Here is a 144,179-nt window from a genome sequence, read left to right as displayed (position 1 = left end):
GCACTCAAATCACCTTTCTTCCCCATACTGATGCTCAGTTTGAACTGCAGGAGATTGTCTTGACCATGTCTACATGCCTAAATGCACTGAGTTGCCGCCATGTGATTGGCTGATTAGAAATTAAGTGTTAACAAGAAGTTGGACAGGTGTACCTAATAAAGTGGCCGGTGAGTGTATATATAAACACACATACATGCCAGATGGATAAAATTCTACATTCATCATATACAAATTAGGCAAAATAATTGCCATAGGTGAAGATACATTGTATGTGTAATATTCAGCTAAGGGATAGCCAATAGACGAGATTCAGAACTGCAGCAAAGATGGTCCAATGAGGAGTCCAAAAGGGGCCAGGGGACATCAAATGCACATTATACGGACTAGAAAAAAAGAAAGAAAAATAATAAGTAAAACCACAATAAAAATGGACAACCATCCCACCAGGGGACAAGCTTGGATGGGGGGCAGGGAAATATACAGGTGCATGGTTCACATGGTGATATAATCAATTCAATTGAAAAAATAAAAAGAATGAGGAGCAGGGGTTAAAAATGATATGAGTCTTAAAGATAACAAATGGACGCGGGATGGGATAGTCGGCTGTTTATCCAAAAAACGAGGAAAAGCTCAGTGATTCATTGAGTCCACTCGGGGTCAGAGTGTTGAGGCGCACAATCCAAGCAGCCTCTCGCTGTGCCAATACCTTTTTATAATTACCACCTCTGGCCCCGAGATGGACGCAATCGATGCCCCTGACCTGAAGAGTCCCTGCGTCACAATTGTGATATTTTTTAAAATGACGAGGGAGTGTCTTCAGGTCAGATTCATCAATAACTGTACGTGCGGCATTACTATCTCTGACGTGTTCCCGGACACGTATCCGGAGCTCTCTGGACGTAAGTCCTATGTAAATCAGAGAGCATCCGCACGTGGCATAATATACGACATTAGACGTACCACATGAAATGTGTTGTCTAATGTCATATATCTTGGAGCCGTCAGAGGATTCAAACGTCGAAATCCGTAGCATGTTGACACAGGCTACACAATGGCCACACTTAAATGAGCCTAATCTGGGGCCCCTGGAGCCAAAGGGATTAGCCATAGGGGGGACATAATGACTCCTCACCAATAGGTTACCCAAATTAGGGGATCTCCTGGCGGTCATTGATGGGAAATTGCCCAGAACTGAGGTGAATGCTGGTTCTGTTAGTAGGACCGGCCAATGCTTTTGTAATATCTTCCGCATATGTAACCACTCGTGGTTGTATGTGGTTATAAACCGGACCTTATCACCATCTGTCTGCATTTTTTGTTTCTTCATCTTTGGATACAATAATTCCCTCCGTGGTGTTCTCCTCGCCCTTTCAAACCCCTGCCTAATGGTCCTATGGCTATATCCACGGGACTCGAATCGTCCCCTAAGATCCTCTGCCTGTTCCAGGAATTTACTGTCAGTAGAACAGATCCGCCTCATCCTCAGGAACTGTCCGACCGGGACGGCCCTAATGGTGCTGTAATTATGAGACGAGCCAGCATGTAACAAAGCATTAACAGATGTCGACTTCCTGTAGATGTCCGTCTGAATCCGACGTGCATTGTCAACTTCAAAGGTGACGTCCAGGAAGTCGATACGCTGATGATGGAAATGGTATGTAAGCTTTATGTTAAACTCGTTGTCATTTAGCTGGCCCATAAATTCCCCCAGCTGCTGCGCCATCCCCCCCCACAAAAAGAGAACGTCGTCAATATAGCGCATCCAGCACAGAACATGGTCCACGGACCGCGCGCCCCCGTCACCAAAAATCAATCTCTCCCATGACCCTAGGAAGAGATTGGCATACGAGGGCGCGCAGGCCGCGCCCATGGCTGTGCCGCGCTTCTGTAGATAGTAATTGTCTTTGAAGACGAAAAAGTTGTGGGTGAGGGCGAAGCGCAGCAGTCTGAGGATCAAGTTGCACATAGGGCCGCCCAGGTCGGAGGCTCCGAGGAAGTGGCGGACCGCCGACAAGCCATGCTCATGGTCAATGCATGTATAAAGTGTTTGGACGTCGGCGGTCACCAAAAGGACACCGGGATCAACAAGGACCCCGTCAACCCGTGATAGGACGTCCGTTGTGTCTCTGATATACGACGGCAGGACCTCCACTTAAAAAATATCACAATTGTGACGCAGGGACTCTTCAGGTCAGGGGCATCGATTGCGTCCATCTCGGGGCCAGAGGTGGTAATTATAAAAAGGTATTGGCACAGCGAGAGGCTGCTTGGATTGTGCGCCTCAACACTCTGACCCCGAGTGGACTCAATGAATCACTGAGCTTTTCCTCGTTTTTTGGATAAACAGCCGACTATCCCATCCCGCGTCCATTTGTTATCTTTAAGACTCATATCATTTTTAACCCCTGCTCCTCATTCTTTTTATTTTTTCAATTGAATTGATTATATCACCATGTGAACCATGCACCTGTATATTTCCCTGCCCCCCATCCGAGCTTGTCCCCTGGTGGGATGGTTGTCCATTTTTATTGTGGTTTTACTTATTATTTTTCTTTCTTTTTTTCTAGTCCGTATAATGTGCATTTGATGTCCCCTGGCCCCTTTTGGACTCCTCATTGGACCATCTTTGCTGCAGTTCTGAATCTCGTCTATTGGCTATCCCTTAGCTGAATATTACACATACAATGTATCTTCACCTATGGCAATTATTTTGCCTAATTTGTATATGATGAATGTAGAATTTTATCCATCTGGCATGTATGTGTGTTTATATATATATCCACTGTATGTAGGTTTTCAGATATATATTACATAGCGCAGTTTTCCCTGTACCTTTTCTTTTGTTGTTACCAGCATACCGCCTTTAACATTGTATTACCTTGTTTATGTGGATTATTTGTCTGCATTTGGCGTATTTTTTGCCTATTGGCATATACTTATACATATGCATATCTAACAAAAGGTTTTTTCTTTGATATGTTGAAATGCACACGGCGGTTTACAACCTGATACTTATCCTTGATTCATGTCCAGTATATCGGCCCGGGTGCGCATGCGCGGCCTTTGGTTGTCCTGGTTCCCGGTCCGTACGGCGTCATTTCGCCTCGCGCAGGCGCGGTGGGACTCTTTCCCACCGCGTCTGCGCGATGCTTGAGGCCGTTCCGGACCTGGGGCTGAGCGCCACGACCGCGCATGCGCCGCAACTACGGCCATGACTGGCTGAATCCTCACACGTGATTCATCACGTGGTACTGACCCGGAAGTATTTGAGGGGTCTCACAGGGGCCTGGGGCATTCCCCTTGAAAAAGCTGAAGCACCCGCGCTAGCGAAACGCGCGTCGGGGGTCCTGTTTGGACTGAATCCCACCCGGTATACGCCACCATCGTATCTTGTCGGTAAGCACCTGTTTGGTTGCCAATAATTGTTGTGTGGGGGATGAATCTACGTCTCCCAGGGCTAACCTTATGCATATGGGCAGCTGCCTTCTTACTAAATAGTAAATTAATTACACATTTTTTAGGTGGTGGACTTTACTGGCGGGGACTCACCCTATTCCTACCATCCATATTTATTGCTGTTATACTCGCATGTATTAACTTTTGTATGATTAAATAAAATTATTTGTATTATTTGCTTTCTCCGTTTTACTCCTTTCTTTCTATCATTTATATGGAGTTTCTTTGTCCTTGGGACTTTGGGTTTCTCTGGCACGATTCAGTGTTTTAGATTGCCCATATAAATATGTTGCCTAGTTCTGTTTTAATTTATGTCACAGGATGGGTAGTCATCCCTGGAACCTCTGAAGTCACAGCTATTCTTGTATCCAGGTGAGTCAGTGGAAGGGTGAAACTCTGTAATTTGCACCATCTTGGTATTTTGCTGGGACTGTTATATATGTTACCTGCCTGTTTTGTGGTTCATTAAAGCATTGCCACACTGTTTTACCCTCACCTTGTGTTGTCTGAGTAGTGTTACACCCACGGTGAAAGGAGAGCGGGCGTGCAGTGAGTTGATCCCTAGTCCATGCAGTTTCAGCTAGCGGACCAGGGAGCCCACTATCCCCCCATTTCTCCACAATGTATTTCTCTTCTGCAGATGGGAGAACAAATTTAACGGGGTTCTCCTGGTCTAATTATTGATAGTTTATGTTCTTCAATGTGAGATGAGTGTGCGTCCGATACCAGTACACCGACCTATCAGCTCAAAACTTCTCTGACAATGGCCGGAACCAAGCGATGTATGGGCGCAACACAGCAGCCCTGTTCATTGCTTAATAGATGAGCACCAAGCTTTATCTCCGATTGAAGTAAATGTACTGCAGTGTTCAGGCAGGGACCTCTATGTAATGTATGGGGTTGCTGTATATAACCTGTATAGTACTTAGGCTATGTGCCCTGTCCATGCACCTAGGCTACAGTATAAGTTTCCAGACATATACTGACTAATCATTTACCAGATGCAGATTAAAAGTCTGTTCTTTTAACCTCCGTCTGGCTGGCATGCACTTATATAACTGTTCAAAAAAGTGCAGCAAATTGCACTTTCATCCATAGGGAGATACTGTAAAGAAATGTATACCATGCAGTATACGTCTATTTACAATGGGTCCATATGGTGGACAGATGCTTCGGGATCCATCCTAACAGTGCACACTGATAGACGCATGCCCAGTGTCTGCTGTTTTGGAAGCTTCGGGGCTCTGTAAATGGTGCACACAAACTACTCCAGGGAACTCTGCTCCCTAAAAGTCAAATGGCACTCTATGGCACTCAAATGGTCTTTTCTGAGTCCTGCAGTTTGTCCAAACAGAAATGTATAACTACATATAGGGTACTGCTGTACTTGGGAGAAATATTGTTATAATTTACGGGGTATGTTTTTTTTATAGCCATGGTAAAGATGAAACATTTTGATCTAAATCTACTTATGCAGCGCCCCAGAGTCCTGGTCGTTGCAGTACTGATGCTCCGCCGCTAAGGGGGGCTATGGTACGTCTGATGGCACTGAAGGGGTTCACCTGACCAGGTATCACAGACACCAATACACTTCACAGTCTGGCCTCCAGGGGGAGCTAAGGGTGCTATGTATTAGGCCACTCCTCACAATCTGGTAAAACTGGGGGTTAGGCAGGAAGTTAGAGAGAAGCTGACTGGGAATCGAACAGGCAACATCCTGTGGCAGAAGGTGTTGCGGGGAGAGACTCAGGGGGGTCCCTGTCAGGGGTGGGATCCTGACAGAGGCCTAGCGAACAGAAAGAATGTTACGGGACCGCGCCTGCACCTGATCGCGGCGGTACCCTAAGAAAGGATAAGAAGCGAGGTTTATTGTGCTGAGTGAGAAACGAGATCAACGCAAGAAGGAGAAACACCAGTAGGAGTCGTGCTGTAAGACGAGGCAACATCCTACTGAGGCGCGCAGCCGGTGGTCGGAACGCCGAGGAAGTATAGAGCTCCAGGCCTAACTTGAAACCTACGGCAGGGCAGTCAGCTATAGGCGGGCTGTCTCACACAAATCACCTATGAAGACACAGGGGGCAACAACAGGAGAAGGGCGACAATAGAGTCCAGGAAGATGTTATGATCCCTAGTGGCTGAGGATCACAAATAGACCAGCAAGTGATTAAACTAAGGACGAGCTCTAGGGAGATGGTAACTGGACTGATCGCAAATCTGAACCTATCCAACACAACTAGAGGTAGCCGGTGAACGTGCCTAAAAAATTCCTAGACGTCTCGAGCCAGCCTGAGGAACTAGCTACCCCTAAAGAGAAAGAAAGACCTCGCTTGCCTCCAGAGAAATAATCCCCAAAGATATAAAAGCCCCCAACAAATATTAACGGTGAAGCAAGAAGAAGGCACATACACAGGGATGAAATCAGATTCAGCAAAAGAGGCCCACTAGTACTAGAAAGCAGAAAATAGAGCAGGGGTATATGCGATCAATAAAAAACCCTTACAAAATATCCATCCTGAGATTTCAAGAACCCACACACCAACTAACGGTGTGTGGGGAGAAACTCAGCCCACTAGAGCAACCAGCAAGCGAGGGAATTACATTTTAGCAAGCTGGAACAGAAAACATGATAAACACTGCTGATCAAAAAATGAGCAAACAAAACTTAGCTTGTCCTGGATGGACTGGGAGCAAGGTAGTCAGAAGGAATCTGAGTAGCACTGATTACATCGACAGCCGGCAACAAGTGGAAGTAAAACAGAGCTATATAGGAACCTCCCAGAGGATAACGAACCAGCTGATAGCCAGAGACCAGCAGGATAACAGACAAAGCCACCAGGGGGAGCCCAAAGCAAAAGTCACACCATACCACCAGTGACCACAAGAGGGAGCCTGAACACAGAGTTCACAACAGTACCCCCCCTTGAGGAGGGGTCACCGAACCCCCAAGAAAACCACCAGGGCGATCAGGATGAGCCACATGGAAGGCACGAACCAAATCGGCTGCATGAACATCAGAGGCGACAACCCAAGAATTATCCTCCTGACCATAGCCCTTCCATTTAACCAAATACTGGAGCCTCCGTCTAGAAATACGAGAATCCAAGATCTTCTCCACCACGTATTCCAATTCTCCCTCAACCAGCACCGGGGCAGGAGGCTCAACCGGAGGAACCACAGGCACCACATACCTCCGCAACAACGAGCGATGGAACACATTATGAATAGCAAATGATGCTGGGAGGTCCAGACGAAATGACACAGGGCCAAGGACTTCCAGAATCTTATAAGGACCGATAAACCGAGGCTTGAACTTAGGAGAGGAGACCTTCATAGGAACGAAGCGAGAAGACAACCACACCAAGTCCCCAACGCGAAGTCGGGGACCCACACAGCGACGGCGGTTGGCAAAGAGCTGAGCCTTCTCTTGAGACAGCTTCAAATTGTCCACCACATGATTCCAAATCTGATACAACCTATCAACCACAACATCCACTCCAGGACAGTCAGAAGGCTCCACCTGACCCGAGGAAAAACGAGGATGAAACCCCGAATTACAAAAGAAAGGAGAAACCAAAGTAGCAGAACTAGCCTGATTGTTAAGGGCAAACTCGGCCAACGGCAAAAAAGTAACCCAGTCGTCCTGATCAGCAGAAACAAAACATCTTAAATAAGTCTCCAAGGTCTGATTAGTTCGCTCGGTTTGGCAATTCGTCTGAGGATGGAAGGCCGACGAAAAAGACAAATCAATGCCCAATTTAGCACAAAAGGTCCGCCAAAATCTAGACACAAACTGGGATCCTCTGTCAGAAACAATGTTCTCAGGAATCCCGTGCAAACGAACCACATTTTGAAAAAACAGTGGAACCAACTCAGAGGAGGAAGGCAACTTAGGCAAGGGCACCAAATGGACCATCTTAGAAAAATGATCACACACCACCCAGATGACAGACATTCTCTGAGAGACAGGGAGATCTGAAATAAAATCCATGGAAATGTGCGTCCAAGGCCTCTTCGGGACAGGCAAGGGTAACAGCAAACCACTGGCTCGAGAACAGCAAGGCTTAGCCCGAGCACAAATACCACAAGACTGCACAAAGGAACGCACATCCCGCGACAAGGAAGGCCACCAAAAAGACCTGGCCACCAAGTCTCTGGTACCAAATATTCCAGGATGGCCCGCCAACACCGAAGAATGAACCTCGGAGATGACTCTGTTGGTCCATCTATCCGGGACAAACAGTCTCTCCGGTGGACAGCGATCAGGTCTATCCGCCTGAAACTCTTGCAGCACACGTCGCAAATCTGGGGAGATGGCAGACAAAATCACCCCTTCTCTAAGAATACCAGCCGGCTCTGAATCTCCAGCAGAGTCAGGCACAAAACTCCTAGAAAGAGCATCAGCCTTCACATTCTTCGAACCAGGCAGGTACGAAACCACGAAATCAAAACGAGAGAAAAACAACGACCAATGAGCCTGTCTGGGATTCAGCCGCTTGGACGACTCGAGATAAATCAAATTCTTGTGATCAGTCAAGACCACCACACGATGCTTAGCTCCCTCGAGCCAATGTCGCCACTCCTCAAATGCCCACTTCATAGCCAACAACTCCTGATTACCGACATCATAATTCCGCTCGGCAGGCGAAAACTTTCTTGAAAAGAAAGCACATGGCTTCATCACAGAGTCATCGGAGCTTCTCTGCGACAAAACAGCCCCCGCTCCAATCTCGGAAGCATCAACCTCCACCTGGAAGGGAAGTGAGACATCTGGCTGACATAAGACCGGAGCCGAAGAAAACCGGCGCTTCAGCTCCCGAAAGGCCTCCACAGCCGCAGAGGACCAATTAGTCACATCAGAACCTTTCTTGGTCATATCCGTCAAAGGCTTAACAACACCAGAAAAATTAGCTATGAAGCGACGGTAAAAATTAGCAAAACCCAAGAACTTCTGAAGACTCTTAACAGATGTAGGCTGCGTCCAGTCATGAATAGCCTGAACCTTGACTGGGTCCATCTCAATAGTAGAAGGAGAAAAAATGAAACCCAAAAAAGAAATCTTCTGGACTCCAAAAAGACATTTTGAGCCCTTCACAAATAAAGCATTGTCACGCAGGACCTGAAAGACCATCCTGACCTGCCTAACATGAAACTCCCAATCATCCGAAAAAAACAGAATATCATCCAGATATACAATCATAAACTTATCCAGATATTCACGGAAGATGTCGTGCATAAAGGACTGAAAGACTGAAGGAGCATTAGAAAGTCCAAAAGGCATCACCAGGTACTCAAAATGGCCTTCAGGCGTATTAAATGCAGTTTTCCATTCATCACCCTGTTTTATACGCACAAGGTTATACGCACCACGAAGATCTATCTTGGTGAACCAACTAGACCCCCTAATGCGAGCAAACAAATCAGTTAACAATGGCAAAGGATACTGAAATTTGACCGTGATTTTATTCAAAAGGCGATAATCAATACAAGGTCTCAGGGAACCATCCTTCTTAGCCACAAAAAAGAATCCCGCACCAAGAGGGGAAGAGGACGGGCGAATATGTCCTTTCTGCAAAGACTCCTTTATATAACTCCGCATGGCAGCATGCTCCGGCACAGATAAATTGAAAAGTCGTCCCTTAGGAAACTTACTACCAGGAATCAAATTTATAGCACAATCACAGTCCCTATGAGGAGGTAGAGAATTGAGTTTGGGCTCCTCAAATACATCCTGGTAGTCTGACAAAAACGTAGGGACTTCAGAAGGAGTGGACGAAGCAATTGACACCACAGGAGCGTCACCATGAATTCCCTGACAACCCCATCTTGACACAGACATAGCTTTCCAATCCAGGACTGGATTATGAGTCTGCAACCATGGTAGACCCAACACGACAACATCATGCAAATTATGCAATACAAGAAAGCGAATCACCTCCTGATGAACAGGAGTCATGCACATGGTCACTTGTGTCCAGTACTGAGGTCTATTCGTAGCCAATGGCGTAGAGTCAATTCCCCTTAGTGGAATAGGGAATTTTAAAGGCTCCAAATCAAAACCACAGCGCCTGGCAAATGACCAATCCATCAGACTCAGGGCAGCACCTGAATCTACAAAGGCATTAACCAGGTAAGATGACAGGGAACAAATCAGGGTAACAGACAAAATGAACTTAGGCTGTAAAGTACCAATGGTGACAGATTTATCAACCTTTTTTTTGCGCTTAGAGCATGCTGAGATAACATGAGCTGAGTCACCACAGTAAAAGCACAACCTATTTTGCCGTCTATAATTTTGCCGTTCACTTCTGGTCAGAATTCTGTCACATTGCATAGATTCAGGTGTCTGTTCAGAAGACACCGCCAAATGGTGCACAGGTTTGCGCTCCCGCAACCGCCGATCAATCTGAATGGCCAGAGTCATTGACTCATTCAGACCTGCAGGCGTAGGGAACCCGACCATGACATTCTTAATGGCTTCAGAAAGACCTTCTCTGAAATTTGCAGCCAGGGCACACTCATTCCACTGAGTAAGCACCGACCATTTCCGAAATTTCTGGCAGTACACCTCTGCTTCATCTTGCCCCTGCGAGAGGGCCAATAACACTTTTTCAGCCTGGATCTCAAGATTAGGTTCCTCATAGAGCAATCCAAGGGCCAGAAAAAACGCATCCACACTGAGCAATGCAGGATCCCCTGGCGCCAATGCGAAGGCCCAATCTTGAGGGTCACCACGCAAAAAGGAAATGATAATCTTAACTTGCTGAACGGCATCACCAGAGGAACGAGGTTTCAAAGAAAGAAACAACTTACAATTGTTCTTAAAATTCAGGAACCTAGATCTATCTCCAGAAAACAACTCCGGAATAGGTATCCTAGGCTCAGACATAGGACTGTGAACAACAAAATCCTGAATACTTTGAACTCTAGCAGCAAGATGATCCAGACTGGAAGCCAAGCTCTGGACATCCATGTCAGCAGCTGAACTCAGACCCACACCAAGATTAAGAGGAGGAGAGAAGCTAGCACAGCAGCTAGACACACGGCAACAACAAGAAAAAAAAAAATAAAATTTCTCAAGGCTTCTTTTCTCCTGCTTCTGCCATGCAATTAACACTTTGTTGGCCGGCTGTACTGTTATGATCCCTAGTGGCTGAGGATCACAAATAGACCAGCAAGTGATTAAACTAAGGACGAGCTCTAGGGAGGTGGTAACTGGACTGATCACAAATCTGAACCTATCCAACACAACTAGAGGTAGCCGGTGAACGTGCCTAAAAAATTCCTAGACGTCTCGAGCCAGCCTGAGGAACTAGCTACCCCTAAAGAGAAAGAAAGACCTCGCTTGCCTCCAGAGAAATAATCCCCAAAGATATAGAAGCCCCCAACAAATATTAACGGTGAAGCAAGAAGAAGGCACATACACAGGGATGAAATCAGATTCAGCAAAAGAGGCCCACTAGTACTAGAAAGCAGAAAATAGAGCAGGGGTCTATGCGATCAATAAAAAACCCTTACAAAATATCCATCCTGAGATTTCAAGAACCCACACACCAACTAACGGTGTGTGGGGAGAAACTCAGCCCACTAGAGCAACCAGCAAGCGAGGGAATTACATTTTAGCAAGCTGGAACAGAAAACATGATAAACACTGCTGATCAAAAAATGAGCAAACAAAACTTAGCTTGTCCTGGATGGACTGGGAGCAAGGTAGTCAGAAGGAATCTGAGTAGCACTGATTACATCGACAGCCGGCAACAAGTGGAAGTAAAACAGAGCTATATAGGAACCTCCCAGAGGATAACGAACCAGCTGATAGCCAGAGACCAGCAGGATAACAGACAAAGCCACCAGGGGGAGCCCAAAGCAAAAGTCACACCATACCACCAGTGACCACAAGAGGGAGCCTGAACACAGAGTTCACAACAGTACCCCCCCTTGAGGAGGGGTCACCGAACCCCCAAGAAAACCACCAGGGCGATCAGGATGAGCCACATGGAAGGCACGAACCAAATCGGCTGCATGAACATCAGAGGCGACAACCCAAGAATTATCTTCCTGACCATAGCCCTTCCATTTAACCAAATACTGGAGCCTCCGTCTAGAAATACGAGAATCCAAGATCTTCTCCACCACGTATTCCAATTCTCCCTCAACCAGCACCGGGGCAGGAGGCTCAACCGGAGGAACCACAGGCACCACATACCTCCGCAACAACGAGCGATGGAACACATTATGAATAGCAAATGATGCTGGGAGGTCCAGACGAAATGACACAGGGCCAAGGACTTCCAGAATCTTATAAGGACCGATAAACCGAGGCTTGAACTTAGGAGAGGAGACCTTCATAGGAACGAAGCGAGAAGACAACCACACCAAGTCCCCAACGCGAAGTCGGGGACCCACACAGCGACGGCGGTTGGCAAAGAGCTGAGCCTTCTCTTGAGACAGCTTCAAATTGTCCACCACATGATTCCAAATCTGATACAACCTATCAACCACAACATCCACTCCAGGACAGTCAGAAGGCTCCACCTGACCCGAGGAAAAACGAGAATGAAACCCCGAATTACAAAAGAAAGGAGAAACCAAAGTAGCAGAACTAGCCTGATTGTTAAGGGCAAACTCGGCCAACGGCAAAAAAGTAACCCAGTCGTCCTGATCAGCAGAAACAAAACATCTTAAATAAGTCTCCAAGGTCTGATTAGTTCGCTCGGTTTGGCCATTCGTCTGAGGATGGAAGGCCGACGAAAAAGACAAATCAATGCCCAATTTAGCACAAAAGGTCTGCCAAAATCTAAACACAAACTGGGATCCTCTGTCAGAAACAATGTTCTCAGGAATCCCGTGCAAACGAACCACATTTTGAAAAAACAGTGGAACCAACTCGGAGGAGGAAGGCAACTTAGGCAAGGGCACCAAATGGACCATCTTAGAAAAATGATCACACACCACCCAGATGACAGACATTCTCTGAGAGACAGGGAGATCTGAAATAAAATCCATGGAAATGTGCGTCCAAGGCCTCTTCGGGACAGGCAAGGGTAACAGCAAACCACTGGCTCGAGAACAGCAAGGCTTAGCCCGAGCACAAATACCACAAGACTGCACAAAGGAACGCACATCCCGCGACAAGGAAGGCCACCAAAAAGACCTGGCCACCAAGTCTCTGGTACCAAATATTCCAGGATGGCCCGCCAACACCGAAGAATGAACCTCGGAGATGACTCTGTTGGTCCATCTATCCGGGACAAACAGTCTCTCCGGTGGACAGCGATCAGGTCTATCCGCCTGAAACTCTTGCAGCACACGTCGCAAATCTGGGGAGATGGCAGACAAAATCACCCCTTCTCTAAGAATACCAGCCGGCTCTGAATCTCCAGCAGAGTCAGGCACAAAACTCCTAGAAAGAGCATCAGCCTTCACATTCTTCGAACCAGGCAGGTACGAAACCACGAAATCAAAACGAGAGAAAAACAACGACCAATGAGCCTGTCTGGGATTCAGCCGCTTGGACGACTCGAGATAAATCAAATTCTTGTGATCAGTCAAGACCACCACACGATGCTTAGCTCCCTCGAGCCAATGTCGCCACTCCTCAAATGCCCACTTCATAGCCAACAACTCCCGATTACCGACATCATAATTCCGCTCGGCAGGCGAAAACTTTCTTGAAAAGAAAGCACATGGCTTCATCACAGAGTCATCGGAGCTTCTCTGCGACAAAACAGCCCCCGCTCCAATCTCGGAAGCATCAACCTCCACCTGGAAGGGAAGTGAGACATCTGGCTGACATAAGACCGGAGCCGAAGAAAACCGGCGCTTCAGCTCCCGAAAGGCCTCCACAGCCGCAGAGGACCAATTAGTCACATCAGAACCTTTCTTGGTCATATCCGTCAAAGGCTTAACAACACCAGAAAAATTAGCTATGAAGCGACGGTAAAAATTAGCAAAACCCAAGAACTTCTGAAGACTCTTAACAGATGTAGGCTGCGTCCAGTCATGAATAGCCTGAACCTTGACTGGGTCCATCTCAATAGTAGAAGGAGAAAAAATGAAACCCAAAAAAGAAATCTTCTGGACTCCAAAAAGACATTTTGAGCCCTTCACAAATAAAGCATTGTCACGCAGGACCTGAAAGACCATCCTGACCTGCCTAACATGAAACTCCCAATCATCCGAAAAAAACAGAATATCATCCAGATATACAATCATAAACTTATCCAGATATTCACGGAAGATGTCGTGCATAAAGGACTGAAAGACTGAAGGAGCATTAGAAAGTCCAAAAGGCATCACCAGGTACTCAAAATGGCCTTCAGGCGTATTAAATGCAGTTTTCCATTCATCACCCTGTTTTATACGCACAAGGTTATACGCACCACGAAGATCTATCTTGGTGAACCAACTAGACCCCCTAATGCGAGCAAACAAATCAGTTAACAATGGCAAAGGATACTGAAATTTGACCGTGATTTTATTCAAAAGGCGATAATCAATACAAGGTCTCAGGGAACCATCCTTCTTAGCCACAAAAAAGAATCCCGCACCAAGAGGGGAAGAGGACGGGCGAATATGTCCTTTCTCCAAAGACTCCTTTATATAACTCCGCATGGCAGCATGCTCCGGCACAGATAAATTGAAAAGTCGTCCCTTAGGAAACTTACTACCAGGAATCAAATTTATAGCACAATCACAGTCCCTATGAGGAGGTAGAGAATTGAGTTTGGGCTCCTCAAATACATCCTGGTAGTCTGACAAAAATGTAGGGACTTCAGAAGGAGTGGACGAAGCAATTGACACCACAGGAGCGTCACCATGAATTCCCTGACAACCCCATCTTGACACAGACATAGCTTTCCAATCCAGGACTGGATTATGAGTCTGCAACCATGGTAGACCCAACACGACAACATCATGCAAATTATGCAATACAAGAAAGCGAATCACCTCCTGATGAACAGGAGTCATGCACATGGTCACTTGTGTCCAGTACTGAGGTCTATTCGTAGCCAATGGCGTAGAGTCAATTCCCCTTAGTGGAATAGGGAATTTTAAAGGCTCCAAATCAAAACCACAGCGCCTGGCAAATGACCAATCCATCAGACTCAGGGCAGCACCTGAATCTACAAAGGCATTAACCAGGTAAGATGACAGGGAACAAATCAGGGTAACAGACAAAATGAACTTAGGCTGTAAAGTACCAATGGTGACAGATTTATCAACCTTTTTTTTGCGCTTAGAGCATGCTGAGATAACATGAGCTGAGTCACCACAGTAAAAGCACAACCTATTTTGCCGTCTATAATTTTGCCGTTCACTTCTGGTCAGAATTCTGTCACATTGCATAGATTCAGGTGTCTGTTCAGAAGACACCGCCAAATGGTGCACAGGTTTGCGCTCCCGCAACCGCCGATCAATCTGAATGGCCAGAGTCATTGACTCATTCAGACCTGCAGGCGTAGGGAACCCGACCATGACATTCTTAATGGCTTCAGAAAGACCTTCTCTGAAATTTGCAGCCAGGGCACACTCATTCCACTGAGTAAGCACCGACCATTTCCGAAATTTCTGGCAGTACACCTCTGCTTCATCTTGCCCCTGCGAGAGGGCCAATAACACTTTTTCAGCCTGGATCTCAAGATTAGGTTCCTCATAGAGCAATCCAAGGGCCAGAAAAAACGCATCCACACTGAGCAATGCAGGATCCCCTGGCGCCAATGCGAAGGCCCAATCTTGAGGGTCACCACGCAAAAAGGAAATGATAATCTTAACTTGCTGAACGGCATCACCAGAGGAACGAGGTTTCAAAGAAAGAAACAACTTACAATTGTTCTTAAAATTCAGGAACCTAGATCTATCTCCAGAAAACAACTCCGGAATAGGTATCCTAGGCTCAGACATAGGACTGTGAACAACAAAATCCTGAATACTTTGAACTCTAGCAGCAAGATGATCCAGACTGGAAGCCAAGCTCTGGACATCCATGTCAGCAGCTGAACTCAGACCCACACCAAGATTAAGAGGAGGAGAGAAGCTAGCACAGCAGCTAGACACACGGCAACAACAAGAAAAAAAAAAAAAAATTTCTCAAGGCTTCTTTTCTCCTGCTTCTGCCATGCAATTAACACTTTGTTGGCCGGCTGTACTGTTATGATCCCTAGTGGCTGAGGATCACAAATAGACCAGCAAGTGATTAAACTAAGGAGGAGCTCTAGGGAGATGGTAACTGGACTGATCGCAAATCTGAACCTATCCAACACAACTAGAGGTAGCCGGTGAACGTGCCTAAAAAATTCCTAAACGTCTCGAGCCAGCCTGAGGAACTAGCTACCCCTAAAGAGAAAGAAAGACCTCGCTTGCCTCCAGAGAAATAATCCCCAAAGATATAGAAGCCCCCAACAATTATTAACGGTGAAGCAAGAAGAAGGCACATACACAGGGATGAAATCAGATTCAGCAAAAGAGGCCCACTAGTACTAGAAAGCAGAAAATAGAGCAGGGGTCTATGCGATCAATAAAAAACCCTTACAAAATATCCATCCTGAGATTTCAAGAACCCACACACCAACTAACGGTGTGTGGGGAGAAACTCAGCCCACTAGAGCAACCAGCAAGCGAGGGAATTACATTTTAGCAAGCTGGAACAGAAAACATGATAAACACTGCTGATCAAAAAATGAGCAAACAAAACTTAGCTTGTCCTGGATGGACTGGGAGCAAGGTAGTCAGAAGGAATCTGAGTAGCACTGATTACATCGACAGCCGGCAACAAGTGGAAGTAAAACAGAGCTATATAGGAACCTCCCAGAGGATAACGAACCAGCTGATAGCCAGAGACCAGCAGGATAACAGACAAAGCCACCAGGGGGAGCCCAAAGCAAAAGTCACACCATACCACCAGTGACCACAAGAGGGAGCCTGAACACAGAGTTCACAACAGTACCCCCCCTTGAGGAGGGGTCACCGAACCCCCAAGAAAACCACCAGGGCGATCAGGATGAGCCACATGGAAGGCACGAACCAAATCGGCTGCATGAACATCAGAGGCGACAACCCAAGAATTATCCTCCTGACCATAGCCCTTCCATTTAACCAAATACTGGAGCCTCCGTCTAGAAATACGAGAATCCAAGATCTTCTCCACCACGTATTCCAATTCTCCCTCAACCAGCACCGGGGCAGGAGGCTCAACCGGAGGAACCACAGGCACCACATACCTCCGCAACAACGAGCGATGGAACACATTATGAATAGCAAATGATGCTGGGAGGTCCAGACGAAATGACACAGGGCCAAGGACTTCCAGAATCTTATAAGGACCGATAAACCGAGGCTTGAACTTAGGAGAGGAGACCTTCATAGGAACGAAGCGAGAAGACAACCACACCAAGTCCCCAACGCGAAGTCGGGGACCCACACAGCGACGGTGGTTGGCAAAGAGCTGAGCCTTCTCTTGAGACAGCTTCAAATTGTCCACCACATGATTCCAAATCTGATACAACCTATCAACCACAACATCCACTCCAGGACAGTCAGAAGGCTCCACCTGACCCGAGGAAAAACGAGGATGAAACCCCGAATTACAAAAGAAAGGAGAAACCAAAGTAGCAGAACTAGCCTGATTGTTAAGGGCAAACTCGGCCAACGGCAAAAAAGTAACCCAGTCGTCCTGATCAGCAGAAACAAAACATCTTAAATAAGTCTCCAAGGTCTGATTAGTTCGCTCGGTTTGGCCATTCGTCTGAGGATGGAAGGCCGACGAAAAAGACAAATCAATGCCCAATTTAGCACAAAAGGTCCGCCAAAATCTAGACACAAACTGGGATCCTCTGTCAGAAACAATGTTCTCAGGAATCCCGTGCAAACGAACCACATTTTGAAAAAACAGTGGAACCAACTCGGAGGAGGAAGGCAACTTAGGCAAGGGCACCAAATGGACCATCTTAGAAAAATGATCACACACCACCCAGATGACAGACATTCTCTGAGAGACAGGGAGATCTGAAATAAAATCCATGAAAATGTGCGTCCAAGGCCTTTTCGGGACAGGCAAGGGTAACAGCAAACCACTGGCTCGAGAACAGCAAGGCTTAGCCCGAGCACAAATACCACAAGACTGCACAAAGGAACGCACATCCCGCGACAAGGAAGGCCACCAAAAAGACCTGGCCACCAAGTCTCTGGTACCAAATATTCCAGGATGGCCCGCCAACACTGAAGAATGAACCTCGGAGATGACTCTGTTGGTCCATCTATCCGGGACAAACAGTCTCTCCGGTGGACAGCGATCAGGTCTATCCGCCTGAAACTCTTGCAGCACACGTCGCAAATCTGGGGAGATGGCAGACAAAATCACCCCTTCTCTAAGAATACCAGCCGGCTCTGAATCTCCAGCAGAGTCAGGCACAAAACTCCTAGAAAGAGCATCAGCCTTCACATTCTTCGAACCAGGCAGGTACGAAACCACGAAATCAAAACGAGAGAAAAACAACGACCAATGAGCCTGTCTGGGATTCAGCCGCTTGGCCGACTCGAGATAAATCAAATTCTTGTGATCAGTCAAGACCACCACACGATGCTTAGCTCCCTCAAGCCAATGTCGCCACTCCTCAAATGCCCACTTCATAGCCAACAACTCCCGATTACCGACATCATAATTCCGCTCGGCAGGCGAAAACTTTCTTGAAAAGAAAGCACATGGCTTCATCACAGAGTCATCGGAGCTTCTCTGCGACAAAACAGCCCCCGCTCCAATCTCGGAAGCATCAACCTCCACCTGGAAGGGAAGTGAGACATCTGGCTGACATAAGACCGGAGCCGAAGAAAACCGGCGCTTCAGCTCCCGAAAGGCCTCCACAGCCGCAGAGGACCAATTAGTCACATCAGAACCTTTCTTGGTCATATCCGTCAAAGGCTTAACAACACCAGAAAAATTAGCTATGAAGCGACGGTAAAAATTAGCAAAACCCAAGAACTTCTGAAGACTCTTAACAGATGTAGGCTGCGTCCAGTCATGAATAGCCTGAACCTTGACTGGGTCCATCTCAATAGTAGAAGGAGAAAAAATGAAACCCAAAAAAGAAATCTTCTGGACTCCAAAAAGACATTTTGAGCCCTTCACAAATAAAGCATTGTCACGCAGGACCTGAAAGACCATCCTGACCTGCCTAACATGAAACTCCCAATCATCCGAAAAAAACAGAATATCATCCAGATATACAATCATAAACTTATCCAGATATTCACGGAAGATGTCGTGCATAAAGGACTGAAAGACTGAAGGAGCATTAGAAAGTCCAAAAGGCATCACCAGGTACTCAAAATGGCCTTCAGGCGTATTAAATGCAGTTTTCCATTCATCACCCTGTTTTATACGCACAAGGTTATACGCACCATGAAGATCTATCTTGGTGAACCAACTAGACCCCCTAATGCGAGCAAACAAATCAGTTAACAATGGCAAAGGATACTGAAATTTGACCGTGATTTTATTCAAAAGGCGATAATCAATACAAGGTCTCAGGGAACCATCCTTCTTAGCCACAAAAAAGAATCCCGCACCAAGAGGGGAAGAGGACGGGCGAATATGTCCTTTCTGCAAAGACTCCTTTATATAACTCCGCATGGCAGCATGCTCCGGCACAGATAAATTGAAAAGTCGTCCCTTAGGAAACTTACTACCAGGAATCAAATTTATAGCACAATCACAGTCCCTATGAGGAGGTAGAGAATTGAGTTTGGGCTCCTCAAATACATCCTGGTAGTCTGACAAAAACGTAGGGACTTCAGAAGGAGTGGACGAAGCAATTGACACCACAGGAGCGTCACCATGAATTCCCTGACAACCCCATCTTGACACAGACATAGCTTTCCAATCCAGGACTGGATTATGAGTCTGCAACCATGGTAGACCCAACACGACAACATCATGCAAATTATGCAATACAAGAAAGCGAATCACCTCCTGATGAACAGGAGTCATGCACATGGTCACTTGTGTCCAGTACTGAGGTCTATTCGTAGCCAATGGCGTAGAGTCAATTCCCCTTAGTGGAATAGGGAATTTTAAAGGCTCCAAATCAAAACCACAGCGCCTGGCAAATGACCAATCCATCAGACTCAGGGCAGCACCTGAATCTACAAAGGCATTAACCAGGTAAGATGACAGGGAACAAATCAGGGTAACAGACAAAATGAACTTAGGCTGTAAAGTACCAATGGTGACAGATTTATCAACCTTTTTTTTGCGCTTAGAGCATGCTGAGATAACATGAGCTGAGTCACCACAGTAAAAGCACAACCTATTTTGCCGTCTATAATTTTGCCGTTCACTTCTGGTCAGAATTCTGTCACATTGCATAGATTCAGGTGTCTGTTCAGAAGACACCGCCAAATGGTGCACAGGTTTGCGCTCCCGCAACCGCCGATCAATCTGAATGGCCAGAGTCATTGACTCATTCAGACCTGCAGGCGTAGGGAACCCGACCATGACATTCTTAATGGCTTCAGAAAGACCTTCTCTGAAATTTGCAGCCAGGGCACACTCATTCCACTGAGTAAGCACCGACCATTTCCGAAATTTCTGGCAGTACACCTCTGCTTCATCTTGCCCCTGCGAGAGGGCCAATAACACTTTTTCAGCCTGGATCTCAAGATTAGGTTCCTCATAGAGCAATCCAAGGGCCAGAAAAAACGCATCCACACTGAGCAATGCAGGATCCCCTGGCGCCAATGCGAAGGCCCAATCTTGAGGGTCACCACGCAAAAAGGAAATGATAATCTTAACTTGCTGAACGGCATCACCAGAGGAACGAGGTTTCAAAGAAAGAAACAACTTACAATTGTTCTTAAAATTCAGGAACCTAGATCTATCTCCAGAAAACAACTCCGGAATAGGTATCCTAGGCTCAGACATAGGACTGTGAACAACAAAATCCTGAATACTTTGAACTCTAGCAGCAAGATGATCCAGACTGGAAGCCAAGCTCTGGACATCCATGTCAGCAGCTGAACTCAGACCCACACCAAGATTAAGAGGAGGAGAGAAGCTAGCACAGCAGCTAGACACACGGCAACAACAAGAAAAAAAAAAAAAAATTTCTCAAGGCTTCTTTTCTCCTGCTTCTGCCATGCAATTAACACTTTGTTGGCCGGCTGTACTGTTATGATCCCTAGTGGCTGAGGATCACAAATAGACCAGCAAGTGATTAAACTAAGGACGAGCTCTAGGGAGATGGTAACTGGACTGATCGCAAATCTGAACCTATCCAACACAACTAGAGGTAGCCGGTGAACGTGCCTAAAAAATTCCTATACGTCTCGAGCCAGCCTGAGGAACTAGCTACCCCTAAAGAGAAAGAAAGACCTCGCTTGCCTCCAGAGAAATAATCCCCAAAGATATAGAAGCCCCCAACAAATATTAACGGTGAAGCAAAAAGAAGGCACATACACAGGGATGAAATCAGATTCAGCAAAAGAGGCCCACTAGTACTAGAAAGCAGAAAATAGAGCAGGGGTCTATGCGATCAATAAAAAACCCTTACAAAATATCCATCCTGAGATTTCAAGAACCCACACACCAACTAACGGTGTGTGGGGAGAAACTCAGCCCACTAGAGCAACCAGCAAGCGAGGGAATTACATTTTAGCAAGCTGGAACAGAAAACATGATAAACACTGCTGATCAAAAAATGAGCAAACAAAACTTAGCTTGTCCTGGATGGACTGGGAGCAAGGTAGTCAGAAGGAATCTGAGTAGCACTGATTACATCGACAGCCGGCAACAAGTGGAAGTAAAACAGAGCTATATAGGAACCTCCCAGAGGATAACGAACCAGCTGATAGCCAGAGACCAGCAGGATAACAGACAAAGCCACCAGGGGGAGCCCAAAGCAAAAGTCACACCATACCACCAGTGACCACAAGAGGGAGCCTGAACACAGAGTTCACAACAGGAAGAACTCCGAGCCTACCCGTCATGCGGGTGCGTCCTAGCCATATCATCTGGGGGACGAAGCAGAACATCATAATCGAGTTGTGAGGGAACTTCAGAAACAGACACAACAGTTGTGGGGACTATCCCGTAAGCACAGCAGGGGAGGACCACAACACACAAGCGCTAGAAGGTAGGCACAGATTTCCACCTGCAAAGGGACCTCTGGAGGTGCCATCGGACCGGCCGGACTTGCGCAGCCTGGTTAACCGTATTCCGAACTGAGGATCCTGAAGCCTTCAGTAAAGAGGTAAAGAGACTGCAACCTGGTGTCCTCGTTATTTACTGCGACCTGCACTGCACCATAACATCATCCCCATATCTCCAGATTCATTGTACGCCCCTCAGCAGGGTCACGGACCGGGTCTAGCCACCGTGACAACCCCAGAACAGAGACTCAGAGGCCCGGTCCCATGTACCCCTCGGCCCTGCAGCAGTGGGGGCGCTACAACTTAGCGTCACGAACAGGATCTACTTAAGCCTGAAGAATCAGGTCATGTGTGCCTTGGAACTGTGATTTGTTGTGCTTGGACTGTGACTTATTGCAAGGACTGTGTATTGCCACTTGCCGCCAAAAACCATCGCCATTACAGCGCTGAGGAGAGCGCAGGAGAAGAAGAGGGGCGTGGAGTAGGCGTGGACCAGCTGAAGAGCGCGAAAGACAATGGCCGCCCAGTTTAAATATTTCTGCACCACGAGGACGTGTCCGTCAGCAGCCGAGATCCGCCTCCTGATTCTCAATGGTGGGCGGAGACAGAGAAAACGAAACCGCCCAGGAAGGAGAGAGCGGGAAAAAGACCAGGAAGCGACCCATGCGGAGGACGCCATGATGAGTCGCTCAGACCAGGAATGCGGGGTTGAAGCCAAAGACTCCCCCAGCCACCCGGATGAACCCAGCGGCCAGCTCTCCGCGGTTGGGGGCGGCCTCCTGCAAATGGAAATGGAGGGCCTGATCGAACAACTCCTCCAGCTGCGGACGGAGGCGCCAGCGGAGGACCTTCTAACGTTGGACCCTGCGTTGCTGCCGGAAGTCCAGCCGACGCTCCCATTGACCATACCGCCAGCGGAGCTGACCGAGGAGGAGGGGCACGCACCGACTGGTGAGTCCGCCGACCCTGTCCCGCTGGCTGAGGGTCTGTTGATAGGCCCCGTCGCGGCACCCCCTCTCCCTGGGACCCATAGACTCCAGCGCTTGTTACCGTGGGAGGAGACAACGGGTATGGAACACTTCTTGAAAGCCCCGATTCCACCGATTACCCCGCTGAGTGAGGTCCATGCGGAGCGTACAGTGTGCCGCTTGGTGAACCTAGGACCCAACCTCATGGGGTTCCCCGGGGAGAAGACACGGGAAGGGGAGATGGTGCAGGCCCTGAGCTGGGAGGAATACCAGGTCCAGCTGGAACAGCAGTGGGAGGAGAAGGAAAGGGTGTACCAGGCCGGGCTAGAGGCCTACCACCAAAAGGACTTGGCGGTCAAGGACCGGGCCCGCAAGGGCCCCATCGCTCACCAGGCCCCGCGCAGGCAGGGCACCGTTGTCGCCTTCAAGCTCCGCAGAGGCTGGGGCTTTATAAAGGAGCCGGGCCTGTACGCTGAAGTCTTTGTCAACCGACGGGATGTGGAGTCTCATCTCAGAGAGGGCCACCCAGACCGGGATCTCTACCCGGGGGACGAAGTCACTTATACCAGGCACTTTGGGGAAAAGGGGTGGTTCGCCCTGAATGTCCATAAGAAGCAAAACCTCGTGACACCCCCGACTAAGGTGCCAGTGAAGCTGACCCCCGTGGCAAAGGTGCCCCCTTGTGATCAGCCCATGATCATCACCAAAACCACCGAGGTCACTCCGACGTACACCATTATCAAAACCACGACCTGCAACATTGTCACCTCAACCACTGTTGTGGCCAAGGGGGCATCTTCTCAGGTGGTCAGTGCACCAGCTGCCCCAGAACGAAAGACGGTGGGCACGCAGACCCCCAGTTGGGACAGCGTTCCCCCTTACGCAGTACCAGGCGGCGTGCAATATCCAAAGGGGTTGCCTCCGCCGGTGCTGCCTCCTGAGTGGTTCAAGTAAATGTTCTAATCTTCCGAACATGTAAATAGTTAACTGTTTGTCCTCTTGCTGCTATGACCCGGTCAGGGTAACTCTTAAAGGGATCCCTTTGTTTACCCGGGATCCCTTCTTCTGCTTTTTGTTTTTGTTTTCTGTTTTATCATTGTTGAAAGAACTGCTGGATCATGAACACTGCATGATTACAAACTCCTTGTAAATTGTTCGCACCTTCTTAAAGGTGCCTTCTACTGGTTTTATAAAAGAAAGGACTCTTTGCGAAGAAACTGTTCCTGGAAACAGTACAGGAGTCCTTGCTGCACACGGACTTGCAGCTTGAGAAGTTGCACTACCTCATAGAGACTTGGTCCCTTCTTAAAGGGAATGTTCACCTATAGTACTTAAAGTATAATGATGCCTTAAAGAGAAGAAATAGTAATAATGCTTTCCCGGAAAAGTTATGAGTAGTTACTTGACTGATTGTAAGAAATGTTTGATAATGTGACGAGAGAATGAGGACAGGAAGTAAACCCGTACGGGGTTAGTCACTGAGTCCTCCTAGGAGCCATACAGAGATGGCTCCGCGGTCCTAAAATGAGAGATGGATGATAAGTTCTATACTGTGTATAGTAGTAGAAAGGCAGTAGGCCTGGGCAGAAAGGGGCGGTCCTGTAGTAGAACAAGAGGCGGTAGGCCTGGGCAAGTAGACAGGCGGTCCTGCAGATGTAAAGGTGGAAAATAAAGAAAAAGTTGATTAGCCTTATAATGTTTTATAAGAAGGGCTTTAGTGGATTCAGCGTGTACGTCCTTAAAGGCAATGTTAAATTATTGTTCAGAAATTTGCACTAAGTAGAATACCCGGTTGGGTAAGAAAAGTTATTTATAGTATGTTATTTAAAATATTTAACCATGTTTGTAACGTTCAAGTGTCCTCACCTCCCATAAAGGGAAGCTCTGTTCAAACTTACTTATTGTTCTTGCATTTCAAAATTGTATGTCTTTTTGCTGACATGTATTGTTGTTTTTTTCCCAGTACAGGAGTACTGGATTTAACCGGGGGGGAGTGCAGCGCCCCAGAGTCCTGGTCGTTGCAGTACTGATGCTCCGCCGCTAAGGGGGGCTATGGTACATCTGATGGCACTCAAGGGGTTCACCTGACCAGGTATCACAGACACCAATACACTTCACAGTCTGGCCTCCAGGGGGAGCTAAGGGTGCTATGTATTAGGCCACTCCTCACAATCTGGTAAAACTGGGGGTTAGGCAGGAAGTTAGAGAGAAGCTGACTGGGAATCGAACAGGCAATATCCTGTGGCAGAGGGTGTTGCGGGGAGAGACTCAGGGGGGTCCCTGTCAGGGGTGGGATCCTGACAGAGGCCTAGCGAACAGAAAGAACGTTACGGAACCGCGCTTGCACCTGATCGCGGCGGTACCCTAAGAAAGGATAAGAAGTGAGGTTTATTGTGCTGAGTAAGAAACGAGATCAACGCAACAAGGAGAAACACCAGTAGGAGTCGTGCTGTAAGACGAGGCAACATCCTACTGAGGCGCGCAGCCGGTGGCCGGAACGCCGAGGAAGTATAGAGCTCCAGGCCTAACTTCAAACCTACGGCAGGGCAGTCAGCTATAGGCGACAGGAGAAGGGCGACACTAGAGTCCAGGAAGAGCTCAGAGCCTACCCGTCATACGGGTGCTTCCTAGCCATATCATCTGGGGGACGAAGCAGAACATCATAATCGAGTTGTGAGGGAACTTCAGAAACAGACACAACAGTTGTGGGGACTATCCCGTAAGCACAGCAGGGGAGGACCACAACACACAAGCGCTAGAAGGTAGGCACAGATTTCCACCTGCAAAGGGAACTCTGGAGGTGCCATCGGACCGGCCGGACTTGCGCAGCCTGGTTAACCGTATTCAGGACTGAGGATCCTGAAGCCTTCAGTAAAGAGGTAAAGAGACTGCAACCTGGTGTCCTCATTATTTACTGCGACCTGCACTGCACCATAACATCATCCCCATATCTCCACATTCATTGTACGCCCCTCAGCAGGGTCACGGACCGGGTCTAGCCACCGTGACAACCCCAGAACAGAGACTCAGAGGCCCGGTACCGGGTACCCCTCGGCCCTGCGGCAGTGGGGGCGCTACACTTATAATTGTAACAAATATAATTTTTCATTTTCTCACATCCCAATGGTAAAGAAATTGGTAATACACTTATGGGATAAAAATATTTATTACACCGCCATATGAACTCTTTGAGGAGTGTAGTTTCCAACATGTGGTCAGTTGCAGGGAGTTTCTCTTGCTCTGGCAGATTAATGGATCTGTGAGTGTCGCTCACAATCACAAACTATTACAGTCAAATTTGTGCTCCAAAAGCCAATACTTTACTTTTGAGCCCTGCGGTGTGCACAGTTAGTAGTTTCTGACCATATATTGGGTATTGCTACATTTGGCAGAAATTTTTTATAAATATTGGGGGCAATATCTTCTTATAATCCTTGTGAAAATGAAAAATATAAGGCTAAAACAACATTTTATTGTAAAAAAAGTATTTTTTCATTTGCACACCTCAATGTAATAAAATTCTGTGAAGCACCTGTGAGTTTAACACACTCACCACTTCCCTAGATGATTTCCTTGAGGGGTATGGTTTTCAAATTGGGGTCATTTCTGGGGGGGATTACTGCTTTTTTGGCAGTACAAGGGATCTACTTTGGGCATTGGATAAATGAGCCCCACTTCCCTGATGAAACTTTATTGAGGAAACATGTTGGGAGAAAAGCATATCTGGAAGAGACCAGTGGTTTGGTATGTGACATCCCACGGATTTTGGACAGTTGGAAACTCAGCCTGGTACGAGCAAGCGGTGAGATTGTTCCTGTTTTCTTGCTGAGTATGACTAACTGATTGAAAGTTAAACCACTCTGGGATATGATTAATCAAATGCCTTATGCTATGTGCACACGTTGCGGATTTACCTGCGGATTTTTCTGCAATGAATCCGCATCTCTTGGCAGAAAACGCAGGTGTGGTTTTGTTGTGGTTTGACGCGTTTTTGATGTGTTTTTATGTGGTTTTTCCTGCAGAATTGTCTTCATTTTTTACACCAATAAAGCTATAAACTTGACAAACTTCACTAAGAAAAAAATAATAATAATTTTGATGTAATTTCCTTGTCCAACCCCTTATTCTTCCATTCTGCATTTTGGAAAAACACACCAACAATGAGTGGACGTTTGCTACAAGATGAGAGCGCTCAGCAGAGCGCAGAGCGGAGCCAAGATCAGAGCCCGCAGCTACAGCTCCGCAGGCCCTACAGGATTCAGATGCTGGGGTTGCTGCTGCAAAGCCTCAATCATCACAGAGAGCAGGTAAGCTAAAGTACATGTCAAAAAAATCTTTACATGTATTTTTTTCTTCACTGTGTTGTGTTCTAAACAATATTTTTTTTATTTTAGTCGCAGCAGCAGTGGAGAAGGTGAACGCGCAAAAGAATGTGGGTGCACCCTCTGGTAGCTGAGCGTACAGAGAAGGGGCACTTTTATGTGCTTTACAACGATTTGAGGAGTTAAATTGCAAAATATCTAAATACAATTTCCAAATTAAAATGTGTTTCCCAACATTTTATCACATGTTAACTAACCATTTTTTTTTCCTGTAAAATTTTCAGATTTCTGGACAAATTCGTTTCCTTCTGCTGTCTCACCATCCTGGCTTTTGACAGACTGCTTCACATTCTGGCACCCCATCTGACACTGAGTAATACGGTCATGAGGAAGGCCATCTCTGCTGAGGAAAGGCTTGCGGTAAGTAACACATTTTTTGTTTGTATGTCATTAGGCCTCTTTCACAGTGTGTCCGGTACGTGTGATGAAAGTTTTCACATGTACCCGGAGACACTGACAAACGTAGGGTCACTCAAATTAATGGGTCTATGCACGTCAGCGTGTTTTCGCAGGCCATGTGTCCGTAGCAAAACACGCTGACATGCCAGATTTTTACCATTTGCATGGTCCACAAAGTGTCCCACACACGGAAAACACACATTGATGTCCTCTGTGTGACACGCATTGGCACTGGTGAAGAAGCGCTACAGGAAGCGATGTTCCCTGGCGGCAGGTGATGAAGATGCTGTCATCATTATCCCTAGCTCTGCATGATTTCAGCGTCATCAGGGAAAAATGGGATTAGTCTTCAGCACCTGCCACAGCTAACTGCGCTTACTGTAGCGCTTTTTCCTTGCTAGCCATCCGTGTGGGAATGATGCAGCACATGGGCGGCACACGGTTGTCTCATGTTTGCCGCACACACACAGACACATGGATATGGATAGCTCTGGTACAGTGTTTTACGGTACCTGAAATATCATGTTTAAAACACACCAGGAACCTGTCGGCATTTTTGTCTGCTATAAGATGCGCCCACTGTCTTTCAGGGCTTATCTACAGCATTCTATAATGAAGCCCCTGGGTCAGAGGAGATAGATAAGAAAAATTAGACACAATTTGGATTATACCCATTGGTGGGTGCTATCGTGTGATCTTATCCACTAGCTGTGTCGCAGGTCCAGGTCCTGCACCTCCCTTCTTCTTGCGATACCACTCTCCTGCTTGCTTCATTGCTCTACTGCGCAGGCCTACTTTTGTGTCCTGATGAGGATAGAGCAAAGTCCGCAAATGTGTGTGTGCCTGGCCTCTCAGACCTTTCCTTGCGCTTGCTCACTGCAGGAATTGGTTATGCCCTCAACAGGCCAGAAAAGTACGGCTGAGCAGTAGAGTGTTGAAGCAAGCAGGAGTGCGGAGTTGCGAAAATATTGGAGTGGCCGGACACGGACCTGCAAGTCCCATGTGAGGTGACCGCCCCACGCAGTTGTGTGTTATTTTTTAATTTTTTTTTTTTTATACCCTTTGTGTTGGACCGGGGTGGTATAGCCAGCATTATAGAATGCTTCAGATAAGACCTGAAAGGCGGAGGCCACATCTTATAGTGGCCATAACTGCTGACAGGTTTCCTTACATTTTTGTGTGACATTTCTAATAATCTTTTCTTTTCCTTTGCAGATTTCTGGCCACAGGAGAGAGCTATACATTCCTGCACCTCCAATTTAGAGTTGGTAAATCCACCATCTCTAAAATTGTGAGGTGCACATGTAACGTGATCTGGCAGAGGTTGCAGTCCATCGAGATGCCTTCCCCAACCAAGGAGACTTGGCTGCAGGTTGTAGCAGGCTTTCAGTCTGTGGCCAATTTCCCAAACTGCATAGGTGCAGTCGATGGGTTCAGCAGCCACCACGATCAACATCACGCTTCTTTAATTATTATTAGGAAGTATTTTTCTGTGGTCCTGATGGCGGTGGCTGATACCCATTACAAATTTGTTGCCATTGATGATGGTGCCTATGGCACTACTGGGGACTCTCGGGTGTTGAGAACATCACAGATTGGTCTGCAAATTCTTCGAGATTGCAGATCGCTTCCAGCCCCACGACCTTTGCCGGGTTCCACACATCCAGTGCCCTTTGTGATGGTATTGGATGAGGCGATTCCCTTAATGACAACCCTGCTGCGCCCACACACATGAAGGGGATTGAATGCCCTGCGTAGGATTTTTAATTATCAGCTGAGTCGTGCACGAAGATATGTGGAATGCACCTTTGGGATCATGAGTAGTCAGTGGAGGATCTTTCACACACCCATCCAGTTGGACACAGACACCGTTGACGCTGTGATTAAGGCATGCTGTGTACTCCATAACTATGCTAGTGAGTACAGCACTGACGTAGATGTGGAGTACCAGCAGCCAGTATTTAATCCAGTGGTCAACGTGGGTCTGGGAAGGCCCTCCAACTCAGGAGTGCGTGTGAGAGAAACCTTCACTGAATACTTTATGAGTCCAGAAGGTGCTGTGCACTGGCAATACTCCTGTGCTGGTTTTGGGCTGTTTGAGCAGCAGAGAAGGATGAAACAAGATTAAGCCACCAAAAAGAAGATGCCAAGATCACTTTCAAATTCTGTCAGAAGAAGCCAAGTTCAATATAAAATAGTGTTTTATGTTTTTTATTAAAAAAAAATTCATCTGGATTTGTATGTAATAAAAAATTTATTGTTAATTTCATGTGGTTAGTTTTCTGTTTACTAAATGGTGTTTGTTGAAACAAATTATCATGATTCCTCGCCTTCCCATAGTCCCGTGCCCATATACCATCATACATATCCTCCATCCTATAGTGCAGTGCCCATATACCATCATACATATCCTCCATCCTATAGTCCAGTGCCCATATACCATCATACATATCCTCTATCCCATTGTCCACTGCCCATATACCATCATACTCTATCCTATAGTCCATCGCTCTTATACCCATGACACAGTCATACATAGAGGCCTTGTCTAGTCCCCTTATGCTAAAGTATATAAAAACAAAAATGACATTTTTAAATATAACTTTATTTTAAAACCAATAAAGAAATCATGACAAACATTGTCATTCATTTGTCAATATGAAATTATAATAAACTTTTGCCCAAAGAAATACATATTTGGACCACATAATAAAACATTTGCCAGGCGTCAACAAAGTTTATTGCTCTCTTGGTACTGAAGTGGGCCTTTTGGTGGCAACATCCAACTCGGCCTGGCAGGCTGGAAATATTTTCAACCAAAGTTAAGTGGCAGTCGGTGAGGGTCCCAGCCTTTGTGTGTTTCTTGCCTCAGAATGATGAGATTAGTGCTGGCTGGTCTGCTGTATGGGTACTCAGCTTCTCTTTGATGGGGTTCTCATAGATGGGGTTTTGGTCTCGGATGGAAAAGTCCCAAAAACCCCATCAATACTTCTTCATATGGCAAAATTGGGGCAGGGTCCACCAAAGCTGTCAGTGATATCTGCACCATAGTCATAAAAATTGACTGCCTATCCGGTGGCAGTGAGCGAGCCTTCCTTGCAATTGTCAAGGCAAAAAAGTCAAAATGATCCTCTGTAGTTGATTTTTTGATCAAATTCAGAGTATCATTTGCTATTTTAACAGTTTTATCATCATTTTTTTTCTTTTTTTTTTTTTGCTCTGCTCTCCTGCCACCGTATAGGCAGCTCTTTCTCTCCTCTCCGTTACAACAACTTCTGCGGAACCAGATGCTCCAACAGCTGCTGAAGCAGATGTGCCTGCAGCAGCTGCTGAAGATGTGGCACCAGCAAAAGCTGTTGCAACAGATGGAGAACTGGTGCCACCAGCTCCAGAGGAATTGCCTGCTCCATCTTCAATTCCTCATCAGCAGGAGGCTCAGGAGGTAAAAAGTTCCTTTCAGTCCTGTGTGAAAAAAAAAAACAATAATTAATTATTATGGTATTTTTCCAATGCTGCGGAGGAGCAACGCTTTGGACGCAGCAAAAAGGCCGCTCCGCCCAAAGCGCAGCCCCCTTTTTTGTTTGTGTGGTGATAACGCATGTTTTCATTTAACACATGCATTCTCACCACATGCTATCAATACACTGTGATAGTTATCTTGCTGAGTCAGAGAGCCAACGCAAGATAACTAGACATGCTGTGATGTCAAAAGACTCATGTCAAATGACGTAGGTCTGACACCTCCATCTTTGGAAGCATAGTGGAGACAGGATTTCTGAAAATCCCCTCCACTATGCTATAACATCTGGATATTCCTGACGAAGGAATTTAGTTCTGAAACGTGCGTCGGGCGTGTGTGTGTATGCTGGGCGGCACGGTACCTCAAGGTAATATTGACTATATATTTGTGTTTCCTGGGAATCTTTTATACTCAGCACTTAGCACTTTGTGTTCTCTAGCACTGTGCAGGGCTGGATTAAAAACCCTGCTACTTAATAACAACTTCTTTTTTTCATTGGCACTTTAGCAATTTTTGCACATATTGCACATTAATTTGGAGTTTTTATTTAATTTTTTACTTGAATTTGTATTTTGTTTCACTAATTTCTCAGGAAATAGGGGAGAATACCTGGCACATACCGTATATATATATGTGATTTTTTCACTGTGCATGTGGGTACCCGTATATTTATTGTGATATGCCGTCCATGCTGCACACTTTTTTATAGGATATACTGCATTTTTTTGTATATTTTGATTGACATCTTTGGGGCTTATATGTCTGGGTGCATGCAGAGACCGGTAACCCTGATGAAGAAGGTCGCCACTCCTTCGAAACGCGTCGGCTTTTGGTCTCTGCGCTGCCCCATACTACCTGTGTGACGTCACACGCTGAGCCTCGTGCCAGCTATTCTCTCTTCCCGCTCGTATCCAGGGACGCCACCGGCCGGGGCTTTCCCTGGCTCTACGCAGCTTCCGCAATTGCTGGCCCGCATTGCAGTCCACTACCTCTGCCCGCCTGCCCTCCCGCTAGTGTTCCACACGCCGGATCCTCCTTCTCTGACCTGTCCGTACTCACCACGCTCCATAGCGCTACATCTCCTGACGGTGAGTCCTTTACTGTGAGCGGTATTATCAGTGCTCCGGTTTGTTTTGGTTGGAGTGGGGCTGCTCCGCTGTGGTGGGGTTGTGCAGGCGAGCATATCATATGCGGTTTTGCGTGTTCCATCATCGCGGTAGTCCTTTACTTCTATTACTTCATCTTTTGTGCCCTTCCAGCGCGGATTCATTTGTTGTTATCATCATTCTCGGCTATTCATTGACAGTGGTGACACCTTCCTGTCTTGTCTCCTTGCAGCTGAGGGCTTTCATTCCATTGTATGAGGTAGCGCGTGTGCAATATTTGTTTATTTTGTATATTTTTCTGTATTTTAATATTAAATATTTTATATTTTGTATCACTGCTAAATATTAAACTAATAAAAGAATATAATTGATCCAACTGGTCTCATTGGTGCATCCGTTGCTTTGGTGATTGGTTTTGGTTCTTGGTTTAAGTGGTTTCCACTTTTTTCTTTCTTCAAAAGACACCCTGGTGAATAAATGTCATCATATTTATGATTATTTACATATAGTTTGTTTGAGATTGGGTTGTTCTTTTGTAAGTTTCTTCTAACATCTGGATATTGCGTATTGAACGCTGCGGCTGTACGCACCGTTCAATACGCAGCCAACTGTGCTACGCGACATGGAAACATAGCGGCTACATATATCGTTAACTAAAGATTTCTCTATCTTTGGTTTACAAATTACCTCCGCAATGTCCTGCTTGTGATCAGAAACTGCAATTCATCATAAAATGGAAATATTTTCCGACTGGAAGAGGAGCCACTTCTATCACAAGTGTTCACAAATTTAGTGAACCGGTCCCTCACTGACCACCACCTCTGTTTAATATCTCTCTCTAAAAAATATTTTAAAAAATTATAAATCTTAGTTAATTTTGTAGAAAGTATAATATTAATTGTTAAATAACATTATAATTACCAATTTGCAATTGCCTGGCATTTGTACAGGAATCCCATTCGGGATATAGGTCCCGAAATATTTTGGTCCAACAAATGTCGCGGTAATATTTGTCCTTATAGGACTCATATGCGGCATCCCATATTTGCTGGAAAATCATGAACCTACAATGAATACAATAATGTCATTAGATACTATATCAAAAACCAAAATAATCTTTAAAAATATATAATAAATTTGGCATATATTTAGATATAACCCCTACACTAACCCAAGGCCTAACCATAAGCCAAACACCAAAAAAGAAAAAAACTAAATCCAAAACATAACATAACCAGAACCCTAACCCCAACACACCCCTAACCCTAATCTCAACCCTATACCTAATCCCAACCGTAATCCCAACGCTAACCCTAATAGCAACCGTAACCCTAACCCTAATCCCAACCATAATCCCAACCCTAGTCCAAACGCTAACCCTAATAGCAACCCTAACCCTAATAGCAACCCTAACCCTAATCCCAACCCTAACCCTAATGTCAACCCTAACCCTAATGTCAACCCTAACCCTAATCCCAGTGTCAACCCTAATCCTAACCTCAACCCTAACCCTAATCACAATCCTAGCCCTAATCGCAAACCTAGGGAAAAAATTGCGTGGGCTCCAGCGCAATTTTCTGCGCCAGATTGGGAAAGCCGACGTGGGGTCCCCCTATATTTTATAGCCAGAAAGGCTATGCAGACAGCTGTGGGCTGATATTCATAGCCTAGGAAGGGGTTAATAGCCATGGATCTTCCCAGGCCATGATTATCAGCCCGAGGCTGTCTGCATTGCCTTTTCTGGCTATAAAAATAGGGGGACCCCCAAAAAATTGTCATGGGGTCCCCCTATATTTTATAGCCAGAAAGGCTACGCAGACAGCTGCAGGCTGATATTCATAGCCTACTAAGGGGCCATGGATATTGGACCCCCTGGCTACAAATACCAGCCCGCTGCCGTCCCAGAAAAGGCGCTTCTATAAGATGCGTCTATTCTGGCACTTAGCCTCTCTCTTTCCAATCCCCTGTAGCAGTGGGATATGGGGTAATAAGGGGTTAATGTCAACTTACTATTGTAAGGTGACATTAAGCTCGGTTAATAATGGAGAGGCGCCAATAAGACACCTATCCATTCTTAATCCAATAGTATTAATAAATAGTAAATTAAACACACAGACACTAGAAAAAAGTATTTTAATGAAATAAAGACACATTGTTTTTGACCATAATTTATTTTACGCTCAATCCAAGCGAAGCCCTCGTTCTCCTGGAAAAAAGGTAAAAATAGCAAACCAAATTTATACTCCCTGATCCGATGTAGTCCATAACGAGTGTCCCACAACGATCTGCCATGGAGAACAGACACATCAGGAGCTACGGCTCCTGCAGTGTGTAACTGCGCATGCACGAGAGTTTACCGGAGTTCATTGACTCTGGTACTCTCGCTTTACAGCACAGCTGCTTAGGAAAATTCTCATTGCCGGAAAATGACAGGCCGGAGCTGCAAAACTCCAGGAATCTCTGCGATACACTGCCAGGAGCATAGCTCTTGGTAATGTATCGCCGGAGGAAATGACAGATTGGTGTGGGACACTCGTCGGGATTTCTGCGGACAGGGAGTAAAAATTTGGCTTATTTTTTAAATTTTTTTTCCTAGGGGACAAAGGGCTTTGCGGAGGTGTATGTGCTGTATGGTGAGTATGCACTCCATGTTGTATGTACTGTCTGTCATGTATGTTACATGTATTGTATGTGTTTTGTGTTTAACTCAAAGTAGCAGAAGTAGTAGCATCCTCCCAGGATGCGCACAGAGGTGTATTAAGGTCATGAGGACATTGGAGTCACATTCATAGCTGTGGTTGCAATGCAGACTAAAATGAGTATAGGTCTTGGACATGCTGGTTGTCCAAGGCAGATTTAGGGAAAACCTGCTCTGGGCTTTTGTGTTGAAACATACTATAGGACCGTAGTAGCGCAGTCCATTTCATTCTGGGCCGGGTTTTCCAGATTCAAGTGAAAAACCCTGCACTATAGGGTTTGGGTGTGTCAGGATGAATGTCAGTCTGGCGTGTGCTAGAGGGCAGAGCAGTCTGCTCTGCAGTGCTCCCTCTGTGTGCGGCAACACAGACAAGCAGAGCCAAAGCAGCCAAGGCAGCTCAGGGGCCTGGCACCCACAGCGTACACAGCTGTGCACTCGCCCATGGCAACTGGTCTCAGAAGTGAACTGCCTTGTGCCCGGCCGTGAACTGGAGGTAGACTGTCCTGTGCCCGAAGGAGGACTGGCATGTTTAGTGACTGTAAACAGAAGGATATGGTTCCCAGCTGTGATACGGAGGATATCATGTGCTGTGTAATGCTGTGAGTAGAACATTAACAAGGTGGTTCAGTTGCCCATGGCAACTGGTCTCAAGAGGAGGACTGGCGTGTTTAGTGACTGTAATGGAGAGGATATGTTCCCCGGCTACGATCCGGTGGATATCGTGTGCTGTGTTTTGTTGAGTTGAACATTAAAGAGACATTTTTGCTACGTTTGCTACTGTGGCATCACATTACCTAAACTTATTAATATCATGTAGTATGGTGTGTTATGAAATACCATCTCAGAACCACTGGGATTTTTTAAAGCATTTCACAGTTATTACCACATAAAGTGACACTGATCAAAATTTAAAAATTTGACCTGGTGAGAAAGGTAAAAACATGTTTCAGGGTGAAGTGGTTAAAAGGAATCTGTCATCAGGTTTTTTCACCTAACCTAAGAGCACTATACTATAAAGTCAAAGATCCTCATTCCAGCTGGTTGCTGTAGTTTTGATAAAATCACTATTTCATCAACAGTAGGTCACCCTCCCCCCCACCGCACCATCCACTGATTAGCAGCTTTCTTAGTATGTGCAATGTACACAGAAAGCTTTTGATCAGGGGTGTAGGTGGGGTTATACAGAGCATTCAGAGAACTAGTACATATGCAGCCGTCCAAGTATACATGGCACCCCATCCCCATCCTGGTATACATGGCCCCCATTCTGGTTTATATAGCTCCATCCCAATCCTGGTATATGTGGCCCCCATCCTCGTATACATGGCCCCCATCCCCATCCTGTAATACATGGCCCTCATCCCTGTCCTGGTATACATGGCAGCCCATCCTGGCATACATGGCCCCCATCCCTATCCTGGTATACATGGCCCCCATTCTGGTTTATATAGCTCCATCCCAATCCTGGTATATGTGGCCCCCATCCTCGTATACATGGCCCCCATCCCCATCCTGTAATACATGGCCCTCATCCCTGTCCTGTATACATGGCCCCCATCCAAGTATACATGGCACCCCATCCCCATCCAGGTATACATGGCCCCCATCTCAATCCTGGTATACATACTCTCTCACTGCATGGGAGTGGAGAGCAGTGAATATTCATTTTCTTTAATACTGGGCACACTGTTAGTCGCAGCCGCTGGCTCCTGCAGCGATTGGGTGATCACGTGTACACCTTATTACAGAAAATTAATATTCACCGCTCTCCACACACATAGTCCCTCCCACCGCTTGGTGACAGCTACCGTGCATAGAAGCTGGAGGGACTATCAGCATGAAGAGAAGTGAATTTTCATTCTTGTTAACAGCGGGCACATGTCTTAGCTGCAGTGCCTACTTTGACCCTCTCCTTGACCGCTGCCGCTTCCCCCCATCCACAGCCAAACCACATAAGGTACATCTGGACTATTAGATGCACCTTCATTTTCTTCCAAAATTTTTAAAGGAAAAAGGTGTGTCTTATAGTCTGAAAAATACAGTAATGGCTCATACACGAAGGTATGGCCAAAAGATGTTTCATGTAAAACCCCAACAAAAGACAAGCGTGCACTCCCTCTACCCGGAGAAAGGAAGAATTGCATGTCATAAGAATCATTAAAATCCGGAATAGTCTCTCAGGAGCTCTTCACAGTGGGAATTTAGATAAAAATAACATAAATGATAATGTAAATGTGTAAAGTTCTCTGAATGCTTAGCCCAATAAATCGATAATTGGAATAAGGACTCAGTAGGGAAAGATTAGCTCTTCTGAGGCAGACCGGATTGTGCATTGTGGTTGCACACATAACCATTCCTTTTATCCTTTCTAGAGATCGGCGAACCCGAACAGTAAGGTTTGACGTCCATACTGAACACTTACTTTTTGGGCATGGACACCGAACACGGACTTCACCAGGAAGTCCATGTTACTGTTCGAGTTAGGCTCCCCAAACACCGGGTGTTTGTCATGCAGTCATGTGCATGACAGAGCAGAAAACACTGCTTCTGATCGGCTGTAAAATCATTACCTCTGGTCAGACAGCCATGGTTCCCACGAGGCCAAATGACAGCGTGAGCCCGCAGCTGTGATCAGAGGTATATAGTTTACCTCCAGTCACTGATGTCGGATAATGGGACTATTGCTTCCATCAGACTACGCCTGCTGCCGCTAATAACAGAAAAATCAGGCAGCAGCTGACGGGATTCATCAGAGGGTGCCTGCGCTCTAAATCAATTTAAAAAATGGCATGGGTTCCCCTGTATTTTTGATAACCAGCCAGGCAAAACTCACAGCTGGGGGCTGCAACCCTCAGCTGTCAGCGTTAACAAGGCTGGTTATCAAGAATAGAGGGGTCCCCAAGCTGATTTTTTAATTATATAAATAAATAATTTAAAAAAACCAAGTGGGATTCCCCCAATTTTTGACAACCAGCCTTGCTAAAACAGACAGCTGGGGTCTGGTAATCTCACACTGGTAAAAGCCAAGGATATTGACCCCCCAACCTAAAAATAACAGCCCGCAGTTGGCCATAAAAGGCACATCTGTGAGATGCGCCAATTCTGGCACTTTGCCCGGCTCTTCCCACTTGCACCGCAGCAGTGGCAAGTGGGATTCATATTTGTGGGATTAATGTCAACTTTGTATTGTCTGGTGACATCAAGCCCACAGATTAGTAATGAAGAGGTGTCTATGAGACACCTATCCATTACTAATCCTGTAGTTGTATTGTAAATAAAAACACAAGAATAAAGTCTTTTATTTGAAAAAAACCAAAATACACTTTTTCTTTTTTTATTTAAAAATATCAACCACAGTTATACTCACCTAAAGCCCTATCCATTGAATCCCTCGTCTCCTGTAAGAATAGCAAAACTAAAAAAACAACAATATCCCTCACCTGTCTGTCGTTCTTTCCCACATCGTAATCCATGTCTGGGTATAAATAGTTTTCAACAGCAGAAGAGTGTTTGGCACCACTGCATCGCTTTTACCTCAAAGTGATGAAATGAGGGTAACCACACTGAATCATGAGCGCCATAAAGCCTCAAAAAACACAGCTGTAGGTGTGCAATCCATATGGAAAAAAAAACCTGGAGATCCACAATAACCGAAGAAAATAATGGATGTGCAGCTCAGGCACGGGAGACATGTGCAAGGTACGTCATCAAGGTTACTGCCGGTCACTGATGTTGCATTTCCAGGCGGGTGAACAGCAGTGACCTCCCTCCTGTGTTCACTACAGTTCACTGGGAGAATTTCACTGTGGTGAATTTGAATTTAGGTGAACTCGCCTCTCACTGGAGGGGGGCCACTGCAGCTCAGCCCTGCTGGAAACGTAGCCTCAGTAACCGGAGGTAACCTCGATGAGGTCACCGCTGCTCACTAATGCTGTGTTTGCAGCAGCTCATTCTCCCAGTGGTTCTCAGTCTGCACGGTCGCATGTTGGCACCATCCTGGTTGAGAACAGGTAATCCCCAGACATGGATTACAGCGTGTTCAGAACGAAGGACAGGTGAAGGATGTTGTTGTTTTTTATTTTGTTTTAATACAGGAGACGAGGGATTTAATGGAATGGGTGTTAGGTGAGTATAACTGTGTTTGTTATTATTAAATAATAAAAAAGGAAAAATGTGTTTTGTTGTTATTTCAAATAAAAGACTTTATACTAGCTGTGTCTTACTTAAGGTTGTCCACTAGTTTATCATTGATAACTTATCCTTAAGTCTGATCGGTCAGGGTCCAACACTTAGCATCCCTGCCAATCAACCATTGATATGTAGTAGGTAACCTCTTTAAAGAAATTTAGCAAAACACAAATTTTACTCTAAATTCATCTTTCCTCGTCTCTCAACATTTTCCTTTCTGCTTACTAATTAGCTGCAATGACATCATATTCTTTGAGCTCTTAACCTCATCTTGCTTTTGCTGATGTATCACATTACAACTGGTGTTTGGCAATGTCTGTTCAATATAATGAGCATCAGTAGCAGAACACTGATAAAAAGTGGTTGAGATTGGAGTCAAGATTGAACTGACCTATTGCAAAGAGCAATAATGAAATGAGCAAGATCTCTAGTCTCATTATATACTGTATGTCATAGCTTTAGTCATGGTCATGCAATGCAGCTTTCCTTCTCAGTTACATTAGGTTCATCCTTATTGCTTGGAAGATGAGAAATGGCTTCTAACTTATGGCTTCCATACTCTCTGGCACCTACTAAGAAGGATTATTTCATTTCCCTCAGTAACCTAGCATTTATAAAAAAACATTCACTTTAATTTCATAATTCAGCAGTTATCGGTTACAGACTGACATGTGATCCCCTGTTCTTACTAAATTCTGTTTTTTCTTATAGTAAATTGTACATGACACATTCTAAGACCATTATTGGTTTCTCCATCCAGAAGATTCTGTCCAACATGCCCTGTAAGTGCTAGCCTAGCCTATCTTATTAAACTTTCATTTAAAAAGAGGATTGCTCTTGTTCGCTGCCCTGGCTGTCATTAGAAAGACCACACATGCTAGGGCTCATCCCACTGAATGCCCATACTTCTTCCCCTTTGGCAGAACACTACTCACACAAAACAGGGTGAGGGTACAACACTCCAATAAGACTACTTTATTGGGTCATTAATTAACAGCATATATTACATTCCTAGCAGGACACAAGATAATATAAGGGTCTGGGCCAGGGCTGTAGTCATGGCCAAACACTCTGGTGCATCAGTGCCCTGGTTTCCCAATACATGAAAACATTGTCCATTACTATGTGTACCTGTGGCTCCATTCTCTGCGTCATCAGGATCGCCTCTGCTTCACTGCAGGTTCCCATCAATAGATGCAACAAAGATTGAGACACAGTCCTTTCCAACTTAAAATCAATAACTTTACTTCAAGCTTTACACAGCACATCCAGACTCTTCACAGCAATTACATCAGAATCAGCATTACAGATTTCCTCTTCTCTCCCTGCACCTTCCTTTCACATAACACATACCTGGGTTGGACCGTGCCGCACAGGACCTCAGTGTCCTCCCAATTCAGCTCTGCCACGGTTAGGCCTTTCTCAGTCTGCTTCACTTCAGACAAAAGAGTTTCCACCTCCGGAGCTAGTTGCCACCTGGCGAGTGACCTGCCCTTCAGTATTGTGCTCTGTGAAGTCCCAGTGCTGTCCTGCTCCCAGCCCACTGCTTCTGAGTTCTGCTCCAGCCACTGTTTCGCCCCGGTACTGAGGACATCTGCCCAAGCTATAAGCTGCCACATTCTAGGGCTAACTGTGTCCGCGTACTGTCTTCTTTCTTAATGCTGTGCTGGCCTCCGCTTCTCTGGCTTGATGCTGTGGATGGCTGGGCTCTCTCCATTAAATCAAATAATGCTGCATGGTAGCTGCTAATGTCCTGGGCCTTGAGCCCATGTGGACTGTCTAGGCGCTCGGCCCTTCTGATTAGACACAGGAAACACTCCTTCCCTTAGCTGCAGCTGACCCCTCCTACAGTAACTGGTATTATGTACACTGAACCACAACCATGCTAACCTAGGTGTACTAAAATGCCCCATCTAGTGGCCAAACTTAGTACTACATTGTCCCCATATAACAGACACACCAAATTACAATATATACATTTAGCAGAACAAAACATGGTAATACACTTGATTGTGTAGCAGTACCACTATACACTGCTCAAAAAAATAAAGGGAACCCTTAAACAACAGAATATAACTCCAAGTAAATCAAACTTCTGTGAAATCAAACTGTCCACTTAGGAAGCAACACTGTTTGACAATCAGTTTCACATGCTGTTGTGCAAATGGAATAGACAACAGATGGAAATTAATGGCAATTATCAAGACACACTCAATAATGGAGTGGTTCTGCAGGTGGGGACCACAGACCACATCTCATTACCAATGCTTTCTGGGTGATATTTTGGTCACTTTTGAATGTTGGTTGTGCTTTCACACTCGTGGTAGCATGAGACGGACTCTACAACCCACACAAGTGGCTCAAGAAGTGCAACTCATCCAGGATGGCACATCAATGCGAGCTGTGGCAAGAAGGTTTGCTGTGTGTGTCAGCGTAGTGTCCAGAAGCTGGAGGCGCTACCAGAAGACAGGCCAGTACACCAGGAGATGTGGAGGGGGCTGTAGGAGGGCAACAACCCAGCAGAAGGACCGCTACCTAAGCCTTTGTGCAAGGAGGAACAGGAGGAGCACTGCCAGAACCCTGCAAAATGACCTCCAGCAGGCCATAAATGTGCATGTGTCTGCACAAACAGTTAGACCATCCTCATGGAGTGGGTTTCTGAGTGCCCGACATCCACAGATGGGGGTTGTGCTCACAGCCCAACACCGTGCAGGACACTTGGCATTTGCCACAGAACATCAGAATTGGCAAATTCGCCACTGGCGCCCTGTGCTCTTCACAGATGAAAGCAGGTTCACACTGAGCACATGTGACAGACGTGACAGAGTTTGGAGATGCGGTGGAGAGCGATCTGCTGCCTGCAACATCCTTCATCATGACCGGTTCGGCAGTAGGTCAGTAATGGTGTGGGGTGGCATTTCTTTGGAGGGCCGCAGAGACCTCCATGTGCTCGCCAGCGGTAGCCTGACTGCCATGAGGTAACGAGATGAGATCCTCAGACCCCTTGTGAGACCATATGCTGGTGCTGTTGGCCCTGGGCTCCTCCTAATGCAGGACAATGCCAGACCTCATGTGGCTGGAGTGTGTCAGCAGTTCCTGCAAGATGAAGGCATTGAAGCTATGGACTGGCCCGCCCGTTCCCCAGACCTGAATCCGATTGAACACATCTGGGACATCATGTCTCGCACAATCCACCAACGTCACGTTGCACCACAGACTGTCCAGGGGTTGGCAGATGCTTTAGTCCAGGTCTGGGAGGGGATCCCTTAGGAGACTATCCGCCGCCTCATCAGGAGCATGCCCAAGCGTTGTAGGGAAATCATACAGGCACATGGAGGCCACACACACTGCTGGGCATCATTTCCTTGTCTTGAGGCATTTCCACTGAAGTTGGATCAGCCTGTAACTTCATTGATTCAGAGCATCATTCCAACTCCAGACCTCCGTGGGATATTAGTTGTGATTTACGTTAATCATTTTTAGGTTTTATTGTTCTCAACACATTCCAATATGTAATAAATAAAGATTTACAACTGGATTAGTTCATTCAGTGATATCTAGGATGTGGGATTTTAGTGTTCCCTTTATTTTTTTGAGCATTGTATAAGAGGTGGTAATACACTTAAATTGTGTAGCAATACCATCACACGTAAACCTATATACAAGCACTGATAACATATGGCACCGGGACGAGAGGGAAAGGCAAAGGCAGTAACGTATTTTACCATACCCCCTACAATGGTGTAAGTGTCAAGTCTTATCCTTCCGCTGGCTCACCAGAGAGTAGAACCTCAGTGATTTCAGAGCATCCAGACCAACTACCCCAACCAGCAGCACCCCATTTGTGGATGGCACCCTCTGAGAGCGGCAAGCTTAGGTAGCTGACTGAGAACAGCAAGGTACTGTATGTGGCCAGGTGACCAGATTGTTCCAACTTGGGTTATCCAAACAAATTTGTGGGCTCAATGTTGGGCAGTGGAGAAGTTCTGTAATCCATCAGCTGGAACCATAGGCTGAAGTCCTGTAGAATGAGACTGGTGACAGGACCAGGCTCGTTTTACATCCCTTGGCTCTCATTTCAGGGCATTGTGTCCCACAGGATTGGGGGAGATAATCATGGCTGCTAGTTCAATTAGAATGCATAATTGTTCTCCAAATGATGCAGACTAGTACACTGCAGAGGGTTGATGCAATCTGCAATCAGCAGGCATTCCACTGTGATAGAAATATATATATCATGTAGATCTCACTTGCATGTATACTCCTCTATAATCATATATACTTATATATCCACAGCTAATATATACTCAGCTAGTTTATAATCAATTGCTCGGCTTGACCACATGAGCTAGGCCAGATGGTTCCTCGGTACTTTCCAGACACCCAAAAAGCAGAACAGTACCAGATGTATTAAGTGATGATCAGATGTCTCAACTTTGTCCTAGATGCAGAGAGCTACATTTTAGTTGCTTAATCAGCATTCATATGTGCATTAATCACAATATTCCATATATATTTAGATAACCAATAACAGAGGAGCTAGACAATATGGTAATTAACTAACCACCCCTAACCACTCCTTCCTATATGCAATTATAAAACTATTTATGTACAATAAGTCATCAGTATTGATGGAATGTTTTTCTGTCACAATGGTGTACAGTCAATTCTTGATGAGCGCTCCAAATACTCAGTCTTATTGGGAACGGCCGCAGCACACACAGGGATAAATTTATCCAAACCAAATTTCCATAACATCTGGAGCTCAACGTGGGGCATGGACGAAACACACAGGGGACCCTGCTGACCAGAGAGATGGAGGTGTTGGCCACGGCCTTGGTTCACGGGACGGAGACTGCGCAGCTCCATAAGTAAGGTAAGAAAATGTTATCATCTTACCTGAAAGTCCCCTGTGCCCAGTCCGGGTCTATACCTCTTGCCGGTCAGGTGTGGTCACCACCGCATTCCCAGGTGGTGTAAAAAGTCCAAGCCCGTATCCAACAAACCCTGGGATATAAGTCAAGGTGTCTGCTGTGTACCGTGTATGTGTTCCATGTTTGTGTAAGGTCCGGGAGAAAGTTGGAATGGTGACTGTTTTGTTTGTGGTTGCTGGGTAACAGACCGCAGGAGGTCAAATCGCTCGATAAGTTATTGCAGGATTCCCGTGCATAGGAGGGACAGGTAGTCCCAGGGCAGGAGGTCCCAGGCTCCAGGCTCAGGTAGTGATAACTTAGAGGGCTACTGCAGATTCCCGCAGTGCCGGCGAGCAAGTTAGGACGACCGGACCGGGGTGGTAGATTTCCCTCTTGTGTTTCTCACTCAGGCGGCCCGGGCACAGGTGTGCCCAGTGCGATTGGCAGTAGTCTGGTCCCAGAGCAACCTGCACGTGTCACAGAATAATAACGAGGGCATTGATTCTCCCGGACGTCTGTATCTGTTTGTCCTTGTCATGTATTGCTGCTTTAAGTGATAACAGCTGTAATTGCATACAATTGTAAAGGAAAGTTTTTTTTCTCTTTTCTGAACTTCCCCTTCTCCACGCTGCTAGCAGAGATATATAAATTGTAAATCACACTGTCACATCTGTTTTTGCAAAGTTTCCTGTTTCTGCATTCTGAGTAGTGCTACAGTGTAGCAATTTTTGAAGAAGTGAAACTAAGTGGTATCTATCATTTTTGCTGTGACATACTTGTTTTCAGATACGTGATTTTAGGCTTTAGATACAGCAGCATAAGAAAAGGGGAAGTGTGTGTGTCTGACTGCGTTTGAGCACAGAGGGGAAAAAAAAAAAAAAGAGAAAAGCCGTTTTAACTTTTTACTCTTTTGAAGGTTTTCCTTCTGTCTTTTTTCATTTTTAAGTTTTTTTAAAAGTTTTTTTAATTAAGTTTTCCAAAGTTTTCCTTTCTGTCTCTTTACTTTTTTTAAAGTTTTTCCTTTTGTATCAAAATTTTAAGGTTTTGGTTGTGTACCAAGGTTTTGATGGTTTTCTTTTCTTTTGGTTTCAACTTCTTGCACCAACTTTTTGAAGGTTTTCTTTCCTTTTTGTTTTTGTGTTGTTATATATCAATCTTTCTGAAGTTTTTTTGTTGTTTTCTATTTCCTTTTTTTTTTTTTTTCATTTTTGTTTTTGCCATGGGGCCAAGCAACAGGAGGGTCTTTTACTTCCTGGAGAAAAAATGGCCCCCCAGATAGTGGCAGAACACGAAGGTGTTAAGTATGTGAAGAATTTTAGAAGGTATAAAGTATGTGAAATCCATAAGAATGGCAGACTTCAGACTGCAGAACGGCATGACGTAGAAAGGAAAATAAGGGAAGTTAGCTGATGTTAAATTGCTGAATGCTAATACATGGTATATAGTAGCAGCAGAGCTTACATCGCTTATGTGGTACAGAAAGATATGTGAACAAACCAAGAAGTGATTTTTGTGTGTATAAGATGGGGAAAGGTATTAAGCTATCAGCACCTCCCCATACATTGGGCATGTGCAGTCTGCTCTCAACAGAATCCATGGTATAGGGAGTTTTTGAACAGTATGTGGCGTGCCCCGTCCCTCCCTACAGGGAGAAGGCATCATAGTTCCAACTATGCCTTCTAAGACTGCAAAGAGGGGGAGGAATTCTCTTTTCTATCCTCCTTTTTCTCTGTCACTCTTTCTCTCCTCCTTCTTCTCTCTCACTCTCCTTTCCTCTCCTCTTTCTCCACACTTTTCTCTCTCTCTCCCCCACACCTCTCTACTCCTCCTTCTCCACACCTCTTTCCTCCTTTTTCACTCACCCTCTCTCTCCTCCTTCTCCACTCCCCAACCACACCTATCTTCTCCTCCTGTTTCTTCTCCACTCCCTTCAACCAATCCTCCTGTTTCTTCTTCCTCTCTCTCTCCACCTCCTTCTGCACACCCTGATTCTCCCCCTTTCTCTTCACCACACCTTTCTATCTCTCTCTATCTCCTAATTCTCCTTCTCCACACCTCTTTCCTCTTTCTTCACTCACCTCCTTCTTTTCCCTCTCCTCCACACCTCCCATCTCTCTCCTCCGTCTGTTCCTTTTTCTCACTCCCCACCTCCTCCTCCTATACTCCTTTCATCAACCAACAGTCTATAGGAAACTTCAGAGGAAAGTGCAATCACGCAGAAAGTCTATGAAGCACAATTATTCTTGAGGATACTTGACACGAATAAGTCCTTGGTAGTCCAAACACAGATAGATATGCTTATAAGGCAGTTCAAATAATATCTTAGCACAACCAGGGAGGCCTGGGTAAAAGTCTCAGGTTTAAGCAGGGCAGCAACAGCTTACATGTCCAGCAAATGCAGATGAAAACAAACACAAGCAGCCAGATGGAGGATGACTGGAAACTGATGTATGCAGCAGAAACTCAGAGCAGAGTAGCAGGATCTCCACACAGGTTCACAGGAGCAGGTGCAAAGCCAGGGAGTCGCCAGGGTGGAGCTGGATGCAAGGCAGAATACTCTAGCACAGACTAAAGGCTGGGGTGGAGTTATATAGCAGGAAGACACAGTGCACATGAGACCAAAAGGTAATCAAAATGTTCAGAGTCCTGACATTACTCCCTCCTTAGAAGCGGCCTCAGGACGATCCTGGACCTGGTTTCTCAGGGAATCTTTGATGAAAACGAGAGATCTTCTATTGGGCATTGATGTTTTCCACAGGTTCCACAAGAGTCTTTCTCAGAGGAATATCCATGCCATCTTATAAGATATTGGAGACGATTCCTGCGAATCCTGGAATCAACATTTTCCTCCACCACAAATTGTTCTTGCACATCAATCACCACAGGCTGCGGAGGTGGCACAACACGTCCCTGGAAGGTATTAGGAGATACAGGCTTTAGTAAAGATACATGAAAAACTGGTTGTACCTTCATAGTCCTAGGCAGCTTCAGACGGCAGGCCACAGAGCTCACAATACCGTTGATCTTAAAGGGCAAATTAATTTCTGTCCAAGTTTTTGTGAAGGAACGTTTAACTTCAGATTCTTAGTTGATAACCACACGGAATCTCCTACCTTGAACATGGGTGCAGGTTTACGGAATCTATCAGCCGATCTCTTATAACGTTCTTGAGCCGTGGTCAGGGATTCCTTCAGAACCTCCAGATTTTGCCTCATCTCAGTAAGCCTTTCCTTGACTGCTGGAACCGGAGAATTAATTGGAGACCTAGGTAAGATACATGGATGATAGCCCAGATTGGCAAAGAAAGGAGTGAACTTAGTGGAGGCGCTCTGAGAATTGTTGTATGAAAATTCGGCTAACGGCAGTAATTCCAACCAATCATCTTGGAGATGGCTAACATATAGTGTTGAGCATTCCGATACCGCAAGTATCGGGTATCGGAATTCCGATACCGAGATCCGATACTTTTGTGGTATCGGGTATCAGTATCGAAACAACATTAATGTGTAAAATAAAGAATTAAAATAAAAAATATTGCTATACTCACCTCTCCGACACAGCCTGGACCTCACCGAGGGAACCGGCAGCGTTGTTTGCTTAAAATGCGCGCTTTTACTTCCTTCCGTGACGTCACGGCTTGTGATTGGTCGCGTGCCGCCCATGTGGCCGCGACGCGACCAATCACAGCAAGCCGTGACGTAATTTTCAGGTCCTCAATGCCTAATTCTAGGCATTCATGATTTTAAAATTACGTTCCGGCTTGTGATTGGTCGCGTCGCGGTCAAATGGGCGACGCGACCAATCACAAGCCGTGACGTCACGGGAGGCAGGAGACGCGCGCATTTTTAAAATTACGTCACGGCTTGTGATTGGTTGCGTGCCGCCCATGTGACCGCGACGCGACCAATCACAGCAAGCCGTGACGTAATTTCAGGTCCTGATGCCTATTTCTGCATTCAGGACCTGAAATTACGTCACGGCTTGCTGTGATTGGTCGCGTCGCGGTCACATGGGCGGCACGCAACCAATCACAAGCCGTGACGTAATTTTAAAAATGCGCGCGTCTCCTACCTCCCGTGACGTCACGGCTTGTGATTGGTCGCGTCGCCCATGTGACCGCGACGCGACCAATCACAAGCCGGAACGTAATTTTAAAATCATGAAGGCCTAGAATTAGGCATTGAGGACCTGAAAATTACGTCACGGCTTGCTGTGATTGGTCGCGTCGCGGCCACATGGGCGGCACGTGACCAATCACAAGCCGTGACGTCACGGAAGGAAGTAAAAGCGCGCATTTTAAGCAAAGAACGCTGCCGGTTCCCTCGGTAAGGTCGAGGCTGAGTCGGAGAGGTGAGTATAGCAATATTTTTTATTTTAATTCTTTCTTTTACACATTAATATGGATCCCAGGGCCTGAAGGAGAGTTTCCTCTCCTTCAGACCCTGGGAACCATCAGGAATACCGTCCGATACTTGAGTCCCATTGACTTGTATTGGTATCGGGTATCGGTATCGGATTAGATCCGATACTTTGCCGGTATCGGCCGATACTTTCCGATACCGATACTTTCAAGTATCGGACGGTATCGCTCAACACTACTAACATAGCATCTTAGATATTGTTCCAACGTCTGGTTGGTACGCTCAGTCTGACCATTTGTCTGGAGATGGTAAGCGGAAGAGAGACAGACATTAATATTGAGTGCAGAGCAAAACCCCTTCCAGAATCTTGAAGTGAACTGTACTCCACGGTCAGAGATGATCTCATCTGGGACCCCATGCAGCCGGAAGACATTCTGAATAACCAAGTTCACTGTATCCTTAGCTGAGGGGAGGCCAGTGCATGGAACAAAATGAGCGGCTTTAGTCAGGCGATCAACTACCACCATGATCGTATTCATGCCCCCCGATGTAGGCAGCTCCACAATAAAGTCCATTGATATAGACCCCCAAGGTCAGGACGGAACAGGTAATGGTTGCAGGAGACCCGTAGGTGCCACACGAGGAGTCTTGTAGCGAGCACATACCTCGCAAGAGAGAACATAGTCCTTAGTATCCTTCAGGCAAGTTGTCCACCAGAAAAATCGGCTTAGGAACTCTTGTGTCTTCTGTACCCCCTGTGACCAGCCAACTTGGAGTCATGTACCAACTTGAGGATCTGCAGACGGCCGGCCTCAGGGACGTAGATACGTCGATCTCTGAACCACATGCCACCCTTAAAGACAAGACTAATATCAACAGGTGGGTTGGCCAGAAATACATCACCGTCATAAGCCTCCCTGCACTTCTTCCACAAGTCCTGATCGTGGATAACTCTGATCAAATTGGCATCAGATAGAATGGTCTTGGACGGGGCTCCAGGTACAGAATCTGCAGCATGGATTTGGGATAAAGCATCAGCCTTCCCATTACGAGAACCTGGACGGTACGAGATAACAAAGTTAAATTGATTTAAAAATAAATTCCAACGAGCCTGACGAGGAGAAAGACATCTAGCGGATCTGAGGAACTCTAAATTGCAATGGTCAGTAAGCACTACGATCTGTTGTGCAGCTCCTTGCAGATGATGCCTCCATTCCTTGAAAGCCGCAATAATAGCCAGCAATTCCTTGTCTCCCACATAGTAATTCTTCTCTGCTGAAGTTAGTCTACGGGAAAAGAAAGCACAAGGATGTAGCAGACCCTTCTCTCCAGTTTTTTGGGAGAGAATAGCCCCCAAGGCATTATCAGAAGCGTCCACCTCCACAATGAAAGAAAGTGTTGGATCTGGTTGTATCAACAGCGTGCTGAGGTGAAACAGATCTTAAGCCGATCAAAAGCTTCTTGAGCCTGTGATGACCACTTAAAGGGCTTTTCCTTCTTTGTCAAGGAAGTAATGGGATGGACAATATCAGAAAAATTTCGAATAAAGCATCTGTAGAAATTTGCAAAACCAATAAAACGTTGCACCTCCTTAACGTTCTTGGGTACCGGCCAGTCAAGGATAGCCTGAATCTTACCAGATTCCATGTTCAGCCCCTGGGGAGAGATGATATAACCTAAGAACTGTATCTCAGAACGATGGAACTCGCATTTCTCCGGCTTGATATACAGATGGTTCTCTTTCAGACGTCTTAAAACAGCTTTGACATGTTCTTCATGCTCCTGTAGAGAGTCAGAAAAGATTAGAAAATCGTCCAAATAGATCACCACAAACTGGTCCAACCAATCTCTGAAAATGTCATTAGCAAGGTGTTGAAACGTTGCAGGGGCATTACAAAGCCCGAAGGGCATCACGAGATATTCAAAGTGTCCATACCGGCATCGGAATGCTGTCTTCCACTCATCCCCTGGACGAATACGCACCAAATTATAAGCCCCACGAAGATCCAGTTTAGAGAACACCTTAGCATGGCGGACTCTTTCCAGTAATTCGGGAATCAGAGGCAAAGGGTAACGATTCCGTACGGTTACCTTATTGAGCTCTCGATAGTCCACACAGGGTCTCAGGGACCCATCCTTCTTCTTTACAAAAAATATAGGTGCCCCTGCTGGTGAGGAAGAAGGATGTATGAAGCCTTTGGCCAGATTTTCATCAATATAATCCTTTAAGGCTTGAAGCTCAGGTGCCGCCAAAGGATATATGTTACCAAAAGGAATAGCTGCCCCAGGAAGCAACTCAATGGGACAGTCATAGTGCCTGTGTGGAGGAAGCTGATCTGCATTCTTCTTGTCACAGATGTCAGAGAACTCTTTATATGCTGAAGGTAAGGTAAATACCTCTACCGGTGGTACTGTAGCTGTGGACTCGGGGACAGCTTCAGTTAATGCTGAGTTGCTCCTTATTGGAAAGATAATCTCCTTGGTCTCCCAGTTGATAGTTGGATTCTGGGAACGCAGCCAAGGGATGCCTAAAATCACAGGAAAATGAGGAGAAGAAATTAACAAGAAAGAGAGTTGCTCTTGATGATTAGGCTCCAACAAAATCTCAAGGGGTGCGGTCTCCTGATCCACAGGCCCGGAGATTACCATCCACTGTTTCCATGGTAATTGGAGAGGCTCTTTGCTGAATTTCAGTACCATGCTCCTTGGCAAATGCGATATCCATAAAATTGCCACCTGCACCAGAGTCAATCATAGCTGCACTGGAAATCCACTGTCCTGTACACAGGATCTTAATTGGTGCTAGCTAGTGTTGAGCATTCCGATACCGCAAGAATCAGGTATCGGCCGATACTTGCGGTATCGGAATTCCGATACCGAGTTCCGATATTTTTGTGGTATTGGAAATCGGAATCGGAAGTTCCCAGTGTATGGTTCCCAGGGTCTGGAGGAGAGGAGACTCTCCTTCAGGCCCAGGGATCCATATTCATGTAAAAAATAAAGAATTAAAATAAAAAATATGGATATACTCACCCGCCCGGCGGCCCCTGGACCTTACCGATTGTAACCGGCAGCCTCCGTTCCTAAGAATGAGGAGTTTAGGACCCTCGATGACGTCGCGGCTTGTGATTGGTCGCGTGCCGCTCATGTGACCGCTCACGCGACCAATCACAAGCCACGACGTCATCGCAGGTCCTAAACTCCTCATCCTGTAATGATTATAAGGGATAACTCAGGAGACTCTTTGCATGGAACAAGCAACTACAGGACACAGTTTTATAAGTGGTAAAGTCTATATTATCACACTTGATGTAAAAATAAACGCAGCTTAACAGTCTATAGGAAACTTCAGAGGAAAGTGCAATCACGCAGAAAGTCTATGAAGCACAATTATTCTTGAGGATACTTGACACGAATAAGTCCTTGGTAGTCCAAACCCAGATAGATATCCTTATAAGGCAGTTCAAATAATATCTTAGCACAACCAGGGAGGCCTGGGTAAAAGTCTCAGGTTTAAGCAGAGCAGGAACAGCTTACATGTCCAGCAAATGCAGATGGAAACAAACACAAGCAGCCAGATGGAGGATTACTAGAAACCGATGTATGCAGCAGAAACTCAGAGCTGAGTAGCAGGATCTCCACACAGGTTCACAGGAGCAGGTGCAGGTGCAAAGCCAGGGAGTCGCCAGGGTGGAGCTGGATGCAAGGCAGAATACTCTAGCACAGACTAAAGGCTGGGGTGGAGTTATATAGCAGGAAGACACAGTGCACATGAGACCAAAGATGCCATCTTGGAAAAGGGCAGTAATGCACAAAAGGTAATCAAAATGTTCAGAGTCCTGATACTCACTATGCGATATGATACCTTGTCTGCTTATGTAATTGAACTCACCAAGAAACTTGCTAACATCCATTCTCGAGTTTTTTCTTCATTGCCAGACCCAGATTCAGTGTCCGGTATGCACTCCTTGAAGCCAGGAGACTGGGTGTTGGTGAAAAAAGTTTGTAAGGAGAACACCACTCGATCCCTGATTTGATGGTCCTGTCCAAGTGCCGCTGATGACACCAACCTCTGTGAAATTGGAGGGAAGACCCACTTGGATCCACGCATCGCATTGCAAGAAAGATCCCCAACCAGAGGATGACACCCAAGCCAGAATGATGTTGTGGATGCCCTGCCTGACCGAATAGATGACCTACCTGATAAAGAATACCCACCGCTCACTACACATGCTGTTGACTAAGAGACTCATTGCAACGAACCCCCATTAGGGACAGATCTCCTGACCGCCCATTTGCGAAAAGTTTGTACGGAGTGGGGCGTGTGCACTAGTCATACGTCAGTTCACCGGCAGCACTAAAGAGTTGCAGCGCTTTGGGACAGGAGGCTAGGATTAGTGCAAGTGATACCTAAGGGGGGCTTGTGATAGAAATATATATATCATGTAGATCTCACTTGCATGTATACTCCTCTATAATCATATATACTCATATCCACAGCTAATATATACTCAGCTAGTTTATAATCAATTGCTCGACTTGACCACATGAGCTAGGCCAGATGGTTCCTCGGTACTTTCCAGACACCCAAAAAGCGGAACAGTACCAGATGTATTAAGTGATGATCAGATGTCTCAACTTTGTCCTAGATGCAGAGAGCTACATTTTAGTTGATTAATCAGCATTCATATGTGCATTAATCACAATATTCCATATATATTTAGATAACCAATAACAGAGGAGCTAGACAATATGGTAATTAACTAACCACCCCTAACCACTCCTTTCTATATGCAATTATAAAACTATTTATGTACAATAAATCATCAGTATTGATGGAATGTTTTTGTGTCACAATGGTGCACAGTCCATTCTTGATGAGCGCTCAAAATACTCAGTCTTATTGGGAACAGCCGCAGCACACACAGGGATAGATTTATCCAAACCAAATTTCCATAACACCACAAATTAGCATACAAATAGGGGCACCGGACAGTCTCACCTGAAACAATGGCTCATATTCCTTGACTTACTGAACAAAGTAATAGTATGTCTGGCATAATTAAGAACAATTCACCCCTGTAGAAGTGGCCAGATTTTCCTAATTGGAACTGAGTTGTTATAGACATGTCTTCATTTTTTTGTGGACAGTTTGCAAAGAATCCAAGACATGTCAACAGCCCCATAAATTACTGTATAATGGGTATGTGTTCATATTAATCACGTGTACAAGAAAATGGGACATGTGGAAAGGGCCTAACTATGTGTGTAACTTTCTTGTATTTTGGGTCGCGCATAATGTATAATTTGGGCTCCACATAATTCTGACTAGGTGTAATATTACATATATTAATCTAGGTACTGCAATTATTATTTATCATTAAAACCTACAAGAGAAAAATAGTAAGCAAAAACCATGATATAACTAAGTAAAAAAGCAAAAGTGCATTTAACCCCTTTCTGTCATTGGACGTACTATTCCGTCCATGTGGGGTGGGCCCTAATTCCCAAGGACGGAATAGAACGTCCAGCGCGATCAGCCGCGCTCACGAGGGGAGTGCGGCCGATCGCGGCCGGGTGTCAGCTGACTATCGCAGCTGACATCCGGCACTATGTGCCAGGAGCGGTCACGGACTGCCCCCGACACATTAACCCCTGGCACACTGCGATCAAACATGATCGCAGTGTACCGGCGGTACAGGGAAGCATCGCGCAGGGAGGGGGCTCCCTGCGTGCTTCCCTGAGACGATCGGTACAAGGCGATGTTCTCACCTTGTACCGAGCGTCTCCTCCCTGCAGTCCCCGGATCCAAAATGGCAGCGGGACTGCATCCGGGTCCTGCAGGGAGGTGATGTCACAGCGCCTGCTCAGAGCAGGCGCCGGGAAGCCTCCCTGCTGTGCATGTCAGATTGCCGATCTGACACAGTGCATAGCAAAGTGTCAGATTGGCGATCTGTCACTTTACTGTGATGCCCCCCTTCCCCCCGGGGCAAAGTAAAAATGGAAAAAAAAAAATCACATGTGTAAAAAAAATAAATAAAAAAAAATTCCTAAATAAATAATAATAATAACAAAATTTATTGTTCCAATAAATACATTCCTTTAGCTAAATAAAAAAACCAAAACAATAAAAGTACACATATTTAGTATCGCCGCGTCCGTAACGACCCGCCCTCTAAAACTGTCCCACAAGTTAACCCCTTCAGTGAACACTGGAAAAAAATAAAAAAAAAAAATACGAGGCAAAAACAACGCTTTATTATCATACCGCCGAAAAAAAAGTGGAATAACATGCGATCAAAAAGACGGAAATAAATAACCATGACACCACTGAAAACGTCATCTTGTCCCGCAAAAAACGAGCCACCATACAGCATCATCAGCGAAAAAATAAAAAAGTTATAGTCCTCAGAATAAAGCGATGCAAAAATAATTATTTTTTCTATAAAATAGTTTTTATCGTATAAAAGCGCCAAAACATAAAAAGATATAAATGAGGTATCGCTGTAATCATACTGACCCGAAGAATAAAATTGCTTTATCCATTTTACCAAACGCGGAATGGTATAAACACCCCCCCAAAAAGAAATTCATGAATAGCTGGTTTTTGGTCATTTTGCCTCACAAAAATTGGAATAAAAAGCGATCAAAAAATGTCACATGCCCGTAAAAGGTTACCAATAAAAACGTCAACTCGTCCCGCAAAAAACAAGACCTCACATGACTCTTTGGACCAAAATATGGAAAAATTATAGCTCTCAAAATGTGGTAACGCAAAAAACATTTTTTGCAATAAAAAGCGTCTTTTAGTGTGTGACGGCTGCCAATCAAAAATCCGCTAGAAAATGCGCTATAAATAGTAAATCAAACCCCCTTCATCAACCCCCTTAGTTACAAAAAATTAAAAAAATTAAAAAAATGTATTTATTTCCATTTTCCCATTAGGGTTAGGGCTAGGGTTAGGGCTAGGGTTAGGGTTACGGTTAGGGCTAGGGTTAGGGCTAGGGTTAGGGTTAGGGCTAGGGTTAGGGTTACGGTTAGGGCTAAGGTTAGGGCTAGGGTTAGGGTTAGGGTTAGAGCTAGGGTTAGGGTTAGGTCTAGGGTTAGGGTTTGGGCTAGGGTTAGGGCTACAGTTAGGGTTAGGGTTGGGGCTAAAATTAGGGTTGGGGCTAAAGTTAGGGTTAGGGTTTGGATTACATTTACGGTTGGGAATAGGGTTGGGATTAGGGTTAGGGGTGTGTCAGGGTTAGGGGTGTGGTTAGGGTTACAGTTGAGATTAGGGTTAGGGGTGCGTTTGGATTAGGGTTTCAGTTAGAATTGGGGGTTTCCACTGTTTAGGCACATCGGGGGCCCTCCAAATGCGACATTGCGTCCGATCTCAATTCCAGCCAATTCTGCGTTGAAAAAGTAAAACAGTTTTCCTTCCCTTCTGAGTTCTCCCGTGCACACAAACAGGGGTTTACCCCAACATATGGGGTATCAGCGTATTCAGGACACATTGGACAAAAACTTTTGGGGTCCAATTTCTCCTGTTACCCTTGGGAAATTACAAAACTGGGGGCTAAAAAATAATTTTTGTGTCAAAAAAAGGATTTTTTATTTTCACGGCTCTGTGTTATAAACTGTAGTGAAACAGTTGGGGGTTCAAAGTTCTCACAACACATCTAGATAAGTTCCTTGGGGGGTCTAGTTTCCAATATGGGGTCACTTGTGGGGGGTTTCTACTGTTTAGTTACATCAGGGGCTCTGCAAATGCAACGTGATGCCTGCAGACCAATCCATCTAAGTCTGCATTCCAAATGGCGCTCCTTCCCTTCCGAGCTCTGCCATGCGCCCAAACGGTGGTTCCCCCCACATATTGGGTATCATCGTACTCAGGACAAATTGGACAACAACTTTTGGGGTTCAATTTACACTTTCCCTTGGAAAAATACAAAACTGGGGGCTAAAAAATAGTTCTTGTGGAAAAAAAAGGATTTTTTATTTTCACGGCTCTGCGTTATAAACTGTAGTGAAACACTTGGGGGTTCAAAGTTCTCACAACACATCTAGATAAGTTCCTTGGGGGGTCTAGTTTCCAATATGGGGTCACTTGTGGGGTGTTAATACGGTTTAGGTACATTAGGGGCTCTGCAAATGCAACGTGACGCCTGCAGACCAATCCATCTAAGTCTGCATTCCAAATGGCGTTCCTTCCCTTCCGAGCTCTGCCATGCGCCCAAACGGTGGTTCCCCCCACATATTGGGTATCATCGTACTCAGGACAAATTGGACAACAACTTTTGCAGTTCAATTTACACTATTTCCCTTGGAAAAATACAAAACTGGGGGCTAAAAACAGTTTTTGTGGAAAAAAAGGATTCTTTATTTTCACGGCTCTGCGTTATAAACTGTAGTGAAACACTTGGGGGTTCAAAGTTCTCACAACACAACTAGATAAGTTCCTGGGGGGTCTAGTTTCCAACATGGGGTCACTTGTGGGGGGTTTCTACGGTTTAGGTACATTAGGGGCTCTGCAAATGCAACGTGACGCCTGCAGACCATTCCATCTAAGTCTGCATTCCAAATGGCGCTCCTTCCCTTCCGAGCTTTCCCATGCACCCAAACGGTGGTTCCCCCCCACATATGGGGTATCAGCGTACTCAGGACAAATTGGACAACAATGTTTGGGGTCCAATTTCTCCTGTTACCCTTGGGAAAATACAAAACTGGGGGCTAAAAAATAATTTTTGTGGGGAAAAAAATAATTTTTATTTTCACGGCTCTGCGTTATAAACTGTAGTGAAACACTTAGGGGTTCAAAGCTCTCAAAACACATCTAGATGAATTCCTTAGGGGGTCTACTTTCCAAAATGGTGTCACTTGTGGGGGGTTTCAAAGTTTAGGCACATCAGTGGCTCTCCAAACGCAACATGGCGTCCCATCTCAATTCCAGTCAATTTTGCATTGAAAAGTCAAATGGCGCTCCTTCCCTTCCGAGCTCTGCCATGCGCCCAAACAGTGGTTTACCCCCACATATAGGGTATCAGCGTACTCAGGATAAATTGTACAACAACTTTTGGGGTCCAATTTCTTCTCTTACCCTTGGGAAAATAAAAAATTGGGGCGAAAAGATCATTTTTGTGAAAAAATATTATTTTTTATTTTTACGGCTCTGCATTGTAAACTTCTGTGAATCACTTAATGGGTCAAAGTGCTCACCACACATCTAGATAAGTTCCTTAGGGGGTACACTTTTCAAAATGGTGTCACTTGTGGGGGGTTTCAATGTATAGGCACATCAGGGGCTCTCCAAACGCAACATGGCGTCCCATCTCAATTCCAGTCAATTTTGCATTGAAAAGTCAAATGGCGCTCCTTCCCTTCCAAGCTCTGCCATGCGCCCAAACAGTGCCCAAACAAACAAATTGTACAACAACTTTTGGGGTCCATTTTCTCCTGTTACCCTTGGTAAAATAAAACAAATTGGAGCTGAAGTAAATTTTTTGTGTAAGAAAGTTAAATGTTCATTTTTATTTAAACATTCCAAAAATTCCTGTGAAACACCTGAAGGGTTAATAAACTTCTTGAATGTGGTTTTGAGCACCTTGAGGGGAGAAGTTTTTAGAATGGTGTCACACTTGGGTATTTTCCATCATATAGACCCTTCAAAATGACTTCAAATGAGATGTGGTCCCTAAAAAAAAATGGTGTTGTAAAAATGAGAAATTGCTGGTCAACTTTTAACCCTTATAACTCCCTAACAAAAAAAAAATTTTGGTTCCAAAATTGTGCTGATGTAAAGTAGACATGTGGGAAATGTTACTTATTAAGTATTTTGTGTGACATATCTCTGTGATTTAATTGTATAAAAATTCAAAGTTGGAAAATTGTGAAATTTTTCAAATTTTCGCCAAATTTCCGTTTTTTTCACAAATAAACGCAGGTAATATCAAAGAAATTTTACCACTATCATGAAGTACAATATGTTACGAGAAAACAGTGTCAGAATCATCAGGATCCATTGAAGCATTCCAGAGTTATAACCTCATAAAGGGACAGTGGTCAGAATTGTAAAAATTGGCCCGGTCATTAACGTGCAAACCACCCTTGGGGGTAAAGGGGTTAAATAACACAGAGTTTTTAGTAATACTGTTTTTTGATTAAAAAAATAGCACAAATGCCATCCCACCTCGTCAAGGTAACTCTGATCGGGACAGTCCTACACTGTCTAATATTAAAACCTTACCATGTGTCAATGTTGCCCTCAGTGTGAATAAGGGCAGACAAAAGGACTGGGCCCAACCAGTGAAACACTAGACTGTGGAAGCCTTATATATAATCTCAAGCTCAGAAACAGGGAGGCCACACCCTGGCTTGCACAGAATGCAACAATACAGAGAAAAAAAAACACACAAAAATTGAGCTTAACTTGAGTTGGTACACATGCAGAGGTTAGACGCATGTTCACATTGGCCACAAAACATTAAAACCTACAAGAGAAAAAAAGTAAGCAAAAACCCTGATATAACTAAGTAAAAAAGCAAAAGTGCATTTAAATAACACAGAGTTTTTAGTAATACTGTTTTTTGATCAAAAAATAGCACAAAAGCCATCCCACCTCGTCAAGGTAACTCCGATCTGGACAGTCCTACAACGTGTAATATTACATGTGTATGCTATAGTGTCACAAGCCGGACAAGGTGGACCGCGCTCAGGGGTGCGGGCTGAGTAGTGATGAGTGGCAGGAGGCTGGTATTAGGATGGGTTAGTCGCTATCCTTTTTGGCTCCAACGCCGCTCCGTACCTTAGTGACGTCACTTCCTAGGCACCAGTGAGCCGGCGCCAGCGGCCATCCTTTTTTTTCCTCGCGGTTACCAGGGACGCCTTCGGCCGGGGCTCCCAGGTATCGCGGCAGCTACAGAGTCCTCTCCTAAACCCCTCCCCCCCCGCTCTTTCATTCCCCACGGACGCCACATCAGATCATACAGCGGACGCCTGTCTGGGGTACACCTAGGACGCTGGAGCGCTACTACATACGCAACTAGGTAAGCACCTCTGTGTATAGCCGACACAGGCATACACATTTGTTACAATATTCTATCATCACTCATAGCAGGTCTGGGGATATAGTGGCAACCCAGGTGGAACCCATCCTAATACCAGCCTCCTGCCACTCATCACTACTCAGCCCGCACCCCTGAGCGCGGTCCACCTTGTCCGGCTTGTGACACTATAGCATACACATTTTCTTCCCAGGATAGGCACAGATCCTGTGTGGTCCCAGCAGCTAGGGGTGTCCAGTCAAATACCCACTCTTTCCATCACCTATTCGTGGCCCCCTTCCCTTTTGTGGCGAGCGCCATAGTGTGTGCATTTTTCATCCTGTAATATTACATATATTAATCTAGGTACTGCAATTATTATTTATCGAAGTAATGTAGGACCCAGCATATACTAATTATTTGGGCGCTATAATGCCTCATTCAGACATCCATTTTTCACATGTTTTAGCGTCTTTTTCTCTGATAGAACACATACTCTTAAGCCTATGGGCATGTTCATATGTCCATGCTTACTAATGTATTAGTAAAAGAAACTTAGCACGCAGCTTGATGATGTGTAGAAAATAAATTTTTAAAGCAGTCCAAAGTGTGGTACAAACGTTTCGGTCATATGGCGACCTTCATTAGTGAACCGACTGCTTTATCACCAAAAGTGCGTGTTAGGCTCTAGGTATAAGGTGGATGCTCTTGTGTGTGGAGACTATTTTTATTTTATTTTATTAATCATATGCCCTGGATCCTGTGGCCAATGGGCCTAGGTCTTAAATGCAGAGTCAAAATTGTTAAACGGTGCTGTACAGATCCGGTATCCACCGGTTATCTAAAGAGTGGTAATGCCAGTGGTGTTCAGTGGAATAGAAGAAGCTCCTCCAACGGGGTGTCCACCGCCTGTTGGGTTTGGACACCTCGTTGGAAGAACTTCTTCTCTTCCTGACCCTCTCAATGTTAGGTGAAAAACTACTGCCCCTGCATCATTGAGAGAAGCAGGAAGAGAAAATCAACAACATGTGAATGTATGTATGAAAATTGCACATGAGTGGTCATGTCGAAACTGGAAAGCAGAGCTGAATTCCGAAAGTGAGTATATTACACTCTGTTAGGATTTGACATGCTACAGTACTTAATTTTATTATTAATGCTCTTAATATAAATGAGATGTAGTAATCCATAATGCCCACTTACATGTTCCTCTATACTGGCCCCTCACATGCACCTCTGTCATGATTCCCCAATGGCATGGGAACATCAGAAACACAAAAATAACAGACTAGCTCTCGGGTGATGGAAACTCAAGCTGACCGTGACCTAAATCTACCACACAACTAACAGTAGCCAGGAAGCATTCCTACGGCTGCCTAGATGCCATGCGCCAGCCAGAGAACTAACTACGCCTGGAAGAGGAAGGAACAGACCTGGCTTACCTCTAGAGAAATTCCCCAAAGATGATAGTAGCCCCCACGTATATTAACGGTGAGTTCAGAGGAAAAGACATACACAGTATGAAGGTAGATTTAGCAAAGCGAGGTCCACTTACTAGATAGAGGAAGGATACAAAAGAGGACTTCACGGTCAGCTGAAAAACCCTTTCAAAAAACCCATCCTGAAATTACTTTAAGACTCCTGTGTCAACTCATGACACAGGAGTGGCAATTTCAGTCCACAAGAGCTTCCAGTAACAGCAAATGACAAAACTGTAAACTGGACAAGAAAAACAAAACAATAAGCACAAGAGTCCACTTAGCTGATCAGCAGACTAGTAGCAGGAACATGCAACTGAATGACTCAGGTTACAATGATGACCGGCAAGGAAGTGACTGGAGAGCAAGGCTAAATAGGGAACTCCCAAAACTGATGGAAGCAGGTGAGCTGAGGAAGAAAAGCACACACAAGTCTCCAGTACCACCAGCCACCACCAGGGGAGCCAAAAAGCGGATCACAACACACCTCATAATGTCCCTTCACAATGTTTTCTTCTCTGCTGTCCCCTCACTCTCTGTCCTATACTGTCCTCTCGCACTCCCCCTTTACTGCTCTCTCACACTCCCCCCATACTGCCCCATCACACTTTTCTCATGCCATACTGTCTCCTCACTGTCCTTCCCACACTATCTAATCACACTATTCCCCACTCACACTATGTTCCCCATATTGTCCCCTCACAAGATTACCCCTCTCCCCCCAATAAAACTCTGTTTATTCAGCTCCATTAGATTATGTTATCGCCATCCTCCTCTTTGAAGTATATGTGACATCAGCATGCGGCTGCTGTCGCTTTGATTCCGGAAGTCCTGGCGATCAGAGCTCCAATTGTATTCGCCCATAAAATACACGAGTACAATGAAATGCAGAGATCTGACGTTCTACAGGTTCTCTGAGTCAGCTGCAAATTTAACAGTCAGTTTATAGAATGTCCGAAACCCACTCTCAAGGAGTGGCAAAATAACACTTTTTGGTAGATAATTTGGATGACTGAATTAGAAGGCCCAGTGGCATCCCTCTGCTGGCTTCACCTCAGGAAAATTCTTCACGTTTCCATCTATGCCCCTGAGCATTATTTGGATTTATTGCTAGGGTAGTGTTGGTGTTACTTATTCTTCAAGATACAGATACAATTGAATATAAGGGTGGAACAAGGTACCATAAGATCCCAACTCTTCCATGCCATCTGATGAGAGACTGAAGGACCTATAAGGACCTTAAGATCACTTGACATTCTCAGGTCACATGACAGCAAAAGAGCATGGCTCAATAGCAGCAAAGCAAGACACACAGGTAAGTGTGATGCTTTTGTGAGGGCATCATTCTACATGGGATGGGAATACGGGGGCAATACATAGTGTTGGGAGACTGTGGGGTGCATCTTACTATTTGTGGCGACACTAGTAGCATCATATTGATTGGTGGTGAATTGCGGGTTCTCATACTGTGTATGGCAACGAGGGGGTATCATACTCTCTGATGGGAACTGTGGGGGCATCGTACTGTGTGGTGGGAACACTGTCACTGTGGAGGCTTCATATTGTGTAGTGTGGCCACAGTGGGAACATCATATAGGGGCATCTTCTTGTGTGTGTGGGGGGACTGTAGTGGCATCTTACTCTATGTGGGAGAACTCTGATGGGGTATCATACTCTGTTGAAAACACTGGGGAAAATCATATTGTGTGTAGGACATTGGGCGAATCAAACTGTGTGTGGGGACATGATTTCTAGGTATGCACCTGGCCGCAGGTCTGAGAACCGAATTGCAGTTCAAGGTAAACCTTGTGCATTTTTCTGCATTACAAAAATATTACATGCACGGGCACCCTTAATTAGTGAACATGTCTTGGGTTTTTTCTTTTATTATTCATTTCATGGCACAACCTTTCCTCTTACTCCTTGTTAGTATTCAATCCGAAGCTAGAGACTGCAGTTTGCTCTGCTCATGTTCAGTTGACTTGAGACAAAACTGGCAAGTGTCTAGCCTACTAAGAGCACATGAGTCTTATTGGCTCAGATATGAAGCTGTAATTGTCTTCTGTAATTATAGGTAGGTCAGGAAAACCTATTTTCCCACTCATCAAAGACCAGCATAACATTGCTCAATTCTAATGCACGACTTCACAAAGCATTATAGTGATTACAATTTCTGCTTTCCAAAGTGTTCTGCAGCTGCAGTAATTTCAGAGCTGGCTTCTGAGGTGGACAAATGACTCATCATGAACGCCCTTGAGGCAACAAGCACACCCCAGTTAGCCATGTACAGCTTGGAAATGTCATTTCTTTGCAAGGTGTTAAAGGAGAAAAAAGCTAATAAAACCAAGCACCATATGGAATGCTTTCCTTAGCAATTATCGTTATCCAATTTTAATATAATTCAAATAAATTCTTTAATTAAAACAAAACAGTCTCAAAGGTTTTGTATGATTGATGTGATTTCATACAACTGCAACTCACATTTTGCGTCATCTACAGGTGCTTCTCACAAAATTAGAATATCATCAAAAAGTTAATTTATTTCAGTTCTTCAATACAAAAAGTGAAACTCATATTATATAGAGTCATTACAAACAGAGTGTTCTATGACAAGTGTTTATTTCTGTTAATGTTGATGAATATGGCTTACAGGTAATGAAAACCCAAAAATCATTATCTCAGTAAATTAGAATAATTAAGAAAAAACGCCTGCAAAAGTTTCCTAAGCGTTTAAAAAGGTCCCTTAGTCTGTTTCAGTAGCTCCACAATCATGGGGAAGACTGCTGACTTGACAGATGTACAGAAGGCAGTCACTGACACACTCCACAAGGAGGGTAAGCCACAAAAGGTCATTGCTAAAGAAGATGGCTGTTCTCAGAGTGCTCTATCCAAGCATATTAATGGAAAGTTGAGTAGAAGTAAAAAGTGTAGTAGAAAAAGGTGCACAAGCAACCGGGATAACTACAGCCTTAAAATGATTGTTAAGAAAAGGCCATTCAAACATTTGGAGGAGATTCACAAGGAGTGGACTGACTGCTGGAGTCATTGCTTCAAGAGCCACTACACAGGACATGGGCTATAAGTGTCACATTCCTTGTAACATAGCAACATAGTAACATAGTTATTAAGGTTGAAGGAAGACTTTAAGTCCATCTAGTTCAACCCATAGCCTAACCTAACATGCCCTAACATGTTGATCCAGAGGAAGGCAAAAAAAAACCATGTGACAAAGAGTAAGCTCCACATTGGTGAAAAAAATTCCTTCCCAACTCCACATACGGCAATCAGACTAGTTCCCTGGATCAACGCCCTTTCAAGGAATCTAGTATATATAACCTGTAACATTATACTTTTCAAGAAAGGCATCCAGTCCCCTCTTAAATTTTAGTAATGAATCACTCATTATAACATCATATGGCAGAGAGTTCCATAGTCTCACTGCTCTTACAGTAAAGAATCCGCGTCTGTTATTATGCTTAAACCTTCTTTCCTCCAGACGTAGAGGATGCCCCCTTTTCCCTGTCTCAGGTCTATGATTAAAAAGATCATCAGAAAGGTCTTTGTACTGTCCCCTCATATATTTATACATTAAAATAAGATCACCCCATAGCCTTCGTTTTTCCAAACTAAATAGCCCCAAGTGTAATAACCTATCTTGGTATTGCAGACCCCCCAGTCCTCTAATAACCTTGGTCGCTCTTCTCTGCACCCGCTCTAGTTCAGCTATGTCTTTCTTATACACCGGAGACTAGAACTGTACACAGTATTCTAAGTGTGGTCGAACTAGTGACTTGTATAGAGGTAAAATTATATTCTCCTCATGAGCATCTATGCCTCTTTTATTGCATCCCATTATTTTATTTGCCTTTATAGCAGCTGCCTGACACTGGCCACTAAATGTGAGTTTGTCATCCATCCATACACCCAGGTATTTTTCATTGACGGTTTTGCCCAGAGTTTTAGAATTAAGCACATAGTTATACATCTTGTTACTTCTACCCAAGTGCATGACCTTACATGTATCCCCAATAAAGCTCATTTGCCATTTATCAGCCCAAGCTTCTAGTATACATAAATCATCCTGTAATATAAAATTGTCCTCCTCTGTATTGATTACCCTTCAGAGTTTAGTGTCATCTGCAAATATTGAAATTCTGCTCTGTATGCCTCCTACAAGGTCATTAATAAATATGTTAAAAAGAAGAGGGCCCAATACTGACCCCTGTGGTACCCCATTGCTAACTGCAACCCAGTCCGAGTGTGCTCCATTAATAACCACCCTTTGTTTCCTATCCCTGAGCCAGCTCTTAACCCACTTACACATATTTTCCCCTATCCCCATTATTCTCATTTTATGTATCAACCTTTTGTGTGGCACCATATCAAAATGCTCCAACAACATTAATTCTAATTCGTCCATTTTGTTGGCGAGGCTTCTGGCATTAGTATACATGCACTTTATGTATCTCTCTGTACCTGTATTCTTTCTTAAATTAATAATTGTTCTAACCCCACCCCCATGCCACCGCCACCCCCAACTTCCTTATTTGTGCCCAGGTCTCTATCTGCTCTATCTTCCCCTCCTATAAAATGAATACCCTCCCCCCAATCCCTAGTTTAAACACTCCTCCAACCTTCTAGCCATTTTCTCCCCCAGCACAGCTGCACCTTCCCCATTGAGGTGCAGCCCGTCCCTAGCGTACAACCTGTAGCCAACTACTAGATTGCCCTATCTGTTCCCCTATTAATTGAGTCCCCCCACTACCAGCACCTGTCTGGCCTGCCCTGCTCTCCTATTTCCCTCCTTACTGTAGCAGTCACTCCTCCAGCTTTCAGAAGACATGCCTGGCTGCAGCAGTGCTACCCCTGTACTGGCACCCCCCTCATCTGCCAACTTAGCAAACTTATTGGGGTGTGCCAGATCAGGACTAACCCTGGCACTCTTCCCTCTACCCGGCCTTCTGTCACTCAGCTTGCTGCTCCACTGTCCTGCAGCTCCATCCTACCATCCCTCCCTCATCTATCCCATTGAGCTTCTGCTCAGTGAGCAGAAGACTCCTTTCCATATTGTCAATGGATCTCAGTAGTGATGAGCGAATATACTCGTTACTCGAGATTTCCCGAGCACGCTTGGGTGTCCTCCGAGTATTTTTTAATGCTTGGAGATTTAGTTTTCTTCATCGCAGATGAATGATTTGCATCTGTTAGCCAGCATAAGTACATGTGGGGGTTGCCTGGTTGCTAGGGAATCCCTAGACTGAGGGCTGGGACCCTAAGTATCCCTGCTCCCAAAAGTATCTCTAATGGTGAGGAGCTCTGGGCCACCAGTCTTGCTGTTCTCTTCTAATAACCTAAACTGTAACTGTCCCCTCACCTCCCCCTGGAGGCCTTGGCACAGAAATGCTAGTATATAAACACGTATGATCAACAGGGATAACAAAAAGCAACAAACATGCAAAACACTCACCATGGGTAGAGAGGTATATATAGAGAAGGATAGGAATATACAACCCAAATGGGAATAGGAAAATGAGGAAAGCAATGCTCTTCTGAAGGTGCAATATTTCAACTATGTACAAATTGAGTTTGCTAAATATACAAAATTTATTATATCAAAAAGTTTACATAGTAAAAATGGATATCGTAAGTCAAGTACATAGTTTAAAGTGAACTATACCCAGGTGTATTACATTGACCTGAGGTCCCCTCTAGAAAACCGGGAAAAATAGGCATGTGTTGTATATAAGTAATTAAACAGCGACCTGGTGTGACTATTGTTGCTGGGTATCATCCCTCGGAATTCAGTTCCTTTTACACCAGCCACCCGTCGTTCTATGGTAATTGTGTAAAAATCACAGCCTATTTGTATATCACAAAACAAAGGTAATAGTTACCCATTTCCAGTTCCTGTGAGGACCTCGATCACCCCAACGCGCGTTTCGCGTGCTTAAAAAAGCCTCGCTTCCTCAGGGGGCGTGGCTTAATCTAGATCTCAGTCCCTTCTAAATACCGTGCCGTTCCGGTCACATGACCGTCCGGCTTCCTATCTGTGCATAGTGAAAGTGCGCATGCGCTAGTTTGGTGTACCATCCCCATGGTAACCCATAACGTGAAGACGCCGCTAAGTGTGTAAACATATGATCTCCCTGCTATTGCGTGCTTACTGAATTCTGTTGCGCTTGCGCAGACCACATGTCCCGTAGTCATGCCAACCACATAGTTGAGCCCCCGTCCACCCCGGTCACGTGAGCGGGCCGGCGTCTAGCCCGCACCACAACCCCAGGGGAGACGAGAGCCACCACCACAGAGAAGGCACCAGTACGGGACATACGGTACTCGCCTAAACCGTTCATATGTGAGTAAAAACTGTGCATATATAAAGTTAAGTACTCATATATATAAAAGTGCTAATAGTGCTTGTTACTACATATCATTATTATTAAGCTGATGTGTCCAGCACTGTATAATACAAAAAAATGCAGACTACAGTAAAAATATGAATAAAAGTGCTAACATTAACCCCTTAGTGTCAATATAAAACGCTTATGCCTTAAACAATATCAATCCATACATAATTTAGACAATTTATGATTGAATATAAACAAATAGGACAGTAAAGGAATTTTTCCTTTGGACATAGGTGACAAATCAGGAGCAATATTCACCATATAACATTTTCATATTGCATAGTCCACTTGATGGTTAAAAGTATTTTCCGATATGTCCTTAGTGTCTAGAAAGGTCTCTTGTTATAGAGGCTCCGTCTTCTTTCTTTTTCATCATTGGATGCTGGTGAAATACCTTTCCGACATCTTTGTTTCATTTACGGTATATCAATCATAACTAATGAACGAAATAAGCGACAAAAACACAATTAAAAACCCATAGACTAAGAAATAAAATAAAACTAAAATCTGGATGGAGAATAATAGAGTGGAATGGGCATTTTAATAGTTATAGGAGGGAATATACATTGTCAGGGGTACTACAAGTAGGAAGAGAAACCATGTGCCTCATTCAGCCCCTTAGGTGCCAAGGTCCCCAAGATGGTGATCCACCTACATTCTCTTTGTGCTAATAGGCATTGAATGTCTCCTCCTCTAATCCCATATTGGATGTGTTCAATCCCTCTAACTAAGAGGAGTCCAGGGTTACATTTATGGTGCTCTTTGAAATGGCGTGGGATAGTTTTTAATTTTGAGATATCCTTCTCTATTTCTGCCACCATAATGTCCCTGACATGCTCTCGCGTGCGGGTGCCCAGTCGTCTTGACGTTAGCCCAATGTAAATTTTAGGACAACTGCATACTGCATAATAGATAACTTGAGTCGTATTACAAGTAATGTGATGTTTTATGGGGAAATTTTTTCCTTCCACTGATTGAAACTCAGATGTCCAACTAATGTCTTTACATGAAATGCAGTTTCCACATGGGAAACATCCCATGGGTGGACCTCTTGAGCCGAATAGATTTTTTGGGGTAGAAGGGAAATAGTGACTGGATACTAGAATGTCCCTCAGTTTCAATCAATGGAAGGAAAAAATTTCCCCATAAAACATCACATTACTTGTAATACGACTCAAGTTATCTATTATGCAGTATGCAGTTGTCCTAAAATTTACATTGGGCTAACGTCAAGACGACTGGGCACCCGCACGCGAGAGCATGTCAGGGACATTATGGCGGCAGAAATAGAGAAGGATATCTCAAAATTAAAAACTATCCCACGCCATTTCAAAGAGCACCATAAATGTAACCCTGGACTCCTCTTAGTTAGAGGGATTGAACACATCCAATATGGGATTAGAGGAGGAGACATTCAACGCCTATTAGCACAAAGAGAATGTAGGTGGATCACCATCTTGGGGACCTTGGCACCTAAGGGGCTGAATGAGGCACATGGTTTCTCTTCCTACTTGTAGTACCCCTGACAATGTATATTCCCTCCTATAACTATTAAAATGCCCATTCCACTCTATTATTCGCCATCCAGATTTTAATTTAATTTTATTTCTTAGTCTATGGGTTTTTAATTGTGTTTTTGTCGCTTATTTCGTTCATTAGTTATGATTGATATACCGTAAATGAAACAAAGATGTCGGAAAGGTATTTCACCAGCATCCAATGATGAAAAAGAAAGAAGACGGAGCCTCTATAACAAGAGACCTTTCTAGACACTAAGGACATATCGGAAAATACTTTTAACCATCAAGTGGACTATGCAATATGAAAATGTTATATGGTGAATATTGCTCCTGATTTGTCACCTATGTCCAAAGGAAAAATTCCTTTACTGTCCTATTTGTTTATATTCAATCATAAATTGTCTAAATTATGTATGGATTGATATTGTTTAAGGCATAAGCGTTTTATATTGACACTAAGGGGTTAATGTTAGCACTTTTATTCATATTTTTACTGTAGTCTGCATTTTTTAGTATTATACAGTGCTGGACACATCAGCTTAATAATAATGATATGTAGTAACAAGCACTATTAGCACTTTTATATATGAGTACTTAACTTTATATATGCACAGTTTTTACTCACATATGAACGGTTTAGGCAAGTACCGTATGTCCCGTACTGGTGCCTTCTCTGTGGTGGTGGCTCTCGTCTCCCCTGGGGTTGTGGTGCGGGCTAGGCGCCGGCCCGCTCACGTGACCGGGGTGGACGGGGGCTCAACTATGTGGTTGGCATGACTACGGGACATGTGGTCTGCGCAAGCGCAACAGAATTCAGTAAGCACGCAATAGCAGGGAGATCATATGTTTACACACTTAGCGGAGTCTTCACGTTATGGGTTACCATGGGGATGGTTCACCAAACTAGCGCATGCGCACTTTCACTATGCACAGATAGGAAGCCGGACGGTCATGTGACCGGAACGGCACGGTATTTAGAAGGGACTGAGATCTAGATTAAGCCACGCCCCCTGAGGAAGCGAGGCTTTTTTAAGCACGCGAAACGCGCGTTGGGGTGATCGAGGTCCTCACAGGAACTGGAAATGGGTAACTATTACCTTTGTTTTGTGATATACAAATAGGCTGTGATTTTTACACAATTACCATAGAACGACGGGTGGCTGGTGTAAAAGGAACTGAATTCCGAGGGATGATACCCAGCAACAATAGTCACACCAGGTCGCTGTTTAATTACTTATATACAACACATGCCTATTTTTCCCGGTTTTCTAGAGGGGACCTCAGGTCAATGTAATACACCTGGGTATAGTTCACTTTAAACTATGTACTTGACTTACGATATCCATTCTTACTATGTAAACTTTTTGATATAATAAATTTTGTATATTTAGCAAACTCTATGTCCTCCTTCTTACGTAATTGAAGTATGAGTGGTTCTAAACTTATGGGTATTTTCAATCTTACTGGTATTTTTCTAATGATCTATGTACAAATTGAGTGAAGCTGTAATACTGTAAATCTAAGCATAGATTTATAAAAATAATCTGCTAGGAAAAGTATATAAGCATATCCATAGCTCCCAACCGTCCCTCATTATACGGGACTGTCCCGGTTTTGAGCCTTTGCCCCGCACGGGACACTCTGATCCCGCAGACAGCAGGAGTGAGAAGCAGCTGACATGCCCCCTTGTGTTAAGCCATGCCCCGGGCCCTTACCCTTCCATATGGCTGCCTGCTTTCTGCTCACAGGACCTGTGATGTATACAGTATGGAGCATCATGTGCAGTGATTATACAGTATGGAGCATCATGTGCAGTCATTATACAGTATGGAGCATCATGTGCGGTCATTATACAGTATGGAGCATCATGTGCGGTCATTATACAGTATGGAGCATCATGTGTGGTCATTATACAGTATGGAGCATCATGTGCGGTCATTATACAGTATGGAGTATCATGTGTGGCCATTATACAGTATTGGAGCATCATGTGCAGCCAATATACAGTATGGAGCATCATGTGTGGCCATTATACAGTATGGAGCATCATGTGCAGTCATTATACAGTATGGGGCATCATGTGCAGTCATTCTACAGTATGGGGCATCATGTGCGGTCATTATACAGTATGGAGCACTGTGTGGCCATATTTTTTTGTTTAGAATTATTGTATATGAAACAGTGTGATCAGCAGTGCTAAATGGGTGTGGTTGGGACATGGATATGGGTGTGACTAATTATGAATGGGTGTGGTCAGAGGCGTGGCCTAAAATTTGCCCTCTTTCCCATCTTCAAAAGTTGGGAGGTATGCATATCCCAAAAAGGCCAGATTCATTAAAGTTGCATATATTCATGAAAATATATAATACATACAGATCAGGTGCACACTGTAAGTAAATGCATGTGATATTCTGTATTTATTCATTTATTTGCATAATAAAAGAGATGGAGATATATTCTAGTTATATGGGGTCACAGATCTAATTGCATATATTCAATAGAATGTGCAATAATATTAAGACAATGTAGGTGCAAGTGAGAGGTAAATGAAAGGGATACGATTCTGCCTAATCCATGGATAAATTGGACAGCAGAGGTCACTGTATGAATATAAGTCAATGCCTCTCACAGACCTCATCTGTTTTACATATAAATGAAACTGCAGAGGCAAACTAATAATAATGATGATATCAAGATGAAATGGGAGTCTTTCCTCTCATATCTTTGTGGCAGCATCTTTGTCAAACTTTCCATGGACTTGCCATCTGGAGTGTGTGGGTGGAAGGTTCTGGGGCTGCATTTCAGGCAGAAGATACCGTGGGTATTGTGGTAGACTGCTTATACCATGAAAGCTGACATACATAATATAACTGTAATATAACTACTGTCCAGTAATAGAAACATATCATTTGCTTTTTATGTCCAATTTTCTCTAGTTCTGAGACATCTGGTGGATGATGAATCATAATTCATAAAAAAATCCATACATCTATATAAAGTGCAAAACTATTACTTTAGAAAAAGGCTCTGAAAATAGCTAAATGTCTAAACGCTCAACGTTTATTACAACAAATGGAGCCATTAGAAACTACAGCTCATTCTGCAAAAAAAGAAACAATCGAAGCAATAAAAATGGCACCAATGAAAACGTCAACTCATTCCACAGTGCTGCCCTGTCTATTGTTTAGTGGCCGCTCCCAGGTGCTGTACATTGTCTCCCTTTCTCTTATATGGGAGATGCAGCTCCCGGGAGCGATCACTAAACAATGTACGGAGGAGACGCATTCTGACTCTGTAAATTGTCTGCAGGTGGCTGCTGCCACTGCAGACAGCAGCTGAACTATGGAGGTGATATGTGTCAGACAACCACAGATCTGATATTGAAGTCAGTCTTGGACAACCCCATTATACAATATGTTACATTTCTGTGTTGTTGTTAAGGCTTCTTTCACATTTCCGTCTTCTGGGGGCCGTCGCAATCCGTGGTTATGGCAAAAAAACGGATCTTGCAAATGTGCCCGCAGGATCCGTTTTTTTGCCATTGACTTGAACTAACGACAGATTGCGACGGATGGACACACGTCGCATCCGTCGTGCGACGGATGCGTCGTGTTTTTGCGGTCCGTCGAGACGAAAAAACGTTCAGTGTAACATTTTTTCGTCCGTCAAATCCGCCAGTTCCGACCACGCATGCGCGGCCGGAACTCCGCCCCCTCCTCCCCGGAACTCACAATGGGCAGCGGATGCATCGTAAGACTGCATCCGCTGCCCACGTTGTGCACAATTGTGCACAACGTCCGTCGGTACGTCGGGCCGACTGTTTGTGACGGCCCCATACCGACGGAAATGTGAAAGAAGCCTAAGTGTACAATAGAAATTTTCCAAACGTGTCAGAAGTGAACCAGGGGCGAACATACCGCCGATGCGACTGCATCGGGGCAGGCGATGGAGGGGGCCCCTGCAGAGCAGCTAAAATTGAGGGAAATCTGGCCTGTTTCTCAGAGCCCAAGGCTCTGCGGGGCCCATTGCCAGATTGTCCTCATGTGCTGGGGGCAGGGAGCGATCCCTATAGCCCTGCTACCTACAGGAGAAAATGGCAGCGGAGCTGCTGGGATCCGTCCTCTGCTTCCTACCCGGAACTTTCTTCTTCTTCCTGTCCGGAACTTTCTTCTTCTTCCTGAAACAGGTGCGCGCCTTTTGATGTCAGCAAGCACAGCGAGTCTGTGTTAGGCCCCTTTCACACATCAGTTTTTTGCCTTCAGTCACAATTTGTTTGCTCAATGGATCCGACTAGCGGATCTGGCTAATTGGATCCTAAGTAAATCGGAGCATGCTCAGTTAAAAAAAACGGAATCCATCACCGGATTCCGTCATTTGACAGATCCGGTGCCTATAGGCTTCCATTCTAGCAAACGATGGATGGCGACTAGTGTTGAGCATTCCGATACCGCAAGTATCGGGTATCGGACGATACTTGCGGTATCGGAATTCCGATACCGGGATTCCGATACTTGCCGCGTATCGGATACCGGAATCGGAAGTTCCAAGATTCAAAATGCAGAAATTCAGCCAATGAGAATGATTCCAAGTGTGGGCACATCCTGTTTAGCATGGAGGGCATGAAACTACTGGCAAGGCTGTGATTGGCTGCTGAAATGATGTCATGATGCAGTTTAAAAGTCGCTGGCGCCATTTTGCGGTCACTCTGCTGTGAATTCAGTTAGTGACAGGACGCTGTTTGCTGACTGAGGGACAGTTTAGAGATAGCGATTTGCTTCTTTGTGCTTTCCAAAGGCTAATTTAGCAACCGCTGTGTTCACCTACTATTCACCTTGCTTTTGCCTTGTAGCGCTGTTTTCACAGCGATCTGCAAGGTCTGTGTGTGTGTGTGTGTGTGAGTGCAGCCCACTCTCTAGTCTGAGTGCAGCCACATAGGCCATCCATAGCTGGTTGTATTCAGTTCAGGGAGGGTGGTTCATTGCCTCATACTGTTCTTTTTTTTTTTTTTTTTCAAGTAGTGTAGTCTGCTGCTAATTTATTCAAAAAAATCCTATTAGTGTCTTTCCACCCGTCTCCAGCTAATTTGTGGAAAAACACTACATAGGATAACGTAGAGGAGGGTTTTTGGGCCTTGCAGCGTCGTTTACGGCTGTCTGCGCGGTCTCCGTGTGACTGCAGCTCGCCCTGTAGTCTGTGAGCAGCCGTAGCCTGGTTGTCTCCAGCTCAGGGTTGTTCACTGCGTCACACCGCCAAATCAATTTTCATTTTGTTTTAAGTAGTGCAGGCTGCTGCACATTTTTTCAAAAAATTCCTATTAGTGTCTTTCCACCCGTCTCCAGCTAACTTGTGGAAAAACACTACATAGGATAACGTAGAGGAGGGTTTTTGGGCCTTGCAGCGCCGTTTACGTCTGTCTGCACGGTCTCCGTGTGACTGCAGCTCTATCCGTTGTCAGTTCAGCCCCCCCAAAAAAAATAAATAATAAAGTTCACCAAACACACCAGTTACACCACTTTACATTTGTGTAGGCCACATTAGCTCATATTAAAGTCTAGTCCACACTTTAGAAAATTAGTGTTTCTTATACCTGTTAGGAGGAGTTGCTCAGGAATAAGCACACAAAGCCGTTAGTACTTTTCTGCTTATCTTTATCAGTCAACCAAGATGAAGAAGGCAGTGAGTAAGGCACGTGGGCGTGGGCGCGGAGCAGGGAGGGGACGTGGGGATTCTGTGCCTGCTGCGGGCACCGGTGACTCATCAGCACCCACATTCACCAGGCAACAGTCGTTCATGCGCAGCTTTGTGTCAGAGCGCCGTACACCGCTGCTGCGTGAAGAACAAATTGAAGCCGTTGTCGGATGGATGGCAGCTAATGCATCAACTTCAATTAGTGCCACATCCTCTCAGACACAGAGCACTGGAGAGCAGCCATCTGTCTCTTCACCACCTGCCAAATTGCCCAGGCAGACAGAGAGCCCAGGACAGGAGCCGTCTCTACTTCTGTTCTCTGAATCTCTTGGCTTGGAAACAGGGGGCCAGCCAAGCAGCATTGGAGAAATGGAAGAAGAGGCAGGGTGCAGTGATGCCCAACAGCTTTTTCTCTCTTCCTCTGAAGAGGCGGGTGGGCCAGTGGCTCCGGTCACCACATCGCAGGCCGCATCAGCTGATGATGACACTCAGGTGCCACTTACTGGTGCGTGCTCTGCTGCTGAGACTACCCAGGAGGAGCAGTTGGGGGCAGAGGGTAGTGTAGATGATGAGGTCCTTGACCCATCTTGGCGTGAGGGACAGGAAGGTGGTGGGAGCAGCTCTGAGGAAGAGATTCCCCGTACGGCCCAAAGAGGGAGAGGGAGGGGGAAGACTGCGGATCCTGCAGCCTCCGCTTTGGCACCCGTTAGGAGCACGTCTCTTCCAAAAGCCAAAAAGGGCGCTCCCAAGACTTGCAGTGCCTGGTCCTTTTTTGACACAGTTGCAGATGACATTTGCTATGTCAGATGCAAGGTGTGTCATCAAAAAGTCAAAAGAGGGAAAAATGTCAGCAACCTCAATACCTCCAACATGTGGAAACATGTGCGCAACAGGCACCCGGCGGAGTTAGAAAAACACACTGAAGAGCTATGCCAACCAACAGCGGCAGCTACCACCTCTTCAGCTCGTGTTGCCTCTTCCTCTAGCTCACACGCAGCTGGTTCGGCTTCCTCCCAGGATCGCCGTGGAAGAACCTCTGGCCCTGTTGTCCAGAGACCCGTTGTAATTCCACCCGCAGCACCACTTTCCCAGTCATCCACACACTCCCAGCCCAGTCTACAGCCATCGGTAGTACAGGCATGGGAGAAAAGGCGGCCTTTCTCGTCAAACCACCCACGAGCACAGGCTCTGACTGCAGGCATTGCCAAACTTCTTTCACTGGAAATGCTGTCATTCAGGCTGGTGGAGACTGACAGCTTCCGTGACTTGATGTCATTGGCAGTCCCACAGTACAATGTGCCCAGCCGCTTTTACTTCAGCAGGCAAGCCGTCCCTGCCCTGCACAAGCATGTGGAGGGACACATAAAACACGCGCTACTGAACGCCGTCAGTAGCAAGGTCCACCTCACCACCGATGCGTGGACCAGTCAACATGGACAGGGGCGATACCTTTCCCTCACTGCCCATTGGGTTAATGTCATTGAGCCGGGTACAGACCGTGCGAGTGGCGCAGGACGTGTCCTGCCCACTCCAAGGATTGCAGGAATCCATTCTGTACGCATTGACTCCTCCTCTTACACCAGTTCCTCAGAATCATCGCTGCAGGAGCCATCACAGTCCACCTCCACATGGACCCGTGATGAACGTGTACCTGTTACGACCGACATGAGCACAGCCGTGACCAAACGTCAACAGGCCGTGTTGAAATTAATTTTTTTGGGGAATCGTAGCCACACAGCGCAGGAGCTCTGGAATGCCATCAAGCAGGAGAGCGATGTGTGGTTTGTGCCAGCGAATCTCCAGCCAGGCATGGTAGTGTGTGATAATGGCCGAAATCTGGTAGCAGCTCTGGGCCTCGGCAACCTCACTCACATCCCATGTCTGGCACATGTGCTCAATTTGGTCGTGCAGAGCTTTTTGAGGGACTATCCGGATCTTGATGCACTGCTGCACAAGGTCCGCCTAGAGTGTGCTCACTTGCGGCGTTCCAGCACGGCAAAAGCGCGCATTGCGGCTCTGCAGCGCCGACACCGCCTGCCGGAACATCGCATCATATGTGACCTACCTACCAGGTGGAATTCCACGTTACATATGTTGGAGCGGTTGTGTGAGCAGCAGCAAGCTGTAATGGAGTACCAGCTGCTTCAGGCGCAAAAAAGTCGCAGTCAGCGCCGTACAGACTTCACAACCACAGAGTGGGCCACTATGAATGACGTCTGCCAGGTTTTGCGTCCCTTTGATTATTCCACGCGGATGGCGAGTGCAGATGATGCACTAGTCAGCATGACTGTCCCCCTTATCTGCCTGCTTGAAAAATCACTGCAAGCGCTAAGGGATGATGTTGTGGAAGAGGTGGAGGATGAGGATTCACGATTTCCATCATCTTCTGGACAGTCAGCGCCACGTGGTTCCTCACAAACGCGTAGGCAGGGGACAGTTTGTGAGGAGGATGAGGAGGAGTCAATGGAGGAGGAAGACATCCGTCCAGAGGAGGGAGTTACCGAATTGTCCAGTACTCAGTGTGTACAGCGAGGGTGGGGTGATGACGAGCGGGCAGAGACCACGCCTCCAGCAGGGGACAGCATTTCTTGGGCAGTTGGCAGTCTGCAGCACATGGTGGATTACATGCTACAGTGCCTGAGAAACGACCGCCGCATCGCCCACATTCTCAACATGTCTGATTATTGGGTGTTCACCCTCCTCGATCCTCGCTACCGGGACAACGTAGAAAGCCTCATCACACCGTTGAACCGGGAGCGAAAAATGCGGGAGTACCAAGACACACTGGTCAATTCCATCATCTTCTCCATTCCAACTGAGAGAAGTGCTGCTAGTGCATTCCAAAGCAGCTCAGTGCGTCCAGGCAGTGGTGGAGGCTCTGCACAAAGAGGGAGCAGAAGCAGTGCCTCTGCCCAAGGCAAGACCAGTATGGCCCAACTGTGGCACAGTTTTCTGTGCCCCCCACAAAAGTCTACACCATCACAGATGGCTCCAGTCAGCAGGAGGCAACGGTTCCGTCAGATGGTGACAGACTACATGTCTTGCCCTCTTGCTGTACTCCCAGACGGCTCTTCCCCTTTCAAGTTTTGGGTCTCAAAGCTGGATACATGGCCAGAGCTAAGCCAGTATGCATTGGAGGTGCTGTCTTGCCCTGCGGCCAGTGTATTATCGGAACGTGTCTTTAGTGCTGCAGGTGGTGTACTAACTGACCGTCGCATGCGACTATCCTCCGATAACGTTGACCGGCTTACTTTCCTGAAAATGAACAAGGCCTGGATCTCACAGGAATTTGCCACTCCTCCTCCTGATTAAATAATTAGGTCACTGTATACGTTATCCAGGTCTCCTGTTGTGTTCATCTTTCTACCACCTGAACTTAAATTCCTGGGCTCCAACACCGCCAGTTGAGGCTCAGAAGTGCCGTCTGCACAGTCAAAACATACGACCCAGTGTTATTGGGTTTCAGTAACGTCAGCTGATCCCCAGCTGTGTAGCCGGCAATGTGTCATGCGACCGCCACGCTGACACAACAACTGAAATGTAAGGGAATCTGTCCCCCCCCCCCCCAAGGCGTTTGTTACTGAAAGAGCCACCTTGTGCAGCAGTAATGCTGCACAAGGAAAAGGTAGCTATTTTGGTTTAGCTCCTTGCACACGCAGAACTTAACACTTATAAAATGTGTCCACTGATACCGTAAAACCGTCCCGGAGGTGGGACTTTCCTTCGTAATATGACGCAGCACAGCCGTCATTCCTACCCCCCCGGCGCTGCGCCCCGGCTCCTCAGTGTTGTTTGATTCCGTCCCGGAGCCTGCGCTGTTATGTTATCCCGTGGCCAGGCACACTTAGCGCTGCCCGTCTTCTGGCATCATTTGGTGTCAGGATGGCTGCGCCTGTGCGGCCACGCTGGCCGAGAGCCCGCCTCGCAGTGTCTTCTGATTTAATCCCACTGGGGGCCTGGGATCCATGGACATGCGCATTGCATATCTGAACCTCCACCTCTCACTCATCTCCCTATGGCTTCTTCAGACTGTTCGGTGTCAGCTGGTCCCTAATAGCATGCCACGGTCGTGACACCGCACAGTCTTAAGAAGCCGTAGGGAGGGGAGTGAGAGGCGAGGATATGCACTGCGCATGGCCATGGATCCCAGGCCCCCAGTGGGATAAAATCAGAAGACACTGCGAGGCGGGCTCTCGTCCAGCGCGGCCGCACAGGCGCAGCCAGCCTGACACCAAATGATGTCAGAAGATGGGCAGCGCTAAGTGTGCCTGGCCAAGGGATAACTTAACAGCGCAGGCTCCGGGACGGAATCAAACAACGCTGAGGAGCCGGGGCGCGGCGCCGGGGGGGTAGGAATGACGGCTGTGCTGCGTCATATTACGAAGGAAAGTCCCACCTCCGGGACGGTTTCACGGTTTCAGGGGACACATTTTATAAGTGTTTAGTTCTGTGTTTGCAAGGAGCGTGATGAAAAGAGCCACCTTTTCCTTTTGCATCTTTTGTGCTGCACAAGCTGGCTCTTTCAGCTACAAACGCCTTGGGGGGGGGTTAAAGGTTCCCTTTCGACTTTCTCAGGCTTCGGCCTACATTGTGTTCCTCTGCTTTTCCACCTGTCCCTGGGCTCCAACACCGCCAGTTGCCGTCCAGAAGTGCTGTCCGCACAGTCCCAACAGTCACTCCTCTGTTATTGGGGTTCAGTAACGTCAGCTGTTCCCCAGCTGTGTGTGTGGCAATCCCTCCTACCTCCTCCACCTCCCCCTCCTGTCCCTGGGCTCCAACACCGCCAGTTGCCGTCCAGAAGTGCTGTACGCACAGTCAACAGTCCCTCCTCTGTTATTGGGGTTCAGTAACGTCAGCTGTTCCCCTGCTGTGTGTGTGGCAATCCCTCCTACCTCCTCCTACCTCCTCCTCCTCCACCTGCCCCTGGGCTCCAACACCGCCAGTTGCCGTCCAGTAGTGCTGTACGCACAGTCAACAGTCCCTCCTCTGTTATTGGGGTTCAGTAACGTCAGCTGTTCCCCTGCTGTGTGTGTGGCAATCCCTCCTACCTCCTCCACCTCCCCCTCCTGTCCCTGGGCTCCAACACCGCCAGTTGCCGTCCAGAAGTGCTGTACGCACAGTCAACAGTCCCTCCTCTGTTATTGGGGTTCAGTAACGTCAGCTGTTCCCCTGCTGTGTGTGTGGCAATCCCTCCTACCTCCTCCTACCTCCTCCTCCTCCACCTGTCCCTGGGCTCCAACACCGCCAGTTGCCGTCCAGAAGTGCTGTACGCACAGTCAACAGTCCCTCCTCTGTTATTGGGGTTCAGTAACGTCAGCTGTTCCCCTGCTGTGTGTGTGGCAATCCCTCCTACCTCCTCCACCTCCCCCTCCTGTCCCTGGGCTCCAACACCGCCAGTTGCCGTCTAGAAGTGCTGTACGCACAGTCAACAGTCCCTCCTCTGTTATTGGGGTTCAGTAACGTCAGCTGTTCCCCTGCTGTGTGTGTGGCAATCCCTCCTACCTCCTCCTACCTCCTCCTCCTCCACCTGTCCCTGGGCTCCAACACCGCCAGTTGCCGTCCAGTAGTGCTGTACGCACAGTCAACAGTCCCTCCTCTGTTATTGGGGTTCAGTAACGTCAGCTGTTCCCCAGCTGTGTGTGTGGCAATCCCTCCTACCTCCTCCTCCTCCACCTGTCCCTGGGCTCCAACACCGCCAGTTGCCGTCCAGAAGTGCTGTACGCACAGTCAACAGTCCCTCCTCTGTTATTGGGGTTCAGTAACGTCAGCTGTTCCCCAGCTGTGTGTGTGGCAATCCCTCCTACCTCCTCCACCTCCCCCTCCTGTCCCTGGGCTCCAACACCGCCAGTTGCCGTCCAGAAGTGCTGTACGCACAGTCAACAGTCCCTCCTCTGTTATTGGGGTTCAGTAACGTCAGCTGTTCCCCAGCTGTGTGTGTGGCAATCCCTCCTACCTCCTCCACCTCCCCCTCCTGTCCCTGGGCTCCAACACCGCCAGTTGCCGTCCAGAAGTGCTGTACGCACAGTCAACAGTCCCTCCTCTGTTATTGGGGTTCAGTAACGTCAGCTGTTCCCCTGCTGTGTGTGTGGCAATCCCTCCTACCTCCTCCTACCTCCTCCTCCTCCACCTGTCCCTGGGCTCCAACACCGCCAGTTGCCGTCCAGAAGTGCTGTACGCACAGTCAACAGTCCCTCCTCTGTTATTGGGGTTCAGTAACGTCAGCTGTTCCCCTGCTGTGTGTGTGGCAATCCCTCCTACCTCCTCCACCTCCTCCTCCTCCACCTGTCCCTGGGCTCCAACAATGCTAGTTGCCGTCCAGAAGTGCTGTCCGCACAGTCCCAACAGTCGCTCCTCTGTTATTGGGGTTCAGTAACGTCAGCTGTTCCCCAGCTGTGTGTGTGGCAATCCCTCCTACCTCCTCCTACCTCCTCCTCCTCCACCTGTCCCTGGGCTCCAACACCGCTAGTTGTTGCCTGGTAGTGCTGTACGCACAGTCCCAACAGTCCCTCCTCTGTTATTGGGGTTCAGTAACGTCAGCTGTTCCCCAGCTGTGTGTGTGGCAATCCCTCCTACCTCCTCCACCTCCCCCTCCTGTCCCTGGGCTCCAACACCGCCAGTTGCCGTCCAGAAGTGCTGTACGCACAGTCAACAGTCCCTCCTCTGTTATTGGGGTTCAGTAACGTCAGCTGTTCCCCTGCTGTGTGTGTGGCAATCCCTCCTACCTCCTCCTACCTCCTCCTCCTCCACCTGTCCCTGGGCTCCAACACCGCCAGTTGCCGTCCAGAAGTGCTGTACGCACAGTCAACAGTCCCTCCTCTGTTATTGGGGTTCAGTAACGTCAGCTGTTCCCCTGCTGTGTGTGTGGCAATCCCTCCTACCTCCTCCACCTCCTCCACCTGTCCCTGGGCTCCAAAAACGCTAGTTGCCGTCCAGAAGTGCTGTCCGCACAGAGCAAAACACCTCGCCAATGTGTTAGTGGGGTTCAGCACCACCAGCTGTTCCCCTGCTGTGCAGCCGGCAACGTGTACTGCGACCGCCACGCAGGCACAACAAGTTAAATTTAAGGGAACCTGTCCCCCCCCCCAGGCGTTTGTTACTGAAGGAGCCACCTTGTGCAGCAGTAATGATGCAAAGGGAAAAAGTGCCTCTTTTCGTGGTGCTCCTTGCACATGCTGATCCTAACACTTATGAAAAGTGTCCCCTCCTACCGTGATACCGTCCGGTTGGTGGAACTTTCCTTTGTGATGTGACGCAGCACAGCCGTCATTCTTACCCCCATGGCGCCGTGCGCCGCCTCCTCAGCGTTGTTTGAATCAGTCCCGGAGCCTGCGCTGTTAGGTTAGCCCTTGGCCATGCACACATTTTGCGCTGCCAGTCTTCTGACATCATTTGGTGTCAGGCTGGCTGCGCCTGTGCGGCCGCGCTGGCAGAGAGACCGCCTCGTACTGTCTTCTGATTTAATCCCACTGGGGGCCTGAGATCCATGGACATGCGCAGTGCATATCTGAACCTCCACCTCTCACTCATCTCCCTACGGCTTATTCAAACTGTGCGGTGTCAGCTGGTCCCTAATAGCATGCCACGGCCGTGACACCGCACAGTCAGAAGAAGCCGTAGGGAGATGAGTGAGAGGTGGAGGTTCAGATATGCACTGCGCATGTCCATGGATCTCAGGCCCCCAGTGGGATTAAATCAGAAGACAGTACGAGGCGGGCTCTCTGCCAGCGCGGCCGCACAGGCGCAGCCAGCCTGACACCAAATGATGTCAGAAGACGGGCAGCGCAAAATGTGTGCATGGCCAAGGGCTAACCTAACAGCGCAGGCTCCGGGACTGATTCAAACAATGCTGAGGAGGCGGCGCACGGCGCCAAGGGGGTAAGAATGACGGCTGTGCTGCGTCACATCACAAAGGAAAGTTCCACCTACCAGACGGTATCACGGTAGGAGGGGACACTTTTTATAAGTGTTAGGTTCAGCATGTGCAAGGACCATAATTAAAAGAGCTAAGTTTACCTTTTCCAGCATTAGTGCTGTACACGATGGCTCTTTCAGCTACAAACGCCTGGGGGGGGGGGTTAAAGTTTCCCTTTCAACTTGCTCCAGTGCAGGCTTCGGCCTACACTCTGCTCCCTCTCCTCCTCCTGCTGACCCTGGGCTCTAACACCGCCAGTTGGGGCCCAGATGTGCTAGCTGCACAGAGCCAAACACCAGCCAATGTGTCAGTGGGGTTCAGCACCGCCAGCTGTTCCCCTGCTGTGCAGCCGGCAACGTGTCCTGCAACAGCCACGCAGGCACAACAGACCCAAAGCTGCCGCTAGTGCAGGCTTCGGCCTACACTCTGCTCCATCTCCTCCTCCTGCTGACCCCGGGCTCTAACACCGCCAGTTGGGGCCCGGTACTGCTAGCTGCACAGAGAAAAACACCAGCCAATGTGTCAGTGGGGTTCAGCACCGCCAGCTTTTCCCCTGCTGTGTAGCCGGCAACGTGTCCTGCGACCGCCACGCAGACACAAGAACTGAAATTGAAGGGAACCTGTCCACCCTCCCCCAGGTGTTTCTATGTTTTACAGCCACCTTGTACAGCAGTAATGCTGCATGTGTGCAAGGTGGCTCAGAAACGTATTCTCCTTGCACTCGTGGAACTGAACACGTCTAAAATGTGTCCTCTGTGACCATTAAAACGTCCCTCAGGTGTGATTTTCCTTTGTATTGACACGCAACAAGCTCCTTGGTAACGCTGCCCGTCTTCTGGCATCATTGTTTGGCTGGGTGCGCCTCTGCGGCCGCCTTGCCCCACACAACGCCCCTCGGTGTCTTATTTATTTTGACTGCGAGTGTGTGATTGACGGGCATGAATGGTGCATTTCTTCGCCTGTCCCTCATCTCCTTCCGCCTTCTTCGGACTGTGCGGCTTCATGGCCGTGGCATGCGATAAGGGATCAGCTGACGCCACATAGTCTGAAGCAGGTGTAAGAACCCAAGCGAGAGGCGAAAATATGTACTGCGCCAGGCCATGAATCCCAGCCCCGCAGTGTTTTAACTATGTCAAGACACCGCGGGGCTGGGATTCATGGTCATCGCGAACCGCAGCGGCCGACATTAAATGAGGTCAGAAGATGGGCAGCGCTAACAGCGCTAGGCCAGGGGATAACACGACAGCGCAGACTCCTGTACAGCAAATAACAACGCTCAGGAGGCTGCACCCAGCACCAAGGTGGGATTCTTGACATCTGTGCTGCGTCTCATTACAAAGGGAACTCGCGCCTCCAACACAGTTTGACTGTATAAAGGGCTAAATGTTATACGTGTTTCATTCAGCGTGTGCAAGGAGCAAAATTAAAAGAGCAACCTTTGACTTGTGCAGCACTACTGCTGCATAAGCTGTGGCTCTTCTACTTTGTAACCCCTGAGGGGGGGTTAAAGGTTACCTTTGAAATTGGTTCAAGTAGGCTTCGGCCTACACTCTGCTCCCCCTGCAGAGCCCGGGCTCCAACAACGCCAGTTGGGGCCCGGTACTGCTAGCTGCACAGAGCCAAACACCAGCCAATGTGTCAGTGGGGTTCAGCACCGCCAGCTGTTCCCCTGCTGTGCAGCCGGCAACGTGTCCTGCAACAGCCACGCAGGCACAACAGACCCAAAGCTGCCGCCAGTGCAGGCTTCGGCCTACACTCTGCTCCATCTCCTCCTCCTGCTGACCCCGGGCTCTAACACCGCCAGTTGGGGCCCGGTACTGCTAGCTGCACAGAGAAAAACACCAGCCAATGTGTCAGTGGGGTTCAGCACCGCCAGCTGTTCCCCTGCTGTGCAGCCGGCATCGTGTCCTGCAAAAGCCACGCAGACACAAGAACTGAAATTGAAGGGAACCTGTCCCCCCTCCCCCAGGCGTTTGTACGTTTTTAAGGCCACCTTGTACAGCGGTAATGCTGCATGTGTGCAAGGTGGCTCATAAACGTATTCTCCTCGCACATGTGGAACTGAAAACACGTCTGAAATGTGTCCTCTGTGTGACCATTTAACCGTCCCGGGGGTGTGACTTTCCTTTGTAATGACACGCTGCAACCCCCTTGGTAGCGCTGCCCGTCTTCTGGCATCATTGTTTGGCTGCCTGCGCCTCTGCGGCCACCCTGACCCACACAACGCCCCTCGGTGTCTTATTTCTTGGGACTGCGAGGGTGTGATTGATGGGCATGAGCAGTGCATCAGTTCGCCTGTCCCTCATCTCCTTCCGCCTTCTTCAGACTGTGCGGCTTCATGGCCGTGGCATGCGATAAGGGATCAGCTGACGCCGCACAGTCTGCAGCGGGTGTAAGGACCCGAGTGCGAGAGGCGAACATATGTGCTGCGCCAGGCCATGAATCACAGCCCCGCAGTGTTTTAACAATGTTAAAACACCGCGGGGCTGGGATTCATGGTCATCGCGAACCGCAGCGGCCGACATTAAATGAGGTCAGAAGATGGGCAGCGCTAACAGCGCTAGGCCAGGGGATAACACGACAGCGCAGACTCCTGTACAGCAAATAACAACGCTCAGGAGGCTGCACCCAGCACCAAGGTGGGATTCTTGACATCTGTGCTGCGTCTCATTACAAAGGGAACTCGCGCCTCCAACACAGTTTGACTGTATAAAGGGCTAAATGTTATACGTGTTTCATTCAGCGTGTGCAAGGAGCAAAATTAAAAGAGCAACCTTTGACTTGTGCAGCACTACTGCTGCATAAGCTGTGGCTCTTCTACTTTGTAACCCCTGAGGGGGGGTTAAAGGTTACCTTTGAAATTGGTTCAAGTAGGCTTCGGCCTACACTCTGCTCCCCCTGCAGAGCCCGGGCTCCAACACCGCCAGTTGGGGCCCGGTACTGCTAGCTGCACAGAGCCAAACACCAGCCAATGTGTCAGTGGGGTTCAGCACCGCCAGCTGTTCCCCTGCTGTGCAGCCGGCAACGTGTCCTGCAACAGCCACGCAGGCACAACAGACCCAAAGCTGCCGCCAGTGCAGGCTTCGGCCTACACTCTGCTCCATCTCCTCCTCCTGCTGACCCCGGGCTCTAACACCACCAGTTGGGGCCCGGTACTGCTAGCTGCACAGAGAAAAACACCAGCCAATGTGTCAGTGGGGTTCAGCACCGCCAGCTGTTCCCCTGCTGTGCAGCCGGCATCGTGTCCTGCAAAAGCCACGCAGACACTTGCTCTTGTACCTTCTGCTCCCCATCCTGGTTCCAGTACCGTCAGCTGGTTCCGGGCAGAGCCTTTGGCTTAGGTGCCTCCCTCTGGGTATCCGAGTTCCACCAACGTCAGGTGGTCCTTGGTAGTGCTTTCAGGCACGGGTACCTCCTGCTTAGTAACCGGGTTCCAGTAACGTCAGCTGGTCTTCAGTAGTTCCATTGGCTCTTGGACCTTCGGCTACCCATCCGGGTTCCAGCACCGTCAGCTGGTTCTCGGCAGTGTCTTTTGCTCTTGTACCTTCTGCTCCCCATCCTGGTTCCAGTACCGTCAGCTGGTTCCGGGCAGAGCCTTTGGCTTAGGTGCCTCCCTCTGGGTATCCGAGTTCCACCAACGTCAGGTGGTCCTTGGTAGTGCTTTCAGGCACGGGTACCTCCTGCTTAGTAACCGGGTTCCAGTAACGTCAGCTGGTCCTCGGTAGTTCCATTGGTAGCCATCCGAGTTCCAGTTCCATCAGCTGGTTCTCGGCATTTTCTCAGCCTTCTTGTACCTTATGCTACATTTCCAAGTTCAAGAGACTAAACATGATGACCCGGAAGACCACCCCTAAGATGACGACGACACCAGAGACGACAACCACCGTGATGACGACGACCCTGGAGACGATGACCCCGAAGACCACCCCGATGACGACGACCCCGGAGACGACGACCCTGAAGACCACCCCGATGACGACGACCCCGGAGACGACGACCCTGGAGACGACGACGACCTGGAAGACCGAGAAGCAGAAGAACAAGAGGCTGCAGAACAAAGAGCAGAAGAACATTAAGCATAACACTAAATATCAGAGCAAAAAATATTATCTAAATTATAAGCAGAAGAAGACTAAGCAGTGTATGGGGGTGAGTCCGTTCCTCCTCGTGGTGCCCCTGGATAAAGCCTGATGCTGCAGGCCAAACTGAACGCGGACAAATGTAACTCTTTTGTGACAGGCAGAACGGAAGGTGTAATCTTCAAACTTTTATAGATAACAACTACGGGAATGCCTGTCACAAATAAGAATATGATGAAGAAGTAGAATATGATGAAGATAATAGTAAAATAAAAAGAATATGAACAATGTAAGAAAAAAAATAATAGGTAGAAGATGAAGAAGAAGATGAATAAGGTGAAGAAGTTGATGTCAAAGAAGCTGATGATGAGGATAATGAAGAAGAAAGTGTGGGAGAAGTAAAAAAGAAGGTGAAGGGCGTGGAAGTAGTGAAACATCAATATCTGACAAAATAAAAAAAAATTAACATAGTCAAAATCTTTCTACCGCCGAACGTCATAAAAAAACCCCAAAAACCTGCTATTCTATTACATTGGGCTAAACCTCTGTGCCTTTAATGTCTCCGCCACGTCCCCCAATACATCCTACATTATTCTTAGTTGTTTTCCTTCATGTAGAATGAACCTACAAGTTTATAAAGGGTTTATTTTAATTCCGATATTTTCGTCCCATTGACTTGCATTGGGATCGGGTATCGGTATCGGATTAGATCCGATATTTTGACGGTATCGGCCGATACTTTCCGATACCGATACTTTCCGATATCGGAAAGTATCGCTCAACACTAATGGCGACGGATCCATCGCTGTCCGATTTTTCGATGTACACAAAAAACGTTACTTTGTCCATTGTCTCCGGCCGCTGGACAAACAATTTTCGATGGATCCGGCGAACGACAGATGAAACGTGAGGCAATCCGTCGCTAATACAAGTTTATGAGAAAAATACGGATCGGGCGGCATCAGTCGCCGGATCCGTTTTATTCAAAATTTGATGGATTGTGACTGATAGCAAAAAACTGATGTGTGAAAGGGGCCTTAGAGAGAAAGCTGCCAGCAATGATGATGCTACTGCTGGGGAATGAACGGAGTGGGGAGTGGTGATGTGTTTTTTTAAGCAATACACTGGGGAGAGGACACTGAGGTGTGGTGTGGGAGAAGAATGATGGGATGGTGGGGCAGAAGAATGATGGGGTGATGGGAGAAAATAATGATGGGGTGATGGGGAGAACAATGATGAGGGTGGGGGAGAACAATGATGAGGCTTGTGGAGAGGACACTGAGGTGTGGTGGGGAGAGGATACAGGTGTTGATGGGGTGAACAAAGATGGGGTGGTGGAGATAACACTGAGGTGTGGTGGGGGAAAGAATAATGAGGCTGATGGAGAGGAAAAGGTGAGGTGGGGAGAACAATTATGGGGTGGAGGTGAAGACAATGAGGGGCGTGGGTAAGAAAATAAGAATACAATGATGATGGTGGGGATGAGGACAATGATGGGGTATGGGGAAGAGGACAATGATGAATTTGGGGGAGAAGACAATGATGGGGATAGGGAGGGGACAATGATGGATGTAAGGAAGATGACAATGAAGTAGGTGGGGAGAGGACAATGAGGGGGTGGGGAATTGGGATGGGAGTAAGGGGGGCTTATAATGGACTTATGAACAGTGGGAGGGGAGGAGGACGTTAGATATGGATGTAGAATGAATTAGGTGGTGGAGGAGGGCGCTAAGTTCCTGACAGCGCCCTCCCCATCTTACAATTCATTATGACACTATCAGGGACTTAAAATTAATTGGGGACGGAAGCGTGTAAGGTGCATAGGACACTTTATAATGAATTGAAAGGTGGGAGAAGACGCTGTCAGGGACTTGTAATGTATTGGGAGGTGGCGGAGAATGTTCAGTACCTGATAATGTCTTCTTCCACACCCAAATTCATTATGATGCTATCAAGTACTTATAATGTGTAGAGGTCGGCCAGGGCTGTAGTTGTGGCATAGTTACTTAGGCTTTCCAGGCTCTGGCCTCCCTCCACATAAACATCATGTCCCTTTAACAGCTCACCTGCTTTTCATTCTCCGCACAGGCCAATCTTCGGTTCGTCTCCAGACAGACTGCTCCAGTCCCTTTGGAAATAACTGAAACACAGTCCAAGCTTAACCCCTTTCTGACATTGGACGTACTATCCCGTCGAGGTGGGGTGGGCCCGTATGACCACCGACGGGATAGTACGTCATGCCCTTTAATGCGACACCGCGACTTAAGTCGCGGTGATCGCATTAAAATTCCGACGCCATCTTACCTTACGGAAGATGGCCTCGGCATCTTGGGGTATGGCGCCGCCCCCCCAGCCTCCCGATCGCTGTGATTGGCTGTTCAATTCTGAACAGCCAATCACAGCCTTTCTCATTGTTTCAGCCAATCAGATTGGCTGAAACAGTGAGGTCCCAGGCTAGGATCGAGTACCGATGTACTCGATCCTGGGGCCGGTGCCTGGCAACGCCAGGCATCGGCCAAAACCCCCCGGATTGGCGCGATCGACGATCACATCGATTGCGCCAATCGCAGGGCACAGCGGCGGTGTTACCGCGCTGTGCCCTGCCTGTAAGTACCTGCTCCAGAACCTCCTGTGCCCTGCCTCCTCTGCTCTGCCTGCTCCGGATCCTGCAGCTCTGATTGGAGCGATCGATGTGATCGTCGATGGTGCCAATCACAGAGCACAGCAGCGGTGTGACCGTTCTGTGCCCTGATGGTGACCTGCCGGTCACCTGCCGGTGACCTGCCTATGATCGGAGCTGTGAGCTCTGATCATAGGCTGGTTCCAAGCAACACCGGCGTCACCAGGGCCTCCTCTGATTGGTGGGATCGATGTGATCATCGATCCCACCAATCACAGGTCACAGCAGCGGTGTGACCGCTGTGTGACCTGTCTCACCTGCCCCTGACCTGTCTGACTGCTCTGCAGGAATCCTCACACTTGGTGAGGATTCCTGCAGAGCGGTCACGCCGAAAGAGATCCCCTCCTGTGCTGAGACTTGTGGTGCCACAGTAGCCTGTGACACCACAATTCTTGCTAAAGAAAAAAGAAAGAAGACAGAAGAAAGAAGAGAGACTAAAAACGTAAGTGTTCATCCCCGATCCCGGCCCGATCTTACTTCACCACCCCTTCCCCCCCTTCCCCCCCTTCCCCTTCCCCCTCCCCCCTCCACCACCACTTTGCGCCGCGTCCGTCCATGCCCAAATTTAGCAGCCGCCGAGCGTTGATTGGTGACGCAGTTCACCGATCAACACTGGTGCTCGCTTTTCTTTTTCACCCCCTTAGCGCCGCTGAGCGTTGATTGGTGACGCAGTTCACCGATCAACACTGGTGCTCGCTTTTCTTTTTCACCCCCTTAGCGCCGCTGAGCGTTGATTGGTGACGCAGTTCACCGATCAACACTCGTGCTCACTTTTCTTTCCCGCATCCCCTTGCGCGCACCCAGCCGCTGCGTCTAAACCTGTGCCTTTCTTTTCTTTTTTTTTTTTCACATCCCCTTGCGCGCACCCCGCCGCTGCGTCTGAACCCGTGTCTTTCTTTTCTTTTTTTTTTTTAATATCCCCTTGTGCGCACCCCGCCGCTGCGTCTGAACCCGTGCCTTTCTTTTCTTTTTTTTTTTTTTCACATCCCCTTGCGCGCACCCCGCTGCTGCGTCTGAACCCGTGCCTTTCTTTTCTTTTTTTTTTTTCACACCCCTTGCGTGCACCCCGCCGCTGCGTCTGAACCCGTGCCTTTCTTTTCTTTCTTTTTTTTTCACATCCCCTTGCGCGCACCCCGCCGCTGCGTCTGAACCCGTGCCTTTCTTTTCTTTTTTTTTTTCCACATCCCTTTGCGTGCACCCAACCACCTCAGCCGAACTTTGATAAGTGATGCGGTTCACTTATCAGAGCTCTCGTGCCTGCCGTTTTTTTTCACATCCCCGTTCACACACCCAGCAGGCGTCAAACTTTGATAAGTGACGCAGTTCACTTATCAGAGCTAGGGCCTGCTGTTTTAGACTTTTCCTTTCACAGGTATTTTTTTTATCCTTTAGCTTTTTCTTTTCAGAATAGTTTGCACCAAACACTATCCCCCCCACACGTACACATAGTTACCAATAAAGTACACCCAAGCACCACACTTACAAAAAAAATGTCCCGTTCGTCCCAGCAGCGCTATTCAGCGGAGGAGGCATATTCTTTCCTTGCCTCCGACACTGATAGCGAGGGAGAGGATCCCACATTCCTTTACTCTTCAGATTCTTCATCCTCTTCCTCCTCCTCTTCCTCCTCCTCCTCATCTTCCTCCTCGGGTCCTGCGGAACCGCCACGCAGACGCCCCAGGACAGAAGATCAGGCAGCGCCCACTCCTGAAGATGAACCAGCGCGCCCCTCTTCGGACCCCATATGGACCTCGCCCCCCAAAAATTACGAGCCACTGATTCCTGATTTTGTGGCAGAATCAGGAATCAAGTTTGACACCACCGGCCTCATAGAAATAGATTTTTTCAAGGTCTTTTTCTCTGAGGATTTTGTTAACCTCATGGTGGAGCAAACTAATTTGTATGCTCGGCAATTTTTGGAGCAAAACCCCGGTTCATCATTTTCTAACTGGTCTCCTGTAGACGCAGTTGAAATAATGCAGTTTTGGGGCCTGGTCCTCCACATGGGGATCGTGAAGAAGCCAGAAATTCGGCAACATTGGAGCGTTGATATTTTATATAACACTCCAGTGTTCCGAATGGTCATGGTTCAGACGCGTTTTGAGGCCATCCATAAGTTCCTGCATTACAACGATAATGCACGGTGTCCCGCACGAGATGACCCCAATTTTGACCGTCTGTTCAAAGTTCGGCCGGTCATCGAACACTTCAGCAAAAAGTTTGCTGAAGTGTACGTGCCCCAAAGGGACATCTGCGTGGATGAGTCCTTGGTTCATTTTAAGGGGCGGCTCAGATTCCGTCAATACCTGCCCAACAAGAGGGCCAGGTACGGAATCAAACTCTACAAGCTGTGTGAGAGTACCTCAGGGTACACCTACAGCTTTAGAGTGTATGAAGGGAAGGACAGCAGGATTGAACCGCCTGAGTGTCCTTCCATCCTGGGAGTGAGTGGGAAAATTGTGTGGGATTTGGTGCACCCACTGCTGGATAAAGGTTATCACCTCTACACCGATAACTTTTATTCCAGCATCCCACTCTACAAATCCCTCTCTGCGCGAGGTACCGCAGCCTGCGGTACTGTCCGCAAAAATCAGAGAGGCCTCCCGAAGACGCTACTTGGGCAGATGCTCAGAAAAGGTGAGAGCAAAGCCCAATGTAGCGACCACCTGCTGGTGGTCAAGTACAAGGACAAGAGGGATGTCCTTCTCTTGACCACCATACACGGTGATGGCAGTGCCCTCAGCAGTGTACGGGGTACCTCTACACAGGTCAGCAAACCGGACTGTGTACTGGGATACAACAAAAACATGGGGGGCGTTGATCTCTCTGATCAACTCCTCCAACCGTACAGTGCTTTGAGAAAGGCCAAGGTGTGGTAGAAAAAGCTGTCCGTGTACATTGTACAAATGGCAATGCTCAACGCTTTCCTGCTGTCACGATGTGCACGCCACACCGATACATCATACCTTCAGTTCCAGGAGGTAGTGGTTAAGGCCCTGATGTTTGGCACGAGGGAAGGAGCGGGCCCCAGTACTTCCGGAACTGAGGGTGCTCGTATCGTACCAGGTCAGCATTTTCCGGGGGTGGTCCCGCCAACTGATAGAAAAGGTAAGCCACAAAAAAGGTGCCGAGTGTGCTACAAAAGAGGAGTACGCAAGGACACCATCTATCTATGCGACACCTGCCCCGACAAACCTGGCCTGTGTATGAAGGATTGCTTCAAATTGTACCACACCTAAATGCACTACTAATTTACTTTATAGGAACCAGTAGATTAGTTCCAAAGAGGGGGCACATCTAAGTTAGTTCCTTGGGGGTCTAGGTTCCAAAATGATGTCACCTGTGTTTTTTTTTACTGTTTAGGCACATCAGGGACTCTGCAAACGGAACATGACGCCCTCAGACCAGTCCATCAAAGTCTGCATTCCAAATCGTCACTGCTTCCCTTCTGAGTCCTGAAGTGCCCAAACAGTTTTTTCCCACATATGGGGTACCAGCGTACTCAGAACAAATTAGACAGCAACTTTTGGGGTCCAATTTCTCCTGTTACCCTTGGGAAAATAAAAAATTGGGGACTGAAAGATAATTTTTGTGGGAATAAAATAAATTTTTTTATTTTCACGCCGGGCGTCATAAACTTTAGTGAAGCACTTGGGGGTTCAAAATTCTCACCACACACCTAGATAAGTTCCTTAGAGGGTCAAGTTTCCAAAATGGGGTCACTTGTGGGGAGTTTCTACTGTTTAGGCACATCAGGGGCTCACGAAATGGAACATGATGCCCGCAGACCATTCCATCAAAGTCTGCATTCCAAAACGTCACTACTTCCCTTCCGAGCCCTGAAGTGTGCCCAAACAGTAGTTTTCTCCCACATATGGGGTACCAGCGTACTCAGGACAAATTGGACAACAACCTTTGGGGTCCAATTTCTCCTGTTACCCTTGGGAAAATAAAAAATTGGGGACTGAAAGATAATTTTTGTGGGAACAAAATAGAATCTTTTATTTTCACGCCGGGCGTCATAAACTTTAGTGAAGCACTTGGGGGTTCAAAATTCTCACCACACACCTAGATAAGTTCCTTAGGGGGTCTAGTTTCCAAAATGGGGTCACTTGTGGGGAGTTTCCACTGTTTAGGCACATCAGGGGCTCGCCAAACGCGACATGGCGTCTGATCTAAATTCCAGCCAATTTTAGCTTGAAAATGTCAAACGGCGCTCCTTTCCTTCTGAGCCCTGCCATGCGCCCAAACAGTGGTTCCCACCCACATATGGGGTATCAGCGTACTCAGGACAAATTGTAAAACACCTTTTGGGGTCCAATTTCTCCTGTTACCCTTGGGAAAATAAAAAATTGGGGACTAAACCATCATGTTTGTGGAAAAAATAGGATTTTTTATTTTCACGCCCAGGCGTTATAAACTTCTGTGAAGCACTTGGGGGTTCAAAGTGCTCACCACACACCTAGATAAGTTCCTTAGGGGGTCTAGTTTCCAAAATCGGGTCACTTGTGGGGGGGTTTCCACTGTTTAGGCACATCAGGGGCTCGCCAAACGCGACATGGCGTCCGATCTAAATTCCAGCCAATTTTAGCTTGAAAATGTCAAACGACGCTCCTTTCCTTCTGAGCCCTGCCATGTGCCCAAAAAGTGGTTCCCCCTCACATGTGGGGTATCAGCGTGCTCAGGACAAATTGGACAATAATTTTCCATTTTCTCTTTTTACCCTTGGGAAAATAAAAAAATTATTGCTGAAAGATCATTTTTGTGACTAAAAAGTTAAATGTTCATTTTTTCCTAGCATGTTGCTTCACCTGGTGTGAAACACCTGAAGGGTTAATAAACTTCTTGAATGTGGTTTTGAGCACCTTGAGGGTTGAAGTTTTCAGAATGGTGTCACTTTTGGGTATTTTCTGCCATATAGACTCCTCAAAGTGACTTCAAATGTGAGGTGGTCCCTAAAAAAAATGATTTTGTAAATTTTGTTGTAAAAATGAGAAATTGCTGGTCAACTTTTAACCCTTATAACTCCCTAACAAAAAAAAAATTGTTTCCAAAATTGTGCTGATGTAAAGTAGACATGTGGGCAATGTTATTTATTAACTATTTTGTGTCACATAACTCTCTGGTTTAAGAGCACAAAAATTGAAAGTTTGAAAATTGCGAAATTTTCAAAATTTTCGCCAAATTTCCATTTTTTTCACAAATAAACGCAAGTTATATTGAAGAAATTTTACCACTATCATGAAGTACAATATGTCACGAGAAAACCGTGTCAGAATCGCCAAGATCCATTGAAGCGTTCCAGAGTTATAACCTCATAAAGGGACAGTGGTCAGAAATGTAAAAATTGGCCCGGTCATTAACGTGCAAACCACCCTTGGGGTAAAGGGGTTAACTTCAAACACAACAGTTTACTTTCGTTTCTTTGCAGCTCATCCAGTTCCATTACAGCAGATACATTGGGTTTTACAATATACGTCACTTCAGCTTTCCCTCTCTTTCTTTCCTCCTCACACGGCACGAGCCCGGGTCCTACCGTCTCATTCGGCATTTCAGTGTCCTCCCTGTCCAGATTCCTTGCTTCATGTGGGGGTTCCATCAACAGCTGCTTCGCCTCAGCTCCGAGGGCCTCAGCCCACGCAATCATCTGCCACATTGTGAGCGACCTGCCCATCTTTCCTGCCATCTCCACTGTAAAATCTAGCCTTCGTCCAGTAGCTGCTGACGCTGACATGTTTCTGACCAAGCTGGTAATGAAGGTGCTAGATGGCTGGGCATTAAGCTTAAGCGCCAACGTTGCGGGGTATCTAACTGGCTCCTGGACATAGCTTTTCCACCCTTTACGGGCACCCAGGCCCCTCTGACTACAACCAGGAAGCTCTCTTCCTCTAACCAAAGTGACCCCTCCTACAGTTAACTATTTACAGTATTCTTAAAGCTGTATCCTATATTATGCTCACCATCTCCATCTAATGGCCAATCTGAGGTAACTCACTTTCCCTAAATATAACATGCATATTATACACATTTTACATAGCAGTAACATAAGATATACACATCATAGCAGCGTGGCAAATATACTAAAAGGGGATGGGGAAAAGGTGCTACATATATTACAACCCCTTACAAATGAATGGAGGGACACAGGACAGAGACAAAGGCTACGTGCACACATTCAGGATTTGCAGGAGAAAATTCTGCTGGATATCCTAATGTGGTTGGCAAGAAGAAAGCTGCGCAAAATACATTTATTTTGTTCCACATTTTTGCCATGTATTTGTTACGTATTTTCCTCCACTCATTAGAACAGGGGGAAATACGCTGCAAGAATTGACATTGTGCAGATTTTAATCTGCTGCAAATCTGCAAGTAAAAAATAAGCAACATGTGGATGAGACTTCAGGGATCTCAAGAGATCTCATTCACTTCACTTGTGCTATGAAACCTTACATATTTTCCGTGTTCACATAGCCTTACAGTTAATTGGGGAGACTCACAGAGACTGAATAATTTATATTTATTGGGTGGTGGAGATTATACTTAATTGGGGACACAGTGCAACTTATCACTTTATATTTTGATTGGTGCATGGCTAATAGTATGTTAATAGTGGGGTATATATCTGTACTTAGGGGCGGGAGAGACACAAGTATGTATACAATATATGTGACCTTGTTATTTTTAGGGCTGCGACGATCATCATGACAAGATGAGTCGTGGCTGGGAGATGTCAACATGAAGGTCTGGCCAGATGGAAAAGAAAGAGCAGACTTGTCAGATGAGACATCAGCGGTCAGTGCCTGCATGTAAATAATATTCTAGATCTGCACTGTGTGACTTAGAGTCATAATGTTATCTGTAAAATCTCTTATTCTATATTCTCACATTTGGGTGAAATGTCTGTGTGCTGTCAAATTTTTTTATTAGATGGCACAATGACTCGTACAGTTTTAGATGTCCATTCACACACATATATATTGTGACAAAGTCACCGGTAAATTGCTGCAGGGAAGATATGTTTCACTATGCCTAATGGCGTCAGTGATATAAAACCCAGAGTTTTTCCTCCAGCACACTAAGTGTTGTGAGGGGTTAAGCTAAGTTTCCTAATGGGCTGGCTTTTATGTGGACATCCATAGAGCAGGTGGGAGGATGTCCATTTTATCTCCACCCCAGGCTGTGGTCTGGCAAAATGGAGGACCTGCTCAAACATCTGGTACAAGCACAGCACCAGCAGCAATTTCAGCATCAAAAGATGGCGCAACAAGAGACCATACAGCAGATGCAACAGCAGCTCCAGCAAGAGAATGACTTGCTTGCAGAGGCAGTTCGTGGAAGTCCGGCAGCCCCTCCCCCAAGTTCAGGTGATGTGCACAAGGCCGGCTCCAGGTTTTTGAGGGCCCCGGGCGAAAGTGTCTCAGTGCCCCCCCTTTAACACATACCACGATTCATGAAATGCACAGATACAGCAGAGAAATATAGGTATAGTACAATGCCAGATTTCACTTCTTTCATGAGTGATAGCTATTGTAAATTCTACAATACCATACAGCAGAGGGGCTTTATATAAGTCAACCCCTTATATGCTAATGTTTGTGACCTACTCCCTCTTCCTCAGTTACCAGTAGGCATTTTATTGTTATCTAAACTTGCTGCAAACAAAAAACAGCATACATTGAATATGACAATTTTTTAATGGAAAACTTTTTAAAGTAAACATTAGTAAGTATTAACGTAGAGCATTTGTAAAAGTGCAGTGTAGCATATAGCACAGCCACGTAGTATATAGCACAGCCACGTAGTATATAGCACAACCACTTAGCATATAGCACAGCTATGTAGTATATAACACATCCCACGTAGCATATAGCACAGCTACGTAGTGTATAGCACAGTCACATAGCATATAACACAGCCCACGTAGTATATAACACAGCCCATGCAGCATATAGCACAGCCCACGTAGCATATAGCACAGCCTCCCAGCATATAACAGCCCACGTAGCATATAGCACAGCCACGTAGCATATAACACAGCCCATGTAGTATATAACACAGCCCATGTAGTATATAGCACAGCCATAAAGTATATAGCACAGCCATGTAGTATATAGCACAGCCACGCAGCATATAGCACAGCCACGTAGTATATAGCACAGCTGAGCCCATGTAGTATATAGCACAGGCTGCACAGCCACGTAGCATATAACACAGCCCACGTAGTATATAGCAGTGTGGGCACCATATCCCTGTTAAAAAAATAATTAAAATAAAAAATAGTTATATACTCACCTTCTGGTGGCCCCTGGATCCAGCCCAGGCCTTAGCTATGCTCCCAGCAGCTCCCGTTCCCAGTAATGCCTTGCAAGACAATGACCTGTGATGATGTAGCGGTCTCGCGTGATCCTACGTCATCTGGGGTCATTTCGCAAGGCAACACTGGGAACGGGAGCTGCCGGGAGCATCGCGAGGATCAGGGAGGCTGCGGGGGGCCGCCGGAAGGTGAGAATAGCACAAATTTTTTTTATTATTTTTAACATTATATCTTTTTACTATTGATGCTCCATAGGCAGCATCAATAGTAAAAAGTTGGTCACACTTGTGAAAATGGGCCCCCCGTATCGCTAGGGCCCCGGCACTTGCCCAGGTGCGCCGGGTGCTGATGCCGACCCTGCATGTACGTCCAGAAGATGGTAAGATGAGCCATGCAAAAAATGATGGTGATGATGTAGAGGCATTTTTTACTGTGTTCCAGTGAGTGGTGGAGCGTGAGAAGCTACTGCCAGACCAGTGGGTGGAGGTGCAGGCCCCTTATCTGACTGGTGAGCCCCAGAAGGCTTATTATGATTTGGCATTACAGGATGTGCAGGGGTATACCAAATTAAAATCTGAAATTTTGTCACGCGCAGGAGTGACTATGTGAGTCAGAGCACATAGTTTTAGCCACTGGGGACTATCCGCCTTGATACCAAATGTTTGATCTACTGCATCTTGTGCAAAAATGGTTGCAGCTGGAATACTCCACTCCAGCCCAGATGGTCGAGCGGGTTGTCATGGACAGATTCATGCACTTCCTTCCTAGACCGATGCAGACCTGAGTTGCCCATGGAGATCCCAGGAATGCGGAGAAACTGGTGGGCCTAGTGCATTGGCACCAGGTGGTTGAGAGGTCCCTAAGAAAGCCAGGAGGTGATGCATCCCCATACTGGGGTACCCAGCAGAAACCTGATCCTGAAAAGAGGGGTAGTAGAACCACCACTGTTGGGAGCCCTAGAGCACAAGGGGTCAATGAGAGGTTGTCAAAGTCTACGGGTAAAGACTTGCTTTGCATGAGATACTCCCTTGTCCTCTGAAGAAATGGACTGCAGCCTAGGGAGGCGCTGCTCCTACTATGTCTATCCCACCTGCAGTGTGGACTATCAGCCTGGTGAAGGGCCGCAGGCATGTCCCGTGTCAATAAATGGGGTGCTGGTGTCAGGACTCTTAGACTCAGGGAGCTTGGTGACCCAGATAATGGCCACACTCCTCCACCAGTTGATCCCAGGAAAACACATAGGCGTCTGCTGTATCCACGGGGAAGCCAATGACTATCCTGTCTCCAAAGTGTCAATAAAAACAAGCCGAGGTACTGAGTCCCATGAGGTCGGGGTAGTCAAAGGTTTGCTACACCTCGTGATAATCGGGCAAGACTTCAGCCTTTTTTGGGACTTGTGGGGAAAAGTGGGGATACCAAGGGATGCAGACAGGAGCCAGCTCAACTCTGATGAAACCCAATTTCAGTCGGAGATGGATCAGTTCTGCTCATGTGTCCTGGCTGGTGACGAGGATGAGATGGTGTCCAGTGAGGCTGAAATTCCTGAACTAGGGGTTTATGTCAGGAATTTTGGGACTGCCCAAATGCAGGATCTAACTTTAAAAAATGTACTTGAAAATATGACTGTGATAAACGGGTTGCCCAAAACCTGGGGGCCGACATCAGATTCCCGTACTTTGCAGTCAATTAGGAGTTGCTATATCGGGTCACTAAACAGCGAGGGTATTAAAGCAGCTGTTAGTCCCAGAACCCTATTGACGTAGGATACTAGATCTGGCCCATGCTCATGTCTTGGGGGCGGCATCTAGGTGTAGATAAGACCAAAGAGCAAGCTCTTCAGAGGTTTTACTGGCCTGGTTGTCACAGGGGCATTGTTAATTTCTACAGATCCTGCTCTACCTGTCAGCTAACTGCTTCCATATTCCACTTCCGCATTCCCCTAATTCTGTTACCCATAATTGAAGTCCCAATTTACTGAATTGCCATAGACCTGGTTGGACCCTTAGTTAAGTCAGCCAGGGGTCATCAATACATTCTGGTGGTAATAGACTATTCTACGCTGTACCCAGAGGCAGTACCACTAATAAACTCCACTGTCAAGAGTATAGCACAGGAGCTAGTTCATATTTTCTCCTGGGCAGGCCTGCCGAAGGAGATCCTGACAGACCAAGGGACACCGTTCACGTCCAAGGTATTGAGGGAGTTGTGTAAGGCCCTCCAGATTACCCAACTTAGGACTTTGGTGTACCATCCGCAGACAGACGGTCTGGTGGAGAGGTTCAACAAGACCTTGAAATCTATGTTGAAGAAGGTCATAGAGAAGGATGGCTGAGCTTGGGTTTGCCTTCTGCCATACCTACTATTCTCCATTAGAGAAGTCCCACAGGCTTCTACAGGGTTCTCACCATTTGAGCTCTAATACGACCGGCACCATTGGGGTCTTCTGGACATTGCAAAGGAGACCTGGGAAGTGGAGGTAACACCCCACTGAAGCATTATTGAACATGTGGTCCAGATGCAGGACAGGATCATGAGTGTGATGCTGATTGTGAGTGAGAGCCTCCTCTAAGCCCAAGAGGCCCAGGCAAGAGTCTACAATTGGTCGGAAAGACTGAGACAGTTTAGCCCTGGAGACTGGGTGTTGTTGATTCCCACAGTTGAAAGCAAGTTCCTGGCCACATGGCAAGGGCCATACGAGGTGGTCGAAAAGTTGAATGATGTCAACTACAAGGTCCACCAACCAAGGAGAAGAAAACCATACCAGAGTATCTTATGGAAAATAGTACTTTTATTATACAAATTAGATAACAATCATCAATAATCAGAGTATAGCTAACCAAGCAAGATAGGAGAGGTACACAATCACCACGTGAATCAGAATGATGCATGCACACTATAAGATATTTCTGTGTGGTAACAATCCAGTAATTGTAAAGACGACTCACTTATAAAAGCCATATTCAAGGTACTACAACAAATCAACAATTAGTATAGCCATAAATAATTTAGAATATATTAAGAGGCTTATTGCATAATTTGTCCCACACAGAAATATCTTATAGTGTGCATAAATCATTCTGATTCACGTGGTGATTGTGTACCTCTCCTATCCTGCTTGGTTAGCTATACTCTGATTATTGATAATTGTAATCTAATTTGTATAATAAAAGTACTATTTTCCGTAAGATACTCTGGATTGGGTCTCTTTTAAGGTACCGTCACACTCAGCGACGCTGCGGCGATATAGACAACGAGCCGACCTAAATTAGATCGCTGGAGCGTCGCTGTTTAGGTCGCTGTAGAGACGTCAAACACAGCAACTCCAGAACGATGCAGGAGCGATCCAGTGACGTAACGGCGACTCGCTTCTCGTTCTCGCTGGTTGTTAGCTCCATTACATCCATTGTTAGCGTCGTTGCTTTTGATGTCAAACACGACGATACACGCCGACCTGGCGACAAAATAAAGTTCTGGACTTCTAGCTCCGACCAGCGATGGCACAGCGGGATCCAGATCGCTGCTGCGTGTCAAACACAACGAGATCGCTATCCAGGACGCTGCAACGTCACGGATTGTTGTCGTTCTCTTTGCAAAGTTGCTGAGTGTGACGGTACCTTTACACTTAGAGGTTTTTCTTTATGATACTGTTTATGTAGGGTTGGATATACTCAATATATATGATCCAGAAAGGTTTTTTTAATGTCTCTAGTGTGAGACCATGTGGCCCTTGATGTATGAGGGAAAAGAAGAGGAAGAATGCCCAGGTAACTTGGTGGTTTTTGGTGCTCCAGGACTTTACTTTTCATGTGGAGCACAGGCCAGGGAAGATGCATGGGAATGCAGATGCCCTGTACAGAGTCCCCTGCTTAGCGAGTGAAGGTGCCAAAACCCTCAGCTTTGGGCAGAGGGGGGATATGTGACAAAGTCACTGGTAAAGTGCTGGAGGGGAGATATGTTTCACTACGCCTAAAGACGTCAGTGATATAAAACCCAGAGTTCTTCCTCCAGCACATTATGTGTTATGAAGGGTAAAGCTAATTTGCCTAATGGGCTTGCTTTTATGTGGACATCCATAGAGTGGGTGAGAGGATGTCTACCTTATCTCCACTCCAGGGTGTGGTCTGGGGCTTATGTAGCTGGCCATCAAAGGCAGCAGTGTTCAGTGTCTGAAGAGGAACACTCCAGAGAAGTGTTTTGTGCTTTTCTTAATGCCTGAAACATGGGTCTTGCTAACCTTGAGTGGGCTGATCTCCTCTAATGCAAGGCTACCATTTTGTTTTGCTTTTTTGCCCAGAGGGCTGTGTTTATTTTGTGCTTTAGCTTGGTTTATGCCATATCTAATAAACCAAGTGCATTCCTAAAGCCGCATTGTTCCCGTGTCTACCTCCGTGTGCAGCCGAGTGAGCCGATCTACTGCTATATACACTGTGTTCCAAATTATTATGCACATAGAGGTTAGGAGTGATAAGGTTAGAATTTTTTTGTTTGTCATTTAAACTCATTGATGGTGATGTGTGTCAGGGCTCTTTATATCACTGAAAGCAATTGCAGATACCTGTGCAAATTAGTTTGGCAGGTGTGTCCAAATAAAGGCAAGACTACTTAACAAGGCTGTTCCACATTATTAAGCAGCCTACATTTTTTGCCAAAATGGGAAAGAAAAAGGATGTGTCGGCTGCTGAGAAGCAACAAATTGTGGAGTATTTAGGTCAAGGCATGACTACAATCAACATTGCCAAGACACTTCATCGTGATCATCGCACAATCAAGAAGTATGTAGCTGATTCCCAGCACACACGTGTGCGTGCTGATAAGGAAAAATTGAGGACTCTTTCCAACAGGTAATTGCGTAAGGTTAAAAGAGCAGCTGCAAAAATGCCTTGACATAGCAGCAGACAAGTTTTTGAAGCTCCTGGTGCCTCCAACGTCCTCAGAACAACAAGATGCAAGGTCCTTCAGAGGTGCGTAAGCCATCCTGTTGACCACCTCTATCCACTGCACACAAGCAGAAGCGGCTCCAGTGGGCCAAACGATACATGAAGACTTACTTCCAAACTGTTTTGTTCACCGATGAGTGCCATGCAACGCTCGATGGTCCAGATGGATGGAGTGGGGGATGGCTGGTTGATGGACACCCCATGAAAACACGGCTAAGGGGCCAACAAGGAGGAGGTGGAGTAATGATTTGGGCTGGAATAATGGGGAGAGAGATTGTCGGCCCCTTTATGATCCCTGAAGGGGTAAAGATGAACTCCATAATCTACGTGGAGTTTCTAAAACAACACTTCCTGCCATGGTTCAAGAGGAAGAACCGTGCTTTCCGCAGCAAGATCATTTTCATGCATGATAATGCACCGTCTCATGCTGCAAAAAACACATCTGCATCTCTGGCTGCTATGGGCATAAAAGAGGACAAACTTATGGTGTGGCCACCATCTTCCCCTGACCTCAACCCCATTGAGAACCTCTGAAGCATCATCAAAAGGAGTGTCTATGATGGCGGGAGGCGGTTCACATCTAAGCAACAGCTCTGGGAGGGTATTCTGTCCACATGCAAAACAATTGAAGCAGAAACCATCCAAAAACTGACAAATTCAATGGACGAGAGAGTCCAGAAACTTCTTTCGAACAAGGGGTCCTATGTGCAAATGTAACATCACCTAGAATAAAGTTTTCACTTGAAAACTGTTTGATTTCATTTTTTAATAAGCTGATAATGCTTATAACTTCACAATTGGCCATTTTTTGGTTCAAAATAAAATAAAAAAGGTTGAAAACTCTGCTGTGCATAATAATTTGGAACATGCATTTTGAATGTTTATTTTTTTTAAAAGATTCTGTTTTCATAGGCAGTTTGTTCCAAAACATTGCAATTATACTAGAATAGTAGATGACTGGAAAATAACAATGACTTCAATTCAGATAGGTAATTTAGAGAAAATATGAGGAAATGTTATTTGCATAATAATTTGGAACACAGTGTATATATACTAGATGGTGGCCTGATTCTAATGCATTGGGTATTCTAGAATATGTATGTATGTGTATATATATAGCAGCCACATAGCATATAGCAGAGGCCACGTAACACAGACAGTCACGTAGTATATAGCACAGCCATGTAGTATATAGGAGCCACGTAGTATATGACACAGCCACGTATTATATAACACAGCCCACGTAGTATATAACACAGCCCACGCAGTATATAACACTGCGCACGTAGTATATAACACTGCCCACGTAGTATATAACACTGCCCACATAGTATATAACACTGTGCACGTAGTATATAACACTGCGCACGTAGTATATAACACTGCCCATGTAGTATATAACACTGCCTACATAGTATATAACACTGCCCACATAGTATATAACACTGCCACGTAGTATATAACGCAGCCCACATAGTATATAACACTGTGCACGTAGTATATAACAGCCCACGTAGTATATAACACAGCCCACGTAGTATATAACACAGCCCACGTAGTATATAATACTGCGCACGTAGTATATAACACAGCCCACGCAGTATATAACACAGCCCACGTAGTATATAACATTGCCCACGTAGTATATAACAAAGCCCACGTAGTATATAGCACAGCCCACGTAGTATATAACACTGCCCACATAGTATATAACACTGCCATGTAGTATATAACACAGCTCACGTAATATATAGCATCCACACAGTATATAACACAGCCCACGTAGTATTTAACATTGGCCATGTAGTATATAAAATTGCCCACGCAGTATATAATACAGGCCACACAGTATATAACACTGCCCACGTAGTATATAGCAGCCTCGCAGTATATAACACAGCCCAAGTACTACTGTATATAGCACTGTGGGCACCATATCCCTGTTCAAAAAAGAATGAAAATAAAAAATAGTTATGTACTTACCCTTCGGCGTCCAGCGAAGCTGTCCCTATGCGCGCGATGCGGCCGCCAGCTTCCGTTCCCAGTAATAAATTGTGAAATTACCCAGAGAACTTAGCGGTCCGGCGAGACCGCTACGTCATCATCTCGCGAGACCGCAATGCATGGCCCGGAGCGTCCCGATAAGCAGGAAAGGCGCCGGAAGGTGAGTTTATAATGATTTTTTAGTTTTTTTCTTATTTTTAACATTAGATCTTATTACTATTGATGCTGCATAGGCAGCATCAATAGTAAAAAGTTGGTCACACAGGGTTAATAGCAGCGTTAACGGACTGCGTTACACTGCGGCATAACGCGGTGTAACGCAGCCATTAACCCTGTGTGAGCGCTGACTGGAGGGGAGTATGGTGGCGGCACTGACAGAGTAGGAAGGGGCGAATTCGCAGCCGGACTGTGCCCGTCACTGATTGGTAACAGCCTGGCGGCCGCGACCAATCAGCGACGTGGGGTTTCCGTCACAGACTGACAGACAAACAGACGGAAGTGACCCTTAGACGATTATATGTATAGATATAAATATATATATATATATATATTTTTTTTTTTTTTTTTTTCATTTTAAAAATTATAAAGAGGAAAATGAGCCGATGCTAAATTTCGGGCACCCTTGAGGATTTGTGTGCTCAAATAACGTTGATCAAGGTTTCAGACAATAATTAGCCTGTTAGGGTTATGGCATGTTCACTATGATCATTAGGAAAGGACAGGGGATTCATATTTCCCAGCTTTATAAAAACATAGCCTCCTCTAACCTTGTGCCAAAAAGTTTTTACTCATGTTTTTACTCAGACAGCACACTTCTAGAAAATGCGCTCGTCTGAACAAACCCTAACACTTAGTAGCATGCCAGTCTACAGATGTAGTCTTCCATTTACAGTTAACAGTAACACAAGTTATGACTGTTAGAGAATACGGTGCATTTTACTGAGTAATGGTGGGTTGTACAGTACTATAGTGAAAAATGGCGTTACACAATAAATCTGTTGCATGGGATGACTAACTCTTTTTCATATAAATTAAAATTGCAGGCTGTCATGACAGAAAGCTGTGATAGGTTTCCCCCACAGACTAAATTTACTGTTTCTCAATTATGTAAATGTCTGCTTATCAAAACAGCTGCTATTAAGAATCCTTCCAAGAATGAGCATATAGTATATTTCTATACATTATTAAATGCAGCACAAGCTTTAGTGCAGCTGATAATGAATTCAAATTGTGTTAGCAAACTGACTATTTTCCCAGCTTGGTGCTCCTTTCATGTAAATTACCCAGTCAGTGATACATCCTATGTGGCGTGTAAGGTATAGAATGCTCCAGACAGTGTGTCGGTGCAGCGCTATTGACTGCAGTTGATGGCATTGTTCCTTTGGCTTTGTATTTCACACTAATAAACATAAGGCTGATAAAACAATACCTGAATACTTCCACATAAACTAGTTTTATAGATATAGGATCCCTGAAATACAAACCAAAAAAGGACTTTCTGTCACGATGAGCCTCTTCCCCCTCTCCAAAATTCCACAATATAAATATGAAGAAAAAGTCTAACCATGGGAAATAGTTTGTTGCAACACTAGGTATGTATTAGACAGTTTGAGATGAGGGCTAATGATGAATCCCAAATTTGCGTACCTCAGAGAGGATAATGTGGACAATGAAGAATAGCACAGTAGCTATCTCTTTAGGTAGAGGATGGTAATCGTGGTTTTTCATGTAGCTAATCTCCAATCATGAAGAAACAATGTTAACTGAAAAAAGAACAGCTTCTTTACAAATGATAATAGGGTAAATAACTATATACAAAAAGTAGGTAATTGATGATCAAGTTTACACTCAGCTGAAAATTGACTGAAACATACAGTCAACTGTTCTCTAGGAATCCTCAGTCAGTACTCTGTTGTGAATTTGGATTCTGGGCTCCCCCGGTGGCTACTGGTGGAATTGAACTTGTGACATCATCTTCCCTGTTCACCTGTTCTGATTAGATCTGGGTGTCGCTATATAACTTGGCTTCTCTGTTAGATGCTTGCCGGTCAACAATGTTATCAGAAGCCTCTCTGTGCTTGTTCCTGCTCCCAGACATCTACTAGATAAGTTGGACATTCGTCCATGTTTTGTTTTTGTATTTTGGTTCCAGTTCACAGCTGCAGTTTCGTTACTGTGTCTGGAAAGCTCTTGTTGATCAGGAATTGCCACTCTGGTATTATGAGTTAATGCCAGAGTCCTAAAGTAATTTCTGGATGTGTTTTGTTAGGGTTTTCTACTGACCATGAAAGTATGCTTTCTGTCTTCTGCTATCTAGAAAGCGGACCTCAAATTTGCTAAAACTATTTTCCTGCTGCGTTTGTTGTTTCATCTCATATCACCGCCAATATATGTGGGGGGCCTCTGTCTCCTTTTTGGGCATTTCTCTAGAGGTGAGTCAGGTCTTATATTTCCCTCTGCTAGCATTATTTAGTTCTCCGGCCGGCGCTGGGCATATAGGGATAAAAAGTAGGACATGCTACCTGGCTACTTCTAGATGATGCGGTAGGTTTAGTTCATGGTCAGTATAGTTACATCTTCCAAGAGCTTGTTCCTATTGAGGCTTATGCTAGTTCTCTGGCCATGGAGATCATGACAGTTTGACCGGCCCACTAAAGGGTTAAAATCCTTGGCTGAGAAAGGAGAGAAATAAGAAGTCTGCTGAAAATTTTTTTTTTTTTTTTTTTTTTTTCTCTAGTAGTTAGTGTGCTCTTAATTGGATCACTTGCCAGTCTGTCTATGCTGCAGTCTTTCTTTTTTTTCTCTCTCCTTCTAATCTTTGAATGGCTCTATGTTCACCTGTCTATAATGGATCTACAGAGTGTAACTGCAGGTTTGAATAATCTCGCCACGAAAGTACAAAGTTTGCAAGATTTTGTTGTTCATGCTCCGGTATCAGAGCCGAGAATTCCTTTGCCGGAATTCTTCTCAGGGAATAGATCTAGCTTTCAGAATTTTAGAAATAATTGTAAGTTATTTTTGTCCCTGAAATCTCGTTCTGCTGGAGACCCTGCACAGCAGGTTGGGATTGTGATTTCCTTGCTCCGCGGCGACCCTCAAGATTGGGCTTTTGCATTGGCACCAGGGGATCCTGCGTTGCGCAATGTGGATGCGTTTTTTCTGGCCTTGGGCTTGCTGTATGAGGAACCTCATTTGGAACTTCAGGCAGAAAAAACTTTGATGTCCCTATCGCAGGGGCAAGATGAAGCTGAAATTTACTGCCAAAAATTCCGTAAATGGTCTGTGCTTACTCAGTGGAATGAGTGTGCCTTGGCGGCTACTTTCAGAGAGGGTCTTTCTGATGCCATTAAGGATGTTATGGTGGGGTTCCCTGTGCCTGCAAGTCTGAATGAGTCCATGACAATGGCCATTCAGATCGATAGGCGTCTGCGGGAGCGCAAACCAGTGCACCATCTGGCGGTGTCCACTGAGAAGACGCCAGAAAACATGCAGTGTGATAGAATTCTGTCCAGAAGCGAGCGGCAGAATTTTAGACGGAAAAATGGGTTGTGTTTCTATTGTGGGGATTCTACTCATGTTATATCAGCATGCTTTAAGCGTACTAAAAAGCTTGATAAATCCGTTCCCATTGGCACTTTACAGTCTAAATTTATTTTGTCTGTGACCCTGATTTGCTCTTTGTCATCTATTACTACGGACGCCTATATCGACTCTGGCGCCGCTTTGAGTCTTATGGATTGGTCCTTTGCCAATCGTTGTGGGTATGATTTAGAGCCTTTGGAGACTCTTATTCCTCTGAAGGGGATTGACTCCACCCCATTGGCTAATAATAAACCACAATACTGGACACAAGTGACTATGTGTATTAATCCGGATCACCAGGAGACTATTCGTTTTCTGGTGCTGTATAATCTACATGATGATTTGGTGCTGGGATTGCCATGGCTGCAGTCTCACAACCCAGTCCTTGACTGGAGAGCTATGTCTGTGTTGAGCTGGGGATGTAAGGGGACTCATGGGGACGTACCTTTGGTGTCCATTTCATCATCTATTCCCTCTGAAATTCCTGAGTTCCTGTCTGATTATCGTGACGTCTTTGAAGAATCCAAGCTGGGTTCACTACCTCCGCACCGTGAGTGCGATTGTGCTATAGATTTAATTCCGGGTAGTAAATACCCAAAGGGTCGTTTATTTAATCTGTCTGTGCCTGAACATACTGCTATGCGAGAATATATAAAGGAGTCCTTGGAAAAGGGACATATTCGTCCATCGTCATCTCCCTTAGGAGCCGGTTTTTTCTTTGTGTCAAAAAAAGACGGCTCTTTGAGACCATGTATTGATTATCGGCTTTTGAATAAAATCACGGTTAAATATCAATACCCATTGCCGTTGCTGACTGATTTGTTTGCTCGCATAAAGGGGGCCAAGTGGTTCTCTAAGATTGATCTCCGTGGGGCGTATAATTTGGTGCGGATCAGGCAGGGGGATGAGTGGAAAACCGCATTTAATACGCCCGAGGGCCACTTTGAGTATTTGGTGATGCCTTTTGGTCTTTCTAATGCCCCTTCAGTCTTCCAGTCCTTTATGCATGATATTTTCCGCGATTTTTTGGATAAATTTATGATAGTGTATCTGGATGATATTCTGATTTTTTCGGATGATTGGGACTCTCATGTCCGGCAAGTTAAGAGGGTTTTTCAGGTTTTGCGGTCTAATTCTCTGTGTGTCAAGGGTTCTAAGTGCGTTTTTGGGGTTCAGAGAATTTCCTTTTTGGGATATATTTTTTCTCCCTCTTCCATTGAGATGGATCCTGTCAAGGTTCAAGCTATTTGTGATTGGACGCAGCCCTCTTCTCTTAAAAGTCTTCAGAAATTTTTGGGCTTTGCCAACTTTTATCGTCGATTTATTTCTGGTTTTTCGGATGTCGTTAAGCCATTGACCGATTTGACTAGACAGGGTGCTGATGTTGCTAATTGGTCCCCTGATGCTGTGGAGGCCTTTCAGGAGCTTAAGCGCCGTTTTTCTTCTGCCCCTGTGTTGCGTCAGCCTGATGTGACTCTTCCTTTTCAGGTTGAGGTCGACGCTTCTGAGATCGGGGCTGGGGCAGTGTTGTCGCAGAAAAGTTCTGACTGCGCCGTGATGAGGCCTTGTGCCTTCTTTTCCCGTAAATTTTCGCCCGCTGAGCGGAATTATGATGTTGGGAATCGGGAGCTTTTGGCCATGAAGTGGGCGTTTTAGGAGTGGCGCCATTGGCTCGAGGGGGCCAGACATCAGGTGGTGGTATTGACTGACCACAAAAATTTGATCTATCTTGAGACTGCCAGGCGCCTGAATCCTAGACAGGCGCGCTGGTCATTATTTTTCTCTCGGTTTAATTTTGTGGTATCGTACCTACCGGGTTCTAAGAATGTTAAGGCGGATGCCCTTTCTAGGAGTTTTGAGCCTGATTCACCCGGCAACTCTGACCCCACAGGTATTCTTAAGGAGGGAGTTATCTTGTCAGCCGTTTCTCCAGACCTGCGGCGGGCCTTGCAGGAGTTTCAGGCGGATAGACCGGATCGTTGTCCGCCTGATAGGTTGTTTGTTCCTGATGATTGGACCAGTAGAGTCATCTCTGAGGTACATTCTTCTGCATTGGCAGGTCATCCTGGAATTTTTGGTACCAGGGATTTGGTGGCAAGATCCTTCTGGTGGCCTTCCCTGTCACGAGATGTGCGAGGCTTTGTGCAGTCTTGTGACGTTTGTGCTCGGGCCAAGCCTTGTTGTTCTCGGGCTAGTGGATTATTGTTGCCCTTGCCTATTCCTAAGAGGCCTTGGACACACATCTCGATGGATTTTATTTCAGATCTGCCTGTTTCTCAGAAGATGTCTGTCATCTGGGTGGTGTGTGACCGTTTTTCTAAGATGGTCCATTTGGTTCCCCTGCCCAAATTGCCTTCTTCTTCCGAGTTGGTGCCCCTGTTTTTTCAAAATGTTGTTCGTTTGCATGGTATTCCTGAGAATATCGTTTCTGACAGAGGAACCCAATTTGTGTCTAGATTTTGGCGGGCATTCTGTGCTAGGATGGGCATAGATTTGTCTTTTTCATCTGCTTTTCACCCTCAGACTAATGGCCAGACCGAGCGGACTAATCAGACCCTGGAGACATATCTGAGGTGTTTTGTGTCTGCTGACCAGGATGATTGGGTTGCTTTTTTGCCATTGGCGGAGTTCGCCCTCAATAATCGGGCCAGCTCTGCCACTTTGGTGTCCCCGTTTTTCTGTAATTCGGGGTTCCACCCTCGATTTTCCTCCGGTCAGATGGAATCCTCGGATTGTCCTGGAGTGGATGCGGTGGTGGAGAGATTGCATCATATCTGGGGGCAGGTGATGGACAATTTAAAGTTGTCCCAGGAGAAGACTCAGCTTTTTGCCAACCGTCACCGTCGTGTTGGTCCTCGGCTTTGTGTTGGAGATTTGGTGTGGTTGTCTTCTCGTTTTGTCCCTATGAGGGTCTCATCTCCTAAGTTTAAGCCTCGGTTCATCGGTCCGTATAAAATATTGGAGATTCTTAACCCTGTTTCCTTCCGTTTGGACCTCCCTGCATCCTTTTCTATTCATAACGTTTTTCATCGGTCGTTATTGCGCAGGTATGAGGCACCGATTGTGCCTTCCGTTGAGCCTCCTGCTCCGGTGTTGGTTGAGGGTGAGTTGGAGTACGTTGTGGAAAAAATCCTAGACTCCCGTGTTTCCAGACGGAGACTCCAGTATCTGGTCAAGTGGAAGGGATACGGCCAGGAGGACAATTCTTGGGTCACTGCATCTGATGTTCATGCCTCTGATCTGGTTCGTGCCTTTCATAGGGCCCATCCTGATCGCCCTGGTGGTTCTGGTGAGGGTTCGGTGCCCCCTCCTTGAGGGGGGGGTACTGTTGTGAATTTGGATTCTGGGCTCCCCCGGTGGCTACTGGTGGAATTGAACTTGTGACATCATCTTCCCTGTTCACCTGTTCTGATTAGATCTGGGTGTCGCTATATAACTTGGCTTCTCTGTTAGATGCTTGCCGGTCAACAATGTTATCAGAAGCCTCTCTGTGCTTGTTCCTGCTCCCAGACATCTACTAGATAAGTTGGACATTCGTCCATGTTTTGTTTTTGTATTTTGGTTCCAGTTCACAGCTGCAGTTTCGTTACTGTGTCTGGAAAGCTCTTGTTGATCAGGAATTGCCACTCTGGTATTATGAGTTAATGCCAGAGTCCTAAAGTAATTTCTGGATGTGTTTTGTTAGGGTTTTCTACTGACCATGAAAGTATGCTTTCTGTCTTCTGCTATCTAGAAAGCGGACCTCAAATTTGCTAAAACTATTTTCCTGCTGCGTTTGTTGTTTCATCTCATATCACCGCCAATATATGTGGGGGGCCTCTGTCTCCTTTTTGGGCATTTCTCTAGAGGTGAGTCAGGTCTTATATTTCCCTCTGCTAGCATTATTTAGTTCTCCGGCCGGCGCTGGGCATATAGGGATAAAAAGTAGGACATGCTACCTGGCTACTTCTAGATGATGCGGTAGGTTTAGTTCATGGTCAGTATAGTTACATCTTCCAAGAGCTTGTTCCTATTGAGGCTTATGCTAGTTCTCTGGCCATGGAGATCATGACAGTACTCCTTCCTTTAGGCCAAGCAGCGCTTTTCCTCTGAGGTGACTTTTCCTTCTAGAGGAAGTTGTCTGCTCCCCTTCTTTTTTTATTGGTCCCTTTTCAACAACCTAACAGGCCGTAGCTCATTCCACTCTCATGTGACTCTTATAGCTGCAGTCATTGGCTGACTGCCAGGGGAAGCATGTTGTAGCTCTTACCAGAAACATCTGCATAATATGTACAGTCGAGTCAAGTAAACAATCCCCTGAGAGGAAGATTAACCTTTGAGTGCTGCCTGTCAGCAAGTCACGATATGTTACAACATACATTTTACACAGAAATCATATTATTTGCATGGAACACACTATACATCAGATATACATCAGATATCCTATGGAGATGGCCACTTTGTGAGCTACCACAATTGGATATTTCCTAGTGGTCTAATGCTATGTAAAGGTAAATAAGAAACTCAGGTTGCAAGTCCCTTGTTCATAAGGGTACTGTCACACAGTGGCACTTTGGTCGCTACAACGGCACGATCCGTGACGTTCCAGCGATATAGTTACGATATCGCTGTGTCTGACACGCTACTGCGATCAGGGACCCCGCTGAGAATCGTACGTCGTAGCAGATCGTTTGAAACTTTATTTCGTCGTCTAGTGTCCCGCTGTGGCGGCATGATCGCAGCGTGTAAGGTGTGCACGATATTCCCAATGTCCCGTATGACTTCTACATCGCAACTACGTCATGAAATTATCGTTCCAGCGCCGTGCATTGCAAAGTGTGACCGCAGTCTACGACGCTGGAGCGATAATCAAGCGACGCTGCAACGTCACGGATCGTGCCGTCGGAGCGATCAAAGTGCCACTGTGTGACAGTACCCCAAGATTTCCTAGCACATGGTAGCCCCTGGCAAATGCATAGTTGACTACCTCCTAGATCCATCCCTAGAAGCATATTACAAACTAGATAGTTGCACATTTTAGAATACCCTATTTACAGTTAAAAATTTGTCATAAAAATCTCTGATTGGCAAACATTAGACTGCGATTCATGAGCAAGAGCAAACCTAGAATTTTTATCTTATAAAATTGCATTTGAAATAGAGATTTGTTGTGATATGAAAGAATTAAAAATAAATATATGACGTTGATTGGTGTCTGGTGGTGATTCATTGACTGAGCACTGTTGGGGCCATAATCCGAAAGTGGAAAGAACATCATTTCACCATTAGCCGCCTACAGCATGGTACTCGCCACAAAATTTCAGACAGAGGAGTGAAAAGAAATATCAGAAAAGGTGCCCAAGAGCCAAGGACCAAATGTGGAGAGGTACAGAAAGACCTGGAATCAAGAGGTACAATTGTTTAACCCCTTTCTGCCATTGGACGTACTATTCCGTCCATGTGGGGTGGGCCCTAATTCCCAAGGACGGAATAGTACGTCCAGCGTGATCGGCCGCGCTCACGGGGGGAGCGCGGCCGATCGCGGCCGGATGTCAGCTGCCTATCGCAGCTGACATCCGGCACTATGTGCCAGATGCGGTCACGGACCGCCCCCGGCACATTAACCCCCCGCACACCACGATCAAACATGATCGCGGTGTGCAGGCGGTACAGGGAAGCATCGCGCAGGGAGGGGGCTCCCTGCGGGCTTCCCTGAGACCCCCGTAGCAACGCGATGTGATCGCGTTGCTCCGAGGGTCTCCTACCTCCTTCCTCGCTGCAGGTCCCGGATCCAAGATGGCCGCGGCATTCGGGTCCTGCAGGGAGGGAGGTGGCTTACCGAGTGCCTGCTCAAAGCAAGCGCTGGTAAGCCTGCAGTGCTCTAAGTCAGATCGGTGATCTGACAGAGTGCTATGCAAACTGTCAGATCACCAATCTGTGATGTCCCCCCCTGGGACAAAGTAAAAAAGTAAAAAAAAAAATTTCCACATGTGTAAAAAAAAGAAAAAAAAATCCTAAATAAAGAAAAAAAAATATATATATTATTCCCATAAATACTTTTCTTTATCTAAATAAAAAAAAATCAAACAATAAAAGTACACATATTTAGTATCGCCGCGTCCGTAACTACCCCACCTATAAAACTATATCACTAGTTAACCCCTTCAGTGAACACCGTAAAAAAAAAAAAAAACGAGGCAAAAAACAACGCTTTATTCTCATACCGCCAAACAAAAAGTGGAATAACACGCGATCAAAAAGACAGATATAAATAACCAAGGTACCGCTGAAAACATCATCTTGTCCCGCAAAAAACAAGCCACAATACAGCATCATCAGCGAAAAAATTAAAAAGTTATAGTCCTCAGAATAAAGCGATGCCAAAATAATTATTTTTTCTATAAAATAGTTTTTATCATATAAAAGCGCCAAAACATAAAAAAATGATATAAATGAGGTATCTCTGTAATCGTACTGACCCGAAGAATTAAACTGCTTTATCAATTTTACCAAACGCGGAACGGTATAAACGCCTCCCCCAAAAGAAATTCATGAATAGCTGGTTTTTGGTCATTCTGCCTCACAAAAATCGGAATAAAAAGCGATCAAAAAATCTACCGTGCCCGAACATATTACCAATAAAAACGTCAACTCGTCCCGCAAAAAACAAGACCTCACATGACTCTGTGGACTCAAATATGGAAAAATTATAGCTCTCAAAATGTGGTAATGCAAAAAATATTTTTTGCAATAAAAAGCGTCTTTCAGTGTGTGACGGCTGCCAATCATAAAAATCCGCTAAAAAACCTGCTATAAAAGTAAATCAAACCCCCCTTCATCACCTGCTTAGTTAGGGAAAAATTAAAAAATTTAAAAAATGTATTTATTTCCATTTTCCAGTTAGGGTTAGGGCTAGGGTTAGGGCTAGGGCTAGGGTTAGGGCTAGGGTTAGGGCTAGGGTTGGGGCTAGGGATAGGGTTAGGGCTAGGGTTAGGGCTAGCGTTAGGGTTGGGGATAGGGTTAAGGCTACAGTTAGGGTTGGGGCTAAAGTTAGGGTTAGGGTTGGGGCTAAAGTTAGGGTTAGGGTTTGGATTACATTTACGGTTGGGAATAGGGTTGGGATTAGGGTTAGGGGTGGGTCTGGGTTAGAGGTGTGGTTAGGGTTACCGTTGGGATTAGGGTTAGGGGTGTGTTTGGATAAGGGTTTCAGTTATAATTGGGGGGTTTCCACTGTTTAGGCACATCAGGGGCTCTCCAAACGCGACATGGCGTCCGATCTCAATTCCAGCCAATTCTGCGTTGAAAAAGTAAAACAGTGCTCCTTCCCTTCCGAGCTCTCCCGTGCGCCCAAACAGGGGTTTACCCCAACATATGGGGTATCAGCATACTCGGAACACATTGGAGAACAACTTTTGGGGTCCAACTTCTCCTGTTAGCCTTGGGAAAATACAAAACTGGGGGCTAAAAAATAATTTTTGTGGAAAAAATAATAATTTTTATTTGCACGGCTCTGCGTTATAAACTGTAGTGAAACACTTGGGGGTTCAAAGCTCTCACAACACATCTAGATGAGTTCCTTAGGGGGTCTACTTTCCAAAATGGTGTCACTTGTGGGGGGTTTCTACTGTTTAGGTACATTAGGGGCTCTGCAAATGCAATGTGACGCCTGCAGAACATTCCATCTAAGTCTGCATTCCAAATGGCGCTCCTTCCCTTCCGAGCCCTCCCATGCGCCTAAACGGTGGTTCCCCCCCACATATGGGGTATCAGCATACTCAAGACAAATTGGACAACAACTTTTGGGGTCCAGTTTATCTTGTGAAAATACAAAACTGGGGGCTAGAACATAATTTTTTGGGGAAAATGTTTTTTTTTATTTTCACAGCTCTGCGTTATAAACTGTAGTGAAACACTTGGGGGTTCAAAGCTCTCACAGCACATCTAGATGAGTTCCTTAGGGGGTCTACTTTCCAAAATGGTGTCACTTGTGTTTTTTTTTTTTACTGTTTAGGTACATTAGGGGCTCTGCAAACGCAACATGGCATCCCATCTCAATTCCAGTCAATTTTGCATTGAAAAGTCAAATGGCGCACCTTCGCTTCCGAGCTCTGTCATGCGCCCAAACAGTAGTTTACCCCACATATGGGGTATCGGCGTACTCAGGACAAATTGTACAACATCTTTTGGGGTCCATTTTCTCCTGTTACCCTTGGTAAAATAAAACAATTTGGAGCTGAAGTACATTTTGTGTGTGAAAAAGTTAAATGTTTATTTTTATTTAAACATTCCAAAAATTCCTGTGAAACACCTGAAGGGTTAATAAACTTCTTGAATGTGGTTTTGAGCACCTTGAGGGGTGCAGTTTTTAGAATGGTGTCACACTTGGGTATTTTCTATCATATAGACCCCTCAAAATGACTTCAAATGAGATGTGGTCCCTAAAAAAAAATGGTGCTGTAAAAATCAGAAATCGCTGGTCAACTTTTAACCCTTATAACTCCCTAACAAAAAAAAATTTTGGTTCCAAAATTGTGCTGATGTAAAGTAGACATGTGGGAAATGTTACTTATTAAGTATTTTGTGTGACATATCACTGTGATTTAATTGCATAAAAATTCAAAGTTGGAAAATTGCGAAATTTTCAAAATTTTCGCCAAATTTCCTTTTTTTTCGCAAATAAACGCAGGTAATATCAAAGAAATTTTACCACTATCATGAAGTACAATATGTCTTGGGGAAACAATGTCAGAATCAACAGGATCCGTTGAAGCGTTCCAGAGTTATAACCTCATAAAGGGACAGTGGTCAGAATTGTAAAAATTGGCCTGGTCATTAACGTGCAAACCACCCTTGGGGCTGAAAGGGTTAAAAGAAAACAATAAATAATGCACTCAAACTCCATGGCTTTTATGTACACTCATCATGAAAGACCGCATTGCTAAACAAAAGCATGTTCAAGCACGTTAAAAAGTTTGCTCACCATTTAGACAAGCATGTGAAATACTGGGAGAATATAGTTTGGTCAAATGAGACCAAAATTGAACTATTTGCATGCCGTAATGCACACAATGTTTGGAGGCACAAAACACCATACCAACATTGACGTTTGGAGGTGGGAGCATAGTGTGGGGCTGTTTTCTGGCATACGGCACTGGCAAACTTCATATGATTGAAGGAAGTGTGAATGGACAGATGTACTGAGACATTCTTGAAAAAAATCTGCTGTCATCTACTAGGATGATGAAGCTGAAATGAGGGTGAACATTTCAACAAGACAATGATCCCAAACACACCGCTAAGGAAACTCTCAATTCAGACAAAAAAATTAAAAATGCTAGAATCGCCCAGCCAGTCACCTGACCTGAATCCAATAGAAAAATTATGAAAGAAACTAAAGCTCAGAATTCATAGGAGTCCACGGTATCTTCAGGATTTGAAGAGTGTTTGTGTGAAAGACAGGGACGAAATTACACGTGAGCAATGCATGCGACTAGTTTCTCCTTACAGGAGGCATCTTGAAGTTGTCATCATCAATAAAGGCTTTTGGATGAAATATTAATTAAATTTCAGTAAGCGTGTTCGTACTTTTTTATGTCATTTCTCATTATTACACATAATTTATGGACATCTATGGTTTGATCTTTTTTGCCTGTGTGGATTGGGTTCTTACTAATATCTGATGAGAATTTCATTTCAATAGCACATTTAGAAGTTTATTTACTTGGGGATGTGTCCAATAATTATTTCACTTACGTAATGTTTTGGCAATACCCAAAGCCACTGTCACTTGTAAAGTGTTTCTGAAATGCACTTTCTCTACATCAAAAATAGGATGCCTTAGCTCCTTTTTCAAGTAAGTTTCACTCTTGCAGTCATGATGCTAGGAGTTCTGAAGCCTTTTTTGATAGTCTTAAATCTTTTGCCATATCATTCCACTCATGATGCTCAAAACCCTTATGAACTTAAACATCTTAAATTTCAAAATCTTCATCATTCCTGTTACTTTGTTCTTCACCATAATGCTTTTCTTTAAAAGAGGGTAGTTGAAGGAAAACTGGCACTGGGATTTCAGCTGAATGAAGCACTGGACATACAGCTGATGGTAGGCTAAGATACTATATTTTATATTTATTTTTCTTGTTATATTCTAAAGTTTTCACTTTACTAAAGCAGCAGTCACTGGATTCATCTGTTGGCTCATGCTAAATCAAAGGTATACCAATTAGCACCTTATTTATCATGTATTCTCTTCATCCAGACCCATAAATTCTCAACAAGCTGCTTGTGCATGTGGCCTAAGACTTGTTTTGATCACCAAGTTTTACTTTTCAATATTCAAAATAGGCTTGTTTGACCAATGTTCTGATGTTTGTCCTTTGATTTGGAATGGTGAAACTGCCACAAAAGGAATCTGGGCTGTTTAGGCACTTAAGGCGAGAAATAGCAGCGACAGACATGATCTGAAAGAAAGGAAAATTATGTTCAAAATTCTTCTCCCGTGTTTTAGATAAAAATAAATATATTAAACACATTTTAAAAAAATATATAACATATCCAGTCTAGTTACTACTATTGTAATATTTGTTAGAAACTTGCGAGGCTCGTACAATAAGAAACTAATTTCCCAGTATATCGTGAACAAGATATTAATATCCCAATGAGCAGTGAACATAATGTTAAATTGTCTGATCCTATTATCAGACCAGACAGGAGGTCACACAGGTACTATTCGACTTAGTTGTATGGGATCTCTGTCCACTTTTGGGTTACTCATGATTTAGTCTGAGATGTCTGTAAAGGTACTGAACGTGTACAATGTGGTCTATGAATGTCCCAATTTGCCTGAATGGTTGATACCTTTTAATGGCTAACTGAGTTAGCCATTAAAAGGTATCAACCACTGAGGACTCTCAATTCTAAATATTTTTCTATCTACTGGCTAACACGGTACCAAGATATATATCTTTCCTGAACCAATTTGCCTGGAAGTTAGCTGATATTTGCATCCACATCGGGTTCCTTACATGCGTGTTCTGTTGATCCTGCAAATTAGAATATATGTGAACAGCTGGCAAATGGATATAGCCATATTGAACACTGATGGCTACCATGAGTAAGTGGGTGAATTGCAACCTGTAATTCTACACAATTGATCATATGTACTGAATTTCCAATAAATTTGCTGGGCTGTATTGCATTTTGACAAATGCTTTCGGAGTATTCTCCACTCCTTTTTTAATAGCTTTTTCCACCATTGTCTCTTGCATTTTTAATTATCTGTTTATGTATATTTTTATGGTTAATGAAAATCATTACAGAAAAAATTATTCTATGGCATCACATTCCTAGAATCATAACTTATTTTTGCCCTCTGTCATGGCATATTAGGCTGATGACTCTGGTAGATCTAGATGCCTTGGTTAGGCTGATGTCTCTGGCAGATCTAGATGCCTTGGTTAGGCTGATGTCTCCGGCAGATCTAGATGCCTTGGTTAGGCTGATGTCTCTGGCAGATCTAGATGCCTTGGTTAGGCTGATGTCTCCGGCAGATCTAGATGCTTTGGTTAGGCTGATGTCTCCGGCAGATCTAGATGCCTTGGTTAGGCTGATGTCTCTGGCACATCTAGATGCCTTGGTTAGGCTGAAGTCTCTGGCAGATCTAGTTCCTCTGGTTAGACTGATGTCTCTGGCAGATCTAGATGCCTTGGTTAGACTGATGTCTCTGGCAGATCTAGATCCTCTGGTTAGACTGATGTCTCTGGCAGATCTAGATCCTCTGGTTAAACTGATGTCTCTGGCAGATCTAGATGCCTTGGTTAGACTGATGTCTCTGGCAGATCTAGATGCTGATAGACTGCCAAGGGAGGCATCTCTTTCTCTCAAGCTCTCTAGATGCAGCAGTAGTTAGTTACTGATGGCAGGATTTAAGGCGTTGAACAACCAAGATCACAAGTATCTCAGCCTGGCCTGCACTGTGATTTGTGCAGTTTGTATTGTGAAATCTGGTGACTGTTTCTCCCAAATTAAAATACATTATAATTATATTAGATTATAAATGTACACACAAAAGCAGGACTGAGGGCACTACCCAATAAATATGGGATCAACTAATAGCACATAAACAAAGATAAAAATAGAGAAAAGGAGATGAGCCAGGACTTTAAGCCTAAGGTAAAATTGGAGCAGGGGTGTTAGTCTTATTGTGGTCACACCTGGTGGAATACATTTTGTGTGGCAGGCTTTTGCTTTTTAAATGTTTAACTTTGTCATTGTTTATTAGTTTTGTTCAAAAAACTTACATTGTACTATGCTTTAGTGATCCAAATCCTTTTTGCACATCTCTTTTCCTCTAAGATTATAAATGTAAGCACAGTCAATGTTAAAAAAGGTGGAATTCAAATGAATTTCACATTTTTAATACAGATGATGAACAGGTAATCTTGCCCTATCTGTTTAGATCTGCCCAGAAATTGTCCCCATCATTATTTTTTTGTATTACAGTTAGGTATTACCTAAATATGTATAGCAGATTGTTGAAGGTCTGGGTACTGAGACCCTCACCGATAGCTCAAAAAGTCACTCTGCAACATGCTGATCAGTAGGCTGAAGCACTGAGCCTCTGCCTGAGCATGTTCACAAAGTGTTGTATGGGCGCAAAAAAATGTCTATGGCCACAATTCTTTGTTTGTGTTTTTTTAGTCACTTTCCTTTTTTGTGTTGTATTAGTTGCCATTTTCAACACCAAATTTATCAAATTGGTGCATGCGATTCATGAATTTTGTTGCAAAGTTAAAAAATTGAGCATTTTTTCTTATCTTGAACTGCTTTCGTGACTTTTGAATCCAAAAGACAGTTGGGTGCCAAAGGTCACAAAATTTGCACCAAAATTTTGGTATACTTGAGAAAACAATGGGGGGAAGTAGGGTGAAAATGTGTCAAATTTTGCATCTTTTTAAAAGTAGCAAAAACAGACAAAAACATCTAGAATAGTTAAACTCAGTCCACAAAGCGGAAAACAAAACAACAAGCACATATAAAATAGACTTAAATAAGGCAGCAATAAAATAATGAATTAGGTGCAAACAAAAAAAAAGATGCAAAAAAAAAAAGAAAAAAAAATAGGCGCAATGGAAATGATGAATCGGGGCCATATTGAGCCTATTCTATTGGTACTTCTGCATCCTAAGCAGTATGCTTCAGGGCAGATTCAGGGCCTTCCCAGGACCCAGATCCTCACCAGTTTTCTACACTTGACGTAGTACCTATCATGTAAAAAGAATGAAATAATAAGTCAATCAATTTAAGTGCTCAGTATTCCACTGTAGCGAGGTATGACATTTATTCAGTGAGTAGCTGGCTCAGTATTTTTTTTTCTTCAGCTCACATGAAGGATTTCTTGGCAGAAGCCAGGATGGTGATCCCGAGACACCGGTGAACTTCAGAGGTGCCTCTCCCTGTGAATAGTGATATCAACTGAATAGCATTATGTGCATGAAATAACTTTGAGGAACAGGATAGTTTAAAAGCTTTGAATGTGTTCTGGTTCACATGGATGGCCTCTCAGGACTCCTCAGGCTATGTGCCCTCGTTTCAGAATCTAAGCAGAATTTTCCTCATCAAAACCAGACTCCCTTGCCAGGAAATCCACTCGCGTTTTTCTTGCGTTTTTCATGCTTTTTTTTCATGTGTCCCAATACAATTCTATAGCAGCGAAATCGCAGCGTTTCCGCAAAATTAATGAACATGCTGCGGTTTTTTTCTGCAATGTGTTTCCGCTGCGTAAAAAAATGCAGCATTAGCACAACAATTGCGCAATGCCATTAAAAATAATGGGATGCATTTTGTATGCATTTTCTAAGCGTTTCCGCAGCGGAAAAACACTGCAAGAATGCTTAAAAATGCAGTGTGGGCACATAGCCTTTGTGTTTTAGTTTTTGCTATGTCCTATGCATAAAACTGAAAATCTTTTTCCTACTGGTGGTCAAGATGTTTTTTTTATCTTTTTCTACTGTACTTTGGTTGTATATTCTTCATAACTAATTTTTCTTCTTTATTTTAAAAATAATAAAAACAATTATTCATAAAAGTGTTTTCATTATGAAAAGAGACTGTTCTGACGTACATGTTATTCCCCTTCTGGTGTTGGATAACAGTTATACACCATTGACCCATTGAGATAGTAGGACATCATGGCGGTTTCCTGACCTTTTTTCTTCTGTGCCCTTAGTTGAATTTCCGATATTGTTTTTTGCTAAAATTTAAAGGTCTTTTCTTATCCCACCAACTACTAAAATTAGGGATGTAGTCAACTGGCCAGTGTATATACAATGGTGTATGAAACTATGATCCTCTACAGCTGCAGAGTTTATCAGATTCTAAAAAATAATAACTAAGTGCACAATTTAGAACAAAAGTGTTGGTCATTTTCCAGACAAGTTCATACAATGCTTTAAACTGTTGTCTTTTGACATAAGCATTTTAAGACTCCATGCTGCCCACAAATGCATTGGATGGTTGCACTGCTGCCATCTAAAGCAATAACGTGCCAATTTTTTGGTTCAGGCAGACTCAAAGCAATCAAGTACACTACGGTGTTCATCATCTCCTAGTGAAGATAGGTAGGAGGAGCCCTCTCAATATTGGAATTCCCTGATTTATACCAAGGGCTTCTAGACTGTAAACGGAAACTTCTACAGTGAACCACTGCAAGCATTGTTAGGAGTAAGGCCATGTTCACACAGTGCGTTTTTTACTGCGGAACCGCGGCGGTTTTGCCGCTGCGGTTCCGCAGCTTTTTTCCATGCAGGGTACAATACAATGTACCCTATGGAAAACAGGAACCGCTGTGCACATGATCCTGAATTTAAAAAAAAAAGCCGCGCTGAATAGCTGCGGGAAAAAAGAAGGAGCATGTCACTTCTTTGTCCGAAACTGCAGCGGTTCTGCACCCATAGACCTCCATTGTGAGGTCAAACCCGCAGTAAAACCCGCAGATCAAAAATATATCTGCGGGTTTTATTGCGGTTTGTGGTGCAGAACCGCTGCAGCAGGAAGTGCGGGGAAGTGGCCGGAAGTGCGTGGGCGGAAGTGCTTGGGCGGAGTGTGTTCCGAAGTGACGGAGGCATACCGTCGCATGGGGATCGTGATTGATTTGGTATGTGTGTGTGTGTGTGTGTATATGTATGTGTGTGTGTGTGTGTGTGTGTGTGTGTGTGTGTGTATGCGTGTGTGTCCCCATGCGACGATAGTGCCTCCATTGTGCCAAGTCGCCGTATGGGACTACTACTCCCATCCGGTATTAGGATGGGAGAGTTGTCCCTGTGTCCGGCGACTTAGCACAATTGTAAAGTTACACAAAACACCTACACACAATACACACACATGACACACAGTACAGTACATACAACACATAACAGAGTATATACTCACCAACAGCACACTTGTAGGCGAAGCCCTCGATCCTCCAGGAAAAAATCACAAAATAAAAAATCAAATTCATACTCCCTGTCCGCAGAATCCATAAAACGAGTGTCCCACGCCGATCCCCTGCTCTCCGGCGATACACTGCCAGGAGCGAAGCTCCTAGCAGTGTATCGCGTACTGTTCCGGAGTTCAATAGCTCCGGCGTCTCGGTTAACGGCAGTACAGCTGCGTTGAACTTTCCCACGCAGCACTGCCGTTAAGCGAGAGTGCCGGGGTCAATGACCGCCGGTAAACTCGCTCGCGCATGCGCAGTGACACACCGACAGGAACTATGGCTCCTGTCAGTGTGTTGCTGCAGCCGTGGAGAGCAGACATATCTCTGGATGTGTCTGTTCTCCATGGAAGATCTTCGTGGGACCCTCGATGGATTTCTGCGGACAGGGCCAGGGAGTATGAATTTGTTTTTTTATTTTTCATCTTTTTCAGGTCGAGGGTCTTCAGGACGGATTGAGCGTACAATAAAATATGGTCAAAAAGTGGGTGTCTTTATTTCATTAAAATATTTTTTTTCTAGTGTTTGTGGTTTTTTTTAACCCTTTCATTGGATTAATAATGGATAGGCGTCTTATTGACGCCTCTCCATTATTAACCGGGCTTAATGCCACCTTACAATAGCAAGGTGGCATTAACCCCTCATTACCCCATATCCCACCGCTACAGGGAGTGGGAAGAGAGTGGCCAAGTGCCAGAATAGGCGCATCTTCCAGATGTGCCTTTTCTGGGGTGGCTGGGGGCAGATGTTTGTAGCCACAGGGGGGCCAATAACCATGGACCCTCTCCTGGCTATTAATATCTGCCCTCAGTCACTGGCTTTACCATTCTGGCGGAGAAAATTGCGCGGGAGCCCACGCCAATTTTTTCTGCCATTTAACCCTTTGATAGCATTAATAATGGATAGGCGTCTTATTGACGCCTCTCCATTATTAACCGGGATTAATGCCACCTTACAATAGCAAAAATACGTGCAACTGAAATACGTGGCACTGAAATACGTGGCACGTATATACGTGGCACTTAAATACGTGATACGTGGCACTCAAAATACGTGGCACTGAAATACGTGGCACTGAAATACGTGGCACGTATATACGTGGCACGTATATACGTGGCACTGAAATACGTGGCACGTATATACGTGGCACGTATATACGTGGCACGTATATACGTGGCACTTAACTACGTGATACGTGGCACTTAAATACGTGGCACTGAAATATGTGGCACTGAAATACGTGGCACTGAAATACGTGGCACGTATATACGTGGCACTTAAATACGTGGCACGTATATACGTGGCACTTAAATACGTGATACGTGGCACTTAAATACGTGGCACTGAAATACGTGGCACGTATATACGTGGCACTGAAATACGTGGCACGTATATACATGGCACTTAAATACGTGATACGTGGCACTTAAATACGTGGCACTGAAATACGTGGCACTGAAATATGTGGCACGTATATACGTGGCACTGAAATACGTGGCACGTATATACGTGGCACTTAAATACGTGATACGTGGCACTTAAATACGTGGCACTGAAATACATGGCACGTATATACGTGGCACTTAAATACGTGATACGTGGCACTTAAATACGTGGCACTTAGGCTACGTTCACATTTGCGTTGTGCGCCGCAGCGTCGGCGCAACGCACAACGCAAACAAAAACGCAGCAAAACGCATGCACAACGCTGCGTTTTGCGCCGCATGCGTCCTTTTTTTGATTGATTTTGGACGCAGCAAAAATGCAACTTGCTGCGTCCTCTGCGCCTGGACGCGTGCACCGCAGTGACGCATGCGGCGCAAAACGCAAGCGCGACGCATGTCCATGCGCCCCCATGTTAAATATAGGGGCGCATGACGCATGCGGCGACGCTGCGGCACCCGACGCTGCGGCGCAGACCGCAAATGTGAACGTAGACTTAAATAGCTGGATAGAGCTGGATCCGCGGGCTGTGATCTGGCCTACGCTCAGCACTCTGCGGAGCGCTGTCATTCAAAACACGTCCACTCATTTTGGTGTTTAGTCCCAAAATGGAGGATGGAAGAAGAAAAGGGTTGGACAAGGAAATGGCATCATTTCTTTTTTTTTTTTTTTCCCCACTGCAGTTAAAGCTTTATTTGTGTCAAACACAGACAATCTGCAGAGAAAACTGCATAAAAAACCGCACTAAAAAACCGCATCAAAAAACGCACCAAAAAACGCACCAAAAACCGCACCTGCATTTTCTGCCAAGAGCTGCGGTTTTTGTCCTGAAAAAAAAGGATTGAAATCAGGAACGTGTGAACATACCCTTAGAGAATTTCCTCTGACTAAAGATCTAAATAGCATTACATTATGGGTAAAAAAAGCTGAAAATTAAAAGCCATAATTTTTCCCTATGAAGTTACTAGCAGAGTTATGTTGCAAAAGCAATTACAGTAATCATATTTTATACAGTGTTTTAACATAAACATCACAAACTATTACTATTACTAGATGGTGGCCCGATTCTAACGCATCGGTTATTCTAGAATATGTATAGTAGTATATAGCACAGCCCACACAGTATATAACACAGCCCACATAGTATATAACACAGGCCACGTAGTAAATAGCACAGCCCACATAGTATATAACACAGCCATGTAGTATATAGCACAGCCACGTAGTATATAACACAGGCCACGCAGTAATAACACAGGCCACGCAGTATATAGCACAGCCCACGTAGTATCTAACACAGCCCACGTAGTATATAGCAATGTGGGCACCATATCCCTGTTAAAAAAATAATTAATATAAAAAATAGTTATATACTCACCTTCCGTCGGCCCCCGGATCCAGGCCAGGTCTTTAGCGATGCTTTTCGCAATGCTCCGTTCCCAGTAATGCCTTGCAGCAATAACACGTGATGATGTAGCGGTCTCGCGAGACCCCTACATAATTTCCGGTCATTGCCGCAATGCATTCTTGGGATCGGAGCGTCGCGAGGAGTGGGAAAGGCGCCGGACGGTGAGAATATAATGATTTTTTTTTTAAAAAATAATTTTTAACATTAGATCTTTTTACTATTGATGCTGCATAGGCAGCATCAATAGTAAAAAGTTGGTCACACAGGGTTAATAGCAGCGTTAACGGACTGCGTTACACCGCGTTATGCCGCAGTATAACGCAGTCCGTTTAACGGATTGCTAAACCGCTATGGGGGCGCTGACTGGAGGGTAGTAGGAGGGGGCACTGACTGGAGGGGAGTAGGGTAGGGCAAATTCGCGGCCGGACTGTGCTTGCCGTGACCAATCAGCGACGCGGGATTTCCGTGACAGACAAACAGACGGAAGTACCCCTTAGACGATTATATAGATAGATAACATGGACATATTTTCTATTCCTGTAATTGTAACAATCTGTGCAATACTGTCAACATTATTTATAGAGATTGGTAAATGGCTTAAATAAAAATGGCACAATTCTTTTTTCCCTTCATTTACTCATAATAAAATTGTTTTCTTTTAAATATGTTGGAGTAGAGTGACAGAACGGAGTGGCCCCCAGGATGGGGGCCATTATACCAGGACGAGGCTCAGGATGGGGCATATTATTAAATGATGGAGCACAGGATGGGAGACATTATTAACCCCTTCACCAACTTGGATTTTCCAGTTATCTCTCATCGCTGGAGCCTAAAACAAACAGAGAGAGGCGACCTTGGATATGCCTATGCGTCCAAGATTGTAAAGGGGTTAAATAAAGGGGTCAGGATGAAGGATATTATTAAATACAGGGGCCAGAATGGAGAACGTTATTATAGGATTTGGCCCAGAATGGGGCCATTATTAAATTAAGGATCTAGAATAGAGGAGATTATTACATCATAGGGCCCAGGATTCTATTCATATTTACTGTATGTAATCCATCTCTTCTATCCTGTCGGCTCCTGCAGTGATTTTACACTACGTGGCAGATGAATTACCGACTTTTCTTCTATCTATCTATGTAATATAAATTCATATATATATATATGTGTGTGTGTCACTGATTCTATGTGTATATATCTATTCTGTCTATCCTATTCTAACCTGTCAGACTGATTTTACTGTATGCGGCACAAGAATTGCCGGTTTCCAAAGGACACCGGTGCGTGAAAATCGAAGAGCACTCGCATGGTCTGAGTGCTGTACGATTTTTTTCTCGCACCATTAGGCTTGCATTGGTGAGTCTCATCCGATTCTCGGTGACAATCGCAACATGCTGCGATTTTACATGCACGCTGAATTCGCCCGAGGAAAAAAAAAAATGGTGATGTGATCTGCCCCATAGATTAACACTGGTCCGTGTGCTATGTGATGTTTTCTTGCATAGCACTCGCTAGTATTCTACGGTAGTGTGACGCCGGCCTAAAGGGTAAAATTATGTTGATTCAATGCATTTAAAATATGTAAAGAACACACTTTGCAATTGGTGTAAACTAAAATGTTTCCAGTTTTCTGTCTGTAGCTGGGATGCAGATCTTCTTCATAACTAACAACAAGCAAACCCATCCAACAATTAGTTAATTACTAAATGTATGTTTGAAAGAACTAAGGAGCTGATAAAAAGCAACAGTAGAATCAGGCGATATAAGTTTATTTTTTTGTCTGCTACTATAGAGATGTATAAGCCTGTGAAGGAGCTGTAACCATAATGCAATAGTATATACTGTATAAATAAATAGGTGAACAAAGCCCTTAACTAGGGAATAAAGCTATTTAGGGCAGTCACTCCATCTAGCTGATTAGTTTTCCTGCCCTACAAATGTAGTAATTATTCACAAACCTAGAATGTACTTTCTTAAATATTTAATAACTATTTGCTAAAGGCAGAGAACTTTTTATAAATTAATAAATGCATGACAAGAATGTTTCCCTGCTAATATTATTCTGGGAAAAATGTTACAATCAGATGATATGATTTTACAGGCCACTGCTGATTTAATAATTCATTAGAGGAACATTGGATAAAAGAGGGCTTGATTGTTCTCGTTGTGTTGAGTTTTTAAAATGCAGCATAATTTTCTAGATAAATATTTTTTAATGGTTTGCTGCTGTAAGGTTTCAACGAATCGTCCCTAGAGGGCTTATTGCTTTCAGAGCATATGGTTAGAAGAAAACAAGGTCATTTGTGTTCAGTCATGTATCCTGTTAATACAGGGAGGCTGGGATGATTAGTATACAGATTTACTACAAGTTTGACAGTAATCACATTATGCATTTCTGATGCTCATGACACATATGATCCTGTAATGGAATCAGAATGTTTCTAATACCTAGATACAAAAATATGAATATTTAATGAATTCTGCCATATAAGTTTCAAGAGTTCATCCAGACTAAGCGTTTCTGCAGCATATTTATAATGACTTTCTATACTGTTTGTAGTTCTCCAATTATTTGTGATTTTTTCATGTATTAATTTTCATTACATCTATCTTTCTGTACTGCACAATTATTTCTAATGGTCGGTTGTAATATCTTACCACACTAAAAGCTAAAGGAATATGAATTGAACTACCACACCACCCTATGGGGCCGACTCATTATTGCATTTGAGCATATTTTTTGTCTTTTTTTTTCATTTGTGCCTAAGTTTTTGGTGTATTGCGCCTTTTGTTGTCTACAGCCAATTAGTCTTTCCATTTGTGCCTTTTTACCCACTTAACGACGGAGGTATTTTCAATTTTGCTTTTTCGTTATTTGTTCCCCTTTTTACCAGAGCTATAACTTCTTGTTATTTTTTGGTGAAAATGGCCATGTGAGGGCTTGTTTTTTGTATGACAAATTGTTCTTTTGATGGACGCCATTGGTTTTAACATATTATGTACTGGAAAACAGGAAAAAAAAAATTCAAGTGTAGTGAAATTGCAAAAAAATGCAATTCCACAGTTGCTTTTTCTTTATATTTCCATGTTCACTATGTGCTAAAACTGACCTGCCATTATGATTATCCAAGTCATTACAAGTTCATAGACTCCAAATATGTCTAGGTTCTTTTTTTATTAAGGTGGTGAAAAAAAAAAAAATGGTGCCATTTTCCAAGACTTGTAGCATCTCAATTTTTCATGATTTGGGGATGGATGAGGGCTTATTTTTGTGTGCCAAGCTGTCATTTTAATAGATACCATTTTGGTGTAGATCTGATGTTTTGATCACCCGTTATTGCATTTTATTGCAATGTAGCAGCGACCAAAAAAACGCTCAGTCAATGGGTCTGAGGAAAAAAAAATAACACAGCACACAGACCAATCGCATTTAAAAACCCGTCAATTCATGTGCCGAATAAAATCCCTGTGTGACAAGATAGAATAGAATATCTAGAATAGATATATACACATAGAATACATAGATATATAGATGTCAGTGACACACACAAGTACTGTATATATATATATATATATATATATATATATATATATATATATATATACTGCTCAAAAAAATAAAGGGAACACTAAAATCCCACATCCTAGATATCACTGAAGGAAATATTTCAGTTGTAAATCTTTATTCACTACATAGTGGAATGTGTTGAGAGCAATAAAACCTAAAAATTATCAACGTAAATCACAACTAATATCCCACAGAGGTCTGGAGTTGGAATGATGCCCAAAATCAAAGTGGAAAATGAAGTTACAGGTTGATCCAGCTTCAGTGGAAATGCCTCAAGACAAGGAAATGATGCTCAGTGGTGTGTGTGGCCTCCACATGCCTGTATAATCTCCCTACAACGCCTTGGCATGCTCCTGATGAGGCGGCGGATGGTCTCCTGAGGGATCTCCTCCCAGACCTGGACTAAAGCATCCGCCGACTCCTGGACAGTCTATGGTGCAATGTGATGATGGTGGATGGTGCAAAACATGCTGTCCCAGATGTGTTCAATCGGATTCAGGTCAGGGGAACGGGCGGACCAGTCCATAGCTTCAATGCCTTCATCTTGTGGGAACTGCTGACACACTACAGCCACATGAGGTCTGGCATTGTCCTGCATTTGGAGGAACCCAAGGCCAACAGCACCAACATATGGTCTCACAAGGGGTATGAGGATCTCATCTCGGTACCTAATGGCAGTCAGGCTACCTCTGACGAGCACATGGAGGGCTGTGCGGCCCTCCAAAGAAATGCCACCACAAACCATTACTGACTCACTGCTAAACCGGTCATGCTGAAGGATGTTGCAGGCAGTAGATCACTCTCCACGGCATCTCCAGACTCTGTCATGTTTGTCACATGAGCTCAGTGTGAACCTGCTTTAATTTGTGAAGAGCACAGGGCACCAGTGGCCAATTTGCCAATCCTGGTGTTCTGTGGCAAATGCCAAGCATCCTGCACGGTGTTGGGCTGTGAGCACAACCCCCATCTGTGGACGTTGGGCACTCAGACCATCCTCATGGAGTCGGTTTCTAACCGTTTGTGCATACACATGCACATTTGTGGCCTGCTGGAGGTCATTTTGCAGGGCTCTGGCAGTGCTCTTTCTGTTCCTCCTTGCACAAAGGCTGAGGTAGCTGTCCTGCTGCTGGGTTGTTGCCCTCCTATGGCCCCCTCCACATCCCTTGGTGTACTGGCCTGTCTCCTGGTAGCGCCTCCAGCCTCTGGACACTATGCTGACAGACACAGCAAACCGTCTTGCCACAGCTCACATTGATGTGCCATCCTGGATGAGCTGCACTACCTGAGCCACTTGTGTGGGTTGGAGAGTCCGTCTCATGCTACCACAACTGTGAAAGCACAACCAACATTCAAAAGTGAACAAAACATCAGCCGGAAACCATTGGTACTGATATGTGCTCTGTGGACCCCACCTGCAGAACCACTCCTTTATTGAGTGTGTCCTGATAATTGCCAATAATTTCCATCTGTTGTCTATTCCATTTGCACACCAGCATGTGAGATTGTCAAACAGTGTATATATATATATATATATATATATATATATATATATATATATATATATATATATATATATATGTGTGTGTGTGTCACTGACATCTGTATATCTATGTATTCTATGTGTATATATACTGTATATTCTATCTTTTCTATTATAACCTGTCACCTGTGATTTTGCCAAGAAGAAGACCAGGTTGTGGGTGCTGACAAGGCAACGGGTCCAGAACTTCTGGGGCTGGGCCTACTGTTTCAGGGGGGAAGAAGATGGGGAACAGAGCAGACCCTTGACCTGTGTAGAAGGGGCGTAGTGAGACAGGGGAGGTTAAGAAGGTTAGCGCGGGAAGACAGAGAGAGTTCCCACCAGGAGAGGTGACAGTGAGGACCAGCACAGTGCCACGAGTAGGGATAGGCTGCTCGACAGTGATAAATGTCGGGTGCAGTAAGGACCCTCAGACGTCATCGGGTGTGTGGAGGAGTGCACGCTGAGTGGAGTACTGCCGTGGACTACTCTTGGTTGCGCAGCAGCATAACGCACTAGGGGCTCAACGGGTCAGACCGATGACCGCCTGCTGCCGCCAGAGGGAGAACGATATGTTAGGCGGGGAAGCCAGAAGAACTCAGCATCAGCCAGCCACCCAAACCAGTAGAAGAGACAGGCACTCGAGCCATTCTAAGTGAAATTGACATATATAAACTGCCACCTTGAGTTGTTCTTTCCCTTTGTATTCCTAGGCATTAATTTGATTTATTCCCTATTGCTCCCCGTGAGGTTTATCTCTCTAACAATTAAATCAAAAAGTGTTTTCCCCTTTTAACAATTGCTCTGTGCCTCTGTGTTGCTGCATCCAATTACCTGTGTTACAATTTTACCGTATGTGGTAGATGAATTGCCGGCTTTTCAAAGCACACCGGTGTGTAAAAATCGGACAGCACTTGCATGGTTCGAGTGCTGTGCGATTTTTTCTTGGACCCATAGGTTTGCATTGGCGAGTCTCGGCCAAGTCTCGGTGACAATCGCAGCATGCTGCAATTTTACACGCACACCGAATACGGCTGAGAAAATAAACGCTGATGTGAGCTGCCCCATAGATTAACACTGGGCGGAGGGCTATGTGATATTTTCTCGCATAGCACTGGGCCGTATTCTACGGTAGTGTGATGCTGGCTTAACCCCTTAATCCCGTATGACGTACTATCCCGTCAAGGTGACCTGGGACTTAATTCCCGGTGACGGGATAGTACGTCATACGCAATCGGCCGCGCTCACGGGGGGAGCGCGGCCGATCGCGGCCGGGTGTCAGCTGCATATCGCAGCTGACATCCGGCACTATGTGCCAGGAGCGGTCACGGACCGCCCCCGGCACATTAACCCCCGGCACACCGCGATCAAACATGATCGCGATGTGCCGGCGGTGCAGGGAAGCATCGCGCAGGGAGGGGGCTCCCTGCGGGCTTCCCTGAGCCCCCCGCAGCAACGCGATGTGATCGCGTTGCTGCGAGGGTCTTACCTCCCTCCCTGCCTGCTCCAGACCCGGATCCAAGATGGCCGCGGATCCGGGTCCTGCAGGGAGGGAGGTGGCTTCACAGACGCCTGCTCAGAGCAGGCACTGTGAAGCAGCCTGCACTTCTCTCAGATCGGTGATCTGTCAGAGTGCTATGCAAACTGACAGATCACCGATCTGTATTGTCCCCCCCTGGGGCAAAGTAAAAAAGTTAAAAAAAAAATTTCCAAATGTGTAAAAAAAAATAAAAAAAAATATTCCAAAATAATGAAAAAAAAAAAATAAATATTATTCCCATAAATACATTTCTTTATCTAAATATATAAAAAAAAAGCAATAAAAGTACACATATTTAGTATCGCCGCGTCCGTAACGACCCGACCTATAAAACTGGCCCACTAGTTAACCCCTTCAGTAAACACCGTAAGAAAAAAAAAAAAAAAACGAGGCAAAAAACAACGGTTTATTATCATACCGCCGAACAAAAAGTGGAATAACACGCGATCAAAAAGACTGATATAAATGACCATGGTACCGCTGAAAGCGTCATCTTGTCCCGCAAATAACGAGCCGCCATACAGCATGATCAGCAAAAAAATAAAAAAGTTATAGTCCTGAGAATTAAGCGATGCAAAAATAATTATTTTTTCAATAAAATAGTTTTTATCGTATAAAAGCGCCAAAACATAAAAAAATGAGATAAATGCGGTATCGCTGTAAGCGTACTGACCCGAAGAATAAAACTGCTTTATCAATTTTACCAAACGCGGAACGGTATAAACGCCTCCCCCAAAAGAAATTCATGAATAGCTGGTTTTTGGTCATTCTGCCTCACAAAAATCGGAATAAAAAGCGATCAAAAAATGTGACGTGCCCAAAAATGTTACCAATAAAAACATCAACTCGTCCCGCAAAAAACAAGATCTCACATGACTCTGTGGACTCAAATATGGAAAAATTATAGCTCTCAAAATATGGTAACGCAAAAAATATTTTTTGCAATAAAAAGCGTCTTTCAGTGTGTGACGGCTGCCAATCATAAAAATCCGCTAAAAAACTCGCTATAAAAGTAAATCAAACCCCCCTTCATCACCCCCTTAGTTAGGGAAAAATAAAAAAAAAGTATTTATTTCCATTTTCCCATTAGGGCTAGGGTTGGGGCTAGGGTTAAGGCTACAGTTAGGGTTGGGGCTAAAGTTAGGGTTAGGGTTTGGATTACATTTACGGTTGGGAATAGGGTTGGGATTAGGGTTAGGGGTGTGTCAGGGTTAGAGGTGTGGTTAGGGTTACTGTTGGGATTAGGGTTAGGGGTGTGTTTGGATTAGGGTTTCAGTTATAATTGGGGGGTTTCCACTGTTTCGGCACATCAGGGGCTCTCCAAACGCAACATGGCGTCCGATCTCAATTCCAGCCAATTCTGCGTTGAAAAAGTAAAACAGTGCTCCTTCCCTTCCGAGCTCTCCCGTGTGCCCAAACAGGGGTTTACCCCAACATATGGGGTATCAGCGTACTCAGGACAAATAGGACAACAACCTTTGGGGTCCAATTTCTCCTGTTACCCCTGGGAAAATACAAAACTGGGGGCTAAAAAATAATTTTTGTGGGAAAAACAAAGATTTTTTATTTTCACGGCTCTGCGTTATAAACTGTAGTGAAACACTTGGGGGTTCAAAGTTCTTACAACACATCTAGATAAGTTCCTTGGGGGGTCTAGTTTCCAAAATGGGGTCACTTGTGTGGGGCTTCTACTGTTTAGGTACATTAGGGGCTCTGCAAACGCAATGTGACGCCTGCAGACCATTCCATCTAAGTCTGCATTCCAAATGGCGCTCCTTCCCTTCCGAGCCCTCCCATGCATCCAAACGGTGGTTCCCCCCACATATGAGGTATCAGCGCACTCAGGACAAATTGGACAACAACTTTTGGGGTCCAATTTCTCCTGTTACCCTCGGGAAAATACAAAACCGGGGGCTGAAAAATATTTTATGTGGGAAAAAATTTTAGTTTTATTTTTACGGCTCTGCATTATAAACTTCTGTGAAGCCCTTGGTGGGTCAAAGCGCTCACCAAACATCTAGATAAGTTCCTTAGGCGGTCTACTTTCCAACATGGTGTCACTTGTGGGGGGTTTCTACTGTTTAGATACATTAGGGGCTCTGCAAACGCAATGTGACGCCTGCAGACCATTCCATCTAAGTCTGCATTCCAAATGGCGCTCCTTCACTTCCGAGCCCTTCCATGCGTCCAAACGGTGGTTCCCCCCCACATATGGGGTATCAGCGCACTCAGGACAAATTGGACAACAACAATTGGGGTCCAATTTCTCCTGTTACCCTCGGGAAAATACAAAACTGGGGGCTAAAAAATAATTTTTGTGAGAAAAAATTTTTGTTTTATTTTTATGGCTCTGCATTATAAACTTCTGTGAAGCCCTTGGTGGGTCAAAGTGCTCACCACACATCTAGATAAGTTCCTTAGGGGGTCTACTTTCCAACATGGTGTCACTTGTGGGGGGTTTCTACTGTTTAGGTACATTAGGGGCTCTGCAAACGCAATGTGACGCCTGCAGACCATTCCATCTAAGTCTGCATTCCAAATGGCGCTCCTTCCTTTCCGAGCCCTCCCATGCGCCCAAACAGTGGTTCTCCCCACATATGGTGTATCATCGCACTCAGGACAACTTGGACAACAAATTTTGGGGTCCAATTTCTCCTGCTACCCTCGGGAAAATACAAAACTGGGGGCTAAAAAAATAATTTTTGTGGGAAAAAATTTTTGTTTTATTTTTACGGCTCTGCATTATTAACTTCTGTGAAGCCCTTGGTGGGTCAAAGCGCTCAAAACACATCTAGATAAGTTCCTTAGGGGGTCTACTTTCCAAAATGGTGTCACTTGTGGGGGGTTTCAATGTTTAGGCACATCAGTGGCTCTCCAAACGCAACATGGCGTCCCATCTCAATTCCTGTCAATTTTGCATTGAAAAGTCAAACGGTGCTACTTCCTTTCCGAGCTCTCCCATGCGCCCAAACAGTGGTTTACCCCCACATATGGGGTATCAGCGTACTCAGGACAAATTGTACAACAACTTTTGGGGTCCAATTTCTCCTGCTACCCTTGGAAAAATACAAAACTGGAGGCCAAAAAATAAGTTTTGTGGGAAAAAAAAGATTTTTTATTTTCACGGCTCTGCGTTGTAAACTGTAGTGAAACACTTGGGGGTTCAAAGTTCTCACAACACATCTAGATAAGTTCCTTGGGGGGTCTAGTTTCCGATATGGGGTCACTTGTGGGGGGTTTGTACTATTTGGGTACATCAGGGGCTCTGCAAATGCAACGTGACGCCTGCAGACCAATCCATTTAAGTCTGCATTCCAAATGGCGCTCCTTCCCTTCCGAGCTCTGTCATGCGCCCAAACAGTGGTTCCCCCCCACATATGGGGTATCAGCATACTCAGGACAAATTGGACAACAACTTTTGGGGTCCAATTTATCCTGATACCCTTGTAAAAATACAAAACTGGGGGCTAAAAAATCATTTTTGTGAAAAAAAAAAAGAATTTTTATTTTCACGGCTCTGCGTTATAAACTGTAGTGAAACACTTGGGGGTTCAAAGTTCTCACAACACATCTAGATAAGTTCCTTGGGGGGTCTAGTTTCCAATATGGGGTCACTTGTGGGGGGTTTGTACTGTTTGGGTACATCAGGGGCTCTGCAAATGCAACGTGACGCCTGCAGACCAATCCATTTAAGTCTGCATTCCAAATGGCGCTCCTTCCCTTCTGAGCTCTGTCATGCGCCCAAACAGTGGTTCCCCCCCACATATGGGGTATCAGCATACTCAGGACAAATTGGACAACAACTTTTGAGGTCCAATTTATCCTGATACCCTTGTGAAAATACAAAACTGGGGGCTAAAAATCATTTTTGTGAAAAAAAAAAGAATTTTTATTTTTACGGCTCTGCATTATAAACTTCTGTGAAGCACTTGTTGGGTCAAAGTGCTCACCACACATCTAGATAAGTTCCTTAGGGGGTCTACTTTCCAAAATGGTGTCACTTGTGGGGGGTTTCAATGTTTAGGCACATCAGGGGCTCTGCAAACGCAACATGGCATCCCATCTTAATTCCAGTCAATTTTGCATTGAAAAGTAAAATAGCGCTCCTTCCCTTCCGAGCTCTTCTATGCGCCCAAACAGTGGTTTACCCCCACATATGGGGTATCGTCGTACTCAGGACAAATTGCACAACAACTTTTGTGGTCTAATTTCTTCTCTTACCCTTGGGGAAATAAAAACATAGGGGCGAAAAGATCATTTTTGTGAAAAAATATGATTTTTTTATTTTTACGGCTCTGCATTATAAACTTCTGTGAAGCACTTGTTGGGTCAAAGTGCTCACCACACATCTAGATAAGTTCCTTAGGGGGTCTACTTTCCAAAATGGTGTCACTTGTGGGGGGTTTCAATGTTTTAGCACATCAGGGGCTCTCCAAATGCAACATGGCGTCCCATCTCAATTCCAGTCAATTTTGCATTGAAAAGTCAAATGGCGCTCCTTCCCTTCCGAGCTCTGCCCTGCGCCCAAACAATGGTTTACACCCACATATGGGGTATCAGCGTACTCAGGACAAATTGCACAACAATTTTTGAGGTCCAATTTCTTCTCTTACTCTTGGGAAAATAAAAAATTGGGGGCGAAAAGATCATTTTTGTGAAAAAATATGATTTTTTATTTTTACCGCTCTGCATTATAAACTTCTGTGAAGCACTTGTTGGGTCAAAGTGCTCACCACACATCTAGATAAGTTCCTTAGGGGGTCTACTTTCCAAAATGGTGTCACTTGTGGGGGGTTTCAATGTTTAGGCACATCAGGGGCTCTCCAAATGCAACTTGGCGTCCCATCTCAATTCCAGTCAATTTTGCATTGAAAAGTCAAATGGCGCTCCTTTCCTTCCGAGCTCTGCCATGCGCCCAAACAGTGGATTACCCCCACATATGGGGTATCAGCGTACTCAGGACAAATTGTACAACAAATTGGGGGGTCTATTTTCTCCTGTTACCCTTGGTAAAATAAAACAAATTGGATCTGAAATAAATTTTGTGTGAAAAAAAGTTAAATGTTCATTTTTATTTAAACATTCCAAAAATTCCTGTGAAACACCTGAAGGGTTAATAAACTTCTTGAAATTGGTTTTGAGTACCTTGAGGGGTGCAGTTTTTAGAATGGTGTCACACTTGGGTATTTTCTATCATATAGACCCGTCAAAATGACTTCAAATGAGATGTGGTCCCTAAAAAAAAATGGTGTTGTAAAAATGAGAAATTGCTGGTCAACTTTTAACCCTTATAACTCCGTCACAAAAAAAAATTTTGGTTCCAAAATTGTGCTGATGTAAAGTAGACATGTGGGAAATGTTACTTATTAAGTATTTTGCATGACATATGTCTGTGATTTAAGGGCATAAAAATTAAAAGTTGGAAAATTGCGAAATTTTCAAAATTTTTGCCAAATATTCATTTTTTTCACAAATAAACTCAAGTTATATCGAAGAAATTTTACCACTATCATGAAGTACAATATGTCACGAGAAAACAATGTCAGAATCGCCAAGATCCGTTGAAGCGTTCCAGAGTTATAACCTCATAAAGGGACAGTGGTCAGAATTGTAAAAATTGGCCCGGTCATTAACGTGCAAACCACCCTCGGGGCTTAAGGGGTTAACAAGTAAAATTCAGCCGTACAAAAAAAAATGACCAGCTGCTACAAATTTGTGTTGTCAATGTATTTTCCAGTCTGATTAGGAATAGATTCAAAAAGTGGCTGAAAATTATGTTAAACAAAAGCAAAATAGGAAAAAAGAAAAAAAAGCTGACTTACCAACAGTAGCGCACACTCATGATATGTCAGTCTTGATATTGAACAAGGCGCCCAATTCTTTCATGTAACAGAAATGCTACTCCAGTCAAGAAATGGAGTAGCATTTCTGCAGTAAAAAATGCCATCACTTGAATTGGAGGGGTGGGGTACAAACTTTGACGAATTGACCCTATTATATTTTTCATCTTTAATGCTGAACGTTGAATAATATTGCTAACTAAAGCTACTTTCACACATCAGGATTTTTGCATCAGGCACAATCCGGCGAATGTTGGAAAAACGGATCCGGCGCAGATTGTGAAAAACTGATGTGACGGATCCGTTTTTTTTGTCGGATCCGACTAGCATATCCAGATAATTGGATAAAAAAAATTTTGGAGCATGCTCAGTTTAATAAAACAGAATCCGGCACCGTAATCCATCATTTTCCGGATCCAGCACCTTCCGACTCCCATAGGCTTCCATTCTAGCAAACAGCCGCAAGCGACAGAGACAAAAAACGTTGCTGTGGACGTTTTTTCCAGAAACCGGAAACGGCAGATTTGCCGGATCCGGCAAAAAACGGACGAAACTCAAGGTCATCCGGCACTAATACAAGTGTATGGGAAAAAAAACAGATCCGGCGGCTATGTAGCCGCCGGATCCGTTTTTTTGAAAATTAGCCGGATTGAGCCTGACTGCGAAAACCTGATGTATGAAAGTAGCCTAAAACATCTGCAAATGGAGCATAAATATGGCAATATTACGACAGGATAAAGCGGAGCCTTGTCAGATAGCTGGTATTCATGTATTGTATTGTATTGCATTGTATTACTGCGCTGCACATATTAAAAATCCATTACAATACCTTTAGATTAAATCTATCCTTTAATCTGAAGTAATTTTCTTGTCACAACATAACTTTCACAGCCGGAGGATTCTGGCAGCCATGATTTACTTTGTAGATAAATGCTGCCTCTGAAATGCTCTTTTATTTTTATACTATGAATTTCAACCCACTAGTACTGGGCACAAAATGTATTTTACAAAACACTCCCACATTTTGCAGATTAAATATGAAAGCACCAACTAAGTTTTACTCTTACTGAAAAAAAAAATCTTCTTATTAAGTTTACTCTGTATATTATTAATGTGGATGCCTAATCATGAGTTTAAAATTAACCCCTTCCCGACATGCGCCGTACTAGTACAGCTCTGCGGGTACTACTACGGCACACTGACTGCACAACTTCACTCTGAGTGGCGCACCGATCACATGCGGGTGTCAGCTGTTTCAGCTGACACCCTGCAGCAGCGCCCATGATCGGTGCTAGCACAAATCGTGGGTATTTAAACCCTCTGATGCCGCTGTCAGTAGTGACAGCGACATAGAGGGACATCGCGTAGCGAACATCAGATCAGCGATCTGATCTAATACAGTAATGTCCCATACTTGGACTGAGAAAAAAAGGGAAAAAAGAAAATACTAAAATGTGTAAAAATATTTTTTTTAAATCCCAAATGAAAAAAATTGAAAAATATTTTTCCAATAAATACATTTATTTATGTAAATAAAAAAATTAAAAAGTATGCATATTTGGTATCACTGCGTCCGTAACGACCCGCTCTATGAAATTGTCCCACTGGTTAACCTCTTCAGTAAACACCGTAAAAGAATAAATAAAAAACGAGGCAAAAAACAATGCTTTATCATACCAACAAAAAAAACAAGCCACCACAACGCTCTATCAGCAGAAAAATAAAAAACTTATAGCACTCAGAATAAAGGGATGCAAAAAGTTATTTTTTCAATAAAATAGTTTTTTATTGCGTAAAAGCGCCAAAACATAAAAAAATATATAAATTGGGTATCGCTGTAATTGTACTGACCAGAAGAAAAAAGCTGCCTTACCAATTTTACCACACGCAGAACAGTATAAAAAACAAAAAGCAATTCCTGAATTGCTGTTTTTTTTTTTCATTCTGTCTCCCAAAAATCGGAATAGAAAGTGATCAAAAAATGTGATGTGCCCGAAAATGGTACCAATAAAAATGTCAGCTTGTCCCATAAAAAAAACAAGCCATAACATGACTGTTGGCCAAAATATGGAAAAATTATAGCTCTCAAAATATGGTGATGCAAAAACTATTTTTGGCAATAAAACGCGTCTTTTAGTGTGTGACAGCAGCCAAACATAAAAACCGATATAAATCTGGTATCGCTATAATCGCACCGACCCAAAGATTAAATTCGCCTAATCATTTATACAGCACGAGAAAGGCGCAAACAATAAATAAAACCAATTCTTCACCTGCTGTTGATTTTTTCATTCTGCCTCCAAAAGTTTGCAGTAACACTCAGCGCACATTTATCCTGTGCTCTCCGCTGAACGGTTATAGTGGGGTTTCCACGTAAATCTCTGAAATACATGATTCAGACGGAACCTCTGGTGGAAGATTCCCTATAATGAGGCAGATGCAGGCACTGCGGACGCCGTCTGACCTGTGATCCGGCGGTGTCTTTTTAGGATTGTATAAAAGTGCTGTCGGCCACCGTTTTGTGCACTTCTGAAAAGAAGAACACCGCTGAATAGAGGCCAGGCGGAGTTCAGAGTAACTTTGCCGCCTCATTATAGTGATTGGATTCCTCGGGGGTTTCATCTGTCGTGTCACTCGGAGATTTAGATGGAAATCCCAATGTAAGTGGTCAGCGTACAGCGCCGGATAACTGTGATCCAAAACGTTATGCAAAAAGGTCCCAATAAAAGCTTCAACTCAATCCACAAAACAAGCAAGTCCCCACTGAGGTATCTCATCTGTTAACGGAAATATGAGGGCTTCCACGTTACTGGTAGCACAAAGGCTCTGGAAAAGTGAAATCGCTCCTCGCCCCCCAAAAGAAATTCAGCAAATTCTCCACTCCTAAATCCAAATGGCCCCCTTCCTTCTGAGCTCCGATGTGCCTAAACAACATTTAGCGCCCACATGTTTAGCATTTCTGTAGTGATGAGCGACCGCCTAATTTACAGGTGCGTGTCTCCAGAAGCACTAGCTGGGCATAATGTACTGGTCACTACAATGACAGTTTGCAATTTTCAGTTAGCAAAATCCACTGCTGCTTGTTTCTGGAAGATGCCCATGGAGACAAAATAGTCACTACATCTATAGATAAATTCCCAAAGAGTTATAATTTCCAAAATGGGGTCATTCTGCTTTTCTAGCACCTTGGGACTCTTTTTATGGAATCTGCAAACTATTCTAGGAAAATCTGCATTCCAGGAGGCAAATAGTGTTCTGTCCCTCCCGGGTCTCTCTGTACGGCTAAGGCCGGGATCACACATACGCGAAATATGGCCGAGTCTCGCAAGTGAAAACCCAGCTCTGGCACGGGCACTCCGGAGCAGAGCGTGCAGCTGCACGCTCCGCTCCGGAGTGCCGGCACCAGAGCTGGGTTTTCACCTGCGAGACTCGGCTGTATCTCGCGCATGTGTGATCCCAGCCTAATACTGCACAGCCACATTTGAAGAATGTAGAAATTGTTGGACAAATTTTGGTGCCATTTTTACCCATTTCCCAGTATGAAAATGTAAAACTTGCGGCTAACACACAATCTTGGTGGTAAAAATGTAAATTATTTTATCTTTACTGCTTAATGGTATAAAAGTCTGTGACACACCTGTGGTGTCAATATAATCACTGCACCCCTAGATATGGGAGTTCTGCTGTGTTGGCACCTCAGGGGCTCTGCCTATGTAACATGGGACCTCAAACAAGTGCAGCAAAATCTGCACTGTAATATGGCGCTACTTCCCTTCTGAGCTTTGCACTGTGCCTCAGAAGTAGTTTTAAATGACATATGGGCTATCAGTGAACTCAGGAGAAATTGCACAACAAATTTAGGGGTCCATTTTCTCCTGTTACCCTTGTGAAAATAAAAAATTTGGAGCTAAAAAATCTTTGTCTGGGAAAAATGTGATTTTTTTTATTTTCACGTCTTAACGTTATAAACCTCTGTGAAGCACCTAGGGGTTCAAGGTGCTCAGTTCACATCTAGATAAGTTCTCAAAGGGGTCTAATTTCCAAAATGGTGTCACTTATGGGGGTTCCACTGTTTAGGCACATCAGTGGCTCTCCAAACGCGACATGGCATTGGCTAATTATTCCAGCAAATTTTATATTCAAAAGTCAAATGGCGCTCCTTCTCTTCCGAGCCTTGCCATGTGTCCAAACAGTAGATTTCCCCAACATATGGGGTATTGCCATGCTCAGGAGGAATTGCACAACAAATTGTATGGTCCAGTTTCTCCACTTACCCTTGTGAAAGTAAAAAAATAGATCTAAAGTAAAATTTTTGTGAAAGAAAAGTGAATGTTTATTTTTTCCTTCCACGTTCCAAAAATTCCTGTGAAACAGCTGAAGGGTTGAATGTGGTTTTGAGTACCTTGAGGGGTGCAGATTTTAGAATGGTGTCGCTTTAAGGTATTTTCTGTCATACAGGCCCCTCAAAGTCACTTCAAATGTGAGCTGGTCCCTAAAAAAATGGTTTTGCAGATTTTGTTGTAAAAATTAGAAATCGCTGGTCAACTTTTAACCCTTATAACTTCCTAACAAAAAAAATGATGTTTCAAAAATTGTGCTGATGTAAAGTAGACATGTAGGAAATGTTGTTTATTAACTATTTTGTGCGATATGACTCTCTAATTTAAGGGCATAAAAATTAAAAGTTTGAAAATTGATAAATTTTCATCAAATTTGTTTTTTTTCCACAAACAAACAGAAGTCATATCAAATTTTTTTACCACTATCATGAAGTATAGCATGTCAAAACAATCTCAGAATCAAAGTCAATAATGTAAAAAGGTTGCCGTGCTGGCAACCTTTTTACATTATTGACTTTGGTTATTCTGGCAGTTATACACACCATACTAGCTGGTTTGCCTGCTGCTGTACCGTTAGGCACACGTGTTCAGCGCCATTGTGATCTATTGATTTACCATTCGCAATCTTAGAATCAGTGGGATCCATTGAAGTGTTTTAGAGTTATTACCACATAAAATTAAATTGGTCAGAATTGTAAAAATTGATTGGTCAGGAAGGTGAAAACAGGCCGCGGGATGAAGGGGTTAATGTTATTTCCATCTCTTCTTGCAGCTTGGTTGCTTTTTATATCCCTTCCGTTAGGTAGGGCTATGATTTGTGACTTCAGCTTATCTACAGTGTCTACAAGGGGTCTGTATTAGTCTGAGACACTCCTCCTGTCTCATTACTAGCTCAGGCAGTTGTTCCTCCCTCCCACTGCAGCTCGTCCTCTCCTGACGGGCTACTGTGTATACATACAAGTCTATCACACAATCACCAGAAAGTGAAGTGGGGATTAATGTCTATTACTACAAGAAAGATATACAGTTAGGTCCATATATATTTGGACAGAGACAACATTTTTCTAATTTTGGTTACAGACATTACCACAATGAATTTTAAACAAAACAATTCAGATGCAGTTGAAGTTCAGACTTTCAGCTTTCATTTGAGGGTATCCACATTAAAATTGGATGAAGGGTTTAGGAGTTTCAGCTCCTTAACATGTGCCACCCTGTTTTTAAAGGGACCAAAAGTAATTGGACAATTGACTCCAAGGCTATTTCTTGGGCAGGTGTGGGCAATCCCTTCATTATGTCATTCTCAA

General features: G+C 45.2%; 1 long non-coding RNA gene across 1 annotated transcript; it reads right to left on the bottom strand.

The window, feature by feature from the left end:
- Positions 1–32,694: 32,694 nt before the first annotated feature.
- Positions 32,695–105,885, bottom strand: LOC143817976 (uncharacterized). The gene is made up of 3 exons (XR_013224236.1): positions 105,823–105,885; positions 32,894–33,036; positions 32,695–32,810 (listed from the first exon to the last, which is right to left on the bottom strand). It is a non-coding gene; the product is annotated as an uncharacterized LOC143817976 (long non-coding RNA).
- Positions 105,886–144,179: the final 38,294 nt, after the last annotated feature.

Source organism: Ranitomeya variabilis, chromosome 3 (genome assembly GCF_051348905.1).
Source record: "Ranitomeya variabilis isolate aRanVar5 chromosome 3, aRanVar5.hap1, whole genome shotgun sequence".
Lineage (NCBI taxonomy): Eukaryota > Metazoa > Chordata > Amphibia > Anura > Dendrobatidae > Ranitomeya > Ranitomeya variabilis.
This window is presented reverse-complemented; position numbering and strand designations above follow the sequence as displayed.